Here is a 144,179-nt window from a genome sequence, read left to right as displayed (position 1 = left end):
AAAGTAGTAGCCCCTTGTGTTAGTTGTGATCATTGTTGTGATTGTCTTGCTATTATATTTAATTGTAATCACTTGACTGTGATTATTTTGTCATTTCTGTGGGTGGGTGGTATATATACTGTTATGGTTGTTTCTGGGTGTGGGATGGCAGGAAGATTTCAACTTTAAACTCAATACACTTCAGTAGTGTCATTTTTTCCCCCAAGGACCATTTACCTCTATTGTAATACACATTTTTCTTAATAAAGAAAGCCCTATGGCTGAGCTGAGGTGTGAGTGGGCATCAAGTGGTCTCTTGTGGATAGTAAATAGATCTTGCTAGAGAAAGAAAAGAGGCAGTATTTGATTCTGCCTCATCCTGAGTCACAGCTCATGGGTGTCAAGAGGCCAAATTTAACAAGAAGTCAGTTTCATAAGAAAGATTTTGGCCCTGAATGCATACTTGGAGCTGCAGGAGGAGTACTGGCCTAGAAACCTTTCAATTTGTCCATTTATCTTTCCATTCTGAAGTCACTAAATAATTAGGTGCCCTTGGCAGGTCTGTGCAACATTATGCTGCTACTGACTTGTTACTACAGATTGTCACCAGAGACGCCAAGCCTGAGATGTCAACCTCCAAATTCCTCTAATCTGGTGAGAAGTTTCCTAACACATGGGACTACCTAGTTCCATTCTAGATGCCACACTGTCTAACAAAATAACAGATACTAGATGCAGGCTAGAGTTTAGGGTACTGAGTACTGGTGCATATGTATCCATAAGCAAGAGGAAATTAGATAACTCAAAGTAAAAGTGCTTAATAACCCTCTGAGATTAAACCTAGACCTAGTAATCCTGGGATCCTAGTAGAAGTCATCATATATTCTCTAGCCAATCAAATTTAGACTAAAAATCTTAACAATCTAGTAAGAAAGCCCAAAAAAGGCAGACCTCATAAACCTAATACCAGTTTGGATACAACAAATGACACTCAATGTTTTAACAGTTAGTTGTAAGCCTAAACTCCTCAGATTAAAAAAAAAAAAAAAAAAAGACTGCCAAAGCTGGATAAGGTCAAGAGCAAGAGACTGGCTCACTTAATGATGGCATTTTTGGTCAATATCAGACTACTCCATCATCTGGGGCCCTGGTTAGGGAACCCTTGGATTTCCACACAGATATGATGGGCCTAGACCTCTAATAGATCCCTAAATCTACCATCACTGGTCACTTCCACCAGGAATATCATCATAAGCCCTCTTGTGAGCCACTCCAGGAACTTGTCCTCACTATAAAGTAGCAGTGGACTTCCTCAATCCATGAAAAGAGACTGGGTCATACCACCCTGCAACTTGAGGTAAACTGATCCTGAAATGAGTGCAGCCTAGAATGTTCTCAGCTCTGACCATGAACTGCAAGTTCAGACTGACAGGGACTCAGAGGTTTCACAGGCTCCTATGCTAAATATGAACACATATATGGGCCCACGGTCAGGTTGATGAGGTAAACAGTTAATTCTATTTATAGATTTGCTTCAATATTGGGAGCTACTCAATGCCCTAATCCAACTTTCTAGCTGTATTCTCAATTCTGACACCAACTTTTCAGACATCATTTTTTTCCACCTCCATGTTAGCTGTCAAACTCAAACAAAAACTACTAAAGTCATAGGCTCCTAGGAACATACCTAAAATAGGTTTCCTCACTTTTTTTTACCCTCACTTTTTTTTACCCTAAAATCCCTATTCTCATATGCTCTATTCCTACTTTCTGATTCCTGTTCATTAATTATTTTGTCTTGCTTTATATTTTGCTGCCTTTCAGCCACCAAGTTGCAGATGCTATCATGATTCCATCTTGACTTCCTTGGGCAACTTCCTCTTCAATGTATCTTGGAACCTCACCTCTCCAGAGATCTACTTGATTAGGGAAATACAGAAACAGGCTGGAGGTATAGATTGATCTACCAAAGCCCATATTTACTAGAGAAGCAATTACTGAAGGCAGAACTCTCACCTTCTGCATCCCATAAGAAAATTTGATCCATACTCCCAAAAGGTGAAAAACGACAGGGGGAAGATGATCAGAGCTCTGAATGCCAACTCCATCAGGACCTGAAGAGAGAAGAGGAAAAAGGAAAGTAGTAATAGGTGTAGCTGTGGCCTAGAAAGGAAGAGAAGATGGGACCCTGGAAAAAAAGGGCAAATATATGTAAATATATGTGTAGTTATAGAAATAATAGTAAATCCATATCTGTGACCTTGGGAGAACTACCATAGCTTCCAGTGGGGGGAATGGGGATACAGAACTCTGGTGGTGGGAATGGTGCAGAATTATACCCCTGTTATTTTATAATTTTGTAACTAAAAATTAAGTCACTAATAAAGTTAAAATAAATTTACTTCTTTGGCCTAGTTCCAAGTTTTATATAGCTGTTCTTAACAAATGGCATCAGTCAAAGGCAGTAGAAAGGTTCTTAAGGTAAACAAGTTGGTTGATATATTATCTTCTACTGTAGAAAAGGTTGTTCCAACAATGGCTTAATAAAAACAATCATTTGTTAAGCTGTACTTTATTTTTGTTGTCACTGTTGCTACTGGGACTTCACTGCTTCTAGCAGACTTTCTTTTTCCAGAGAGAAAGAGGGAGAGAAGGAAGGGCACCGCAGCATTAAAGCTTTCCTCAGAGTGGTGAGGACCGGCTCGAACTTGGGTGAAAACTATGGAAAGGTAAGCTGGCCAATCAATCATAACTTGGTATAAATTCATTCAATATTCTCTCCTAGAAGAAGAAAAATAATGAGATTGGGGGAATCAGAGAGATAGCTATCATCAATTTGCATGCCTGAGAATTCAGAGGCTACAGGTTCAATCTCTTGTACTACCTCCTGCTGGATCTCTCTCCCTTCTTGTTCATTCACTCTCATATTAAATACCTAAAGTAGATTGTTTTAAAACAAAGAATGAGATATATGGGATGGGAGAGAGTGGGGAGTAGGGACAAGGTTACACAGAGTAGGAAAAAGAGGTCACTTGGTAGAAGTGCCTGATAGGGAGAGGCCTTTCTGGAGAGAACCAGAAAAGACCATCTTGGAGGCAGCATTAAAAGGGGGACACTCCAGGCAGCACATAGGTAGGACCTTTGAAGGGGACATTGAGAAGAGGATCTGGGTGGATGCCCACACTTCAGAGTCATCCAGGGAATCACTTAGCACTCAGTAAAAGGCAGAAGGCATGATAAGGGGGAGAGTACAGCAAAGAGAAACTTCTGACTGGCAGCTAGGACGTATCTGGCTGCCTGCTGCAGGGCTGTGGGGTTGAGGGGTGTTCTACAGGATCACCAGTGACTGGCAGCTCAAGATATCAGTTGGGTCACCCCAAATTCTTCAGAAATTCCCCTTGGGGAAGTAGAGAAGGAAAGAGCTCCCCACCTTGCCTCTGTGGACTGGCAACAACCTGGGGTGGGGTGACCAGTCAAGAGGCCACATCTCCAGAGGCTTAAACTCAACAGCTCAGGTCACCTCAGGCTTCCATAAGGGGCATCTGGCAGGGAGAACCTAGAGTCCAAGATCCAAACTCACTTCTGTCCTCCTATACACTGTACCGTGGCTCAGAGTTCTCAGACCCCTTCCCTCCCAGGATTTTGGCTCTTACCTCTGGAAGCAGTCGGGACATCATGAAGGAAGAGCCAGCTTAAGAAGTGTCTTTCCATTAGGGCTTTAGCCCCTGCTTTGGCCATGCCTTGGGAATAGGCAGACCTCCTTCCCTTCTTCCCTTTCCAGGCCAGTCTTCTTCAGGAGAAGAGGTGGGCAATGATGAAGGAGGATGATCCCTGGGGACACTAGCTGATGCCCAGGATCTGATCTGGGGCAACTGTGGGGGAGGGCAAAGGGGAAGGGTGAATCCAGCTGGGGTTTGAGGTCTGTGAAAATGTCCTGGAGGTGTTTATTCAAACAGGAAGGGGGAGGGTGTCTGCCAGTTTGGGGGGTAATTATTTTGCAAAACTTTATGAAGCTTTGGAAAATCTTGTTTACCCCTTCATTGAAACCATTGTTTTTCAAGGGAAATTGAATTAGAAGGTGGTGGCAGCTGGAGGAGTCTGGAGAGGGAAGAGTAAGCCACATGTTTTTCTAACTAACTGGGCATCCGTCCTGTGCCAACAATTCCAGGAGCTCCTCACACTCTGTGTCTAAGACCACCAGGGCTGTGGCATAGAGAGCCCCCTGAAGCTCTGGAGACAGTGGCAAAGCTGGGGGTGCCCTCTAAATGGGCTGTCTATCTGGGCTGAAAGAGGGATTTAGAAGTGGGGTCAGGTCCTTGGTTCTGGGATGGAAGCCTGGGAGAGGTTTTTGCAGGAGGTTGAGTGGCTTGGTGTCTATTCCTCCATTTCTCTGCAACTAGAAATACTGCCCTGAGTGGTGAGCTGGTCAGAAGACAGGATGGGACAAAATCTCTGTAAGGTGAAGAGTACTGCTGTCCTCATTACAGTTATGTTCAGATTGCCATTATCATCATCTTGTGAAGGAGATGTCCCATCAGAACAATCCTTATGACAGGCCAATTCCTTATGACAGCAGAGACCAGCTAGCTGGGATGCATGGAGCTAAAGTTGAGCCCATGGGGAAAAAGTGCAGGAAACTCCCACTTCCTCTATAGAGCCTATATTTCCCCAGTCCTGGAACCTCTAGAGTGGGACTCACTTTCCTGCATGCTTCTTTCAATTCATGCCAAATGATATCACATCTGCTCATCCCAACCTAATCAATGCAACGAGTACCACTTCAGCATGCTTCACTTCAGACTGTGTCCAGAGACATCAGGCATGGAATGGCAACCCTTCACCCTCATTACTTGGGTGAGGCCTTTCTTTTCATAGTATTCTCTAATTCCCTTCCAGGGGGTTCACTTCCTAACAAAATCCCAAAACCTAGATATAGACCAGGTCCCATAAGATAGAGCATATGTTCACATGTATCCATAAATTAGGGCAAAGTACATACCTGAAAGCAAAAATACATAATAGTCTGTAGTGAATCAGTATCAAGTTCATAATGAAATAGTGTCTACTTAGACTTAGATACCCTCCTCACCTACTTCCTATTACAGTTCTATCACTCACTCCAAAACAAACCTTAGCAAAGCAAGAACTGCAAAAGCTGAATAAGGGCAAGAGACTGGCATACTTTAACAATGACTCTTTAGTCACTATCAGGCCATCCCATTAGCTGGGGCCCTATTCGGGGAGTCCTGAGATTCCCAAACAGACATGATGGGCCTAGACCTCGAATAAATCCCTCTCTCCATTGTTACTGGTCATCTCTATCAGGAACACCAAAACAGACCCCTTTGTGGACCCCCATAGGACCTTGCCCTCAACTTGGATCAACAACAGTAGAGAATGTTGCATCCTCCAAAGGGAGGATGGACAACATACTCTATGCTACACCTGAGGAGGATGGGTCCTTATATTGGGGCAGCTTGGAATCTTCCTACTGATGACCACAGAATGTGAGCTCAGATCTACAGGGAAGCAGAGGTCACATAGGCTCCTAAGCTGAATATGGGCCCCAGATCACATCAAATTGATGGGGTTTACAGTCAACAATGTTTATGTACCTTTCCCATATTTGGGAGCTACTCTCTTCCCAGATCCAGCTTTCTGGTCCTTTTTCCAGACATGACATCATCTCCCCAGACAATAACTTGAATCCACCTGCATATCAGATTTCAGGCTCAGGCAATAACAACAACAAACCCAAACACTAGTATAGATACAGGCCCTTCAAAATATAATTAAAATATGCCTACTAGCTATCTACAAAATGGAGGAGCCCCCCCAACACTTCAACTGCATTATTCCAGCCTTTAGGTCCATGATTGGTCAACAATTTGTTTGGCTTTATATATTAACTCTCTTTTCAGCCACCAGGTTCCAGATGCTAGCAGGATTCGACCAGATTACCCTGCACAGACGACCCCACCAATGTGTCCTGGAGTTCTGATTCCCAGAACCCCACCCCACTAGGGAAAGAAGAGAGGCAGGCTGGGAGTATGGATTGACCTGTCAACGTCCATGTTCAGTGGAGAAGCAATTACAGAAGCTGGACCTTCTACTTTCTGTATCCCACAATGACCTTGGGTCCATACTCCCAGAGGGTTAAAGAATAGGAAAGCTTTCAAGGAAGGGGGTGGTATACAGACTTCTGGTGGTGGGAATTGTGTGGAGTTGTACCACTCTTATCCTATGGTTTTGTCAGTGTTTCCTTTTTATAAATAAATAATGAAAGTAAAAAAATTAAAGTGCAGGCAACTATTAGTGATGTCAGTTATGGATACAGATGGAGAGGTAATGGCACCTGTGTAAGGAACGTGCTGTATCTAAACTAAATCAACTTCCTTAATCTACTTAGAAAGAATCTAGGCCCCAGAGGAGGATTAAACTTCCAAAAAGTGACTCTTGCTTCTTAGCACTTACCAACTTGTCCTCATAAGTCTCCCTGGCTCCTGTTGCCTACAGAGTAAATCCAAAATCTTTAGCCTACCATTCAAGATCCACTCTAATCTGGTCCCAAGTATATGTCCCAAATGATACTGGTCTCCTTAGGACTATCTTCCACCTGAGCTGGGTGGCACACTGCTTGTTTTCCAGTTCATGCTAATGTTCACGCTGTGCCTAAAGGCAATGGACTCCCTGTGCTAGAGCCTGAACTTCTGACTCCCTGTCCCATGCTCCCAGATTCCCAATATTTCTCTTGAACTCTGACTTCCTCATCAGCTTTCTCATGGCTTCCCCAAATCCAGGTAAGCTTGCTTTCTCTTCCTCCCCTCTGTCTTACCCATTCAGAGGTATCTGGAGGACCCCAGTTCAAGGACAGCCTGATCTGATGTCACTGGCTGGGAGCAACACCAAATGGAGAAAAACCTGAATGCCACCATCATCTCTCCAAGCCTCTGATTCAGGACATTAATTTCTCCCCATGCATGTTCCTTCCAATGGGATGAGCAGACATGAGGACACAGTGGAGTTCTGGTGATCCTTCATGAAAGAAAAAAATGAAAAAAATAATGAAAGCATGAAAGAGCCCAGTTAGAGAAAGAGCCCTGTATTGGTGGTGTAAGTGGCATGCTCTGGTGATATGACTTTCAATTTTATAACTGATGTCTTCAACCTATGTAACTAATATATACTATACCATTTACCATCCTAAGAAATTCAGCAAGTTGAAATCTCAGTTGGTGAAATTACTACTCTCTCTAGCAGGGGAACTCAGGCTCATAGAAGTGAAGTTGCAGGAAGTCGAGCGGTAGCGCAGTGGATTAAGCACACGTGGCGTAAAGCGCAAGGACCAACACAAGGATCCTGGTTCGACAGGCAGTGAAGCAGGTCTGCAGATGTCTATCTTTCTCTCCCCCTCTCTGTCTTCCTCTCCTCTCTCCATTTCTCTCTGTCCTATCCAACAACGACGACATCAATAACGACAACAATAATAACTACAACAATAAAACAACAAGGGCAACAAAAGGCAACAAAAACTTAAAAAAAAAAAAAAGAAGTGAAGTTGCTTGCAGGAAGGTGGTGGAGGAAGAGCTGTGGCCTAGGTATTTATGAACCCACAGCAGGGACCCTTATCCAACAACCACCCCTCACTTCCTTACGAGGCAGCAAAACTGAATTGACAGAGATAACTTCTTGGTGAAAGAGAAGGTAGAAGCAAAGGTGTCGAGGCTGAAGTCAGCTTCCTAGAGCATGGGGCAGGCACAGGGGGGGCTGGAAGCTGGAGTGGGGTTTGACAACTCAGCCAGGATGTCTGCATATGGTTGCAATGTTTATGGAGATGCCCGCATCATCAAAGTCTGATTCCTCTCTCCATCCCAACCTGGTCTCAGCTCCAGCCCTCCTATACTTTGTCTCTTACATAATAGTCTCCCTTTCTTCTCATATTCTTTTACAATATAAATTATTGTATATTTCCATGTATTTTTAAAGTTGTCTTTATTTTTATTTTTCTTATCTTTACTTGTTTATTGGATAGAGACAGCCAGAAATTGAGAGGGAAGGGGAAGATAGAGAAGGAGAGAGACAGAGAGACACCTGCAGCCCTGCTTCAACACTAGTGAAGCTTTCTCCCTGCAGATGGGGACCCAGGGCTCAAACCTGGGTTTTTGCACATTGTAACATGTGTGCTCAACCAGGTGCACCACCACCTGGCCCCCCTTTCCATGTATTTTTTTACACTATATACTACTTTCTCCATCTCTTCCTGTCTGTCTGCCTATATTTCTCAACAGAGAGAAATTCTTTACTTCCCAGAATTACTTTGCCCACTGAAAAAATATTAGCCTTCCCCACCTCCTTAAAATCTTTCATGGAATCCTAGTTTCTGTAGAGATCTGTATATACCTTCCTTTTTGCTTCAGCTACACAAACTTATGGAAAGCTACAACCCCTAGGGACACAGTGAAAGCTCCAACAATATGAAATTGTAGTCTCTTGGCTGGAAGGCTTCACATCTGAGGCTTTGTCAAAGCACTAGAAGTCATGGTTACTATTGTCCTTGACACCAACATCCTTTCAGACTGAAGGGGAACATGTCTTTTAAACTAAGCAAGTTTCTTTAATCAACATGGGGTCTTTTGAAAGGCATTTGTTTGAGAGATATATCCAGAAGCCAGAACTGACTTTAGACCTCCAGCTTATGAATTGGATCATTTTGCCCATAAAGACCTCTGTGCTAGCTGAGTTTTTGGGAAACCATCTCCCTGGCAGCCCAAGACATGTGGTACAGGAGAAGGGGGATCAAGCTCTGGGACCAAAGGCCAGGTCATCAGAAGAGGACATGGTGCTCAATTTTCTATTCACTTAAGGCTTCTCTTTTTTCCTATGAAGAATAAACAAGCCTTGTCTGTTAGCACTGAATGGGATACTTCTTTAATTTTCTTGTGCTGTGTCCCAGGTGAAGCATACCATTTCCGAAAGGCCTGAGTTGAGTTGCTCATGCCATCACACTTACAGAACTTCCCTTTGCTTGCAGGGACAGGGTGATACTGGGCATGCACAACAGGATGGCTCACCAAGTCATCTTAAAACTCCACCTACTGCAATGGATGGGCAACCAGAAGATGTCATGGCCCACTGCATCAAGTTGTAGACTCTGGGTTTGAGACCACCGAGGACCAGGGATGGTGGCAGCCCCCCCTAGCACCTAAGGACTTGTGCCCAAAAGGTAATCAAAGGCACGAGCAACAATGGAAAAGAGCACCCCGTTCTCACCCTGTGAGTCAGCATCCTGTCACTAGCCAACTCAAATTATCTCATGGAGTTCTTCTGAAAGCTCAAAACCAGGGGCTTTGGGGGCCTGGAAAAAGTATTCTGGGACTCCGGGAGGGTAATCTCCACCCCACCCTCTTAAGTCACATGACCTCAGGTTGGTTGTGAGCCTAGGATTTGAGACGAGGTTCTGTCACCTAAAAGTGCTCTGCTGACTCATGGAGTTATGTCCTGAGCTAAGCCAGGCTAGACTTTATATCACCTCTGGGTGTTATAGTAGCTGGGCTTAGTCAACTCTCAAAGCATATGGTTGCTTTCAGTGTCTCTGTGACTGGGGTGTCTCAGAAGGGTCAAGAGGCCCTTCACCTCAGGGGTCTAAGAGAGGAAATGGGGGTTGGAGAAGACAGTTCATCAGACAGGTCTACTGCCTTGCAATGCACAAAACCCATGTTTGAACCCTGGCACCACATAATAGTGCCGTAACACGGGTGTGTAGTGGGACTCTCTGGTGCTATGGTGTCTTTCCCATTTCTGTGTCTCTCTATCTAAATAACAAACTCAGTCCAGAAGCAGTGACACTGTACAAGTGCAAAGCCCCAGCTCTGCAAAAAGCCGAGGGAGAGAGATGGGCTCAGGATCCTCCCTAAGAATAATGCTCTCAGTCACTCTCTAATAAGTGTACGGCAGCTGGGACACTGACCAGCATTTGCTATTTTCATGGTTACTGAAAACATTTCAAAGGGAAGAATCCCTCCTGGATCAAACCCTTGATTCCACAGATAGAATTTCTTGTTTATGGCCATACCATACTAAACACACCCTATTTCATCTGACCTTAGGATTTCTTTTTTCTTCTTCTTCTTTTTTACCAGAGTACTTCTCAGCTCTGGTTTATGGTGGAGTTGGAGATTGAACCTGGGCCTTTGGAGCCTCAAGCTTGAGAGTCTCTTTATGCTATCTACCCCACCCCGACCCCAGGATTTCTTAAAATGAGGCTAAATTTACTGAAGTGAATAGAATGAATAAATTTCAAGAAAGTCATTAAGTAAGGCACAACATTATGTGAGATGTGAGAGATGCGAATTTTGAGCAAGCTGTGAGGTCATTACCAGAATGACTGAAGTTTGGAGAAAAGCATCTTTAGGAGGACATTTCACCACAGTGTGGCCCCACCACCCAAGAATGTGGGGTGTGGCTCTGTTTCTTCCTGAGTCATCAAGCCAAAACTCAGGGAGGTAAGACAGGTCCCTGTCATCCCACTACCACCTACCACCACCCGAACTCCCCAGCCCAATCAAGAATGTGTCTGACAATGGGCAGAGGGAGAGGTCAAAAAGCCTCTCTTTGTCCACCTGGCTGCCTGGCTGGGCCTGGCAGGACAGCAGCTCCACTATGTTCCATCAAGCTGACCAGTGTGTAGTCTGTGGCCTTCCCAACCATAGCCAAAGGGCCACCTGGCCTGAGCAGGCTGCTTATGGTTGCCAACTTCCTGCTAAGAAAACCTGAGGGGTGCTGGAGACTCCTGAGTATGACTTCCAGTGGCCAGGGAGAGTGCGTGGAAGGAGAATTTGTGGCCTGGATGGAAGGAATCCAGGGTGCGGTGATTAGAAGGCATGTCAACTCGGCACCTGGCAGGGAAAACACGGGCAGGAAACATGGGCAACCAACAGGGCTTCACCTCAGGGACAGAGAAACCAGCATGTGGGCAAAGAGTAAATACCTCCCCCAACATTCCACACCTCACACCCCCGCCAGCCTGTGCCTGTGCAGAGAGGCTTGTCTTGTCCCTGGTGGGCCAGGCAGGCAGCCAGCCACAGTGAGCATGCAAGAGGGGTGATGTGGGAGAACCAGGGAAGATGCTGTGGATGTTTGGTGTGGTCTTGTCAAGGTGCCCAAGGACAAGCCTACACCCACCATGTCCTGTTTCAGGGATGAAGAGTGCTAAGAGCTGGGTGTCTGTGAAAGCTTCAGAGAGTCTCTCTGGTCTGCAGTGCAGAACTAGAGGGTGGGGGGGAGACATGGGGGACAGAAAAGGAAAAAGAGAGAAATGCTCAGCCCCACCCCCCACCACTCCCGAGTGCCTCCTCAGAGCTGTGATAGTTAGAGTGGCTGACCCCATAGGTGCTTAGTGTGTACAACTCCCTTGGCAGCAGGATCTCACTGGCCCCTCCTGATTCCCTTCAAGGAGGGGTCACCATTATACACTTCCCATGACAGAAATGAAAACTGAGGTCCAAAGACATTAAAACAAAAGTTATTCCATTTACATAGTAGAGATATGGCCCACATCTGGTTGTTTACTCTGGCCTCAAGAGCTAAAGTACCTTCTTTGTATCAAGTAAATGTGTCCTTTATATGAATGTAATTTACTAAGATGTGCTCACACCCACATACCTGCTTGCTACCAACATTTTCACTCCATATGCTTTGCGCCTCTTACCACATTGCTGACCTCAATCATGACATTTCTCAAGGCTGTGAGAACCCAGTTCTGTACTGAGTGCCCGGTTCTATGTCAGCCATGACAGGTGAGTGGGATGACAGGCATAGAAGATGATGGCGACTCCAGGACTTGTAGACCAGAACCTGGTGCCATGTGCTCTTGTCTGTTCTGTGCCTGGCCCTAGGCTGGAGGAGGGGAGTGGGGCATAGACATACGCCTGGCATGGCTTCTGCGCTTGGGGATTTGGGGAGTTCTGAGTCTGGTTGAGGCATGAGCAGGAGTCAGATAGCTCTAGAACAAAGAGCTGAACTGCTATGGAATAAGAAAGACCCATGACCTTCAGAACACTTGACAGGTAAGAGGAGCCTCTAATGGCCCAGACAGGCAATGGGTGGTAAGAAACCTAAGGAGGGAGAGACCTTTATGGTTGGGTGGGTCAAAGACAGCTTCCAGGAGGTGCTCTGCCTGGAAGCCTTGATAGGACAGGCTGGACACTAAGGAGGAAGAAGCCAGAGCAAAGACCTGCAAGAGGAAGGAGTCTGGTGAGTAACATGTCCCTGGTACCCACTCAGCTTTGTGAATGCCAACCTGGCCTGGGCATGGTGAGAAGCCTTCATTATATAGATTTTCATGTAAATCTCCTGATACTGCTGGGGTGGTGTGTGTGGTGGTAGTGGTGGTGATGTGTGACAATGAATGACTAGGAGGATGCTAGTATAACCAGCCATGATATTTGCCCATTTTAGCACAGGAAGTCCAAGGTCCCAGGAAATTCCCCAGTCCCTGGTAAATTGAGACAATCAATCACCATAGAACAGAGTTGTCACCCTCAGCACTACTGACAGAACCAGCTTATTCTTGGCTGTGAGTGGCCATTCTGGGTATTGTATATGTGTAGAGGTCTCCCCAGCCTCCACCTACTAGATGCTATTTGCTCCCCCAATTGTGACAACCAAAGCTACTTCTAGATCATCCCAAGTGCTTCCCTGAGGTGCAATAAGTGCACAGAGTTGAGAACCATTGCTCTAGAAGAAACAGAAGCTGCAAGAGATATTTAACCAAGCCCACACAGTGGAAAAGAGCAAGCCGAATGCTGCCTGAATTGCAAACACATGGGCTTCCCCCGTGCCATGTGGCCGCCTGGTATGGGAAAGCAGGACATCTGGATCAGAGTCCTCACTCTGCTTCTAATACACTGTGTATCCTAGGAAAGTCATTTCCTAATATTGGGTCCAAACTTCCCTGTTTCTAAATGTGGGTTTAGATTTGACAACCTCTGAGGTCACTTGGGTGGAGATGGGACCCCACTCTGCTGCCATGGATGGGGAGATGAGATGTGGCACAAGACCTGAGGCCAGGAAACCAGAGTCAAAGACTGGGTGGAAAGTGGCAGGCCCTACTGTCTGGGCTTGGCCAGCATCACAATTCTGCTCACAGACCTATCGTGCCTAGACAAAAAACAAAAACCAAAAAACTCTAAACTGCTCCTTTCATGACTAGAGAGGGTTGAGCGAAGGTGTGAGAAAATGGGGGTCGGCAGGATCACATGGCCTTTCAGGAAGTCTAAGGTCTGTCTTTGTAGCTGTCACCTAACTCCTTCCTTTGACTCCCATCTGCACTTAATGAGAGCTCTGCACTTAGTGAGAGCTCAAGAATTTTTTTTAATGAATGAAAAAAACATCCAACTTAGCTTTCACCACAATCATGCAAAAACCAAAGTCCCAGGGACTCCTGAGCTCCACCAGGCATGCAGTTAAGCCATCATCTGCTCCTATCTCCCCAGTCTTTCTTGATCTCACACTCCCCTGCCAGGCTGGCACCTGGCCATTCTGAGAGGATGGCCCCACCATGGAGACAATACTTCTCACTCTGGTAGAGAGCACCTGACCTCTGAGCAGAGGGATGCCTGGTGAAGAGAAACTCAGAGCCCCCATGCTCCCCACTTCTCCCGCCCCCCACTTTGTGGTTTGCTCACAGAGGAAGCAGCAGCTGGGCCCGAACATGAGGCCTCGAGACGTGCTTGCAAGGGCTATGTGGAAAGTTACAGCCGCCACCACTGAGGTCTTTGAAGACCAAACTGTTTGTGTTCCCCACAAGCTATTTGTGGCCAAGGTTCCCCCCCCTCCCCACCCACCCTGGCTCAGAGCTGGAGCCTGAGCAGAACTCACAGCACTGTGGGTATCCTCCAGCCAACCCAGAACCCAAGCCAGGCCAGGCCAGCCTATAATTCTGCCCACTAAGCCAGGCCACCCATGCCAGACAAGCCAACTAACCCAACCTACCCAAGCTAGCCTAGTTCTCAAAACCTAAGTGACCTCTCCTATTCCATTAGCTCTACCCAACTAACCCTGCCTGCACCCACCCAGACCAATCACCCAACCAATTAACCCAACCTAAGCAATGAACTCAGTCCACATAACCAAGCCTAACTCAACCAACCAGACCAACTCAAATAGGTCTGCCACACCCACTTAATTCAGTCTATTCAATAAGTTTTTATAACCCATCCCAAGTCTACCTAGCTGCTGAATGGACTGAATATATCTGTTACTCAAATTCATATGTTGAAATCTAAATGCCCCATGTGGAGATATTTGGAGGTGGAGCCTTTGAAAGGTAGGACGAGGCCGTGAGATCATGAATGAAGAGCCATTATGATGGAATTAGTGTCTCTAGAAGGGGCTAATAAGAGCAGAGCCAACCTTCTCCACCATATGCAAATAAGGGTATATGCAAAGACAGTCTTATATAAATCAGGAAGAGGATTTCTATGTCACAAGCAACACAAATCAGGACTGGGTTAGATCTGACATGTGCTTTTTGAAGTTTTATCTTAAAGACATAGTGGAACAGGGCAAAGAAAAGCTGGTCTTGGTCAGGACACCATGAGGTGAAATGTGGGGGCAAATGCCATAAGAAAAGCAGCAAAGGGGGCTGGGTAGTAGTGCAGAGGGTTAAGCGCACATGGCGCAAAGCACAAGGACTGGCATAAGGATCCCAGTGCAAGCCCCTGACTCCCCCACCTACGGGGGGGTCACTTCACAAATGGTGAAGCAGGTCTGCAGGTCTTTCTCTCCCCCTCTCTGTCTTATCCTCCTCTCTTTATTTCTCTGTCCTATCCAGCAACAACAACAACAACAATAATAATAACAACAACAATGATAAACAACAAGGGCAACAAAAGGGGAAAAATAGCCTTAGTACAGGCACCAAGCCCTAGCAATAACCCTGGAAGCAAAAAAGAAAAAAGAAAGAAAGAAAGAGAGAAAGAGAAAGAAAGAAAGAAAAAGAAAAGCAGCAGAGGGATACAGAGGAGGAGGGGAAGGGAGTTAAGAAAATGTAGAGAATACTCCTAAGTATTGGGTCCTGTTGTAAACTCTACAGCTTAGGAATACGTTAAGCAATTCATCTCAGGCCACATGACCAAGTATTAGAAGTGTCAAGAGATTCCCAACAACAGATGAGTGGCTGAGAAAGCTATGGTATATATACACAATGGAATATATATATATATATTTGTGTATATATCATATATATATATATATATATATACAATTACGCAGCTATTAAGGACAATGAACCCACCTTCTCTGACCCATCTTGGATGGAGTTAGAAGGAATGATGTTAAGTGAGCTAAGTCAGAAAGATAAAGATGAGTATGGGATGAGATCCCACTCATAAACAGAAGTTGAGAAAGAAGAACATAAAGGGAAACTAAAAGCAGAATTTGACTGAATTTGGAGTAGGGCACCAAAGTAAAAACCCTGGGGTGAGGGTAAGGGTGGATGTTCGGCTTCCAAGGGTGGTGGTTGGGGGCGGTGGATGGGATAGAACACAGTCTTTTGGTGGTGGGAACAGTGTGTATGTACCTATTAATTTGTAATCATATAAATCCCTAATTAATATGAGAGGGGAAAATTGATTGTATGTCTCAAACTTTTTAAAGCACAGACTGAGTATTTTTCATACATAGGCTTAGTCTTTGATATGTTGACTCTCTCAAAAGCCTAGACCAGGGAGAACAGAAGTAACCAGTGGCACAGCTATATACAAATAATGTCAAAGGGCATAAATTATGGTGATGTTGTGTATGATACAGCAAATCCTAACAAAGGGATTTTTCAAAGTTAACCCAATTGCCAAAAAATTGTGATTGTAGCAATAACTATTGTCTTCTTAACCCTAAGACAGTAGGAAACTCCCACTTCCTCGAGAAAGCCTATATTTCCCCAGTCCTGGAACCTCCAGGGTGGGGCTCACTTTCCTGCATATCAAATAATATTGCATCCGCTGATACCAACCTAATCAATGCAACAAGTACCACCTCAGCATGCTTCACTTCAGACTGTGTCCAGAGATGTCAGGCATGGAATGTCAGCCCTTCAGCCTCATTACTTGGGTGAGACCTTCCCTTTCATAGGATTATCTAATTCCATTCCAGGTGATTCACTTCCTAACAAAGTCCCAAAACCTAGATATAGACCTGGTCCCATGAGATAGAGCATATGTCCACATGTACCCATAAATTAGGACAAAGTATATACCTGAAAGCAAAAGTACACAATAGTCTGTCAGTATACTGACTCAATAGTAAGTCAGTATAAAGTTCCTAATGAAACAGTGTCTAATTAGACTTAGATACCCTCCTCACCTACTTCCTATTACAGTTATCTCACTCACTCCAAAGCTAACCTTAGCAAAGGAAGGACTGCAAAAGCTGAATAAGGGCAAGAGACTGCACACTTTATTATTTTTTTAATTTTTTTAAATTTTTTAATTTTTTTATTTATTTATAAAAAGGAAACATTGACAAAACCATAGGATAAGAGAGGTACAGCTTTGCACAATTCCCACCATCAGACCTCCATATACCATCCCCTCCACTGATAGCTTTTCTATTCTTTAACCCTCTGGGAGTATGAACCCAAGGTCATTGTGGGATGCAGAAAGTAGAAGGTCCGGCTTCCCCACTGAACATGGACATTGACAGGTCGATCCATACTCCCTTTGGAATATAACTAAAATATGCCTTCTAGCTATCTACAAAATGGAGTACCGCCCAGCTCTTCATCTGCACTATTCCAGCCTCTAAGTTCATGACCGAACAACAATTTGTTTGGTCTTGTAAGTTAATTCTCTTTTCAGCCTCCAGGTTCCAGATGCTGGCAGGATGCCAACCAGACTTCCCTGGACAGACAACCTCACCAATGTGTTCTGGCGCTCCGATTCCCCAGAACCCACCCCACTAGGAAAAGAGAGAGGCAGGCTGGTGGATCAACCTGTCAATGCCCATGTTCAGTGGGGAAGGAATTACAGAAGCCAGACCTTCTACTTTCTGCATCCCACAATGACCTTGGGACCATACTCCCGGAGGGTTGAAGAATAGGAAAGCTATCAGGGGAGGGGATGGGATACGGAGTTCTGGTGGTGGGAATTGTGTGGAGTTGTACCCCTCTTATCCTATGGTTTTGTCAATGTTTCTTTTTATAAGTAAATAAATAAAGTGTCAAAAGACAGTGGGGCCAGGCGGTGGTGCACCTGGTTTAGCAAACATGTTACAGTATGCAAGGACCCCGGTTTGAGCCCCCAGTCCCCACCTACAGGGGGAAAGCTTTGGAAGTGGTGAAGCGGAGCTGCAGGTGTCTCTCTCTGTCTCTCTACCACTCTATCTCCCCCTTCCTTCTTGATTTCTGGCTGTCTCTACCAAATAAATAAACAAATATAATTTAAAAAATAAGAAAAGGGAAAAAAAATTAAAAAGAAGTGTCAAGAGACTTTCAGTTAACCACAGTTTTGCAACATAACAGGGTAGCATTTATATAGAACACCTCAGTAGCATTTATATAGAACACCTTCTTCTGAGAGACAGGCCATGTTCAGCATCCATGTTCAGCCCTCCACTCAAAAGTCTTTCTGAAACTCGAAGGGAACTATTTCTTGGCTCCAAACCTTCTGCCCCCATTGGCTTTGCTTAGTCCAATTGATTTCAGATTCAGAGGAAAATAGTTGCTTTTCCCCTTGCTGACAGTGTGGATCAATAAAAACAGCCCTGCCCCTCTCCAAATCAGACAGGCTTGGGTGACTGGTGTGTAGTGGATCTATATCAATCCCAGACCTTTGAATATCGCCTACCCAGGCTGTCTGCCTCCCCTTATTAGGGGAGAAAGGGCAGGAGATGTGCAGCCCACTGGCTGTAACAGCCAATCCCCAGAGAAGGGACCAAGCTTTGAGCAAGGGAATAATTGACAGCATACATCAGGAATAGGGATGGCAGGGTATTAAAGGCTCAGACATTCCCAGAGAGTGGGAAAAGCTTAAAGCATCTGCACTGAGGATCCATTTCATTGGTAAAGAAAAAAGTGAGGCTCAGAGAGGAGTTGAGACCTGCCCAGGGTCACATGTAGTGACATCAGATTTGGGATTCCCAAATCTGGGACATTAACTGTTTCCTTAAAACAGGATCTAGTCTATGGGAGATAGCTCTGCCAACAGAGCACCAATTTGTAAGACTGAGGCCCCAAAGACTTCAGGTTCAATCTCAGGTACTACCTTATGCCAGAGCTGAGCAGTACTCAGGTTCTCTCTTGTTCTCTACCTCCCTCATCTTTCATTCTCTCATAATAAATAAATCTTAAAAACAACAACAACAACAAAAAGAAACAACAAGGTAATCCAAGAGAAGAACAAAAAAGACCCCCTAACCTACTGTTTCCCTTTGAATATAGGGATGTTGTATTATTGGCAGGCAACAGAGGTACAGTTAATACTTTACAAACATGGACGACGAACCAGACACCAGTGTTCAAATAGCAGTTCTCCCACTCACAACAGTGTGAAATTCCTATGCCTCAATTTTCCTGCCCACAAAATGGGGAAAACAGCATTCTCTCAGATGTAAACAGTAGTTTAGAGAAGCACCGGGCATGAAGTGATAGTTCCAGAAACATTAGCGGTCATTATTACTCTCCAGCTCTTGACACGTAGCAACCATCTGTTGAGTAAATAAATGAGAGGACTTCCCCAAGATCGTAGAATGAGTCATTAGTAGAACGAGGACCAGAAATCAGGCTTCGTGCCTCCTCTTTCCATATGCAAAAGGAAAGCAATGCTTAGATTGGGTCAATAAATTTATGCACAAGCAGGCTACAAACAGCAACAGGAAGCAGCCATTATGCTTGCTAGAATGCCTCTGCTACACTCTCATTGGCCCACCAAAAGTCACATGACCAGCCAAAAGCCAATCACTGGAGCCCTGAGCGGCCAGTTATTTAGATGAAGGGAGGGGTGTGGCCAGATCAGCCTGGTCCACCACGGAGGTGACAGTGCAGAGAGGCCCTTATCACCTATGATTACAGCACAGCATTTGAGTCACCAGGAAGAGGCCACTAATAGTCATCACCCAGCACTGCCCTCTGAGTGGTCATAAACAGCTTGCTGATCAGGTGATACTATTAAGTATCACAAATGACATCAGGGAAGAACAGAGGATTTAAGAGCCTAATAATGCTGTCTGCAAGGGAAATGAATGGAGATTGTTCCATCTGAGGCCTCCTTAAATTTAACTGAGAAGTGTCACATGTCCTTTGGGAATGACTGTTTGGACTATGTAAATTAACAATTACAATAGCTGGCCTTCTTTAAGTACTTACTACATACCAAGCATTGCTTTAAAGTACTCTTTATGTATTAACTGATTTAATCAATGCAGTACTCGTATGTGGTAGATCCTACTGTAAACTACAGATTAGGAATAGTTTAACTGACCTTAGGCTACTTCGCCAAGTATTAGAAGTGTCAAGATAGATTTCACTTAGCAGTTATATACAACATCTCCTTTCCCTTCTTCCCTGCTGGACAAATGATGAATGGACCTCAGTAACACCTATTTGACAGGCAGTCTTCCGGCTAAATGTTAATTACATTTAGCCTTACTAGCAAGATCCCTAAATTTGTTTTATTGTCCCCATTTTTATCACTGTAGAAACTGAGGCTTGCAAAGGCGGAATGACTTGTCCCAGGCCATGCGCACAGTTGGGAGAGGTGGGGTAGAGCCTGGACTAATGCCCCCACCCCACACACACACACCCTCCACCCTTGCCCTGTGGTGAAGGTCTGGATAAATGGGGCGCATCTGTGGTGTGTGGTGGAATGTTCTGTGCCGGTCCCAGCTCTCTCCCAGCACATGTTCTCTGGGGAGGCAGGAGCAGCCTGGCCTCCCTTTGGGCTGCCCTGTCTGTGGCTTAATTCCAGGTGACCTTGGCATCAGCTCCTCCAGGACCACAGCCTGACCCTTGTTTTGCTCAGAAACCCCACACATATTTCACACAGGAAATTCAACCTGGCCCTCTCACGTCCTGTTCTCAAGAAGAGGGGGAAAAAACCTGTAAAGTCAGTGGCTGTGTTGTTTTTTAAACAGGCTTTGAAATATTTCCTGAGAGGGAGGGAGCATTCAAGAAAAGGAGCAACAAAGAAACCTGCAGATAGAAATAAGAGGGAAAATGTGTCAGAAGAACAAATAGGAGTGGGGGGTAGAAAGAGAGAGAGATGCTTTTGGAAGGGATGTGAAGGAGCTTATTGGCAGAGTTCAGAGGGAAGCAAGGCAAAGAGTAGCTGGGAGGCAACCTGAGGTTTATGAGTGTCCTACTACCACTCTAGTGACTCCCTCACCCCATTTTCAGTTCCATCAGTCTGCCCTTCCACCTCCACTTTATCCAGAGGAACAAGAACTATAAGGGATCATACAGACTTTCAGTGGCATGAGAAAGCCAGCTTGTGCTGACTGCTGCTAGTCTGCAGGAAGTGGTTATGAAATACTTGGGAATTTGCACACCCCTAGTTGGGAGCTTGAAACTGACTTTGGTAGGAGTATTTATACCATAGAAATTAGTGAATGCTACAATTAGGACTTTTATGGTGTTTTTTTTTTTTTGTTTTGTCTTGTTTTTTGATAGTTTACTAACACCAGAACATTCATTCCTAGAGTCCAATTCCAGCCATATCTCAGAATAGTTATGTGACTTTGGTCTTGTCATTCTACTTCTCTCATCCCCAGCTTCTCTCTCATATATATATATTGGATAGAGACAGAAAAATTGAGAATAAAGGAGAGAGGAGACCTTAGAGAGGGAGAGAGACACCTTAAGCACTGCTTCATCAGCAGTGAAGCTTCCCCCCTGCAAGTGGAGACGGGGGTTTTAACCAGAGTCCTTGCACGATATAGTGTGTTCCCTTAGCCAGGTGCAGCACCACCCAGCCCCATTATTCCCACTTTCTCCACCACTGCAATGAAAAGATTAATACTCTTTTCAGAGAAAGAAACTCAAAATCTGTGTGAGGTACCTACACATAATCAGCCAGCACCCCAACATTTCTCTTCTTGCTCCTTTAAATAACTCAGAAGTCTATCATCCTCTATTCACTTCACTTCTCCTTTATATCCATGGTTATTTTGCTACAACAAAACACAAAACCATGTACCATAGATTTAAGTCTTATCCTCATTCAGCAGAAAAATATGACCTTCCTAGTAAGGGAAGACACTGACACATTGATTTCTACCTGTCTCTATAAATATATATATATATATATATATATATATATATATATATATATATATATTTAAAAAGACAGAGGACAGCTTTATGAGGAGATGCAGAACAAAAGTCTGATACCTAGTAGTGCTATTTGGGTTTCTGGATCCAGCTTCACCTGAACCCATATCCCCCTGGAACTTTCAGTGATAACAAAGATTAAGCTAGCTTAAGAGAGATTTCCATAAGTAACTATAAAAGTCCTAACCATCTTTGTCTTTCTGACTTATCTCACTTAACAAATTCCTTCGGCACCATCCAAGGTGGATCAGAGAAGGTGGGTTCATTGTTCTTAATAACTGCATAGTATTCCTTTATGTATATATACCACAGCTTTCTCAGCCATCCATACATTTTTGGGAACCTGGTTTGCTTCCAGGTTTTAGCTATTATGAATTGTGCTGCTATAAACATAGGTATACACATATCTTTCTGATTGGGTGTTATGGAGTCCTTAGGATATATTCCTAGGAGAGGAATTATTGGTCCATATGGGAGGTCTATTTCTAGCCTTGTGAGAGTACTCCAGACTGCTTTCCACAGAGGTTAGAGCAATTTACATTCCCACCAGCAATGCTGGAGGGTTCCTCTGTCCTCACAGCCTCTCCAGCATTTGTTGCTGCTGTCCTTTTTGATGTATGCCATTCTCACAGGGGTGAGGTGGTATCTCAATGTTACCTTTATTTGCATTTCTCTGACAATCAATGACCTGGAGCAGTTTTTCATATGTTTGTTAGCCTTTTGGATCTCCTCTAAAGTAAATATTTTTTCATATACTCTGCCCATTTTGGATGGGGTCATTTGTTTTTTTGTTTCTAAGTTTGCTGAGCCCTTTGTATATTTTGGTAATTAGTTTCTTGTCTGATGTATGGCATGTGAAGATCTCACATTCTGTGAGGAGTTTCTTTGTGTGATAGTTTCTATGGCTGTGCAGAAGCTCTTCAATTTGATGTAGTCTCGTTGATTTATTTTTGGTTTAGTCTTCCTTGCAACTGGGTTTGTATCATCAAAGATGTCCCTGAGGTTTAGATGGGAAAGTGTTCCACCAATGTTTTCCTCTAAGTATTTGATAATTTCTGGTCTAACATCCAGGTCCTTGATCCATTTGGAGTTGACTTTTGTTTCTGGTGAGATAAAGTGGTTCAGTTTCATTTTTCTCCTTAATTTCGTTTCAAGTAGTGCACTTCTTAACAAAACCTCAAAACCTAGATATAGACCAGGGCCCATAAGATAGGGCATATGTACATGTATCCATAAGTTAGGGGAAATGTATATCTTAAAGCAAACGTGCACAATAATTTGCAGTGAGTCAGTAAATGAGGCAAGGTAGTATAAAGAACTAAAAAGACACCTTAAAGTACCTAATGAAGCAGTTTCTACTTAGACCTAGATACCTTCCTCATCTGCCTCCTAATATACATCCCCCAATCACTCCAAAGCTAACAGTGTCTGATCACTCCAAAGCCAACCATGTCAGACAAGGTAAGGACTACGAAAGATGAATAAGGGCAAGAGACTGGCATACTTTAACAATGACTCTTTAGTCACTATCAGACCACTCCATCACCTGGGGCCCTAAACAGGGAGCCCCCGGGCTTCACACACAGACATGATGGGCCTAGACCTTTAACAGATCTTTCTCGCCACCGTCACTGGTCATTTCCATCAGGAACAACACAATAGACCCCTTTGTGGGCCTCCATAGGGCCTTGCCCTCAATGTGGATCAATAATAGTGTGGAATTTTCCATTCTCTGAAGGGAGGTTGGACAACACACTTCACATACTACCTGAGGAAGATGGGTCCTGAAATTAATGCAGCCTGGAATGTTCCTAGCTGAGACCATAGAATGCCATCTCAGACCTGCAGGGATGCAAAGGTTACATAGGCTCTTGTACTTAATATGGGCCCCAGATCAAACCAGTGGGGTTTACAGTTAACAATATTTATATACTTTCCACGTATTTGGGAGCTACTCTATTCCCTGATCCAGCTTTCTAGTCCTTTTTCCAACTATGACACCATCTCCCCAGACAATAACCTGGGTTTACCTGCGTATTAGATGCCAGGCTTGGGCAAAAACTAGTAAAGCCATGGGCCCTCTAGAATATACCTAAAATAGACCTGCTAGCTTTCTCCAAAATGGAGACCGCAAATCTTCATCTGCAATATTCTTGCCTTAGGTTAATGATTAGTCAACAATTTGTTCTGCATTATATCTTAACTTTTTCAGTTATCAGGTCCCAGATAATACCATGATGCCAACCCAACTTCCTTGGGCAGAGGACCCCAGCATGTGTCTTGGAACCCCACTTCCCCAGATTCCTGCCCCACTAGGCTAGAAAGAGACAGGCTAGGAGTATGGGTCGAACTGCCAATGCTCATATTCAGTGGAGAAGAAATTACAGAAGCCAGACCTTCAACCTTCAACCTCACAATGATCCTGGATCCATACTCCCAGAGGTATAAAGAATAAGGAAACTATCAAGGGAAAGGACTGGATATGGAGCTCTGGGGGATGGGCACTGTGTGGAAAAGTACCCCTCCTATCCTATAGCATTGTCTACATTTCCATTTTATAAATTTAAAACAAAGTCCTAACCAGTATGGATGGGTTTCACTTTGAGGAGGGAAGGCATCCCATTGTGGGAAGCTCTGAGTTACGGAACCATCAGCATAAGAAAGCCTCAGTGTGCTGGAGGCGGAGCTATGAGCAGCAGATGGCTTTCTCTCCTCTCCTCGCCTCTCCTCTCCCAGATCAACTAGGAATACCCGGGACCGAAACAAGACAGGACTAGAATGACCACAGGAACCCAGTAAATCACCGGTGAGTACAAACACGTGTGACTGGTGACAGAGAGGAGAGAGGAGCCTAAGGAGAGATTAAGTGACGGCTAACAGTTCAGCAGTTTATCAGTTGAGACACCACCTCCAGTCTGCTCCACCAACAAGGGAACAGCTTAAGGGAGGAGAGGACTCCCCAGAGACTTACCAAGTGCAACTCTGAGTCTCCATTGCAACTACCCTCAGAATCTGGAGCAGCAACAGGGAGGGACACCAGGGGACAGAGATCTAACCAGGAAACTCAGGAGAAGACCTATACCTTGGTGGCATAGCTGAGGGGCTGAGAAAGTCTCTTTGCATAACCACTGGATTATCTCTGCCACACCCTGCTTTATCTCTTGGTCAGGAGTCAGTGATTAAGCTGTAGCCTATTGATAGTTTAAAAGCCCTCAGGCTCCCATAGCCTACAGGGAAGAAAAAAAAAGAGGCTTTTAAACCACTGAGCTCCAACTCAGAGATTTAAATACTATTGAAACAACTGTTAACTTCCGCCACTGTGAACCCTTTAATTAACTTACTTAGACACAAGTCAATCCAGGCAATAGTGATCAATAATTTGAAAAGTACTGATAAGGGGAACTCATAACATAATATATAAAATGGTTAAAACAACAAGAAGAAATATTGGAGAATTGAACCAGGACAAGAGTCCAGCTAAAAGTCGCCCAAAGAGTGAAGCACAAAACAACGAGTTCAACATCCAAACATTAGCTAAGGAAATAATAACAGGAGTGAGTAAAGAATCTGAAAAAATTATAAACAGAAATACAGGAACAAAAAAATGAGAATATGGAAGAAAATACTAATTATCTCATGGTTATCAGAGAGCTGAAAGCTGACATCGCTGAGCTAAGAAGGCAACTAGCTGAACAAGCTAAAACAGTATCAGAGCAGGGCAACAAAATAGATGAACTCCAGAAAACAGTAGAGGGCAGAGAGAATAGAATCTATGAGGCTGAAAACAGAATTAGCAAGATTGAGGATGAATTAGAGACAACTAAAAAAGAAGTAAGAGATCTCAAAAAGAGATTAATAGATGCTGAAAACGACAACAGAGTCCTATGGGATGACTTCAAAAGAAACAATATATGCATTATTGTCATACCAGAGGAAGAAAGAGAAGGAGAGGAAGAAAGCATTTTCCAGGCCATAATAGCTGAAAATGTCTCTAGTCTAGACAACACCAAAGACATAAAGATTCAAGAAGCCCAGAGGGTCCCAAACAGAATTAACCCAGACCTAAAGACACCAAGACATATCATACTTAGAATGGAAAGGAATAAGGATAAAGAAAGGACCCTGAAGGCTGCAAGAGAAAAACAAAGAGTCACCTACAAAGGAAAACACATAAGATTAGCAGCAGACTTCTCCATACAAACTCTACAGGCCAGAAGAGAATGGCAAGATATCTATCAAGTGCTCAATGAGAAAGGCTTTCAGCCAAGAATACTATATCCTGCTAGACTGTCATTGAGACTAGATGGAGGCATCAAAACCTTCTCAGACAAGCAACAGTTGAAGGAATAAACTATCACCAAGCCTGCCCTGAAGAAGTTCTGAAAGGTCTCCTATAAATAATCAGACCACCACAAATAGGACATATATCAAGACACTCTTAAACTCTACAAGAATGGTGTTAAAATATCTTCAATCTTTGATATCAATAAATGTCAATGGCCTGAATTCACCTATTAAAAGACACAGAGTAGGAAGATGGATCAGAAAACACAACCCAACAATATGCTGTCTACAGGAGACCCACCTAACTCAACAAGACAAACGCAGACTTAAAATGAAAGGATGGAAAACTATCATACAAGCCAATGGCCCACAAAAAAGGGCAGGAACAGCTATTCTCATATCTGACATGATAGACTTTAAAATAGATAAGATTAAAAAAGATAGGAATGGACACTACTTAATGCTCATAGGATCAGTCAATCAAGAGGACTTAACAATTATTAACATCTATTCACCCAATGAGAAGCCATCTAAATATATCAAACTTCTACTGAAAGAGCTACAGCAATATATTAACAGTAACACAATCATAGTAGGGGACTTCAACACCCAACTCTCTCAACTTGACAGATCATGCAGGCAGAAAATCAATAAAGACATAAGGGAGCTAAATGAAGAGATAGATAAGCTAGAACTATTGGAAATTTTCAGAGTCATTCATCCCAAGAAACTGGAATACATATTTTACTCAAATCCACATGGGTCATTCTCAAGGGTAGACCATATGTTAGGCCACAAAGACAGCATCAGCCAATTCAAGAGCATTGAAATCATCCCAAGCATCTTCTCAGACCACAGTGGAATTAAACTAACACTTAATAATCAACAAAAGATTAGTAACAGTCCCAAAATGTGGAAGCTCAACAGTGCACTTCTTAACAACTTCTGGGTCAAAGAGGAAATCAAGGAAGAAATCAAAATGTTTCGAGACTTCAATGAAAATGAAGACACAAGCTATCAAAATATTTGGGACACAGCTAAAGCAGCCCTGAGAGGGAAGTTCATAGCTATACAAGCACACATTAGGAAACAAGAAAAAGCACAAATAAACAGCCTGATTGCACACCTTAAAGACCTAGAAGAACAACAACAAAGGAACCCTAAAGCAACGAGAAGGTCAGAAATAACTAAAGTTAGGGCAGAAATAAATAACATTGAAATAGGAAAACCATACAAAAGATCAACAAAAGTAAATGTTGGTTCTTCGAAAGAGTAAACAAAATTGACAAACCTTTAGCCAGACTCACAAAACAAAAAAGGGAGAAGACCCAAATAAATCGGATAGTAAATGAAAGAGGAGATATCACAACAGACACTGCATAAATTCAACATATCCTGCGAGGCTTCTATAAACAACTATATGCCGCCAAGCTAGAGAACCTGGAAGAAGTGGACGATTTCTTAGATACCTACCAACTTCCAAAACTAAGTAAAGAGGAAGTGGATAACATGAACAGGCCCATCACAGCTAATGAAATTGAAACAGTTATCAAAAATCTTCCCAAAAATAAAAGTCCTGGACCAGATGGTTTTACAAATGAATTCTACAAAACCTTCAAAGAAGAACTAATACCTCTACTTTTAAAAATCTTCCAGAAGATTGAAGACACTGGAATACTCCCTGCCAGCTTCTATGAAGCCAACATCACCCTGATACCAAAAGCAGACAGTGACACAACCAAAAAAGAAAACTACAGACCAGTATCTCTGATGAACATAGATGCGAAAATATTAAACAAAATTCTAGCCAACCGGATACAGCAGTATATCAAAAAGATTGTTCATCATGACCAAGTGGGGTTTATCCCAGGCGTGCAAGGTTGGTGTAATATACGTAAATCAATCAATGTGATCCATCACATCAACAAAAGCAAGACCAAAAACCACATGGTCATATCAATTGATGCAGAGAAAGCCTTTGTCAAAATCCAGCATCCCTTTATGATCCAAACACTACAAAAAATGGGAATAGATGGAAAATTCCTGAAGATAGTGGAGTCTATAGTTAACAAACTTACAGGCAACATCATACTCAATGGTGAAAAACTGGAAGCATTTCCACTCAGATCAGGTACTAGACAGGGATGCCCACTATCACCATTACTATTCAACATAGTGTTGGAAGTTCTTGCCATAGCAATCAGGCAGGAGCAAGGAATTAAAGGGATACAGATTGGAAGAGAAGAAGTCAAACTCTCCTTATTTGAAGATGACATGATAGTATACATAGAAAAACCTAAAGAATCCAGCAAGAAGCTTTTGGAAATCATCAGGCAATACAATAAGGTGTCAGGCTATAAAATTAACATTCAAAAATCAGTGGCATTCCTCTATGCAAACACTAAGTTAGAAGAAATTGAAATCCAGGAATCAGTTCCTTTTACTATAGCAACAAAAACAATAAAATATCTAGGAGTAAACCTAACCAAGGAAGTGAAAGACTTGTATACTGAAAATTATGAGTCACTACTCAAAGAAATTGAAAAAGACACAAAGAAGTGGAAAGATATTCCATGTTCATGGGTTGGAAGAATTAACATCATCAAAATGAATATATTACCCAGAGCCATCTACAAATTTAATGCTATCCCCATCAAGATCCCAAGCACGTTTTTTAGTAGAATAGAACAAATACTAAAAAATGTTTATCTGGAACCAGAAAAGACCTAGAATTGCCAAAACAATCTTGAGAAAAAAGAACAGAACTGGAAGTATCACATTCCCAGATTTCAAACTGTATTATAGGGCCGCTGTCATCAAAACTGCGTGGTACTGGAACATGAATAGACACACTGACCAGTGGAATAGAATTGAGAGCCCAGAAATGAGGCCCCACACCTATGGACATCTAATCTTTGACAAAGGGGCCCAGACTATTACATGGGGAAAGCAGAGTCTCTTCAACAAATGGTGTTGGAAACAATGGGTTGAAACATGCAGAAGAATGAAACTGAATCACTGTATTTCACCAAATACAAAAGTGAATGCCAAGTGGATCAAGGACTTGGATATTAGACCAGAAACTATCAGATACTTAGAGGAAAATATTGGCAGAACTCTTTTCTGCATAAATTTTAAAGACATTTTCAATGAAACAAATCCAATTACAAAGAAGATTAAGGCAAGTATAAACCTATGGGACTACATCAAATTAAAAAGCTTCTTCACAGCAAAAGAAACCACTACCCAAACCAAGAGACCCCTCACAGAATGGGAGAAGATCTTTACATGCCATACATCAGATAAGAGTTTAATAACCAACATATATAAAGAGCTTGCCAGACTCAACAACAAGACAACAAATAACCCCATCCAAAAATGGGGGGAGGACTTGGACAGAATATTCACCACAGAAGAGATCCAAAAGGCCGAGAAACACATGAAAAAATGCTCCAAGTCTCTGATTGTCAGAGAAATGCAAATCAAGACAACAATGAGATATCACTTCACTCCTGTGAATGTCATACATCAGAAAAGGTAACAGCAGCAAATGCTGGAGAGGGTGTAGGGTCAAAGGAACCCTCCTACACTGCTGGTGGGAATGTAAATTGGTCCAACCTCTGTGGAGAACAGTCTGGAGAACTCTCAAAATGCTAGAAATGGACCTACCCTATGATCCTGCAATTCCTCTCCTGGGGATATATCCTAAGGAACCCAACACATTCATCCAAAAAGATCTGTGTACACATATGTTCTTGGCAGCACAATTTGTAATAGACAAAACCTGGAAACAACCCAGGTGTCTAACAGCAGATGAGTGGCTGAGCAAGTTGTGGTATATATACGCAATGGAATACTACTCAGCTGTAAAAAATGGTGACTTCACCGTTTTCAGCCGATCTTGGATGGACCTTGAAAAAAATCATGTTGAGTGAAATAAGTCAGAAACAGAAGGATGAATATGGGATGGTCTCACTCTCAGGCAGAAGTTGAAAAACAAGATCAGAAAAGAAAACACAAGTAGAACCTGAAATGGAATTGGCATATCGCACCAAAGTAAAAGACTCTGGGGTGGGTGAGTGGGGAGAATACAGGTCCATGAAGGATGATAAATGCCATAGTGGGGGTTGTATTGTTAAATGGGAAACTGGGGAATGTTATGCATGTACAAACTATTGTATTTACTGTTGAATGTAAAACATTAATTCCCCAATAAAGAAATAAATTTAAAAAGAAGAAGAAGAAAGCCTCAGTACAAGGACCAGTGTAAGGATCGTGGTTCTAGCCCCCAGGTACCCACCTGCAGGGAAGTCGATTCACAGGTGGTGAAGCAGGTCTGTAGGTGTCTATCTTTCTCTCCCCCTCTCTGTCTTCCTTTACTCTCTTCATTTCTCTCTGTCCTATCTAACAACAAGGACATCAATAATAACTACAACAGCAATAAAAAAAAATACAAAGGCAACAAAAGGGAAAAATCAATCAATCAATCAATAAGAAAGCCTCAGGGACTGCAGAAGATTCTTGAAACCAGTAGCAATCCCAGGACTTTTCTTACAATTAACTGAAAAATAAACTGTCCCTTTCTGTAGCTTGCTATGCTAAGACAGTAAGTTCAAACTGCCGGCAGCCATTTTTGCCCCTCACAGGAGAGATTGCCCATGAATGAGGCCAAGACAAAGTTAGGAGAGACAGAGTCAGAGAGAGTAAGAGAGAGATTCATTTTAAGGAACTGATTCTCTTTATTGTGAAAGTTGACAAGTCTACACTCTACAGGCTGGACACCCAGGGTCAAGTCCAGTGGCCAGCTGCTGACAGAATTGCCTCTTCATCAAGGGAGGTCAGTCTTTATTCCTGTAAGGCCTTCACTTGATTGCATGAGGCTCACCCCCACCATGGAGAGCAATCTGCTTTACCCAAATGCCACTGGTTTAAATTGTTGTCTCATGGGCATATTACCTCCCCAGCAACATCTAGACTGGCATTTGGCTGGATTTCTGGGTACTGTTGCCTTTGCCAAGTAGAAACCCATTATTGCCGGGATAGCCTGAGGGTACTTCTTCCCGAGCTAGTGCTCTCTGGGTTGGAGATCACTCAACTGGAGCTGATCTAGGCTGCTGTGTGGGAGAGGGATCAGGAACTCGTGCTGCACCAACTTCCGCAGGAGATACACTCTGGAACTCTCGGAGCCGGAAAGCAATTTCCAAGTGTCTTTAATCAGAAGAGCAGCTGTTTTTATACTCTCCAAGTAGGGTGGAAACAGGATGTGATATAGAGAGGGTGGAGAGAAAAGTGACTGGTGAAAATCAGAGTGTGACAAGGAGGGGGCGGAACAGGCGAGAATCCTATAACTGAACCACCAATGCCCTGGAGTGCTTTATGTAAAAGTGATTTATGTAAATAGACCAAACCTTTGGATCAGTAAATCCCTATATAGGCATATGGATAAGAAGAAGCCAGGGGGAGATGGCAACTACCCAACACATTATTAGCCACCATAGTTCAGTTTCTACCATTTGTCATAGCCAAGAGTCCTGACTGGAGACAGGGGGGGCATCAGATGGTATTGTCCTCTGGCTCAGTGACTCCACCCAAAACAGAGATGATCAAGTATCTTGGAAATAGCATTGGGTTTAAGAGTCATCTCTGGGTTGTGGGGTCAAAGGAACCCTTCTGCACTGCTGGTGGGAATGTAAATTGGTCCAACCTCTGTGGAGAACAGTCTGGAGAACTCTCAGAAGGCTAGAAATGGGCCTACCCTGTTATGCATGTACAAACTATTGTATTTACTGTTGAATGTAAAACATTAATTCCCCAATAAAGAAATTTAAAAAAAAAAAAAGAAATGGGCCTACCCTATGATCCTGCAATTCCTATCCTGGGGATATGTCCAAAGGAACCCAACACACCCATCCAAAAAGATCTGTGTACACATATGTATGTTCTTAGCAGCACAATTTGTAATAGCCAAAACCTGGAAACAACCCAGGTGTCCAACAACAGATGAGTGGCTGAGCAAGTTGTGGTTTATACACAATGGAATACTACTCAGCTATTAAAAATGGTGACTTCACCGTTTTCAACCCATCTTGGATGGAGCTTGAAGAAATCATGTTAAGCGAAATAAGTCAGAAACAGAAGGATGACTATGGGATGATCTCACTCTCAGGCAAAAGTTGAAAAACAAGATCAGAAGAGAAAACACGGGTAGAACCTGAACTGGAGTTGGTGTGTTGCACCAAAGTAAAAGACTTTGGGGTGGGTGGGGGGAGAATACAGGTCCAAAATGGATGACAGAGAACCTAGTGGGGGTTGTACTGTTAAATGGAAAACAGGGAAATATTGTGCATGTACAAACTATTGTATTTACTGTCGAATGTAAAACATTAATTCCCCAACAGAGAAACTAAAAAAAAAAAAAAAAAAGAGTCATCTCTGAACACAAATTTCTCCTGTTGAAAGAAAGTAACAATAATAAAGAAGAAAGAACAGTTGAAATCAAAGTCAATGTGAAATAGCAGACCACACCTCCCTAGTTCCTCTGTGATCCTATATGATGAAAGGTATTCCAGATGGAAGGACAGAGTGTGGAGTGAAAACATATGGATTCTGAACTCAGGAAGAATTCAGAGAAATGCTAGCTTTGATACCTGTTGGCTATGAAATTGATGATGAGGTAGGCTTTAACCGTTCACGGCTCAGTCTCCTAACAGAGAAAATAGAAGCAGTGTTGTCAACATTAGCACATCATCATGCAAATTTAAGGAGACCAAGTACATGAGGTTTATTCTCAATTTCTATCTCTATCCAAAATTAATTAATTGGAGGGGTAATCAGGGTGTAGACAATGGCAGGAGGAAGGAAGGCACTTCCAAGAGGAAAAATTCCTCTGAGCAGTGACCTGTGGGATGAAAAGTGCAGAGTGGATCCATCCTGGCTGGAAGGAAATATGCCATGAGTAGTGGTGAATGTTGCCTGGAAGGTCTTGGGTTTCAGACTGAATGTGGAGGTGAGGCTGGGTGCACTGGGAAGTCCTTAGAAAGCTGTTCACCAGGATAAGCAGATGTTTCAAATCCCCAAGGGCTGCAGTGAGGTTCAGAATTCCATTCCAGGTCAGGCTCTGGGGATGAATAGTCTCTTCCCACACTCTCAGAGGCCCCACTGAGCAGTAAGAACCACCAGGGAGGGAGGCAGATAGCAGTCTGCCTGTCTAACACCTCAACCACATACAAGACAGGCTTATCTGATATACCTCAGTGTGCAGTTCTGACAGAGTAGGCAAGGGAAGTGTCTTGATTTTTCTCTTGCTTCTGGCTACTTTGCTTTGGAAGCACATTGCAGCCTCCAATGGGGCTGGGGTGAGGCCCTCATGAGTATCCAGCTGTCCCTATTAGGCCACTAGAAATGGCAGGTCCCAGAACTAAAGGGCTAGTCATTGTAGTAGCTGGTGCTGCAGTGCTGGAAAGATGTTTCTCCTCTGTGACCTCACTGCCTGAAATCCCACCATCCCAGTTGTTTCCTCCTTAGCCTTATGCATGATTTCCCCACTAACCTAAACACAAGGGCAGGGCAGTAATAAGGTGGCTCTATGGTCCCAGTCTCAGAGGAAAGGCAACCCAATTGTTTCCTGGAGCATGTTCTGGTGGGGAGAGCATAGGAAGCATAGAGGTTCTGGAGAATGAGAACAGGGACATATCATAGTGAGGATTCAAGAAAGAAAAGAAAAGAAGGAAGGAAGGAAGGAAGGAAGGAAGGAAGGAAGGAAGGAAGGAAAAGAAAGATGGAAAGAAAGCAAAGGAAAAGAAGAGAATAGAGAAGAAGAGAGGAGAGGAAAGGAGAGGAGAGGAGAGGAGAGGAGAGGAGAGGAGAGGAGAGGAGAGGAGAGGAGAGGAGAGGAGAGGAGAGGAGAGGAGAGGAGAGGAGAGGAGAGGAGAGAACTTTCATGCCTTAGGCTCCAAAAACACATGCTTAGTCCTTAGCACCATTATAAGCCAAAACCGAGCAGTACTCTGGCTAAAATGCAGAAATAAAAAATTCTGAAGAGGAACAAGCCAGTGGCACACCTGTTTGAGTGCATACGTTACAATGCCTAAGAAGCTAGGTTCAAGCCCCCAGTCCGCACCTGCAAGAGGAAGAATCTACACTAGCAGTGAGGCAGTGCTGCAGGTGTCTCTTTTTCTCTCTACCTCTCTATCTCCCCCTCCCCTCTCAATTGCTCTGTGTTATATCAAATAAATAAATAAGTAAATTTTAAAAAGGGGCCAGATGGTGGCACACTGGGTTAAGTGCACATATTACAGTACACAGGACCCAGGTTCAAGCCTCCAGTCCCCACCTGCAGGGGGAAAGATTCACAAGTGGTGAAGCAGGGCTACACGTCTCTCTCTCTCTCTCTCTCTCTCTCTCTCTCTCTCTCTCTCTCTCTCTCTCCCTCTCCTCCTTTCCTCTCAATTTCTGGCTGTCTCTATCCAATTTTTAAAAATTAAAAAATATTCTGGATAATGGGGTTGAGGAGGGGACAGGAGTAGTCAATCAAAGTAAGGGGTTTCTAAGACCATTCTCTGCCTTCTTTGGCCCAGAGTTTCCCTGGGCCTATTGAGCCTCAACCCAACCTACCCCCCAACCTCTCACCCCACCACACAAGAGCTAGCTGCCACAGAGGCCCTTCTATCCCTTGGGTTTACCAAGATCCCCTCCCACCTGCTCTTAATCTCACTGTTCCCAGAAGAAATTGCCTCCCTGCAGACCTCCAGGAGACGCCTCACCTGTCACCTGTGAGAGAACTTCCTGACCACCCACCTCCACCTGCCTTCCTTCTATGTTCCTTTTCCTGCTTCATTTTCTACAGCACCTTTTAGCTGTTCTCAACTCTTTCACTCCCCAGGAGGAGGAGCAACTCCTGGAGGTAGAAACTTCCTTTGCTCTTTCTTCTCTGACTCTTAGAACTGGGGTTTGGATCTGGTCTGATGTAGAGCAGACACTGAATACATATCGATGAGTGGAAGGAAACATCTCCTCCAGCCATTCTGATTTTTCTCTGTAGTCCAGGAATCACACAAGAAGTGGGTGGATGTACCTCTGGGGCCCCACAAAGCTAAGGGGCACCTCAGAAGCCAGAGGGTGATTTGCAGGGACATGGACACATGGGAGGAGCTTGGGGGCTCTTTGGAGGAGGACTGTCTCAGGAGGATGGTAGTCACCTGGGCTGCCACAAACCCCAGCTGCCACAGATCATCAGAGTAAATGCAAAGAGCTGTGCACTTTGGGTTTCTGGCTGCACAGGAATCTCTGGTACATCCAAGAGCATGTTGGGGTGCTGCAGGGAGTCATCCCTGCAGTAGCTTTAATGTTTACTCTCTTCGTCATTATAGTTTCTGTCTGTGACCTGCAGGATAAGGGGGTTTCTGAGCATTATTTGAGTCTTAGTGTCTTTGAAAATTGTTTTGAAACTTAGGGACCCTCTCCCTTAAACAACACATTTCACATGATTCTGTGTGTAGTTTTCCAGGACCCCTTGATGATTAGGTACTCAGGATAAACATGCCAGTTGGAAAGCAGTATTCATGAGAGAAACATGCATGAAAATACAGGTGTGGGGGCCAGGGCTATAGTGCAGCAGGTTAAGTGCACATGGCACCAAGTGCAAGGACCCACACAAAGATCCCCATTCAAGCCCTCATCTCCCCACCTGCATGGGGGATCACTTCAAAAGCGGTGAAGCAGGTCTGGAGGTGTCTTTCTCTCTCCCTCTCTGTCTTCCCCTCCTCTTTCAATTTCTCTCTGTCCTATCCAACAACAATGGCAACAAAAAAAAAATGGGGAAAATGGCCTCCAGGAGCAGTGGATTCATAGTGCAGGCACCAAGTCCCAGAAATAACCCTGGAGGCAAAAAGGGGAAGAAAAGAATACAAAAGAAAAGAAGAGAAGAGAAGAGAAGAGAAAAGAAGAGAAGAGAAATGAAATGAAATGAAATGAATGAAATGAAAAGAGAAGAGAAGAAAAGAAAGGAAAAGAAAAGAAAAGAAAAGAAAAGAAAAGAAAAGAAAAGAAAAGAAAAGAAAAGAAAAGAAAAGAAAAGAAAAGAAAAGAAAAGAAAATTCAGGTATGAGGAGTCGGGCGGTAGCGCAGTGGGTTAAGCACAAGTGGCGCAAAGCGCAAGGACTGGAGTAAGGATCCCGGTTCGAGCCCCCGGCTCCCCACCTGCAGGGGAGTCGCTTCACAGGCTGTGAAACAGGTCTGCAAGTGTCTATCTTTCTCTCCCTCTCTCTGTCTTTCCCTCCTCTCTCCATTTCTCTCTGTCCTATCCAACAACGATGACATCAATAACTATAACAATTAAAAATATTTTTTTAATTCAGGTATGGTGATGACATTTGAGGAAAGAAAAAGAGGTGTTTGTTTTGGTTTGGTGTTTCTTTTCTTTTCTTTTCTTTTGTTTTTACCAGACCATTGCTCAGCTCTGGCTTATGGTGGGTGGTACCGTAAATAGAACCTAGAAACTCAGAACCACAGGCATAAAAATCTTTTGGCATAATCATTCTCTCCACAACAAAAGAGATTTAAAGGAAAAATACAAACAAAAAATGTTGATAGTATATAGTTTTGAGTAATAGTACTGAGGGTAACCATAAAATCTTTTTCCTTAATGTCTCCAGCTGTTCAGCTTTGGGTCTGTGCTATTTTTGCAAATGGAGGAGAGGAAGCAACAAGCAAGTGGGTTAATTTCATGCCTGGAGAGCAGAGCCCCATTTGGTTTGCTGTGTAGGGCAGCCCCCTTTCCAGACCACAGGGAGGCTACCCAGCCAAGTCTTAGTTTGCCCACCTGTCTAACTGTGGCAGACAGTGCTGCCTTGGTCAACGGATGAGGTTGAGGATAAGGGCCGATGTGTGTAAAGGGAGAACATATCAAGAATGCTCAAACCCCCAGCCTCCTCCTGCCCCCAGGCCCCAAGGAGGCAGGTTCAGGTTGTTTTATCTGTTTCCTGGAAAGGGGGAAATCAAACCTCAGTACAGAAGGCAGAGGTAGTGTGAGGGCTGGGATTGAGGGAGGGAGGGGCAGGTAACTTCCCTCTAGTCCCACAAAAGAACTGGGGTCACTTTCTTTAAAAGATAAGTATAGGTGGCTGGAGAGTGGCTCACCCAGTTGAGTCTACTGCAGGCACGTGTTTGCCTTGGCTTTCTAGGTATCAAGTGTTGTTAATTGTGTATTTGCTGTCTGTTAGGCACAAACCTGCAAATTCAAAGAGAATAAGAGGAAATAAAAAAGTAATAGAGTGTTCAACCTGGAAAACACCTTTCAACTAGCAACCTGGTCAGCCAGAGAGGCCTGACTCTCCATAGATACAACAAGGGGAAATCAGAAAGTGGTTCAACCTCAAGAGACTGGCTAGTGGTACATCTGGTTGAGCATACACATTACCATACACAAGGACCTGGGTTCAAGCTCCCTCTTCTCACCTGCATAAGGGAAGCTTTCCTATTAGTGAAATATAACTACAGGTCTCTCTCTGTCTCTTTTTCACATTCTCACCTTCCCTCCTTTTACCCTTTCAATTTCTCTATGTCCTATGAAATTAACTCAGCTTTTACATAGCCAAACTTAGGGCCAGCCACACAAGAGCTATATCTAGAGATGGAGCTGAATAAGGCCTTCAGAATGGGAGGACTATTTTGAAGTCCACAGAAAGCAGGTAGACCCTCTCCTCAACCCTAGTATAATTATTTCAGCTTTATTTGAGAGAGAGAGAGAGAGAGAGAGAGAGAGAGAGAGAGAGGAGAGAGGAAGTCACTGCATCAAAGGGAGACAGTAAAAGGCAGAGGTTACTGCATTGATTTGAAATGGAAGGACAGCTAACTGTTACAATGTCCCAGGCCTGGACTTGATAACCCGTCCAATATTGTTTGAGAGGAGCCTACCCCAAGGAGGGGATTTTAGGAGATGAAGAGGAAAGTTTGAAAAACACTGACCAAGGAGACAGCTGAACAGTTACCTTCTATAAAGCCCAGGATTGGGCAGTTTCACACCAGGTTCAGAGAAGCCAGAGTTTATGTTTGTATTAGTGACTTACAAGATATGAAGATAACAAGGGTAGAGTTCCACACCACACCCACAACCAATGTTCTGTGCCTCCACACTCCATCCACATTCCTTCAAAGTCTTAGAGATAGGTTGGCTACTTTATTTTTCCTTTAAAAGTTCATGTGTTTCAATTCTTTGTATTTTACATATGAGCAAAACCATTCAACAGTTGTCTTTTTGGGGCCAGGTGGTAGTGCATCCAGTTAAGCACACACATTACCATGCACAAGGACCCTGGTTCAAGCCCTTGTTCCCCACCTGGAGGGAAGAAGCTTCATGAGTTGTGAATCAATTACTTCAGGTCAGTCAGTCTCCCTCTCTCTCTCTCTCTCTCTCTCTCTCTCTTTCTCTTTCTCCCTCTCCCTCCCCCTTTCCCTTCCCCTCCCCTCCCCCTCTTCCTCTCTTTATTTCCTCCTCTCCTCTCAATTTCTCTCTGTTTTGTCAAATAATAATAAAAAAGAAATTAAAAAAAAAGAAAAATTGCTGCCAGGAGCAGTAGATTCATGTGCAAGAACATAAACCCAACAATACCCTGATGGTAATAATAGTGATGATGATGATGTTACTTTCACCTCCTTCCTTACTTCACTAAGCATAATCACCTTCAACTCCATTCATTTTACCCTAAATGACACAACATTGCCTTTTTTCATTGCAAAGTAGAAGTCCATGGAATACATATGCCATGATTTATTTAGCTAGTCATCTGTCAGCAGGCATTTAATTTGCTTCCATTATGCTCCCATTATGAATAATGCAGCTATGAACATGGGAATGCATATGTCCCTTTGTATTAGTGTTTTCATGTCTCTTGGATAAACACCCAGGAGTGGTATTGCTGGATCATAAGGCATTTCCGTTTTTATTATTTAAGGAGTTTCCATACTATTTTCCATAGTAACTGCACCAGTGTGCATTCCCACCAACAGTGTAAGAGCTCCTCTTTTTCCATATTCTTGCCAACACTTACCATCTCCTGTTTTGTTGCTGTTGGCCCTTTTTACTAACATAAGGGAGAATTTCAATCTAGTTTTAACTTTCATTTATCTAACAAGTAAAATGAGACATTTCCTCATGTCTGTGGGCCATGTATTTTTATTTAGAAAACTGTCTATTCATATCTTTTTCCCACTTTTTGTTAGGTTATTCTTTTTTATTGTTGTTGAGTTGTATTAGTTCTTTATAGATGTTTGATATCAACTGTCAGTTGTGTGATGTGCAAGTATCTTCTCCAAATCACTGGGTTGCCAGATTATGTTTGTGTAGTATATTTTTGGTGTGTAGAATCCTTTTAATTTGATTAAGTTCTATTTATTTAATCTTATTTTAGTTTCACTTGCCCATATGGTTTTGTCTCCAAAATATCTTTGATGCTGAGGTGTTGAATATGTTCACTGATATGTTCATTTTTATGTATGTTATAGTTTCAGGTCTAATACCCATTTTTTATCCACTATGATTCAATTTTGATGCATAGAATTAAGGATTTGTCTAATTTCATTTTGCTGTATGTGACAGTCCAGTTTTCCCAACGTTATTTGTAGAAATGGTCTTCATTTACCCCATTAAACAGTTCTATCCCCTTTGCCATACATCACATACCTGAATATGTATCAGTTTATTTCTGGACTCTCTATTCTGTCTTATTAGTCCAAGTGTCCATTTTAGCTCTAATATCAGTGTTGTAGTTACTATAAGAGCATCCAGAGTTTACACCATAATTACTCCAGGGCAGACAGCCACAAATCACATCACAAGAAGAAGGCCTCTGCCAGAAAAGATAGGATGAAAACAAGACAAAACAAAAAGTAACTTAAAGGCAATATTATGTAGGGGAGTTAAATCTTTCTTTTTTTTTATTTATTTGTTATTGGATAGAGACAGAGAGAAACTGAGAGAGATGGGGGAGGTAGAGAGGAAGAGAAGCAGAGAGACACCTGCAGAAATGCTTCACCGCCTGTGAAGCGACTCCCCTCAGGTGGGGAGTCAGAGGCTTGAACCGGGATCCTAACTGGTCCTTCCACTTTGCACCACGAGCACTTAACCTGCTGCGCTACCACCCCGACTCCCTAAATCTTTCTTTAAAGTAACTCTGTAATTAGTATCCTTAGGAAACTAAACAAAGGCAACATATCTACATAATAATAATAGGAAGTTATGAAAAGTAATAATTAGATGATTCAAAAGTACAAATTCCATTATAACAAAATTAATTCAATAGAAACTGAAGGAAAGAACTAAAGATATAGTCCTCTAAAAATTATAAAATGTGATAAAATAGAGGGAGTCGGGTGGTAGCGCAGTGGGTTAAGCGCAGGTGGTGCAAAGCTCATGGACTGGGTAAGGATCCCGGTTGGAGCCCCGCCTCCCCACCTGCAGGGGAGTCACTTCACAAGCGGTGAAGCAGGTCTGCAGGTGTCTGTCTTTCTCTCCCTCTCTCTGTCTTTCCCTCCTCTCTCCATTTCTCTCTATCCTATCCAACAACTATTACATCAGTAACTACAACAATAAAACAATAAGGGCAACAAAAGGGAATAAATAAATAAATATTTTTTAAAATGTGATAAAATAGAAAATTTAAAGGATAAAAAATTCGGAATTTATTTAACTTTTTTTAGTGTTTTGGAAATTCAGATTACAAGAGGACAGTAAGAAAGATAAGATAAAATGATCAAAGCAGTAATCCTTTTTATTTTTAATATCTTATTTACTTTATTTTAATGAGAAAGATACAAGAAAAAGAGAGAGAGAGAGAGACCAGAGGACTGCTCAGCTCTGGCTCACAGGGGTGCTGGAGACTGAACCTGAAACCTCAGAGTTTCAGGCATGAGAGTCTTTTACATAACCATTACTCTATCTCCCCAGCAATACTTTTTGTTAAAATTTTATTTGATTATTTATTCATTTATGTGAGAGAGGGGAATGAGAAAGAACTAGCGCTTCACTCCAGCATAGGAGTGCTGGGATCAAGTTTGGGATCTCATGCTTGAGAATCCAGTGCTTTTTTCTACTATGCTAGCCTCTAGGCTACTGATCAAAGTAGTAATTCTATGAAAATTGATCACCATGAATATCTAACTTATAAGACTAAATCACCACCCAAAAGAGTAGTGAAAATAGAAATACATAAAGACATCTCATTGTGGGATATAAGGACACTTGGGATAAAGAAAAACATCTAAAGTTTTTAGAGGAGTGGATTATTTTTAAAAGTTAAGAACACACGAAGTGCAAGGACTGGTGTAAGGATCCCGGTTTGAGCTCCCGGCTCCCCATCTGCAAGGGAGTCGTTTCACAGGCGGTGAAGCAGGTCTCTCCCCATCTCTGTCTTCCCCTCCTCTCTCCATTTCTCTCTGTCCTACCCAACAACAACGACATCAACAACAACAACAATAATAACTACAACAATAAAAAAAAAGTTAAGAAAAAAAACCCTTCAGACTTAATGACCTCAACAGAAGAAGCAAGGCAGTGTATAAATATCTTTGACAAATGAACACTAGCCCAACCGTAACTTCTATACCCAACCAAACTACCTATGAAGCATGTCTAAAAATATTATCAGCTATAACATATTCAAAAATGTATCTACCTGCCAAGTAATCTTTCTTGAGATCTTACTGCCAGATGTGTTCCATCAAAATAAGGGGAGTAAACCAAGAAAGAATAGAGATCCAGAAAATCATAAGCCCTCTTAGGCCTCTGTAGGACCTTGCCTTCACTATAAAGTAGCAATGGTAGGGACTGGCCTGCCACTTGAGGTAGACTGGTCCTGAAATGAGTGTAGCCTAGAATGTTCCTAGCTGTTATGGACTATCATGTACTGTGAGCTCAAACTAACAGGGAACTCAGAGGTACTTCAGAGGCACAGGTTCCTGTGCTCCATTTATGAATATATATATGTGGTCCATTGGTCAGATCAGTGGGGTAAACAGTCAGTGATATTTATACACTCTACTTGTGTTTGAGAGCCACTCTCTGCCCTAAGCCACCTTCCTAGCTCTATTCTAAACTCTGACACCATCTTCCCAGACAACATTTTTAGTGCATCTGTATGTTAGCTATCAGACTCAGGCAAAAATTAATAGTCATAAGCCACATGGAACATAGCTAAAATAGACTTCTTCCTACACGAAGACCCCTAATTTCACTGCTCTATTCCTACCTTTGAGTTCCTATTTATTAAACAATTTTGGGGGAGGCAAGGCAGTGGTACACCTTATACCACTTGCACACATAATCAGTAAGGACCTTCACATGGATCTGGGTTCCAGCCCCTGCTCCTAACCTGCAGGGGGCAGTTTATGAGTAGTGAAGCAAATGTGCAGGTGTCTATCTTTCTCTCTCTCTCGGTCTATCTCTATCTCCTGCTCCCCTCTCAGTTTCTCTCTGTCTTATCAAATAAATGGGAAAAAGGGAAAATTACCACCAGGAATAGTGGATTCGTGGTGACAGCACTGAGACCAAGCAATAACCATGGAGGCAAAAAAAAATTGTCCTGCTTTATATCTTATCACCTTTTAGCCACTAAGTTGCAGAAGCTACTATGATGCCATCCTGACTTCTTTAGGCAGACAACCTCACCAATATGTCCTGAAGTCTCACATCTCCAGAACTCTGCCCCACTAGGGAAAGGTAGAAACAGGCTGAGAGTATGGATCAACCTTCCAATGCCCATGTCCAGCAGAGAAGAAATTACAGAAGCCAGACTGCATCCCATAAAGAATTTTGGTCCATAATCCCAAAGGGATAAAGAATAGGGAAGTTTCCAATGGAGATAATGGGACAAAGAACTCTGGGTGGGAACTGTATGGAATTGTATCCCTGTTATCTTACAATCCTGTTAATCATTATTAAATCACTGATATTTTGTTTTTCAATCCAGAAAATCAGAGTGTCAGTGGATAAAAAGGGCCATAGAGAATCTCAGGGTAAGAATGAAGTGTTAATCTAGGTTGATAACTGAGCAGGAGGCCTGGAGAGCAACTAAGCATAGAAGAAACCAAATAAAAGCTAAAGTAAAGATTTTTTTTTTAAAGAGGGCAAAACAGACTTTGTTGGTGGAAGTAATGGATTGAACAGAATTCTCCTTCTATTCACTCCAATCCTCAGTACCTCCCTCCTTGAGGCTCTATCCCCCAGGGACTGAAGCAAATTCTACTGTTCAAATACCAATAACCAACGTGCTAAGGCATAGATAGGGAGATTACAGGCCCTGGAACAAGTGATGGGGGGCTGTGCCAACACAACACTTCCCAAGTGGCATGGTAGCTCAGATGGTTGAGAAAAGATGCTAGTGGAGATGTGTGTGAAATGTTGAATTCTTAGCAGTCAGAGTAATCTTCCACCCACAATGAACAGGCAGTTCCCCCAAAAGGCAGGGTTATATAAGTGTGCTCTCTGAATTTGAGTGACTTTTGTACTGGGGAAGTCATGGGAATTGCCAGAGTCATTCCAAAAATAGCACTAAACCAGTGGGAGATGGGAATTGAACCTAGTAAAAGGCTGCCTTCCCCACTATGTGTTACTCCCTCCCTGCTCACCTCCCAAATACAATGCTTATACATCACTCCTTAGACTCACAGTCTGTCTTTGGAAAAACCTAAAGTAAGATGAGCTCATCTCCTTTTTCCACAGATGAGGAAGAACACCTCAGAGAGGGGAAAGAATGTGTCTGATTTCAAACAGCGAGTGGCTTAGGAAGTCTGGCGTCATGAGAAGAGCACCAGGCCTTAGCTCTATGGTATTGGACAAGTTCCTGCCCTTCTCTAAGCCAAGTTCTCCCAAGTGCTGGTCATAGATAGCCTCACTGACAAGATAGCCTCTCACCTTACCCCAGGAAGATCATCTTCCTGCAGTGCTCTCAAAACATCTTAGTTTACAGCTGAGAAAATGTACACATGGAGCAACAAGGAAGCCACAACCCTGGATAGTAACTAATTCTCTTATTTCCCTGAGGGCTGCTGAAATTCCTGCAATGCTAGGCTGGTGGCATACAAAATGCCCCACCATTTCTTGACCACATAATGACACCCCCTTTCCTTCTGCCTGGGTCAGCAAATTTGCTGGCCCACATACCCCTGCAAATGGGGTCATCATGACTAAAGGAGAGAAGGGAGAGAGATGAAGACAGTAAAACACTAAGATCAAATATGTATTTTTTAATTGCAATTTTGGCCTGGATTTTCCTGTGGCCCATGCTCCTAAGGAAAGTAGCAGGACCGGCTGGGGAGATAGCATAATGGATATGTAAAAATTTACATGCCTCCCCCACACCTATGGACATCTAATCTTTGATAAGGGGGCCTAAAGCATTAAATGGAAAAAGGAGGCTCTCTTCAATAAATGGTGCTGGGGAAACTGGGTTGTAACATGCAGAAGAATGAAATTGAACCATTTGATCTCACCAGAAACAAAAATCAACTCCAAATGGATCAAAGACCAGATCAGAAACAATCAAATACTTAGAGGAAAACATTGGTAAAACAGTTTCCCACCTACACCTCAAGGACATCTTTGATGAATCAAACCCAATTGCAAGGAAGACTAAAGCAGAAACAAACCAATGGGACCACATCAAATTGAAAAGCTTCTGCACATCCAAAGAAACTATTAAACAAACAAAGAGACCCCTCACAGAATGGGAGAACATCTTCACATGCCATACATCAGACAAGAAACTAATCACCAAGATATATAAAGAGTTCAGCAAACTTAGCACCAAAAAAAGCAAATGACCCCATGCAAAAATGGGCAGAGGATATGAACAAAACATTCACCTCAGAGGAGATCCAAAAGGCTAACAAACATATGAAAAACTGCTCTAGGTCACTGATTGTCAGAGAAATGCAAATTAAGATAACACTAAGATACCACCTCACTCCTGTAAGAATGGCATACATCAAAAAGGACAGCAGCAACAAATGCTGGAGAGGTTGTGGGGACAGAGGAACCCTTTTACATTGCTGGTAGGAATGTAAATTGGTACAGCCTCTGTGGAGAGCAGTCTGGAAAACTCTCACAAGGCTAGACATGGACCTTCCATATGATCCAGTAATTCTTCTCTTGGGGTTATACCCCAAAGACTCCATAACACCCAACCAAAAAGAGGTGTGTACTCCTATGTTCATAGCAGCACAATTCATAATAGCTAAAACCTGGAAGCAACCCAGGTGCCCAACAACAGATGAGTGGCTGAGAAAGCTGTGGTATATATACACAATGGAATACTATGCAGCTATCAAGAACAATGAACCTACCCTCTCTGACCCATCTTGGACAGAGCTAGAAGGAATTATGTTAAGTGAGCTAAGTCAGAAAAATAAAGATGAGTATGGGATGATCCCACTCATCAACAGAAGTTGAGTAAGAAGATCTGAAAGGGAAACTAAAAGCAGGACCTGACCAAATTGTAAATTGGGCACCAAAGTAAAAACCCTGTGGTGAGGGGTAGACATGCAGCTTCCTGGGCCAGTGGGGGGTGGGAGTGGGTGGGAGGGATGGGTCACAGTCTTTTGGTGGTGGGAATGGTGTTTATGTACACTCCTAGTAAAATGTAGTCATATAAATCACTAGTTAATTAGTACGAGAGGGGGAAAATTAATTGTATGTCTCGAAGTTTTTCAAAACACAAACTGAATCTTTTCAATATATAGGCTGTGTAATTGATATGCAGACTCTCTCAAAAGCCTAGACCAAGTAGATCAGAAGCAACCAATAGCACAGCTATATACAAGATACTGGATACTGTACAGCAAACCATAACAAAAGGACTTTTCAAAGTTAACCCAATTACCAAATAATGTGATGATAACAATAACTATCCATTGTCTTTTTGAACCCTAGGACAGCAGGAACCTCACATCTCCACTATAGAGCCTCTACTTCCCCCATTCCTGGAACCATTGGATAGGGCCCACTTTCCCGTATGCCTCTCCCAATCCATATCAAATAATATTGCATCTGCCGATCACAACCTAACCAACACAACGATTGCCACCTCAACATGCTTCACTTCCGACTGTGTCCAGAGACTTCAGGTGTGGAATGACAACCCTTCAGCTTCATTACTCGGGTGAGACCTTTCCTTTCATAGTATACTCTAATTCCATCTCAGGTGGTTCACTTTCTAACAAAGTCCCAAAACCTAGATATACACCAGTTTCTGTGAGAGAGAGCATATCTTCACACGTATCTATAAACTACTGCAAAATATATACCTGAAAGCAGAAGTACACTAGAGTTTGCAGTGAGTATCCCCCTAACACTTCGTCTCCACTATTCCAAGCTTTGGGTGCATGATTGCTCAACAATTTGTTTGGCTTCGTATGTTAACTCTCTTTTCAGTCACCAGGTTCCAGATGTCATCAGGATGCCGGCCAGGCTTCCCTGGACTGAAGACCCCACCAATGTGTCCTGGAGATCCGCTTCCCCAGAGACCCATCCTACTAGGGAAAGAGAGAGGCAGACTGGGAGTATGGACTGACCAGTCAACGCCCATGTTCAGCGGGGAAGCAATTACAGAAGCCAGACCTTCTACCTTCTGCAACCCACAATGACCCTGGGTCCATGCTCCCAGAGGGATAGAGAATGGGAAAGCTATCAGGGGAGGGGGTGGGATATGGAGATTGGGCGGTGGGAATTGTGTGGAATTGTACCCCTCCTACCCTATGGTTTTGTTAATTAATCATTTCTTATAATAAATTTAAAAAAAAAGATTTACATGCCTCAGACTCCAAGGTCCCAAGTTCAATCCCCAGTACCACCATAAGCCAGAACTGAGCAGTGCTCTGATGAAAGGGAAAAAAAAAATGAAAAAGAAAGTACCAGAGCCTGCAGCTAGGGCAAAAGTTGGGGGCTGAGAGAACAATTTGGAGCAAAGGCTTCAGGAATTCCAGTAGAAGGGGTATACTCCTAACTCTGGACTGTTAGGGGAGCTTCTTTCCCTATCCAATAAAACAGAAGCGAAGAGGCCAGTGAAATAGCTCACTTGGATAGTGTGCTGCTTTGCCATGTGCATGACCCAGGTTCAAGCCTGGTCTCAGCATGCTGATGAAAGCTTTGATGCGGGAGTCTGGAGGTAGCACAGCGGGTTAAGCGCACATGGCACAAAGTGCAAGGACCAGTGTAAGGATCCCTGTTTGAGCCCCCGGCTCCCTACCTGCAGGGGAGTCGCTTCACAAGCGGTGAAGCAGGTCTGTAGGTGTCTATTTTTCTCTCCCCCTCTCTAAGGTCTTCCCCTCCTCTCTCTATTTCTCTCTGTCCTATCCAACAATGACAACAACAATAAAACAAGGGCAACAAAAGAGAATAAATAAATATTTAAAGAAAAAAGAAAGAAAGCCTTGATGCTGTGGTCTATCTCTGTCTCTGCTTTTTCTCTCTGTCTGTCTCTCTGTCTTTGTCTCTATATCTGAAAAAACCATCCGAGAGTGGTGAATTCCCAGTGATGGCCAAAAACAAAAACAAAAAAAGCAAGTAAGGAGAGTGAAAGTGTCACCACCACTTCACAATCTGACTATGACTAACACACACACATACACACACACACACACACACACACACACACACACACACACACACACACACGCATGCATACCCCTTGTCCAGAGAAGTAACTGGAGTCATAGCTCAAGTCACTGGCCCTTAGCCCTGTGGCCCTACAATGAACCTCCATCTCACCATCACCTTCCTAGCTTCTTTTGATCAAATTCACCCATTTCTCTAAGTCCATCTCCTCAGCTGTAAAATGAGATCCAGTTACTATCAGATAGACTTTCTGGGTTCAAACCCTGATCTCTTCTCTTCCTCAATGAACCTGGACAAATATTCTCATCTCTCTAAGTCTCCACATCCTTCCCTGCTAAAGGATCTCATTTGGGTGAGAGTGAGGTGCTGCATTAATTTATGGAATGTTCTTGGCAGCATGCCTGGCATGGGGTAAATGCTGTAGAAGTGCTAGCTTGTGTTCACTGTCTGTTGGTAATGTCATCATTAGGCTTGTGGTGAGAATGCCCTGAGAGGAAATGGGGGGATAGGGTGGTGGGGGCTGACCTGAGGCCTCTGTCTGGAAGAGCAAATTGGAGTTCACTTAAATGGAAGGGAGTCCACTGCTCTGGGTATCTAAGACCATAGCTGTGACCCTCCCTCAGAGGCAATTTTTTCCCTGCCCACCAGTAGAAGGATGCCCATGGTTTGGGCTGGACTGTAGCAGGTCTAAGCCTCAGGCAGAGCACTTTGATGTTAAAAATAGACTGTTCCAAGGAAAGACCCTGAGAGCTTATTTTATGAGCCAAATGGGACTACAGGCTGAGGTTTTCTTTCCTCTCTGGTGGGCCTGGAATAGGAGGGAAGGCAGCTTCTGACCTGTAAGGCTATGTAGATCTAAAGGGACAGGAGAGGTCTGTGGACAGGGAAGCAGCCAGGGGCTGGTACACCACCCTCTCTAGTGCTACCACGCACCCTAGCACTCAGGTTAAGGGGCCCCTGAGCTGCAGTCACTCACAGAAGCTAGGAGAACTCAGAGCCTCTTGCCACAAGGCCTGGGGAGAATACAGGTCCATGAAAGATGATAAATGACATATTGGGGGTTGTATTGTTAAATGGGAAACTGGGGAATGTTATGCATGTACAAACTATTTTATTTACTGTTCAATGTAAAACATTAATTCCCCAATAAAGAAATAATTTTTTTTAAAAAGTCCTTGGCCCACAGCATATGCCTCACCAGGGATCCCAAAATCTCTAACCACAACCTTTCCTCCTGCCTGAAATTTCACCAGTGTGTACATCTGGGTTTGGACACATCTCAGGCATAAGTCTTCTGTAAGGTGAACAGATAGAGTTGGGTGGAGAAACACCCATGTCACCCCCTTCAGGGTTTAAACAACTTGGTGGAAGAGTCCTAGTTGGGTTTCATACCCCCACCTCCCCAATGGAGTGCAGAAAAATCTCTGACCATCTCAGATATGGAAAGGCTTCACACACTGTCACAAGGTGAGCAAGAAAGAATCAGGAGTCAGCGACTTGTCTGCTGCCACCATACCCAGTAGTCCGACTGCTTGACTTCTTTGTCCCTCACATCCCTCCAGGAGGTCAAGATGATGGGAGGTTATGGGGGGGCAGATATCTAGGGGGCCACCAAGGACCCTGAGGAAGTTGTGAGTCAGCCACACATCCCCTCTAACCTATCACTAACTCCAGCCAAGAACTTGCCTCCTGTTCTCCCCAAAGGTTCTCTCCCCTTTGCACAACTTCAGGGAGATGTTCTTTTATTTCCCCATTTTACAGAAAGGGCAATGAGGTTCTGAAAGGCCCAGAATTTGACTGGTCTCACAAGGCCCAGAACATGACTGGAATCTGAACCCACCATCTTTCAGCTACAAGGACCTGTCATCTTGACCTCCATGAGCTGGCTCCCTGGGAGTTAGTTAAGAAAATAACTACTATGAATAGCAATAAGATCTGCTTTCTTAACTTGTGGGCACAATCAATACAGATGCTCTAGCCTTAGGTGATAATAAATGGGGATCATATCATCATCTATTTTTTTTTTTTGGTTGAAAGTGAAAAAGTCAGGCAAGGATTTATTTCCATCACTGACCCATTGCTCTGCCATTTCTACCACTGTGCTTTAGTTCTTTTTTCCAAAGTTTGATCAATTCTGTAACTTTCCAAGGTAGCTACCGCAAGTAAAAGATGGAAGACAGTGAAACAAAAACTTAAGATCTGGTGAATATGGGCAGTGGTGAATCTGGTTAACATACATATTACCAAGTACAAGGACACAGGTTTGAGCCCCCAGCCTCCACTTATGGGGGAGAAGCTTCATGAGTGGTGAAGCAGGTCTGCAGATGTCTCTTTCTCTCTCCCTCTCTATCTCCTCCTCCCAATTTCTCTTTTGTTTTTTTTCAGTATCTCTTAATATCTTTTTGAGATCTCTTACTTCTTTTTTAGTTTTCTCTAATTTGTCTTCAGTCTTGCTAATTATGTTTTGTTCTGTTTTCTGCCTCATTCATTCTATTCTCTCTCCCCTCTGTTGTTTTCTGTAGCTCAGCTATTTTGTTACCCTGTTGTGATACTGTATTAGCTTGTTCAGGTAGATGTGCTCTTAGCTCAGCTATTTTCAGCTTTCAGTTCTCTAATTACCTCCAGATAGTTTTTCTTCTAGAGTCTCATTTGTTGTTTCTGTATTACTGATGACAATTCTTTCTAACTCTTTCCTCACTCCTATGAATAATTCCTCAGCTAGCGTTTGGATGTTGGTTTCATTCTTCTGTGTTTCTACCTTTGGGGGGATTTTTGCTGGAATTTGTCCTGGTTCATTTCTCCAGTGTTTCGCTTTAGTTTAACCATTATTATAGTGTGTTATGAGCTCCTTCTTTCAGTGCTTTTCAGTACTGATCACTCTGATCACTCTTAGCTGGATTGACTTGTGTCTAAGTAAGGTACCTAAAGAGTTCACAGTTGTGGAAGTTGTTTCAATGTTATCTCAATCTCTGGGTTGAAGCACAATGGCTGTTAAAGCCTCTTTTGTTCTTTTTCTTCCATGTAGGCTATGGTAGCCTGAGGGCTTTTTACCTATAAGTAGGTTTTTTTAGCTTAACCACTCACTCCTGACCAAGAGATAAAGCAGGGTGGGGGAGAGATAGCACAGTGGTTATGCAAACAGACTTCTAAACCCCAAGGATCCAAAGCTTTGGGTTCAATTTAGCTTCTCTGCCAAGTCAGGCAGCACTGCTGGCCCCTGTGAGTTTCTAAACAAGTCCTGTTTATAGTCTGTAGGTTCTGAGACAATTATTCACCGTGTTCTCATCATGAGAACAATGTGGAAAGGCTCCCACTATACAGCCCCACTGCTAGACCACCAGGGTGTAGATCTTCTAGTGAGTTTTATGATCAGTTCTCTGTCCTCCAGTGTCAACACAGTGCCTCTCCCCTGCTGCTCCAGCCTCTGAGGACAGTTGCAAATAGAGACTCACAGTTGCATCTGGTGAGTCTTAGGGGAGTCCTCTCCTCCCTTCAGCAGTCTTTTTGTTGGTAAAACAGACTGGAGATGGCTCCTCAACTGGCAAACTGCCAGACTGTTACCAACTGCTTGGGAATAGATACAGGCTTTAGCCCCAGGAATTTCTCGTTAGGACAGAGAGGACTCTGTCCATGAGCCACACATGTGTTTACTTATTGGGTTCCCAAAGTATTTCCAGTCTCATTTTGTTGCAGTCTCAGGTTATCTTTTACATTCCTTGTTCTTTAGAGAAGTTTCTCAACTGGGTAGAGCTGAAGGTTTAGGCAGAGTTGTGGTCTCTGGATGCTCTGGTGATTTGGTAGGTTCCCAAAGTAGTTCTAGTCCTGTCTTGTTGTGGTCCCAGGTGGTCTCCTGTGTTTTTGTTTTTTTCTTGAAGGGAGGTGTTTGCAGAGTTGCTGAGTATCCTCTTGCTCTAGGAAGTGCCCCACTGAGCCACTGCCTCCTGCTTCCACTGGGAGGCCCTGGTATTAGCGCCTCTCTTTGTATCCCTCCTGACAGAGGGTAGCAGTGACTTCCTCTGCTAATTGCTGAGTACCTTATCATCCTTGGTAGCTCAGAAACTCCATCACCAGTTGCCAATAATCCCTGAATGAACTTCCCTTGATCTCCAGGACTTACCATGGATTCTGTTCTTGAACTTCACTGATGCTGACACTATGTCATCAAAATATAGGATGAAAACCAGGAGTGACTATTTCTTTTTTTTAATTTTTATTTATAAAATAAAAATATTGACAAGATCATAGGGTAAGAGGGGTACAATTCCACATTATTCCCACCACCAGAACTCTGTATTCAATCCTCCTCCTTTGAAAGCTTTCTTATTCTTTATCCCTCCCTGGGAGTATGAACCCAGGATCATTATGAGGTGCAGAAGGTAGAAGGTCTGGCTTCTGTAATTGCTTCCCTGCTGAACATGGGCATTTATAGGTAATTCATACTCCCAGCCTGTCTCTCTCTTTCTCTAGTGGAGTAGGGATCTGGGGAAATGGGGCTCCAGGACACACTGGTGGGGTCATCTCATCTGACCAGTGAAGTCAGGTTAGCATCATGATAGCATCTGGAACCTGGTGGCTGAAAAAGAGTTAAGATATAAAGAAGAACAAATTGTTTACTAGTCGTGAACCTAAAGGCTGGGATATTTCAGATGAAGATTTGGGGGTCTCCATTTTGAAAAAAGCTAGTATGTCTATTTTAGATATATTCTAAGGGGCCCATGACCCTACTAGTTTTTGCCTGAACTTGACATCTCATATGAAGGTGACCTAAGTTATTGTCTGGGAAGATGATGTCATAGTTGGAAAAAGGACTAGAAAGCTGGATCATGGAAAAGAGTAGCTCCCAAATAAGGGAAAAGTATATAAATATTGTTAACTACAAACCCTTCAATTTGATCTGGGACCCATAGTCAGCACAGGAGCCTATGTAACCTCTCCTAGGTCTGAGCTCACATTCTGTGGTCATGACTAGGAACATTCCAGGCTGGCCTAATTTCAGGACCCAAGGAGTGACTATTTCTATAGAAATTAGATTGAGCACTCTGAAAAGACTCAGTAAAGCAAATTGGAAAAAAAAAAAAAAGTAAAAGTATGTTGAATTAGATCTAGGCAGGACATTGCAAATGCTTGAGGGGTGGATGCTAGGCTACTTCATAGTATCTTGACATTCATGCTCTGCTTTAAAGAAGACAAAACTGGAAACTGTACGAGATGCCTTCTGGGTTGACCTGAGCCAGAAGAACAGAAAGACAGTAATTTATGCACATTTAAAAATTGGAAGTTAGTAGCCTGAGAAATTGCTCAATTGGTGAAATGCAGGACTTGCATGCTTGAAGCTCCTGAATGTCCAAGTTCTATCCCCAGTCTCTAAAGCTCTTCAGCACAGGACCAGGCCTGATGCCTAGTAAGCATCACTTTACTGCCCAGGAACACATATTAAACTACTTACTGCCCAATAGTCTCCCAAAATTCCTCCCATTCCTGGGCTTGGATTTAGCTTCCTGAGGAGAGGGACCCCCTCAAAGTAACCAGGCTATAAGAGCTGTTAGGGGGGCTTGATTTGCGTGTGGAAAAAAAAAAATTAAAACACAGTGCGTAGGATAGCCTGTTAGAAACTGAAGGTGCTGTTAGCAGAATGGAAACAAGTCCTAGGCAGGGAATCAGGGGGGCTGGGTTCCACTGACTCATTGGGGGAGTCTGCTCCACTGGGGGCCTCAGTTTTCATTTCTACTAATGAAGGTCTTTCCAGTCATGTCCATCTCTATTTTACAGTGTGGAAGTTTCTAGGGTGCTCTGAATTTAGCCGGGAGGCACAGACACCTTGGCCTTCTCTGCCTGCACTGCCGAACCCCTACCCTACCCCCATCCCCACATGTACACATACCCCATCCAGGCCAGGCCAGCTGATGAATGGAGAGGGGGCACTCTGCCCTCCTGTGTGACTGTGATGTTTCCTTACCTGAGCTTAATCATAATGGAGACCAAATGGTTATCACTGAGACTCAGGCAAAGAAACCAGAGCTTACTATGCTCTGACTGGCTGCCTGTCCAGCCAGAGAAGGTGTTATACCCATTTTATAGGGAAACTGAAACTAATGCATAAAAGCAGTTGCCAAATTTTGTGTGAGCCTCTGGAGTTGTCTGAGGAAGCAGAGGGAACATTCCAGGAGACCTTGACTTGAGTTCTTTTTTATATAGATGATTAAATATTGTATTGTATTGTATTGTATTGTATTGTATTGTATTGTATTGTATTGTATTGTATTGTGAAAGCCCTTTACACATGCACTTTTTCACCACTCTTTCATTCAGATAGGGAAAAAAAGAGTCACAGAAAGAAAGCAATCTTAGCACTAGAACTTCCTCTGCTATATCACCTCTCCATGTGGTTCTGAGACCTGTGCCTAGGCCCCCTATATGGCAAGGCATGCACCCTCCCTGGGGAGCCATCTCTCACATCTTGTCCTGAGACATTGTAGCTGGGATTCCATAGTTCTGTGGTTTCAACATAAACTTTCCACCTCCCATGCAAATTAGGACAGTTCCCTCGATATCAACTCACTATTCCTGGACAGACAAGAACTTTAAGTATTTCAGATGAAACACAGACTCTTCATGCCCAAGGGCACCCTGCTTCTGGGTGACTCAGGGTGGCAGTGGACAGAAACAACCTCTGTGGGGTCTTGGACAATGTCCTCCTCCTACCTAATGTCTGTCATGCTCCATGTTGGCCTACAGTGAGCACCAACAGACCATGATCTTAAGCTTGATTCCTGAAGGTGCCAACTGTGCCCCATATATGATCTGTTTTACAGCATGGCAGACTCTACAATGTGCCAAATTTAAATGGGAGGCACAACCCCTTTGGCCAAGTTCACCTGTACCACTAAGCCCCACCTGGGCCTGGGTGGTGAAATATTGTGGCTGAGTCCCAGGCTGGTGAGTCAGAGGCTGACGATCTAATTGTATTCAGAATAGTGTGTGGTTTCACACATCAGATCATGACTCCAGTTTTCTGAACCCCAGTGGCCCAGCCTGGGCAATGGGAAAGTAGAGATTGTAAGGGCAGTGGTAAAAACCAGCACCCTCCCCCAGCACCTGACTGGACTTCATGCCTTCTCAACACTGAGGCCCTCTGAGGCTTAAGTCCTCTAAGATGAAGGATTCACAAAGGGTTTGACAGAGGATCACTCTAAGCCAGGGGTGGGAGATGCTCCAGCAAAAGTGGAGGAGGCCGGAAGTCCTAGGCACCTTAGGGCTGGAGCTGAGAAGGGCAAGGAGGTGGATAAACTGAGCAGCAGGCCTGGAGTGACAGGCCTGGAGCTAAGAGCCCCAGAGGACTTCTCACAGGGCCCTAGGAGTGGCTGCCATACCAGCCTGGGTGAGGGAGGCCTTTCTCGGTGGGCAAGCTGTGGTGGTGGGCGTGAGTACTGCTGATGCCCTTCATGTGTTTCGCATTTGTACTTAATCCTGACTCCCATAAAACTCTCCTGAAGTGCCACCCCACCACACATGTGGATGCCTCTCCCTAGCAGCAGCTTCTGGACAATAGCATGATGTCAGTGGCAGCCTGTTAGGTCAGGGGGCGGGGGGGCCGATGCAGAGCTACGAAGGGGAGCCTTCTGCCCATGGGTGGACCCCAGCTCCCAGTGCCCGGTGAGAGCCCTGCAGGGCTCTCCGCCAGCCCAGGCTAACACTGGCCTTAATTAAAAAGGAGTCTCCCACAAGGTCCAAACCGCCGCCTGGCCACCCCCACTCCAACTGCTTTCAGTTCTGCTTCTCGGGCCGGGCCGTGTGCTGAGACTAGCTTCACAAATAAAAGCCGTTTGGTGTTTATTTTTTTTCCTTTATCTTCCCTTCCCTTCCCTCCTCCTCCTCCTTTCCCTCCTCCTCCCCCTCCTCCTTCTTTTTCTCCTCTTCCTCCTCCTTCTCTCTCTCTTTCCAAAGAGAGAGGCAGCCACAAGATCTTCTAAGAGGCCATGACATCACAGCCCAGGTGACCAGAGCACAACCAATGGGTCCAGGCCTCGAGCTGGCTTCTCGCATCCTGTGAGCTGAGGTTGGGTTGACACTGTGAAGGCCTGGTCCCTCAACCACAGAACCACAAGGCCAGGCCCTCAGCCGCCTTCAGGTCCCTGTGAGGGAGCTGGTTGGCTCCCAGTCCTCTCCACCCCCTGGCCACCCTCGCACCCACTGGACCCTGGGCTCAGTCAGGGGGTGAGCCTCATTCATTCATTCCCTGTGGAGCTGATGCTCTGTCTCTGCCCTACGAGCTCCTCCAGCCTGGCTGCTGAGGGCCCCTTCCCGCCATCTAATGATACACTCTGCATACGCTTCTGTTGAAAATTTGTGGCTAGACATTCCTGTGGGACTGGGAATCCAAATTCTTGGGTACAAACAGAAATTTACTTTCCTTGGGAATTTTTTTTTCTCTCTCTCTCTTTCTCTCGCTCATATACACACTCTCGCGTTCTTTCCTTCTTTTTCATAGCAGTGGAGGGAGGAGAGAGAGAAAACAAAACAAACACACACACACACACACATACACACACACACAAAACAAACAAAAAGCGAGTACAACACCACTGCAGGCTACCCCCCTTCCCCTCTTTTATTTTTCAAAAGTAGCTAGGAAAAAAATAAAACAACAGCCAACCAAGTCAATCCCAACCCAACCCCCTGAAGGGCTGAATCCTCGCCTTCCTCAGAGCAGGGCATGGCATCCAACAGCATCTTCGATTCCTTCCCGACCTACTCGCCATCCTTCATCCGCGGTGAGTAACATTTGCCCAGGGCACCAAGCTGGCCCTTTTGGGTGGGGAGTTGTGGCCAAGCCCAGACCATGTCCCTTCACTGACCACCCTGGCTGCTTCAAGTGCATGATCTGCCTACCTAAGTCTGCTGGCCTTGAGAACCTCAGGTGGGAAGAGGGGTTGGTGGCCTCCATAGTCTCTTGGAGTGGAACTTCTCTGTGGGATTTTCAACCCCAGCTAGTGAGGGGACAGTTAGCAGAAACAGGGGCAGTGGCCACATGCCCTTAGGATCTCAAAGGCCAGTCCTTGGAGGGTCTTGGGGTAAAGAGGACTCCAGGGTATCCCTGTGACCTGCAGCTTCCTGCCTCACTTGTGGGGCTCCTGGACCTGGGGAGCATAGCCTCTCCACTAGGACTCAGACCTGCTCGGTTCTCCCACAGCCTGGCCAGCTTCTGTGCAGAGCTGTGAAGTCAGCGGAGTGTGTGTATGTGTGTGTGTGGGGGGGGGGGGGTTATGCCTTAGGGCCCAGAGAACTTCCCAAGGATCTTCTCCTATATTTTCTGTCTGATCTTGGGGTGACGGATGGGGTGGGGGTTGGGAACAGGGGTGAGGGCTTTTGTTGAAAACCTGTATATGCAGCTCTGAGTTGTACTGGATCTGTGGGGGTAGAGGAGGGACAGGCCTCTGGAAAGCTTTAAGACTGGCCAGAGGAGAAGGAAGTGTTTCTGAGAGGCGTTTGTCTCTGTTCCGGACACAGAGGGACCCAGAAACCTGGGTTGTAACCCTCAAAGAGCACAAAATCTGGTGGGATCCCCTACTGTGAAGCTCTGGTTAAAGCTGAGGGTTTAGGGAGCCTTCTCCTGCCTGTGCTTGGCCCCTGGGGCTGGTATGCCAGGACTCAGACAACCCCTGCTGCCTTTCTGCCCCTCCTCTGCCCCCACCCCACGTGCTGGAGCCCACATGGAAAAGTTGTGGCATCTGAGATTGGGACCCAGGAGTTACAGAGGTTAAGTCCCAACTCAGTGACTGCCTTGCTGAGAGGACTTAGGCAAGTAACTTTGCTTCTCTGTGCTCAAAACTGAGACACCTCTGAGCATGGCATTTGGGCTGTTTTGGGGCCGGGTATGGGGGCAGTGCCTCTGGGTGGCACAGGGAGACAAGTTCTCTAGAATTGAGGAGCTGAGTAGTATTTGGGGTTTCAAGGTTATTGTTGGAGTTGGGGGTGCTCTGCTCACTTTTTCCAGCTGAGCTGAAGTACAGAAGCTGGTTGGTGTGTCTATATGCCCTTCTGCCTGTCTGGCTGTGCCCTGTTGGAGGCTCACAGTATGTTTGATACAGCCGTTGGGCAGCTGGCTCTGGGTAAGGAACCTCAGCACACTTGGGTGCTCCTTATTGAAAGAGTTCTGTGAGGCTTTATCTGAGAGAGGCACAAGAAACTGAGGCAGCTGTGTGACTACCGACTGGGGGATAAGGGACCCTTTTGCCCCAGACCTTGTGGTCTCAGCAGCCCCAGTCCTGGAGCTGAGAGCTCTGGGCTCCTTCATTCGAACTGCTCCTATTATAATGTCATTCCCTTTGTAGTCCTGGAAGCTAATTAAAGGCAGTTCTGTGGCAAGAAAATAAGAGTTTATAAAAACCATTTGCTGGGGCTTTGTAATCTGGATTTCTCTCTCCATGACCAAGATGGAGAAATGGAAGGATGGAAAGCAAAAGGGACCCTGGGAGAGAGCACTAACATGGTGGCCCACCTCGGATGGGATGGACTCTTGATGCATGGAGCCTGGGTGGCAGATGGAGAGGGAGAAAGAGAGGGAGAGAGAGAGAGAGAGAGAGAGAGAGAGGAAAGGGAAGAGGGAGACAGAAAAGGAAAGGGAGAGGGAGAGGTGGTGGCTTGCAGCCCACTGTGTGCCCACAGACAGGAGGCTGCTGGGCAGATTGTGCTGATCTTGGGTGAACAGGGACACAGATGTGCCTTGTGAGCCTGGAGTCTCAGGGAGGCCTTGGGGTCTGGCATTGGAAACTTCCTGCAATTCCATGTAAAAGTTCTGTCCCACGGTCCAGCTCCCTCTCCTGACTGGCTCTAGTCCCTGTGTTCTGCCATACTCAGTTGGAGGGCAGGGGGAGGGGGGATCCAATTGAGCCTATTGATTCTATCCCCAGAGGTCCACAAGGTTGCAGCTATGAATTCTGTCTCCAAAAAGACCCAGTCTCTGAGTTTTGCTGGGCTCCACACAGCCCTGTGCAGGGTCCTTAACCTCTTCAGGGCCATCAGTCTCTCTGGCTTTTCAAAAAAGTTGAGGCACTGCTTCTCAGAGTCACATTTAAAAAAATACTTATGGGGGCTGGGAAGTGGCTCAGTGGGTTAAGTGCACATAGTACAAAGCACAAGAACCCACTCAAGGATCCTAGTTTGAGCCCCCGGCTCCCCAACTGCAGGGGAGTCACTTCACAAGCAATGAAGCAGGTCTGCAGCTGTCTATCTTTCTCTCCCCTCCCCTCTATTTTCCCCTCTTCTCTCAATTTCTCTCTGTCCTATCCAATAAAAAAAAATGGAAAAGATGGCCTTCAGAAGTAGTGGATTTGTAGTGCAGGCACTGTGTCCCAGAAATAACCCTGGAGGCAAAAATGCAAAATAAACAAATAAGCAAAAAATACTTATATATATATATATATTTGTGTGCATGAGTGTGTGTATGAGAGAGAGAGAGGCCAGAGCTTGGTTATAGATGATGTCAGGGATTGAACCTAGGGCCTCATGCATGCAAGTCCTGTACTCTGCCTAATATGCCACTTCCTCAAGCTACACAATCACATTTTTAAATGCAAGGAACAAAATTCAAAGTCTTATAAAGGAAGCCAAGGGAAATAAGAGTTTCTTTGCATATGAAGGAAACTTGTAGGAATAGACATATCCAATTATAAAAAAAAAAAAAGCAAGCCTGTGAGACACACTCAGGAGACCCTAATAACTGCCAGAATGCAATGTGGTGGGGGGTGGGGTAGAGGCAGTACTTAAGATCACCTGCAAGAGCCCTAATGAAGCTGAAGAATATCTGTAATTTCCATTGGTGACAAAATCATTGTGGAAAAAAAACTGTGAAATTTCAGTTAAAGATTAGTGAAAGGAAAGATATCATGTTTCCCCCCCAAGTTCATAGACCCTCTCCACTCATAAGATTTATTTATTATTAATGAGAAAGAGAGAGAGATGTAAATAGCCAGAGTATCACTGACATACGCAATGCCAGGGACTGAACTCAGGACCTCATGCTTCGAAGTCCAATGCTTTATCTACTGTGCCACCTCCTGAGCCAAATTCTGTGCAAATGGAATTCTGCTCCCTCAGCAGGATGTGATAGAGCCAGTGGGTCTCAGACCATCACCCATAGAGAAGGCTCTGAATTCCACTCCTCTCCATACACCATGAAGAGAAAAAAACATGGAAAGATGTTGACTCCCACCCAGCAGCACAGTGTGAAGGGGAGATGAGAAGAGAGCAATCGCTAGCTCAAAAGAGAAGGCACACTTGGCCAGTGAAATAGCTCACTTGGGTTTGTGCAGCTTTGCCATATTCACAACCCAGGTTTGAGCCTGGCCTACACCTCACTGGGAGAAGCTTAGGTGCTGTGGTCTCTTCACCTTCTCTCTCTCTCTGCATCTCTATCACAATAATAATAGTAGTAATACTTAAAATAAATAAATACATAAATACAGGCACAGAGATGGAAGGAGTAGAAGAGCCCTCTCCATTCTCCCTCCTTCTCTTATCTCTTTATCCCAGGCAGGCCAAGGGGTATTATTATGTCTGTCTTAGATGAATGGAGAAACTGAAACCTGATGCTATGGCTCAAGACAGGCTGTGTGGCTCTGGACAAGTCCCTTCCTTTCTCAGTACCTCAGTTTGATCATATGGCAAACACACAAGGGTCTAGACGATACCAGTCCATCCACGGGTCCATCCACAGCTCTACTTAGCCTCTATCTTAAATCAACCCCAGAAGGCCCTTCTTTTCATCCACTGGGCTGTGCTCTTTGCTGCAGATGCCCCCTCGAAATGTCTCTACACCATACCCCCCATAGGATAGGCAAAAGCTCTGTTTCCAGGGCACTGAGAGAGGTTACCTCTCAACTGGGAGAAATGGGTGTATACTGCCACATGCAGGAATTGAGAGGCCCCAGGGAGGCAAAGCTTTCATTCATTCATTCATTCATTCATTCATTCATTCATTCATTCATTCTTTCATTCAGGAATCCCATGAAAGCTTGTCAGGAAGGAGTGGCATGGTGAGATGTCAGCATGGGCTCAGGAGTCAGACCCTAGGTTCAGTGCCTAACTCTACCCTTTACTAGCTGCTATCTAGGCCAAGTCATTTTCCTCTTTGTGCCCCTTTCCTATCTGTACTGGGAGAATAATCCCACCCCTCCCCCCCCCATCTGATGATGCTCTGGAGATAATGGAATGAACAGGTACCTGGAACAGACTAATTTCTTAGGGATTTTAAGCTTCATAAACCTGGCCTTGGGCTGGGAGCTAGGGAGCCAAGCCCCCCCAGAATTTCACTGTCCAGTGCAGAAGGAGACGAGTAAATCAAAACTTACACTGGGGATGATACATGTTATAGCAAGCAAGGGTGAGAGGGCTGGGAGATCAGAAAGAAGCACAATTGTCCTGGAGAAGGGACACTCCAGCTGGTCTTGCAGGTGAGGAAGTGGCAGAGGGGAGAAGAGTATCCCAGGGTCCCAGGAGGAGGGGACAGAATGGCTAAAGGAACGGAGGCAGGAGACAGCGAGTTGATTTGGGCATTTCCAGGTATGGATAGAGAGTTCTAGAAGGTGGTTAGGAGGGGTTAGCCTGTGCATGTTCCTGTAGTGTCTGGCCAAGGTTCTCTGAGCTGGGTGACAGTTCTTGGAAAATGGCCTCCTGGGTATGCATCAGGCCTGAGCAGAGCTGGTGTAGTGGATAAAATGTTCACAGGCAGGTCTAGCCAGAATGGTGTGACTCAGAGGTTCGTGGACCGGGAGGAAACCTCCGAAACCAGATATGCTAGTCACTGTGTCCTCTCTTAAGCTCCAGGCCATGACCAGTAATGGGGAGCTCTTCCAATATGAGTGCTGAAAGTCTTGAGTCCCAGACACCCCAGGGTGGTTGGTCATCCCAAGCAATATGTCCACAGAGGCCTCTGCCTCCCCCGCCCCCCACAAGTCCAGACATGAGCAGACTGACCGCCGGCCATCCTGCACCCACTATGGCGCTTGTCTGGCGCCACATCGGCTTTGACAGCGGCCCATCAGCCCATCCTGCACACGCCCATCTCTCCAGACCACCCTGTCTGTCCAAAGTGCCCTCTAGGCTAGAAGGACATTCCTAGGAGCCCCCCACCAGCCACAGGGTCTGGGCAGGCAAGAGCCAGGCCCACACAGTCAGACTGTGTGTGTCCAGGCCTCCCCTTTGCCCACCAGGGCAGGCCTTGGCCCCCAGCAGCCGCACTGGTCACATAGAAGGCCCATTGACATACAGGCTTGAGATGGCCGCATCAAAGGTGAGGCCTGCCCCCTTCCTCCATACCTGAAGGGGAGGGGAGCTTATGGAGAGGAGAGGAGGCCATCCAGGACACCATTGCTCCTGAATAGCAGGGAATGCAAGTCTGACCTTCCAGAAGGCTCTGAGAGAGGCCCGGAGAGAGCAAGGCAGGCTGAAGCCTGAGCTCTTGAGGTTTAGGGAGGGCAGTGGAAATGCCGACTTGTATTCCTATCTTTGAGGGCACCTCACTTTGCAGACTCCCCCTTAAAACTGTCATCCAGAGCATGACCTACTGGGAGCCAGGGATCTTTATCCAGTCTTTAAGACACCCCTCTGCCAGGGGTCTTCCCCAGGACCACCTACCATCACCAGAGAGGCCTGTCCTGCACTGAGCCTCCAGTCCCTGGGAGAGTCCTGACACCCTTAGCACCTTTGCCTGGTGGGAGTAAAGGAAGGAAGAGGAGGAAAGGCTGTCACCTTTGGTGTTTTTGGGTCCTGAGTGATCCCTCCTAGACCCTAAATTAGCACCGTCTAGAGGAGGCCCTTGGACATAGGCAGTGCTAGGAACTATAAAAGTTGGACCAGGAAAGAAACTGCATTCCGACCCTTGAGAAGTCACAAGAACAGATAGCACTGAGCCCCCACTCAGGAGGATGTTGATGCTGTGAGCAGAGTGCTCCCCCTTCTTTTGATAGATGGGGAAACTGAGGTCCAGAGAGGGAAGTGGTCTCATGTAGAGTAAGCACGGGAGACAGTAAGCACGGGAGACTTCCTTGGTTACTGGGAACTAAGCACATCCCTGCAGGCAGTTCAGGCACCATACAGGCTAAGGTTAGGCTAGTTAGTGGCAGGGTGATCCAACACATTACCTCTTTGGGTCTCAGTTTTCTCAACTGGAAGATGAGACTAGGAGCACTGACTTCCTATGCATTTATAGTCACTGTCCTGAAGGACCTGGTCCCCTCAGGTCCTTCTTCTGTGTCTCTAGCTCCATAATTAAGGTAGGGAAGACTTTAAAGGACCTTTGTCAATGGCTCCTGGACTGGAGAAGAGGGTGCACTCTGGGGAGGAGGCAACATAAGGTATGTCTGTGAGTTAAGCTTCATGCAACCAGCTCCAGTCACTTCCTCACCATGTGTCCTTGGACAATGTTTTACCTTACTAGGCTCAATGTCCTGATCTGTAAAATGGGGGCAGAAGGTTGATAATGAATAGCAGGCACTTCTAATTTTGTTGGGTGGGTTTAATGTGATCATTACAAGCTTCATAGAGAGCTGGATAGAGTCACGTCCTCCATAAACACTGGAAATTACTACTATTTGTGTTCTCTCCCAGCTTTCCCCGCTCCCGTGAATGAGTCTCTCTGATCTGAGCAGAACGGAGACAATGAGAAGCCCTTCTCCTCTCCAGGCCTAGATTCAAGGCCACTCCTCTGAGGAGCCTACCCAGGCAGAGTAACCTCCATTGTCCCCTGTTCACTTTGTCTGGAGGGAGGGGCCATCCTGGGAGCAAGGCCCAGCTCTCAGTACTCTTTCTAAATGGCTAAGTAGATGGATGAATGAACAGGCCTGGTGACTGCTCAACCCCAGGCTCCAGTATCTCTCCTCACTTCCCCCTCAACCGTCTGGCTTTTTCTCTGAACTACATGCTGGTGAGAGTCTAGTGCCAGTGTCCAATCTGCACGGTACTGTGAAGGTTTAGGTTCCTCTTTGAGGTTTTCTTGCATGTCTGGGAAAAGTGTTTTTTGGCAAAAGGCTCAAACTTACATGTGGGCAGAAAGGGCTGACTCCCATAACTTAGGATTTTCAGGGGTGAGCCAAGTTGGCCCCCCTCAAGACACCCTTCATAATGTGACCTGGTAACTGAAATCCCATCATGAACACTCAGCCCCTTTGGAGTGAAGCACCACCCATGAGGAGGATTTTTTTTTTTATTTGTAATGCAGTGCCCTTTGAGTCCTGAGCACTTTTATGTGAGTTCCCTGGATCTGTTCATCCTTGTTAAGAGGAGGTGTGGCTTAGTGCAGAGATAGCAGAGCTGTTAAGAAAACTTGGGGTCCTCAAATGGAAAAAGAGCATGAAATGCAATAGAGATGGAGAGGACAGGAAGGTGAATTTTGGCCAGTCTCCTCTGTCAAACTCTACAGGCTGAGGCCCAGCACCCTACAGTCATAAGAAGTGCCCCATCACCCTGAGAATTTCCTTTCAGTCTTCCCCCTGTGAACCAGCATTAGACCTGCCCTCCCACAGCTCCATGTACCCTCAAATCCTGGGGACAGGAGTCAGATTCAGGACACCTGGAGATATGACGTGAGGGGCAATGGGAAGCCCATGTGGAGAGTGCAAAAGATTTCGAGGCAAATGCTTAAGCCTAGTGGTTAATGCAGTGGGGTACAATTATGGCAGGGGGTCTATGCCTAAGTTTTTTGTTTGCTGTGCATTTTCTAAACTTTAAATGCTGAGCATGTATTACTTGTATATTTAAGGGATAACATTTTCTTTTTCAAAAAAGAGGAAGAGACAGCTCTGCCCTCTCATAAAAGAAGGTGATCTGGACCTTCCCTCAGCCCAGACTGCAACTTAGGGTCTGCCTGGTCCTGCCCAGATAGGGCCCCCCACTAGCTGCCACTCTTCTCTATTCCTCTTCCCAAGTCACTGTATCTATCTGTTTCCTCCTCCCCACCCTGGAGGGCTATGGAACCAGGGCTCTGCCCTGGCCTGGCAGAGCGATATGCACACAGAAGGTGCTAGGGGTGCTGTGTCTCAGTCCAAAGAGAGGCCCTGGGAAGGGCTGGGTCCCTGCATCCACACATTCCCTGTGCCCCAGACCTGAGGTGCAATGTGAGCTGATCGGTACTGGTGGTCATCCAAGTGCCCCTCTCTTCTGGACACTGGTGATTCAGGAGTGAACAAAACCAACAAAGGAGTCTGCTCTCCTGGAGCTGACATTCTGGTGGCATGTGCAGTCTGCCTCAGCAAAGCACCCTGATGAGGTGGGCCACCCCTCTTCTGGCTGACACCCTTCCTGTCTGTGTAGAAACTCAGCCCTGGGACTGAGTTCTGGGACTCCTCTGAATGCTCCCACTACCTGCTGCCTTCATTGCACAGATTAATAGAAAGACATACAATGGTAGTGTGACCTGCTGAAACTAACATTCAAGGTGAGGAAGAGAGAAAAGAACCACATTTGTTGATGACTTACTCTGTGCCACCATTCTGGCGGTCCCTTTGCAACATATCGCATTTTGCTTAATCGCTAGAAAAATCCATGTAGTCAGTGTAATAGCTATTATCTCCATTTTACAGATGGAGAAACTGAGGCTTAACAAAGGGAAATAACTCACCCAAAGTCATGCAGCTAATAACTGGTGAAACTCAAACTCGCATGTGTCTGACATCACAGCCAGACCCATAAAACTTGTCCTTCTACCTGGCATATGTCTCTTCTTTCTTTTTTTTTTTTAAGATTTTTTTGTATTTTATTTATTTATTTTCCCTTTTGTTGCCCTTATTGTTTTATTGTTGTAGTTATTGTTATTGTTGTTATTATTGATGTCATCATTGTTGGATAGAACAGAGAAATGGAGAGAGGAGGGGAAATCAGAGAGGAGGAGAGAAAGACACCTGCAGACGTGCTTCACCACCTGTGAAGTGACTCCCCTGCCAGGTGGGGAGCCAGGGGCTCGAACCAGGATCCTTATGCTGATCCTTGCGCTTTGCACCGTGTGCGCTTAACTGCGCTACCGCCCGGCTCCCATGTCTCTTCTTTCTTAAGACTCAACTCATGACCTCCGTGGAGCCCTTCATGATTCTCTCAGACCCTTCTCAGATATTTCCAGATGACTTCCCAGAAGGATGAGATCTGAGCCTGGTAGAGCTAAGATGAGGAGAACATGGGTATAGTGAATGGCAAGGGGAAAGCTATGGAAGAAGGGCCACGTAGAATTGACTATTCTTAGAGGCAGCAGGGCTTGTGGGCCCTGTGGAGAAGTGGAAGGAGAGGAAGCCGAGGAGCTAGTGAGCTGGCCCTGGTGGCTGGATATGGTCTTCATGGCAGTAGGGGTCCAGACAGGACTGGAGCTGAGCAGCTGTGAGGAGCAGAGCTTTCCATGGCACACCAGACGCTGTCTAAAATAGGCCAGTGTAGACATGCACCTTGTGCATACGTGTGTGAGCAGAGACCACAGGGCCCCCCTGTACCCACTCACAAGTCCTATTTTTATCACTCTCTAGACATACTTATGAGCAGCAAAGTAAACTTGTTTTCAGGCACATAGAGTGCCCTGTAGACATGGCCACATCTACAGTCTGGTAAGCACAAGGGTGATGGCTCAGTACAGTTAAAATCTAACATATCCCAGGGAGAATCCCAGTACCAGAGCTGGAGACTCAACTTTTAGGGCAGAGCAGAAGGAACATGCAGGGACTTCTGCTTGAAAACCAGGAAGAACTTCAGGAGGGCAACCATAGAGCATTAAACCAAGTATGGTTTTCTGTCCCTTTTTTAATTCCTTCTTTCCCTTGTTCCTTCCTTCTTTCCTTGTCATTGCCAGGATTTCACTGCTCTGGGCCTATATTCTCAGAGAGAGAGATGTGGGGGGACACTCCACAGTACTAAAATTTCTTGAATCTGGGATACACACATGACAAATTCAACTTTCTCCCAGGTGAGCTCTCTCACTGGCCTACATGGGGACCCTGTGGGACCATGTGATCTGCACATCCATGAAACCTGCCCTGCCTAGAACAGCTCTGGTTGGAGGGACCCTTGACCTGAAAAAAACCTTCTGCCTTTCTTTCCTGGCTTCATTCTTTTGACTATTCTGGCTCCCATCTTCCATCCACAAGTTTAATAATAAGAAGAATAGGGCTGGCAAAATAGCTCACTTACTACATCTATCTAGAGGCCAGTTGTTGGTGCACCTGATAGAGTGTACATGTTACAGTGCTCAAGGACTTGGTTTTAAGACTGAGGTCTCCACCTGCAGGGGGCAGCTTCACGAGCCATAAAACAGTGCTGCACTGTCACTCTTTGAACCTCCCTCTCTATCTCCCCTCCCCTCTCAATTTCCCTCTGTCTCTAGTCAATAAATTAATAAACACATAAATAAATAAAACATTGATAATAACATTTACCTTGTGGGACCATGCAGATCTAGAAGAGTGTACACTCAACTGTTAACCCAGGTTATCTCTTGGGGTGATGGAGTTTTTCACTTTCAAACTCAAAATGCTTGAAAAGCTTATAGCCAGCAAGCATGAATGCTTCTGTAATAAGAAGAGAGCCACTTAAGGTTTTAAGTTTATAATACAAGCAATGCCACAAAGGGGAGAAAGAAACTTTAAATTTTAAAAAGCATGACACCAGGAAAGATTGATCCTGGCAGAATGGCATCTATCTTTGTTTTTCCTATCAAGGCAGGAGAGAATTTTGGGTTTAGAAACAGAAGCTATGGGCTTGTCTACCAGGTCTGCTACTTACTGGCTATATGGCCACTTAACCTCAGTGAACCTCAATTTCCTCATCTGTAAGATGGGGATATCGATGCTGGAGGCCTCCCTGGGCTTCTGTGGAGACTGAATCAGACAATGGAGGTGAGAACACAGGGGAACAACTGAGCTATGGAAACTCATTACTGGAGATGCTTTCTGTAGTGGTGGAACCACTGAGTCTATGAGGGGCGTTCCTCACTGTGTTCTCCCCACCCCTCGCCATTTCCTAGAAACCAGGAAATGAGGGGGGCATCTCCCAAAGTGTATTCAGCATGTCTTCAGGTGTCAAACAGAAATAAAGGGGTGGCTGGGTGGTGGTGCACCCAGTTGAGTGCACATGTTACCAGGCTCAAAGACCCAGGTTCAGGGTGGCAGATAAGCATAATGGTTATGCAAAGAGACTCTCATGCCTGAGGCACCATGGTCCCATAAGCCACAGCTGAGCAGTGCTCTGGTAAATAAATAAATAAATTTTAAAAGGAGCCAGATTCAAGCCCTTGGTTCCCACTTACGGGAAGGGAAGCTTCACAAGCGGTGAATAAAGTACTACAGGTATCTCACATGGTGGATTCATTATGCAGGCACCTAGCACCAGCGATGGCCCTGGTGGCAATTTAAAAAATAACAATATAATAAAATTAATCAATTAATTTTTAAAAGAAAAAGGCTGAGGAGATAGTACAATAGTTATGCAAAATGCTTTCATTCATGAGGTTCTAAAGTCTCAGGTTCAATCCTCAGCACCACCATAAACCAGAACCGAGATCTAGTTTAAAAAATATAATGGTGGGAGTCCGGCGGTAGCTCAGCGGGTTAAGCGCAAGTGGAGAAAAAATATAATGGTGATAAAAAAAATTAAATAAAAAATACATAAAATAAATGGGGATCTATGACTAAGTAAGCTTGACCATGGCTGCATGAAGCAACGTTTAACAAAGTGTTTTTGTTGCAGGCCTGTACGACAGTGCAGTTAGGGAAGTGGCTCAGTGGCAAAGTACAGGACACACATGTGTGAGGTCCTATGTTTGATCCCCAGCACCCCATGTGTCACAGTGATGCTCTGATTCTCTCTCTCTCTCTTGTAAATAAATATACTTTAAAAAACTTTATGTGAACAGAGAGAAACTAAGAGGCATGGGGAGATAGAGAGGGATAAAGAGGGGATCCAGAACTCTCGTGGCGGGAACGATGCAAAATTGTACCTCTGTTACCTTGTAATTTTGTAAATCAATATTAAATCACTAATAGAGAGAGAGAAAGAGACACCTACAGTACTGTCTCACCACTTGTGAAGTGTCCTTCCTGCAGGTGGGGACTAAGGGCTTGAACCTGGGTCTTTGCGCCTGGTAGTGTGAATGCTCAACCAGACTCATACAATAAATTTTTGAAAATCCACCATGGCTATAGATGCTGTGGAGGCATGGGAAATATCTTTTCAAGAACCAAGGAAGTTTTTATTGGTCTTAAACACAAAAAAAGAAAGTACAACATTAAAAAAAAAAAAGTACAAAATTCATAAACACACAATCCTCTAGAAAATGCAAATCATGCCAATTCAAGTCTTAAATGGTTAATCAGCAAGCAACAGTTTCAACAGCTAATATGCTCTTACCAGGCATGAAGTACTTTACATGTCTTTGTGCATCTAATCCTCACAGCCATATGCAACAAATGCTATAATTAAGCCCATTTTATAGATGAGGAAACTGAAGCTCAGAGAGGTTAAACCACTAGCCAGAGGTCACCCAGCTGGGGTTCAAACCCAGACAGATTGCATCCGGGCCTGTGCATATCTGCTGAGAATTAGTAGTGGTTTTCCAGGTCAAGAACCATCCATTGGCTTTCTTTCTGGGATGAGCTGGTAGAATGTCCAAGAGTCTTGTTCAAGTGTCCTCCAGCCTTAAGCAGAAAAGCTGAGTGTTGAGGGGAAGGGAGAGGCTTTGAAGGCAAACAGAATCAACTCATCAATTTCCTTCTTTCTGGGGGACTTCAATGCCTTCTGCGGGCTTCAATTTCCTCAATGAAAAAACAAGTCAGAGGTCATCCGAGACCTTGCAAGGGGGTATGCTTGTGTGACACAGTGTGTGGCCCACTAGGAAGGCACCTGATGTGTGGGAGCCCTATGCTTCACTGGTGCTTAGTGAAGGAAACTGAGATATAGAGAGGGATAGGGAAATGGCCACAGCTGATCTTGGGAGAACACACCAGGGAAGGGGACCCAATTCCTTTAGCTGGTCCAGAGATAGACAAGGCACAAGTAAAAGGCTCCTCACTCGTTTGGCAAGTGCCCAAACATCCTTCTTATAATAGCATGTTGAACAATTTGGCAGGGGGCCACTCCCTCTAGGTTCTCTTCTTTCAGCTTGCAGATCTCCCAGGGGTCCCTCTCCACGAGTGCTAGTTCTTTCTGGCCTAGCATCATGTCCCAGGCCTACTGCCCTGAGTATCCTATAGAAGTCCCCTAGAATTCCTCTCTGGGGTACCCCATGGGGAGGAGGGGTGACATGCCCACAGACCTCAGGCTTGCCCAAAGGGCCCATCCCTGTGCCTAAGTCCCCTTCAAGATTAACTGTGTGCCAGTACTGTGTGCCTCAGTACTTTATCTTCATCACTGCTAATTCTCATGGTCCCAAGAGGACAGTAATTTCATCCCTGTTTTGCAGGGGAAGAAAATGAGATGCAGAGAAGTTAAGTCTGAGTTCATGTGGGTTGTAGGTGGGAGAGCTTGGGTTTGAGTCTTCACTCTGCCCCACTCCCACAGGGTCCCCAGATCACAGCCTGGTGAACAAAAGACCACTCCTGATTCTGCATGCCCCACTACCTACCTTACATTCTCCCTGAACCCCTGCATGTCAGGGGCTTGGTTTCTGGGGCTGGGGAACTAAGTAGTTGACCTTCCTTTGTGAATTGAGACCCTCTTTCAGGCAGGGACAGTTTCACAGGCCCTCACCCATGGAGTGGCACAGGGTGCCAAGGTTAGGAGGAGACCAGCATTTGTGTTCAATTGCTTTGCAATTGCTATCTTGAAACTCTGAATTTAGTTTTGGATGATGTTTTGCAGATCCAAGGACATTGGGACCTTGGAGTACCTGTGCAGAGGGCAGGTATGTGGGGGCAAAATGCAGGCATCTCATCTTGGAGGTCTGCACTCACCCCACAGGTGAAAATACACATGCAATATCATATTAAGAGAGTCGACAAGAAGAAAGGTTTGGGTGTTTTGTTTTGTGGACAGTTTCCCTATATTTTCTTCTTGCACTGGATGTCACAAATTAAAGAGCTGGCCTTTTGTGAGATTAGACTTGAGGGACAAGCTAGGGGAGGGCAGGGGAGTGCTATACCTTGGCAGGAAAAGGAGACCTACTTCTAGCACTTAGAGACATAGAAACCCCTCCAGCAGATGTTCCAAATTAGCAGTACTGCCCAGGGATGAGGAAAGGATGGGATGACCAGCTCAGACTCCAGGGTGGTCTCACACAGAAACATAGCCTCCTTTTAAGGTTCCTTAACCTAAGCCCAGCCTCAACCCAAGGAGGCTAGACCCAGAGTGGTGAGTGCTTGAAGACCTACAACTGACCTAGGAGGCAGACACCTGGCCTCAGCTTTTGGACATGGGACCCTTACTGAGGGGTGGGATTTCCATGTGTCCAGTGACAATTTGAATCAGAGGGCAAGCTGTGCTCAATGCTGGGGTTCAAAGTGAGGCCGTGTCTGTTTCTGTTGCTAAATCCCCCATGTTGAGCTAGATAGAGCTGACTGCTAGGAGGTGCTGCTGAGTCACTGTACAGGAATGAACAAGTGAGCAAGGCTTGCCCAGGGAGTCTAGCCCTGAACCCTGGGAGGCTCTTTTCCTCCTCCACCACCACCTCCTCCTCCTCTTCCTTCTCCTCTTTCTTATAATTTGTTTAGTTTGGATAGAGACAGAGAAAAATGGAAAGGGAAGGGAGAAAAAGAGAGGGAGAAAGAGAAAGAGAAAGAGGAGAGACTTTCAGCACTGCTATTGTGAGCCCCCCCATAAGTGGGAGCCAGGGGCTTGAAGCTGGGTTCTTGTGCACTGTAATGTGTGCATTCTACTGGGTACACCACAACCTGGCTCTGTAGAATCTTCTCTTTAGAATAACCAGGCCCAAGTACAAATCTTGGCTCAATATATAGCTCCCCAAGGGAGATGTTTAACCTCCTTTTCTGTTTCCTCATCAATTCAATAGAGAGATTAACAGGACAGAGAATCAGCTAAGAGCATTAGAGAGCTTAGTAATTCCAGTGGCCCATACAAAATGTTCAGTGTGTGAAGATCAATATAATTCCATCAAGAAAACTCACAAACCCTGCTCCCTCAAAAGACACTCAGGTATTCACTTTGGTTCAGCATTTTAAAAGTGTTTTTCTGTAGTTTCCTAATTTTTTTTAGCCTTCTCCTATTACTTGCATCTCTGTGTGTGTGTGTGTTTCAATTATTGTTGCTTATTAACAGTATTGTTTTAAATGGACAGTAAACAAAAGGAGACTAGTCAAAGTTAGCTCCCCTCCATCATCTGCTGGAGTTCCAGTTACCAGAGGGCCAGATAGTGTTAGGACCCTGCACCTTCCCCACCCCCACCCCACCTGCATCCTGCCTAGCCCAGCATCAGCAAGGGGCTGCGGGTAGGCTCTGTGGTGTAGTGGGGCCTCTGTCACAAGCTACTCCCACCTCCACCTTAGACCCCCCCCCACCTTGTGTGCCCACTGAACACTAGCCTCAGCCCACACCCAGCCATGCCTGTGTGAACTTACACACACACAGGCTAGCACACATCAGAGGCCACACCCACCACAACAGACAGCCAACTTTTCAGGAACCCCAGCCTGTGGGGACCAAGGGACACCTGGTGGTGTGGTCTGAGGAAGGCTGCAGCAGGAAGCTACTTTCCCCCTACACAGCTTGGTCCCCATGGTTCTGACCAGGAAATCCCTCCTCTTCTTGTCTGTCCCCACTGACCTCTGTCCCTCTGAGCCCATGCTTGGGGGTAGGGTGAGGGATGAGGCCTCAGAGAAACCCATGGCTGATGAAACAGGGTAGGACTCCAGCTCAAAAGGAGTTTTCTCAGCAGGGAGAGGCCTCAGAGATGCCAGAGATGGTGGAGGGGGATGGGAGATATCATCTGACAGACAGAGAAACTAAGATTTGAAGAAGAAGATAGAGAAGGTGTCCTGTGAGGAAGGCAGACTTAGCCAGGCTTCTCCTAGCTTGTTTCTTCACCCATCACTGGGGCCCCTCAGGGACCTTCTGGCTCCAAGAGTCTGATCAGCTGGGAGTTCTGGAACACTCCTGGGAGCTCTCGGTGAAGTCCACTGTGCTCTCTGGGTGATGGGGGAGACAGAATGCAAATAGGAAGGCTCCCTGGGGACCTAGGTTAACCCCCTGAACTCATTTTTGTTCTCTTCTTCCTGTGTGGTGGGTTAAAAAATAGCTTCCATCTGCTGAGGCTGGGGGTAGGGGTCAGGTCCTCCCAGCCCAGCCTGGAACTGAGTCCTGCCTGCTCTAACCCCTCAGACCTGTCTGCCTGTGGTGAGATGGTCTGTCTGGCAGGTTCCTTCTCCCTTTGACTCAGCACTGAGCTCATCACTCTACTCAAGCAGCCATGCTCCGGGAGGCTGTCATACACACCACTGCTGCCCATTATGCAGATAGAGAAGGTGAGGCCACCTGTCTTCCAGGCTGGGACTGTTCCCATCAGGAAGTTGATAACAGGTGCAGTGAGGGAAGGGTCTTGAAAATCAATAGAATTCCCCAACTCCAGGTCTAAACCCACTATTTCCAGACCCCTGGAGGGAGAGAATCAGGCCAGGCTGGGAGGGACCTGTGTGCCCTGCTGCCCCGACCCTGCAACCTGGGCTTGGTTCTTGAACCCTCTGAATTTTCTTTCACGTGTAATGTGGGAGTCAGCCAACAGGGACTTTGTGGGGAGAGCCCAGTCAAAGAATCATTCATGGCCCTGAGGCCACAACACCTTCGAACCGTGGTCACCTCTTAGGCTGTCTCAGTTATAACTGAGTTATAACATCTGAAATCGAAGCCATGAAGCTTAGCCCGTAATGTGGATAAGTGGTTGAATAAATGGGTGTTTTCAGCCTTCATGGAACCAGTGATGCCTTGGGTTAAGACGAAATTTTTCTTCAGAGGAGATCAAGTCATTCCCCCATGGTTTCCTGATGAGTTGGCAAAGCTGAAGCTGCTGGTGGAAGTGGGACTAGAGAGCACTAAGTAGCTTGTGTCAGGAACCCAGCAGTGTCCAACCTGGGCTCAGCAAACCTATTCCTGGAGCTCATCCTGAGGGAGAAACCAAGGGTGTGGCTAAGACATCCATACAAGAGTGCTCCCAGCCATGTCTTCACAACAGAAACACCCTACAGGAACCACCACAAAGCAACACTGTGGTAGGAGGGTGGCTCCATACCCTTATTCCCACCATGTTTGATATCTGGTCAGTGGAGATGTGTCACCTGAAACCACAGACAGGATTAATGGGGTAGGGAGCAGGGAGCTAGGAAAGACAGCATAATGTTGATGCAAAAAAGACTTTCATGCCTGAGGCTCCAAAGCCCCAGGTTCAGTCTCCTGTACCACCATAAGTAAGAGTTAGGCAGTGCTTTGGTAAACAAACAGACATGGAAATGCACATTGTACATCAGGGAGTTTCAAGAAATATGTACTATATGTTCCCAATGTCATAGGACAAAAAAAGAAAAGGAGAGGAATGGAGGGAAACAATATTTAATCTATCCATACAGCAAGAACACCAAAAGGTTAAAAAAAACCCAATGCTAACAAATGTTCTGGGTGGCAGGGATCATGGGTGGTTTTAATTTTCTTCATAATTTTATTTTTCAATTTTTTCTTAATGAATGTGTATTCCTTTTATAATCAGCAAAAAAGTATATTTTGTTTTGTTTTAAGAAATGAGAGAGGGGGGTTAAAATTGTTCTTCCCTTTTCATAGACTCTAAAACGGAGGTCCAGAGTAGGAAAAGTGTTTGTTCATTCACTCATTCATTCACTTACTCATTCACTTGTTTATTCTCAAATGCTTTCGAAAGTCTGTGTATAGACAGGCTCAGTGCTAAATTCTGCAGTCAAAGAACTGAGAGCTGTCCATCTCTGTCATGAGGGGAGTGATGACACAATAGTTAGTCCTTATAGCTCATCTGGATAAGGTACAGTGGGGACAGGGAAATAAAAGAGAGAGACGACATCTTCCTGAACATCAGAGGTGTGTCACAAAGAAGGGAAATTAGAATGGGACTTTGGTGTTTGAGCAGGAGTTCTACAGCCAGAAAATTTTAGGGAGACACCTCTTATAAGGTCGCCTTAGGCTGCTGAGAGAGAAGATAAGCTGGGGTATTGGGGAAACATATAGGAGATTAAACTAGAATGTTCTGTGAGTCAGGTTCTTGGAAGTCTTGAATTGCCTGATCCTGTTAATCGATGGTTGAGCAAGTTCTAAGATTCCTAGGTCTCTTTTTCTGTTCTGGAAGATGGGTTAATGGCCTCAATTGGTTACTGCAAAAACTGAGTTGTTTAAATGCAATACATTCAGAACAGTGCCCGCCACAGGGCACTTATGCCCACATAAGAATTATGAGGTTACTTACTTCTATTGCTTGCTAGTATTTATACTTTATCCTGTAGGTATTATGTAAGTAAAACAGATTTCTAAACTAGAAATCAAAATCAAATTATTGATTGATTGACTGAACTCATTCAAAAGTGATTTGAAATCCTTATGTATCCAGATATTTTTCAGGCACTGAGGATAACATTGCCAGACAAAATATAAGACACCCAAATTATTTGAATTTCAGATCAACAATGATTAATTGCAATATTTGAGACAACTTTATAATAAAACTAATAATTCTTTATCTGAAGTTTTCATTTATCTGGGTGTTCTGCATTTTATTTGCTCAATCTAACAACTCTAACTAGCAATGCAATGATGAATGAAAACAACAAGAAACCAAGGATCCAGTGGTAACGCAGTGGGTTAAGCACACATGGCGCAAAGCACAAGGACCAGCGTAAGGATCCTGATTTGAGCCCCCCACTCCCCACCTGCAGGGGAGTCACTTCACAAGTAGTGAAGCAGGTCTGCAGGTGTCTATCTTTCTATCTCCTTCTCTGTCTTCCCCTCCTCTCTCAATTTCTCTCTGTCCCATCCAACCACAATGATAGCAACAACAACAGCAATAATAACAACAACAATGATGAGAAACAACAAAAGCAACAAAAGGGGAAAAAATAGTCTCTAGGAGCAGTGGATTCATAGTGCAGCAACCAATCCCCAGCAATAACCCCTGATCCACAGCCATAAAAACAAACAAACAAATAAGAAACCCATCTTCCTGGAGCTGACATTGGATGAAGACGAGACAATTCATAAGTAGAGGCAGAGTTTATCAGGCAATGATAAGTATGTTGAAGAATTATCAGTCAGGATGGAGGGTTTATTCATTTCCTATACCTGCTGTAACAAATAACCTCACATTTTATGGTTTGAAACACCCTTACAGTTCTAAGGGTCAGGATGTGAACCTCACTGGGTTAAGATCACCATATTGGCAAGGTTGTTTCTTTCTGGAAGCCATGGAAGAATCCATCCTGTCACCTTGTCCAGCTTCTAAAAGGTCACTTACTTTCCTTGACTCGTGGCCCCTTCTTCCATCCTACGTCTTGTCTCTACCACCTTTCTGGTTCTCTAATCAGTGTCCATAGCACATCTCCCTCTGGCAGTGCTGCTCTGCTTTCTTCTTCCACTTTGAAGCCCCTATAGAATTTTACACTCACCAGGATAGCCCAGAATAAAGAATAAAGTTCTCATCTCAAAGTCCTCGGTTTAAAAGTCCTTAGTGCCATGTAAGGTGACATATTCAGAGATTATGATATAGGCATGGGACTAGGGCAATAGCTCCGCCTATTTGGAGCAGAGCTCTTACATACCTGAGGCTACTGGTTCAACCAAGCCCTGACACCACTTTGTGCCAGAGTTGAGCACTGCTCTGGTATCTCTCATTCATAATAAGTATTTTGGGGAAAATATATGGGAATCATTGGCAGTCATATTTGCCTACCATTGGAGACTCAGAGAAGGCCTCTCACAGGGAAGAGAGGGCAGGGACCTGTGTGAGGTGGGGCTTGGGCCAGGCAGAGAGGATGTGAAGGGCTCACTAAACAGAAGATTCAGATGTGAAGGGGGCATAAGGGGTGTATTGAGGAGCAGTGAGATAGCCAGTGTAGCTGGACTGTAGTGAGGAAGAGGGCAAGCGGAAGAGGATAAGAACAGCAGTCATGCAGAACCCCATCAGGTGGATTATGAGGGGAGAATGGTGACAGCCATCCCCACTCCTGGCCCTGGAGGGCCCCCAACTTCTGCCCTCTTCCCACCTGTACCCTCTCTAAAACTGAACTCCTCCTCCCCAGAGCATCATAAGATGAGAAAGAAAAGGGTCTCCCTGCAACTGGGATATTCAGGTTAGATGTTATTATTATTTGAGTACCAGAGCGTCACTCTGACATTTGAGATGCTGGAGATCAAACTTGGGAAATCATGCTCATAGAGCAGGTGGTCTACCTGCTGTGCCACCTCCCAGGCTTCAGGTTAGATGTTTAAATAACTTCCTGTGTGCCAGCAGGAAACTGTCAGATATGAAGCAGAAAGGTGGGCCAAGGGGGGTGGTGCCTTCAGGAAGCTCCAACTCAGAGGCAGCAAAGCACAACAGATGATGAGGAAGAGTCCTCCTGTGATCCTGCTGTGATCCTGCTGTGATCCTGCTATGACAGGAGAGTCAGAGCTCCTCCTGAGGCATACTTCTCCAAGCAGGTGAGATCAGGGTCTTCAAGGTCCTTCCAGCACTGACCAGCCATGATTCCCACACTCAGACCCTCAGGTTCTAATGATCATCTGTTCTAGGGCAAGGAAAAAAAAAAACAACTTATAACTTGTGGTCGTAGACGAGTTACTTAACTTCAGCTTCCCTGTTACTGGGGATGATCCTGGAGCCCACCTTCTAGGACAGAGTGAGGTGGAAATGCCTGTGTTGAGACACAGAGAACTTTTAATTAATGTGAGTTCTGATGATACATCTTGGGGCATTCTCAATCTCTGAGCCTACGACCCTGTCTCCAGGAGCCTGACATTTGCTGACTATGGGATTCCAAGTCTCCAGACACCCTCCCTCACTCCCAGCGTGCCCCCAATGCCCTGGTCTCCCCCATGTGCTGGGTGGCATGCCTACCCCACAACCACATGAAAAGCCATTCCCCCAGGGTGTCCCCACACCTGGGAAAACCGGCAGCCTGCCCGGCGCTGGCCCCACCCGGTGGCTGGAACACCGGGTAAGATCAATGGAACCCGGCTGGGCTCCCAGTGCCACCACCTTGTTCCAATCAGGGCTGGGCGCCTTCCGCTCCGGACCCCCGCCCTTCCCTGAGCTGCTGCCCTGCCCCAGAGCCCACGTTTCCAGCCCTGTGACCCCCACAATGCAGTGCCCATGGCCCAGCTTAACTCTGGCCTCAGCCTGCCTGGACTTGGATACTTGAAGAATATGCTGGATACTGGGAAGCCCTGGGTGCTCCATTTTGGGGGAGACCCTGGCATTTGGGTGCCAAGTTGTATTGTCCTAACCTCTCCCACCACAGCCTCAGTCTCCTCAGCTGCCAGTTGGGCTGCTTAAATTTACCACTTCTGGTTCTTGGAACAGTTGTGGGAGAAACAAAAAAGGTAAGAGAGAGAAACTCTGTTTAAGAAACCATGGATATAGAGGCCAGGGGGTGATGCACCCTGTTGAGCCTACATGTTACCATGTATGAGGACCCAGGTTCAAGCCTCCAATCCCCACATGCAAAGTGGAAGCTTCAGGAGTGGTGAAGAAGTGCTGCAGGTGTCTCTCTTTCTCTTTTCTCTCTTTCTCTTTTCCTATCTCTCCTCTTAATTTGTCTCTGGGCTATCAAGTAAAATAAATAAATATTTAAGAAAAAGAGAGATACCATGGGGCATGTCCTGTGCATGCTAAGTGGGCAACAGTAAGCTCCCATAGCTCAAATACCTTTCCTGACAATCCCCTCCCTCACCCCATCACATCCCCCTGGCAGTCACTCGCTAACTGTCTACCTAAGTCTGTTTTTCAGTACTCCAAGACACTATCCCATATTATCAGTTGAACTCATGTGCCTCCTTGGTTTTCTTTCTTCCCAGCTGGATCCCAAGCTCTCCAGATTTTGTCCACTGCTGTATCTTCAGCACCCAAAGTAACTCCTGACATATAGTCAGTGCTGAATAAATGCTGGTTGACCAAGTATATCTAGTGCCTCCTTGGCTGTCTGTTTTTCATTTCTTGCTTTCTTTACCAGCTCCTACCTTCTTGCATTCAAGTGCAGGACTCCCTGAGAATAGGAGTGGAAAGATTTTCTGGGCTGGGGTCTATGTGAGGGCCTTCAAGTTATCAAAACCACCCCAATTTGATGGGGGCTCAGATGGAGAAGCCATCAGGTCCAGCCCCCACCTTGGGTCTCAGCACATTCTGTGACCCCTTCCCGAAGCCCACCCACAGTGCCAGCCAGAGATAGCCAGCTGATAAACACCGCATTCTTACTAATGTGACAAATGACAAAGAAAGCCCAACGTCTGTGCCTGTGGACTGGATTTATGAGCCAGTTCTAACCTCCATCCGACTCAGCTCACATCCTCAGCATCTCCCCAGGGGGCCAGGGGCCTAGGAGGAGAGAAAAGAACACAGTTCATTGCATTGGACTGGCGTCACTCTGGGAGCAGTTCTCCCTGGATGTAACCCCCCACCCCCAGCTATTCAGCCCTACCAGCCTTTGTTCACTGAGGGGCATGTGTGCAGTCTTACTTCCAGGGTCCAGCATAAGCTACCCATGTTCAAAGCTCAGCTCTGACTTTCTTTTGCACAATGAACTTGGGTGAGTCACCAACTTGCCCATCGTGTCATGGGTTTCCTACTATTCTCATGGAGGTGATGATGAGGGTACCTGATATGGGAGATGGCTGTGAAGTGCGGTGAAATTATATGTGCAAAGCTAGATAACCCTAGTTACTAGTTACATGGCTCAGCCCCTAGAGTAAGCCAGCTGCAGGCAGCTGGACACAGCTTTTAGCATCAATAACAGATCATGGTCCAAATGCCAGTACTGCCCCTTCCTATCTGGGTTCAGGAGACTGACTCCATCAACTCCAGCTCCTCACCTGCAAAGTAGATCCAATGACACATACTTAGAGGGTCACTAATGCGGTCTTATTTATTTATTTACCTATTTATTTATTTATTTGCCTCCAGGGTTATTGCTGGGACTCAGTGCCTGCACTATGAATCCACTGCTCCTAGAGGCTAATTGTTCCCTTTTGTTGGTTATACTTGTTGTAGTTATTATTATTGTTATTGCTGTCATTGTTGTTGGATAGGACAGAAAGAAACTGAGAGAGAAGAGGGGAAGACAGAGAGGGGGAGAGAAAGGCAGACACCTGCAGACCTGATTCACCGCTTGTGGAGCGACCCCCCTGCAGATGGGGAGCCGGGGATTCGAACCAGATCCTTACACTGGTCCTTGCACTCTGTGCCATGTGCATTTAATCCACTGCGCTACTGCCCCATCCCCCCACTGATGAGGTTTAAGGAACATAGAAGGGCGTACACTCAGTGGGGCTGAATACCCAGAAATGCTCCATTTTGGGGGGTAGGGGTGGCTTCAAGTGCCACAAGGTGATGTGGCTGAGGGTCATCCAATAGACAGGACAGTCTGGCTGGAAGAGTGGTTGGGTCAAGAATAACCCTCCCTGCTTTGCTGCACCAGTTGCTCTGAGATCTATGCAGATGTCAGTACTGCTGTCTCCTCCTGGTTCAGAGGCTCCAGGGAGGGGACTTGGTCTTTATCTTTTCTCTTAAAAATGTAGTATTGTATTTATAAAAGAGAGTAACAGGAGAATATATAAAATACAAGTATTATTTAATGAATAAATGAGACATCCATGTACCTAAGCTTAAAACCAAATTCTGATTAGGACTGGAGAGCTAGCTCAGTGGTAGAGAGTAGGACTTGTAATACTGAGGTCCCAGGTTTGAGTCACTGCACTACACGTGCCACAAATGAGCAGTGTTCTCACATCTCTCTCTCTCTCTCTCTCTCTCTCCCTCTCTCTCTCCCTCTTCCTCTCATAAAAATAAACATATCTTTCCCCACCTGCAATGGGGGAACTTCACAAGTAATAGAGCAGACTACAGGTGCTTCTCTTTCTCTTTCCCTCTATCTCCCCTTCTCTCACCCTATTTATGTCTTTAACAGAGAAAACAAAAGAAAAGAAAGAAATTTTAACAAAGAATAGGGTTGAGGCCAGGCAGTGGTGCTACCCAGGTTCAAGCCCCTGGTACCACCTGAAGGGAGGAAGCTTCATGAGTGGTGAAGCAGTGCTGTGGGTGTTTGTCTTTCTCTCTCCCTATCTTCCTCCTCATCTCTCAATTTCTTTTTGTACTATCAAATAATAGAGAAAAAATAAAGGAAAAATTTATTGCTAGAGTCCTGGTAGCAATCTAGAGAGAGAGAGAGAGAGAGAGAGAGTTGACCTAGGAGGATGCTTGCTTTGCCATGTGCATGGTCCAGGTTTGAGTCACTGGTACATCATATGGGAGTATCATAGCACTAGGGAACACTTCAGTTCTATTATGTTTCTATCTTCAAAGAAAAAAATCTAAAAAAGAAAGAAAGAAAGAAAGAAAGAAAGAAAGAAAGAAAGAAAGAAAGAAAGAACCTACTCAGGGTGATAAGAAGAAGAAAGAGGGTGGAGGACGAGAAAGTGGAGGAGGGAGCTTACTTTTTTTATTTTTTTCCTCTAGGGTTATTGCTGGGTTCAGTGCCTGCACTATGAATCCACTGCTCCTGGAAGCTATTTTTTTCCTTTTGTTGCCCTTGTTGTTTATCGTTCTTGTTATTATTATTGTTGTCATTCCTGTAATTGTCGTTGATTGAATAGGACAGAGAGAAGTTGAGAGAGGAGGGGGAGACAGAGAGGGGGAGAGAAAGATAGACACCTGCTTCACTGCTTGTGAAGCGAACCCCCTGCAGGTGGGGAGCTGGGGGCTCAAACCGGGATCCTTGAGCCTGTTCTCACGCCTTGTGCCACGTGTGCTTAACCCACTGCGCTACCGCCCGACCCCCGGGAGCTTACTCTTTAAGCAATACTAGGTACCAGGGAGATGTCTCAGTCTGTTAAGAGCAACTTCCATGACTGAAACCCCAGAGGGGCCCCAGGTTCAATTCCCAGCACTACTGTATAGCAGAGGTGAGTATTGCAAAATAATAAAGAAAACCTGCAGGAGGAGGAGGGAGAGGAGGAGAGAAGCAAAGTGGTAATTGACTAATTGGATCTTAGGACTTTCACCAGAATTACCTCCCCAATCATGTCTCTCCCTTTTCCCTCTCCCTCACTCTGCTATATCTCCACTGTGGAACAATTCTTGGCATTTATATTAACCATTCTCTTGCTCCTCTATGTCTTTTTTTGCTTTCAACTTCATTTTATCTTTGTAAGAGCAGAAATTTGGGGACAAACAGAAAGACCAGCAATAGGAGACATGAGCTACTGAAGGAGTTTGTATGGGGGTGGGGGGCACGGAAGGTGGCCAGTTCTCTCCATTTTACAGATGAGGAAACTGAGGCTTGGGAAGCTGGGTTACAGAGCTAGCAGATGATATCAGACTGAAGCAGACTGGCAGACCATAAATAGAGTTTTGTTTTTATTCTTTCATTTGTTCAATAAATATTTACTGTGAGTCAGCCATTGGCCAACCACTGGTATCTGGAACCCAGCATCCTTCCTCATCTCACACTCCTCCCCTCTATCTTAATCTGGCCTCAGCTTGAATGTCTCCCATGCTCTCTGCCTCTGCAGGGAAGTGTCTCATTGTCTCTTGGTTGCCCTCCTGGCTTGAGCCCAATCCTCACTGACCACAGTTCCATGCCAGTATCTACATGATCCCTCTGCCACTGGGGAGCTCTTCACAGAGCTGAAAGTGGCACTAGCACACTACCAGTCCCAGGCCTGCTCTTCTCCAAGATGATATCCTTGATTGCTTTAAGAGTTCATCATGTGGCATGATTTTCATACTCCAGCCCATGCTAAGGTCCCCTGGCTGTCACAAAGGCCCTAGCAGAGGGGGCAGGCTGACTCTGTCCAGAGGTGCCTGGGCTATCGCAGCTGTTTCTGAGCTCCATTTCTAGCAGGAAGCACCTTCATGACCTGCTCTGAGCAGCAGGAATTGCCCCAGTTTACAGTTTAGGCAGCTGATACTCAAGGAACCTTCATTGCCTGAAATACAATCTAGGACTTTAGACCTCGGGTTAATGTTCTGTCCTGCATGCCAGCTCTGGTTCTCCTAGGGCTGTCTTAAATCAGCCTGGAGTTTTAGGACCTATGGAAGACAGTGGTCCTTGTTGCCCAAGTGTGGTTCATTCATTGCACTTATTCCCTAATGTGGAGGCTGAGGCCCAGAGAGGAAAGGGACTTCCCATGGGTCACCAGCCAGACACAAAGAGCCAGTTCCTCTGGAGCCAGCAGCCAGGTCTATATGCCCAGGTTATATATAAGCTATGACCATCGTCATCAGGCTTCCTCAACCACTGAGTGTTCCAGAGAGAAACTGGAGCATGAGCACGTAGGAAGATGCAACAACAACAAAAAATATCCAAATGTTTAGAATGAAGTACCAGGAGAAGACAGGACTCTGATTGAAACCAGGCCAGACTCCAAGCAGTGACCTACATAAACAGAGCTGATCCATTGACAGGTGGAATAAACAACTATAAAACTAGGACACAACCCTCCCCTTCACAACCCTATGGACCTAGACCCAGGTTCACTGTTAACACAGCCCAGCACTGAGTGTTGGATTCATCAGTGACTATGTATGGCCCAGAGCACCTCTGTTTACCTAGCTTCAGTGACTCTTTCTGTTATTTGGAAAGAAAAAGGCCTTACCACCTCCAGGAGGCCTGATGAAGACTACTTAGTACAGAATGTAGAGTAGTTGAGAGTACTTGCTTTGGGTTCTAGGAGACAACAAATGGCTATGCAAAAACTATCATGCCTGAGGCTCCAAGGTCCCAGCACCACTATAAACTAGAGCTGAGCAGTGCTCTGGAAGAAAAAAAAAAGAAAGAAAAAACACCAAACTTGCTTTGAGTTCAAATCCAGGATTCTTTACCACATGGAAGCCTTTCTGAGTTTTAGTTTTCACATTTGCCCAATTCACAAGATTGTTTTGAGATTCATCTCAGACAATGCAAAGTGCATCATGGGTACTGGGAAACACTAGTCACTGTGCCAAGGCAGGTCATAGGGACCAGAAGAGATATGATAGTCTGCTGATGGGTGGCCCATAGGCAGAACTGGTTCTATAGTTTGGGGGAGGGAGACAGGGCATGCAAAATGAGAAGCCAGGGTCCCTTATTCCAAATGTTTAAGAAGTTCAAGGCAGCAATAGCAAAGCATTGAGCCAAGTGCAGATCTTTCTGAGAGCAGAGCACAGACAGGGGAAACAGGCCTGCCTCACCTGAGGTGGCTCAAACTCAGTTCAAGTGGAGGGGCTGAGGACCATCCACAGGACTCCCAATACTGTGCCACCCTCCCCAGGGCTGCAGCTGGAAGCCTGACCACTGACTGCTTCCACTCTCAGTGGCCAATGCAGGCAGCATGAAAGATCAACTGTTCTCTACCTCGTTATGCCCCGTTTTTATCTCATGCCATACATACAGCACATAGTTGATTTCTTTCCGCAAAGAGCTGCACTTTTTTTCTTCTTCTTCTTTTCCAAGGGCGATGCTGGAAAGCCATGTGGCTTTTATTGCTGGCAGGAATGTCTGAGGCGTTCCTTCACCACCACATGAAATGGAGCTGTAATCTTCATCTGCGTAAGGCCAAAGCCCCCGGTCTCCTCCAAGCCATCAGCCTCTGAGATTAATTAAGGCTTCACAGGGACTGACAGTCATTAGGACCTTTTTTGGGGAGGTGGAAAAATCCTTAATGGGACCAGCTGGGCCCAGGAGCTACTGGGTGGGTGGTGGGGTGAGGAGGGCACCCTGGACCAGAGTCAGCAGAAGATGGCAGAATTGGCTTTCTTATCCTAGGACCAGGCTGTGATCCCCAGTAAGACCCTTTCTCTCCCTGAGCATTGATTCTGCCATTTGATAAATGAGAGATATGGATATGATATCTCAGTGTTTTATAAAGACTGACATTATAAAATTCTGATCTTGCCCACAATTCTCTTGCCAAAATTCTAATTCTATTCCATGACTATAACTTTAAGCATCTGACTCTAGTCAGGGAAAAACAGAATGTGGTGGTTAGGAACATGGGTTTTGGGGCTAGGCTGCCTGGTTGGAATCCTAGCTCTGCAGTTTCTCAGCTGTGTGACCTTGGGCATGTTATTTAACCTCTCTGTCTTTAGTTTTCTCAACTGTCCAATTTGGGTGATAACCCACCTCCCCCATAAGAATACTATGAAGCATAAATGAGTCAAAGTGTGGGATGAGGTCTGGCATAACTTAAGAGTTTAACTGTTGTTAGTAATGATTAATAGAGCTCAGGCTTCTAATCCCATGGTTCCGATCCCATTCCACAAATTGGTTTCTGACTGGCTCCTATTCTCACCACTAGATTACGGTTTGGAGACTTTGTGAACCTGAAAATCCCAGTCTTTTCCTTCATTGCAGGGTGTGGGGGCAGGGGGATGCAAGAGATGACAGTCACCCAGAGGGACACTTCTTTCTCTGCCTGCCCTGGCACACCCTGCCCAGGAGCCCGACAGGACCAGCCTTCAATAGAAGTATCGTTTGGTTTGATGGCTGTGCCAGTAATCTTCTCTGTACCCATTCGCTTGTGTTGTTGGAGAGTCTCAAGCACCATGCCAGTCAGCAGAGCAGAAGCAAAATCCTGACCCCATCCCATGTTGCTTGAACCTCTCAGGTTCTGAGTCCCAAGAGGGAACAGGAACCTAAACTCTCTGAGCCTCCATACCCACGACAGAGACTATGAAATATCTGCCCTATGGAGGTACCAGGAAGGTTAGCAGTTGTTACTCAAGACCAAAAACCTGCCAGAATTATCACCCTGTTTTATAAAAGGCCAATGTGGGGAGTAGGAAAGGCAGCAATGAAACTAGACCTAGGTGAAGATGCAACAGGACCCACTTTCCTAAATACTGAGGAGCCTCCTTCCTTCTCCCTCTGTCCCATTCTGAAAGCCGAGCACCTTCTCAAAACACACTGATGCAGAGTGTGTGTAGGAAGGAGTCTGGGCTCTGAGACTATAAGCCTGAGTCACTGGGAGGAGGTGGCAAGGGACCCTAGAGCACCTCCTGTCTGCAGTCAGGGGTACAGCAAAGAGAGACCTAGTATCTAGAGGGACCAGGGGCACATATGCCCACTGTTCACATGGGAATACTGAGGCATGGAGGGAGTTTCCAGGTCATCTTTTGTCTCTAGTGATAGATGCCAAGGTTGTCCTCCAACCAGGAGGCAGTTCACACAGGCCCCAGAAGAGTAGGCCCAACCTAGGCTGCCTATGCTCTGACTCAAGCTATGCTGTCCCCTGACATTGCTCTAACTTAGTCTGAGCCTGGTTTCTTCCTCAGTGATACAGGTCATGGCTCTCACTCTCTCTCATTTTGTGCCTCAGTGTTCCCATCTGTAACTTGGGTTTTATAGCAAAGCCTGGGGGACAGTGGCACACCTGGCTAAGTAGCACACATTACGGTGTGTAAGGACCTGGGTTCAAGACCCTGGTCCCCACCTACGGGGGGAAAGCTTCACGAGTGGTGAAGCAGTGCTGCAGGTGTGTATGTCTTCCTCTTTATCTCCCCCCCTCAATTTCTGTCTCTACCCAATAATTTAAAAATAAATTAATTTAAAAAATGTTTCAAAAGTCTGCCTCCTGGAAGGCCTTTCTGGCACAGAAGGGGAGGGTGTGGTAAGTGGGCTTCGACAGACAATCCCTGCAGCCCCTTCAAGTCTCTCAACCAAGGGCCTGAGTAGTCTGGTGATTTCCAAATTCATGGCTGTTTGGCAGAGTTTATTGTCTCTAGCTCCATACAGTTATTAGTTCATTTCAATAAATTTCCTCTCATTGCTCTAATCAACCAAAAGGTAGGAGGCTGTGTGTACCACTGGGGATGGTGGCAAGGAACCACCAATTGGTGCCTCTTCATTTGAATGGGCATGGCATGACTTTGTGATTGCTGTGAGGATCACCTGGCATGCCTGAGCTCGCCTAATGTCTCTGTACAGTCACACCTCAGCAGTGTGCTCTGACTGTCCTTCCCATTTCACCCACCAGGGGACCAACAGTCACAGAGGTGCAAACCCTGGTTGAGTTACACATCAGGAGCTGTATTCTAGCCACATGCTCTCCGCAGCTCCCTCCTCTTTCTCCATAGCCTAACTCTTTCTCAAAGAAAGTTATCTGCAATTTGAGCAACACACTTTTCTCCTGCACCTTTAGAAGTCTGATAACCAGGGAGTCGGGCTGTAGCGCAGCGGGTTAAGCCCAGGTGGCGCAAAGCACAAGGACCGGCATAAGGATCCCAGTTCGAACCCCGGCTCCCCACCTGCAGGGGAGTCGCTTCACAGGCGGTGAAGCAGGTCTGCAGGTGTCTATCTTTCTCTCCTCCTCTCTGTCTTCCCCTCCTCTCTCCATTTCTCTCTGTCCTATCCAACAACGACAACAATAATAACTACAACAATAAAACAACAAGGGCAACAAAAGGGAATAAATAAATAAAATAAATATTAAAAAAAAAAATCTGATAACCAGTCTTCCCAAGAGAGTTGATCCTCTTGAGCTGAAGATTCCCAATTCTCCAGGAACTGGTCCCTTGACCATATTACTATTTTCACTGCTGTTTCTAATATGTAAATATGTTATTTATAACTCTCTCCATATATACATATATGTACATGTACATACACACACTCACAGCTGGGTTGTTGGAAAAGTCACGACATTTTCGCCATGTTTTTTTATGCAAAGATGTGTCAGGACTTTTCCAGCTTATTGAGATGTGGGCAGATCCTAGCTTAACTAGCAGCATTTAAATTTTTTAATTAACTTTATTTATTTGATAGAGACAGCCATAAATCAAGAAGAAGGGAAAACAGAGATATACCTGCAACTCTGCTTTACCACTTGTGAAGCTTTCCCTCTATAGGTGGGGATCAGGGGCTTAGAAAACCTGGGTCCTTGCACATTGTAACATGGTATGCCACCACCCAGCTCCCAGTTTTTCTTTCTTTTTCTTTGATGTGTAACAATTTTATGGCACTTTAGGTGCAATGAAACACCATATACCAAAACACCATATATCTACTCTCCTTTAATCTTCTATACTGTGAAGTAGCTGTGAATTAGAAAGAGCTCCCATCATAGAAGAGGAAACTGAGACTCAGTGAGGGACAGGAATGTCCCACCTTGAGTTCTAGGACATGAGACAGGAGCTAAATGTCACATTATGAGGCCCATAGGGTGTGCCGATCAGATTGGAAGAAATCGCTAGCTTCTAGAAGAGAGTCCTCTGTGTTTGATACTAGGCTGAGAGCCCCACAAGATAAAAGGAACAGATGCCCCCTGGGGAAGAGTAGGTGACCCCCAGGGTCTGCAGGGCCAGTTCCTACCTAGGAAGGTATTTGCCCATGCATATGGGAATGGGGGGGGATACATAATGTATTTCCAGAGTGAGAGGCTAACAACCTAGGTGAAGGAGAGTTGTCAAAACCCATGTTCTGTGCCAGCTGATGGAAAACTTCAAGCTAGAGTTTTCTAATTTGTCAGCCTAGGAACAGAAGCCCCTGCTCAAACCAAGGGGGACATCAATAGTTTTCAGGACTAGACTCTTAAGTCTGGAAAGCTTTGGATATGAAAACTGGTTATTTCACAAAGCATGAGGCTACAAGAAAGGAGGGGACTTACCGTAGACCCTCATCAGTGATCTGGCCTTATATTTTGTTCATGCACAACAGTGACAACTTGTGTGGATGGAGCACCCCCTATGTGCTGGCTCTGTGCTAAGCACTTTAAACATGATTCTCAGAGAAGGCCTCCATTATAATCGCCACTTCACAGAGGGAACAAATGAGGCTCTGAGAGGGTTTGAGGAATGTTCCCTAGGCCATGGTAGGTGATTGAAGAAGAAAAACTCACTGTAGACCCAAGATCCTTCCATAGTTCTAGACCTCTTAGAAGAGTTTCCAGAGTGTATACATCACTTATTAGGCACATCTGGAGGACACTTGCCCTGACCAGGTACTGGGGCTCCCTAGGAATGAGACCTGTCCTAAAAAGCACTCAGGTCAATGAAATATACTTACCACTAGGAATACTTATATTGTATTCCTAGATACCCTCAAGTGGCAGGAGGAAGGGGCCTCAACACAGATTCAGTGGTGGTGGCTTGTAGGGATGAAGAGTGTTGGCAAGTGAAGTGGTTCCCAGAACCTGGGCTCTGCAGGCCTCAGAGAAGGTTCCAGTGACCCAGCTCAGCATCCAGTGGTGACAGCTTGGAACCATTTCAGAGAATAATGGGGACCAATCCAGAGAAACAAGGAAGTATGCCTATTGATGGGACAGAAGAAGGAGAGACAATAGCTGAACATATAAGATAGGAAAGGGAGCATGTACACTTTTACAGTCAGCTGTCTTTAAAAACAATAAAAAAGAAACTGAAGGAGGAGGGGCTAGGCATATCCAGTTGATCGCACATGTTACCATAGCAAAAAAGCAGGTTCAAGCCCTCAGTCCCACCTGCAGGGGGGGAATTTAATGAGCAGTGAAGCATTGCTACAAGCATCTCTCTCTCTCTCCCTCTCTCTCTCTCTCTCCCCTCTCTGTCTCTCCCCTTCTCTCTCTCTCTCCTGCTCTCTCTCTCTCACTTTTATCTACCCCACCCCTCTTGATTTCTCTGTGGACAAGAAAGAAGAGGGAGGAAGAAAAGAATGAAGGGGAAAGAAAAGAAACAAAGGAAAGAAAGAGAGAAAAAGGACAGGAAGGAAAGAGAGAAAGAAAGTAAGGAGGCCCTAGGTCTGGGATGAAGAGGAAGTGTTTGTAAAATGAGATTGGGAGGTTTTTTTGTTTGTTTGTTTGTTTGTTTGTTTGTGCGTCCTTCTCACCACCAGCCCTCCAGAACAGGATAGAAAAGGACTGTATATTTCTGGCAGAGAGGGATTATCAGGTTCAGAGGAAGCAGGAGCTCTCAGGTGACATAGATGCTAAGCCAGAAAGTGTCCAGTCTGTCGGGACGCGGGAAATAGATAGCCTTTGGTCGGTCGGCCACAAGCCATTGGTTCCGTGACTTGCCAGCACAGAAGGTGAAGAGTCAGACCGATGTGATGTCTGTTTAGAAAGGGCAGCCTGCCTGTAGGAGGCGGCAGCACCAGGGCGCGAGGACCGCAGCTGGAGAGCTGCTGTGCCAAGGGCCTGTTGCGGCGACTCCGCCGTCGGCGGGGTGCAGGCGCCAACTAGCGGCAGTTCCCAGAATTGCGCCTTCGCCCGAGGGACCTTGGCCTGAGACTGCGGACCCCGCGCTGACCACCCCGACCCACTGGAGCCGCCGCCCACTAACAGCGAGCACCCTGTTGCTCCGCGTAGCCGCGCCGGGTCCTGTTCCGGGTGCCCAGCCCCACAGGAGCCCCGCTGTCAGGAAGCCCGTTTATAAACCCGTCCTAGGGTGAGAGAGACATTCCAAGGTCCGCATGCAAACCAAAACCCGTGGACAATCGAATTTACATACCTCAGACGCAGCAGGCTCTGACCCCACTGCAGGTAAAGGACAGCGTGCGTCTCCAGCCCTACCTGGCCCCCATTCCTACCTGGCCAAGACTCTGTGGGCCTTTCGTCAGGAAGGTCCCAGAGGTTGGACTAGCAGAGACCACAGTCCCCTGGTTGTCCTGTTACTGCCGCCATCGCCAGCGCCTCCGAGAACGCGGCCTTTGGCTCCCAACTATCTGCAACTCAGTCCGTGCGGACTCTAGAAAATGTAGGCCGCCCACTAAAGGTCTTCGAAGTGGCATGAAAGTCGTGATGCGTGACTTCAGGGCCTAGGGACCAGCTCTCCGGGTGTCTACGGTGAGGACGGAGCCCGTCCGCGCTGGAGCGCACCTGAGACTTGATTTCGTTTGGTGACGAAATGGCTCGAGATGGGCAGGGGTCAGATGCAGGGCGGGATCTCGCAGCCACCGTGGAATCCTAGGTGTCTTTGTTCCCAAAGCTTGGAATTCATAACTTTGCACCTGTCGAGCCCCAGAAACAACAAAAGCCCAGCCCAGGCTCCGACCCCGAGCGCGTTCGTTCCCCAGAGTCCAGGGATCTCATCTGGGGTGTGGATCCATAGTGAATGCGGAGGCTGGATCTTTCCAGCTTCTCTCCCCGCTGTAGTCCTGCCCTCTCCAGCCTCTCCAGGCCCTGGAGGCACGAGGGGTAAGGGCCGCTGGCTGTGGAGTCCGGACAGCAAGTAGATGGGTCGCGCTGCCAGGTGTGGGAGCCAGACCCGGTGCCTCCGCAGAGCTGCCCGCCCCCTGCGCTGGAGAAGACGCGGGCTTAGAGCCAAAGGATGCGTGGGGGTGCAATCTGCACATGGAGAAAGACAATTCCCTCCACTGGAAGGCAGGCCCCTGCGCTTTGGGGTCATCCGCAGTGCTCTTCTCACCACAAACTCCCGTCCTCTTCCATGGTGCAGGACCATAGCTACACGCCCCGAGGGAAAAGACTTGGGGGACAGGGACATGCGCGTCTCTCGGGCCCCCGCCGTGTTTTCCCAGGAGCCACAGGCCGCAACCACGAGGCACCCAGCATGCAGCTAGGCCTGTGCAACCCTGAGGCCAGGGGAGCCGCTCCGGAGCCCGAGGTGGGCCCGTGGGAGACAGACCCCCTTTGCTCTGTGCTCCTGGGCAACCCGGCTGCCGAAGCCAGGCCCCAAGCCGCCCCAGGATTGGGAGCCGCGCTCAGCGGGCTGCACACAATTCCGTGCTGGGCCTGGACGGCGCGTCTCCTCAAAGTTGGCTCAGAGCCTTGGGTCAGAATAATTTTGTGGACTGGGCGGTGAGGAGGCTTTGGGGAGCGGGTCGCGCTGCAGGTCACCGGCCCCGGGACAACCCTCCCCGAGCCCCCTGGCTGGTGTGCCGGCGCCATAGGCAGGAAGGCACCGGGGCTGGGCCGCGGGGAAGGGAGCGAGGAGGACGCTGAAGCCCCCAGAGCTCAGCAGACCGCAGCTGATGAGCCGGCTGCAGGAACCCGGCGCTTCAAACTCGCTTTTCGCAGCGGGCCGGGTTCCTCCGGCAGCTCGGAGCCCTCCACGGGCTCGGGGCCCGGACTCGCTGCTCTGGGCGGGGCCTCGGGCCGGGCACCCGCGGCGGCCCCAGTCTACCAGCCCGCGCCGCGAGGTGCCGCTCCGGGGGCTCCTATTGGCTGCGCGTCGCGTCGCTCGGTCGGCCCCGCCCCGCGGCCCCGGCTACTACCCCGCGCGGGCGGCGCGGCGCCCACTCGAGTCTCGAGGATCCGTGTGGGCGGCAGCGCCGAGTCGGCGAGCGGGCGGGGGGAGGCGGCTCGGCCCCTCGGCCCTGGGGCCCCAGCGCTGCAGGCGGCCGGGCGGCGCGATGCGGGGCTAGCGGGCGGGCTGCGCGCCGCCGTCGGGGCAGCGAGGCCTTGCAGCGGGCGGGCCCCGGCGGGGCGTCCCCGGCGCCGCCCCCTGCGCCCTGCGGCCTCGGCGCGGCCGCTTCTGCTTTCCCGCTTCTCGCGGCCGCGGCGGCCAGGAGGCGCCCGCGCAGGCTGCCCCCGGGAAGCCGCGCCGCCGCCCGCCCGGCGCCCTGACGGCCGCTGTTATGCGTATTCCCGTAGACCCGACCACCAGCCGCCGCTTCACACCTCCTTCCACGGCCTTCCCCTGCGGCGGCGGCGGCGGCGGCAAGATGGGCGAGAACAGCGGCGCGCTGAGCGCGCAGGCGGCCGGGGGGCCCGGCGGGCGCGCGCGGCCCGAGGTGCGCTCGATGGTGGACGTGCTGGCGGACCACGCGGGCGAGCTGGTGCGCACCGACAGCCCCAACTTCCTCTGCTCTGTGCTGCCCTCGCACTGGCGCTGCAACAAGACCCTGCCCGTCGCCTTCAAGGTGAGTGTGGGGGCCGCGGGCGGGAAGCCTCCCTCCGAGCCCGGGTCCGGGGAAGGGGCGGTAGGGGACGCGCCCGGAAAGCCGCCCCGGGGCGCTTTCGGTCTGCCTTCTCGCCCCACCAGAGGGCTGCATCGCCCGCTGGGGGTAGACCCCGCGCCAGCGGGCTTTGGGGCTTGGCCCGCCACCTCCCGGGAGCACAGTGCAGAGACGTCCACGCAAGCTGGCAGATGGGGACGGGAGCTCGCTGTCTCCTGACCCCGGTGTCTTTGCAGCCACAGCCCTTCGAGCAGCGGGGAGAGGGTCCCCGAGGGGGTGCGCAGGGCGGATCGGGCCTGGCCTCCGCTGCCGGCTCCCTCCCCCCTGCAGCGCTTCACAAACACTTCCTGCTCACACCCTCCACCGCGGGCTTCTGAAATGTTATACCGGGCAGACCGGGGTCACCATACCCCTAAACGTTTGCAAGCAAGGATCCCGCATGCCAGACAGAGATTAGGGGCGCTCCCACCTTTGCCAAACCTGTCCTTCAGAGGATTTTTTTTTTCTCGTTTTTTCTCTTTGCCAGGGAGTAGGCGAGTGTTTCATTTTCATTTTTTTTAAGGGGGCAGCGAGATGAAACGAAAACGCCTTGGTTTTCCCCTAAACCGCTCACAGCTGCCGTGAGAAAAGGCAGGGCAGCAAGGGCCAGCGGCTGGGGGTGACCGGTGCCCGAGGTGGCTGGAAACGGTGGCTCCTGGCAGCTGAGGCCGCCCTTGCTCCCATTAAGACGACATAAGGGAATGGAAGGAGGAAAAAAAAAAAAAGATGAGTGGCTCTTTGAGGTCTCCCGGGTGACATCTTAAAATATCAGTGGGGGAAATCTCCCGGGGAGGAGGGGGAGGGGGCGTGTGACTTTAATCCTCAAATCGGAGGTTTTACTGTCACTTGGAGCTTAAAAGGAATCTTTGAAATTAAAAGAAGACAGGATGTTGACAGGAAATCTGGCCTTTTTAATCAGACCCCAAACATTTTCTCCTTGAAATTTTTACCATCTGGATCCCTAGTCCCTGCACGCGGTGGCCACGTTTAAATGGCTGTACCGCCGAGTTTGCAGTCTGATTCCTTTTCAAATGGCATGTGCCTCTTCTGGACTGGGAGGGTGGGAGAGATGGGTGAGGCTCTGTCCCCACCTAGCAGTGCCCAGCAGGTGCATCCTCCTGCTATCAAAAGCCCCCCCTTTACTTTAAAGGGGTTTTCTGTACACTGCACTTTGTTTTGCATTTTCCTTACATAACGAAATCAGATTCTGCAGAGTCCGGTAAAGTGGACATGGGCCATATTTTGGAGCCACATGCCATAACCCAAATAGCTCTTGTGTTAATTGTATGTGGGGAGCAGTCACTTTATTATTGTTGTTATCAATATTATTGTTGTACTCATCGATTTGGTAGCAAAGAATATGTTCATTCCTCATTCACATAAGTCGAATTGGAGAGGGAAACTACACCCCGAGTCACAGTGATGAGCTGATTCACAGCTCTTAGATTTAGTTTGATCAAGAAAGAATAATTTCTCAGGACATGACTCAAACATTTGATCTAGGGTCTTGATGTGGAAGGTAGAGATTTCATTTTTCTTTCTTCTTTTTTTTAATCTGGGGGAAAAGTCCCTTTCATTTTTAAGCCTCTTGGCAGCTAGAAGTCCGCAGTGCGCCTGGGACCTCAGGGAGCTGCCCTGCCCTGCCCCTCCCCACCTCCCCTAGCTTTCTAAACTGTCTGCTCACCCCCTGTGCTCTCAGGTGGTGGCGCTGGGGGATGTACCAGATGGAACAGTAGTGACCGTGATGGCGGGCAATGATGAGAACTACTCTGCGGAACTGCGCAATGCTTCCGCAGTCATGAAGAACCAGGTGGCCAGGTTCAACGACCTTCGATTCGTGGGCCGCAGCGGGCGAGGTGAGCGCAAGAGACCATCCCACCGCCATGGACAGGCATGGCTGAGGTGGGTGGGAGAGAAGCTGAGAGACAGAGACCTTAAGGTCCCTCTGGGAACCCCCAGAAGCAGGTCTCTAGACCTAGCTGTGCATAAAACAGCTGTTTGTTACCATTGGGGGTGTTACAGACCCCTTTGAAGATATGCGGAATGAATGTAAGGTCCCTTGCCAGGAAAAAAAAAAAAAAAAAAAGCACTGTTTTGTTCTGGTTTCTGGGCTTTGCTAATTCCAGAAGCCTTTCACCTCACCCCTCTTTCCTGATTAAACACCCCAGTCCCACCAGAGATGCTAGGAGAAGCCTTTGGATTAACGGATATTAAAAAGAGACCTTTAGGGTTTTTGGATTAGAAGACAAATCCTTGGTTTGCCCGGTGAGGGGGTGGCATGCACCTCAGATGCTCTTCCTCACTGGGGCAGAATCTTCCCCACACTTTGAAGCAATCTTTTCTCCCCCCCCCCTCCCTTGCTGTGGTCTCCCCGTAGCCACAGTTTCCCCAGCCCTCTGAGCCTTAAAGTGGTTTAGAAAAGCAACAAATATAGTGTGAGGTGTTGAACCAAAAATCGAGACTGGCTACCCATCTCCCTGCCATCTCACCTGCTGTGCAATCTGAAGAGAAGCAGGATCTAGACCGAGAGTAGCATAAGCAGGAGTGTGCTGAGACTTGAAACCCACCTTTACTTCTGGGTGGAGGAGTCCTCAAAATACTGCCTCAATGGCAGGGACACTTAAAGGACTCACTGGCCCTTTAAGACCAGCCTGCTTCCACATGGGGAGTGTCCTTCCCTAGCTCCCAGTGTGCCCTTACTCACCTTTAAGAAAAGTCTGTGAAGTTCCCTGTATCCCTAGTCTCACAGAGGCTGAGACTCAATTGTACTTTTCATCACCAATAAACAAGAGCTTCTCGAGGTTTTAGTTCCCTCGGAGCCACCAGCCCTGTTCAGAAACGGGCATCTGGGCACCATTTTTTCCTCTCCAGCCGTTCAGTGTATACATACAAATGTCAAACATATTTGGACTTTTCAGCATTAATTAAAACCAGGGCATTATTTGCATGTAATAACTGTTTACTTGTTACTTTTTATGAAACTGAAATAGTTTACATTCTTTCAAACATTTCCTGTTCCTGTTGGCTCCTTTCCCCACGCACAGATTTCTTTCAAACGTTACCCTTAACTGGTTGCAGGTTGATGGATGGAAAATGTTTGCTTTTATGAATTAAGCTTTCATTGCTGCTGCTCCTAATTAGTCTCCAAGCCCCTTTTGTCATCCCCAATCTCTCAATCCTTTTGCAACTTAATCCCAGTCCTTCCCTGAGTAGAGAGAACTCAAAGCTGGCTTTGGGGCAGTGGGCAGGTATGCTGGTGCAAGTGGTGGATGCAAGTGAGTCCCATTGGCAAGTAGAAATGGAGGTCAGTCCTCAGGAGCCGAGCTTCAGCAAAGTGGCACCTTTCTCTTTCTCCTGGGAGGTGATTCCCTATTGAAAACTTGTCTGGCACTTGTGATGCTGAAAGCAATTTCTTTATGCCCACAGACCCTCACCTACCCTACCCTACTGAGGGCTTGTGTTTCCAAAGCATTCTCTAATGGCATGTCGTGGGAGCAGGCACTGCTAAGACTGGGATTGTGGCTCTGGAAGGCTTGGAAGGCTCACTTTATAAACCATTCTTGCAACCATTGTCTCACCTGCCTTAGTAGTCCCAGGAGACAGGAGGACTGAGTGCAAGTTATGACGCCTGTGAAACTTAACATTCAGACCTCAGAGGCTCATAGGTTTAAACATAAGCCTATGCCACATAACCAGCCAACCTGGATTTCAACCCCAGCTCACTTGCCAATGGCATTAGGCAAATTACTTCACCACCTGCCTCAGTTTCCTCATCTGTAAAACAGGGATCATACCTGTCTCATGGAATGATGTGAAGGAAATTAATACAAGCGTATTCATTTATCGCCTGCTGAGAACTGGATACATGTTAGAGATTTTGTTACTTCAAATGCTTGGGACTAGAAGAGGGCTTTGAAGTCCTTTTGAGTGGTGACAGTCACTGATTCTCTGATTATGGTGTGGTTTGGGCGGGGGTGGGGGAAACCCAGAAGATGTGAATTGTTGAGTGGGAGAAGTGGAGGCGGCCAGCAGCAACAAGGCAGTGAGGAAGGAGGGCCAGGGTCCTGCCACATGCAGTAGTGCATCTACCCTGCCAGTCCTGCTGGCTGGGAAATTCCCCAGAGAACAGATCAGTGGTTGACAGGCAGTTTGGGCAACTGTAGGAGCTGGGATAGATTGGGCTTTAGGGGACCTTACAGCCATTCCCTGGTTCTTTGATTTTTGCTGGTCTGAAAAAACAGATAGAAGTTTCTGCTACTTTCCTTGTGTTTCATTCCTTGCCTTAATTTTTGGAAGCTAGCTTTTCATCACAAACACACACACCACCAGTAGCAGCAGCACAGAACTCTCCCCAAAAGCCAGAAAATGTGAAACAAAATGGGGAAGGGGAGGGTACCAAGTGTCTCCTGCAGTGATTAGGACCCAGGTTTCCACCTGTCAGATATAGTGAGTGCCCCTTCATACACCAGATGTCTTGTAATATGTCATTTACCACTTTGCAAGGAAACGTTCAGGATCAAAATGTCTTTCATTTCATCCCTATAGTAGAAGTGGGAGAAAAGAAAGTACTCACAGTGAAATATCTACTAGTATGTCTCAGCATTGTGGCAGGGCTGCACAATGTGTGGGATGACTGACTGCTCGCCCTTCTCTACAGAAGCCCACCAGGGAGGTACACATAACTCAAGCCTGAGTTTGCCATTGCTGACCAACACATGATTTTCAGAAGTTGTGGAAAAACTCTCGGCAAAGTTCTGAAGAAAATTAAAGGAAAACATACACACACACACAAAACTGTCTTCCATCCTAGAAAATTCAATAGAAACTAAAAGTGTGCAAAAAAAGTTCTTTGTTTTCTGTAAAATTAAGTTAGGTTCATGGCTCGGAGACTTTTTGTGAGCAAGTTGTGACCCACAGGAAGAATGAGTACTCACTGCCCTCTATATTGCTGGAAGCTTGTGTCACTAACACACAGGCATCCCTTGAGGGCCCCACACCGCAAATCTCCAGAATACCCTATAGGAGGTGGCCTTTGGCATAAGTGAAAATGAAAAGAGCATGCATTTTTCTCTCTTCCTTTCTTTCTCTTATTTCAATTTTTATTTTATAGGACAGAGAGAAATTGAAAGTGGAAAGGGGAGAGATATAGAAGGAAAGACAATTGGAGCTCTGCTTTACCAGTAGTGAAGTTATCTCCCCTTCAGGTGGGGAGCTGGGACTTGAACCTGCATCCTTGTGCATGGTAATGTGCATGCTCAACTGGATGCACCAGCTCCTGGGCCACCGAGCATGCATTCTTGAACTGCCAATAAGTATGTGGAGGGTGAAATTAATGTTGGTGCAGGCCTAAAGGGACTGCCAGAGATCCAGGAGATAGATGGCCAATGTTAAGAAAACCAGAGCCCAGCAAGATAGCTCAGAGGGAAGGTGCCTGCTTTTGTCACTCATGTGACCCAGATTTGAGCCTAATCATCACCAACACTAGGGGAAGCTTTGATGCTGTGTTGACTTTTCTCTCTCCCTCCACCCTGCCCCCTTCCTCTCTCTCTCTCTCTTTGCCTCCAGAGTTATTATTGGGACTCCATATCTGCATGATTTCTCTATTCCTGGCAGACTCCTTTTTATAGATAGAGGGCAAGAAACAGCGAGGAAAAGAAAGAAGGAGAGACATCATAGTATTGTTCTACTGCTTGTGAAGCTTCCCCTGTTGGTGTGCTCCCATGTGGTCACCAGGGCCTTGGAACCAGGTCCCTGTGCATGGATGATAAAGTGAGCCATCTCCAGGCTTCATCTCTCTCTCTAACTTAAAAAAAAAAAAAAAAAAAAAGTCTACCAGGAATGCTGAAACCCCAGTGATGACAAAAACAAAATAAAACAGAAATAACTAAATAAATAAATAAATAAATAAATGAAAGAAGGATAACAAAGCCCCAGGGCGCTCTGAGACCTGTTCCCTTGTACTGCCCATGCCATTCCTGGGGGTGGTGCTTAGCACATAAGAACCCAGCTTGAAAAGACAGGGACTTACCCACATCCGCACTGCTAGGCCTGGCTGTGTATGCTGATGGGTCCAGGACCCAGAGTCCTATGGGTCTGTCTGGGGCCACTCTCGGCCCCAAAGGGCACCTATTTCCCCAACTAGAGCTTGTCCCCCTCCAACCAACACCAGCCCTTGGAGTGCCTTGATCTGCAATTCCTGCACTCTTGGCTGGTTGTGGATAAGGTATGGCTGGGTTTGCTCCCAGGCAGCAAGAGAGTGCAAGGAGCACTCCTGAAGACTGCTTTCCCCCATACCTGCTGTATCTGACAACTGCCCCTCCCAGCCACTCATGTTCCCAGCTCCTGGCCCCTCCCTTTCTCCTCCACCCTCCTCTTTGTGGTTACCTGGGAGAGGTGGTGCCAAGTCTGGCAACTAGGAAGAAGGCATTGAGGCGTGGTGGTGACCTCAGGAGTATTGTGTGGTTTGCTACCTGGACATGGTGAAGAGCTTCTCATTCCCAGGACAGGTCCTTAATATTTGTGAAGGACAAGCTCTAGTGCATTTTAACTGTACTAGGCCTTGCCCAGACTACTTACTGACTTGGGTAGCCCACAGTTCCCCTCTGCATATCAGTTCACATATGCTGAGCACCTACTATGTGCCAGGTGTTGTCCTATGAGCTGGGCAGTGAACAAGACAAGAATTCTAATCCCCAGGGAGCTTGCAGTTTAGTAGCAGAGACAAAGTAAATACGTAGATGTAATGAGCATTAGAAACAATAAGCATGGGGGACCCAGCGGTAGCGCAGCAGGTTAATCGCACATGGCGCAATGGATTCATAGTGGATTCGTAGTGCAGGCACCAAGCCCCAGCAATAACCCTCGAGGCACAAAAAAAAAAAGAGGGGGTTGGGCAGTAGCACAGTGGGTTAAGCGCACATGGCGCAAATCACAAGGACCAGCGGAAGGATCCCGGTTTGAGCCCCCAGGCTCCCCACCTGCAGGGGAGCCGCTTCACAGGCGGTGAAGCAGGTCTGCAGGTGTCTTTCTCTCCCCCTCTCTGCCTTCCCCTCCTCTCTGCTGTCCAAAAACAACGACATCAATAGCAATAATAATGATAACCACAACAACGATAAAAACAACCAGGGTAACAAAAGGGAAAAAATGGCCTCCAGGAGCAGTGGATTAATGATGCAGGCACTGAGCACCAGCAATAACCTTGGGGGCAAAAAAAAAAAAAAAAAAGAAAAGAAAGAAAGAAACAATAAGCATGGGGGCCAGGTGGTGGCGCACCTGGTTGAGCCCACATGTTAAAATGTGCAAGGATCCAAGTTCGAGCCTCCAGTCCCCACCAGCAAGGGGAAAGCTTTGTGAGTGGTGAAGCAGTGCAGCAGGTGTCTCTCTGTCTCTCTCCCTCTCTATCTCCCCTTACCCTCCTGATTTCTGGCTGTCTCTATCCAATAAATAAATAACGGTGATAATTTAAAAAAAGAAGCAATAAGTCTGATGGGGTAATTCACAGGAAGAGTAAAAGTAGACTTGAGATGCTTCAGATTGGATTTACCTTTTTTTTTTGTCCCCCTGAATATGGGCCCCTTTCACAGTTTGGTGAAGTCTATATATACTTTCCTCTAAAGGATGTCTTTTTTTAATTTTGAATAATACAAAGTGTTATAAAGGATTGCAGTGAAATCAATCATCTTGAAAGGTAGCAGAATCTTTTTTCACCTGCCATAAAGGTGCCTCTTCTTTTATTTTTTAAGTGTTTTACTTTTTTTTTATTGTTTTTTTAATTTTTTTTTTTCATTCCTCCAGGGTTATTGCTGGGCTCGGTGCCTGCACCATGAATCCACCGCTCCTGGAGGCCATCTTTTCCCCCTTTTGTTGCCCTTGTTGTTGTAGCCTGGCTGTGGCTATCATTATTGCCATGGTTGATGTCGTTTGTTGTTGGATAGAACAGAGAGAAATGGAGAGAGGAGGGAAAGACAGAGGGGGAGAGAAAGATAGACACCTGCAGACCTGCTTCACCGCCTGTGAAGTGACCCCCCTGCAGGTGGGGAGCCGGGGGCTCGAACTGGGATCCTTACGTCAGTCCTTGCGCTTTGCGCCACATGTGCTTAACCCACTGCGCCACCACCCGACCCCCAAGTGTCTTACTTTTTTTTAAAGATTTTATTTATTTATTCATGAGAAAGACAGGAGGAGAGAGGAAGAACCAGACATCACTCTGGTACATGTGCTGCTGGGTATTGAACTCCAGACCTCATGCTTTATCCACCGTGCCACTTCCCAGACCACAAGGTGCCTTTTCTTTAGTGCATTCAGTAACACATCTGGCAGTGGGTCTGATGTTGGCCATGATTTCAGATTGATGATGAACATAAAAGATATATAGAGAAGTGTACGTTGTCTGTAATGTGATATGTAAATTTTTGTGACGTCAGTCTGTCGCAGGGATTGATGGAGTGCCTCTGTGTCTACCCACACTCCTACTTGAAAGAGATACTAAATTTCAACTAGAGGATAGGAACAATGCACTTGTTACTTTTTTTTTCCTATGACAGTTCAACAGCCTGCTCAATTCTAAAAGGCGGCACAGATGGCAAGCTGCAGAAGCCTACCGTAGAGAAAATGAGGAGGGAGGGCTTCCCCGAAGAGAAGGCTTTTCCATGGAGACCTAAAGGAAGTGATTTCAGAAACAAGGAGAACTTCTGTGAGCAGATGAGAGCTCACATGGGGGCCAGGACCCAGCCAGCCTCGTTCAGTTGCCACTCTGGGCTGTCCTGCTGGCATAGTGTCCTGTAGCACCCATGGGATGGCCTGGGGCTCCCACAGTGCCTGATTTGTTGTAAGAGTTCCAGGTGGGAAAGGACCTCAGAGTGAGGGAAGGCAGGAGGGAGGAGGCCCCCATGAAGGGGGTGGCCAGGAGTGTAAAGTCACCTGCCTGGTGCTGCTTTAGACCTTCTGCACTTTCTGTTTCCAGAAACCGTGGAAAGTGCCCTGTGGTCAGAGAATGAGGAGTCAAAATCACTGTGACCCCAGGGCACAGGGGCAGGTGGCATCTCCATCTTCACTGCCAGTCAACTGGCACAAGACAGTTTTCCCCCTTTTCTCGGTTTGAGTCGCCTCGGTTGACATGAACTCCCCAGCTGTGTTACAGAGGCCCTCGGGTTGTTTAGTGTGGCTTCAGAGGTCCATTTGGCTTCATTTATTCTAGATTCTGGAGTTAGAGTTTTCACTTGATCACTGAACCAGCAAGTCACCCAGTTGTGCAGCGAGCATATGAGCTAGAGGTCCCCACCCTGAGCTTTCTTCTCCCAGTTGTGACGTAGGAGTCTGGAAATGAGCTTGCCTGCTCACCTTGGAGAGTTTGGGGCATGCAGGTGCAGCAAAGGGTTCTACTTGGGCAGCCTCCCTCACTGCCTGGAACCAGCCCTGGAGGGCATCAGCATCCCCTGCCCTCAAGAGCTTGCAGGCCTATAATTGGGGTCCAGATATAGGAGGTGCTCAAAGGAAAGGAAGGACAGATGAAATTACTTGCACTCAGCAGACCTTCCCCCACATCCTCCCTAGACTCATACAACATGGAGGCTTCGGGGTTATAAAGAATAGAGGGAGAAAAGGAACTTTTATATCACTGAGAAAAAATAGGTTGTCCTTTTAGGAAAAAATCCTTACCTTGTACTCCATCATCCAATAAATCCCCAGAAGAAACAAAGAAATGTAGAAAACAGAGAGAATGCTGTTTGTCTGTTGTCTTTATCAGCACATTATATGGGGAAACCTTGCTAAAAGCAAACATGGGAGGAGAAATCATGATCTCATGGTAGAGAGAACTGAAAATGCAAATGAGCTCTGTTAGAGAGTGACATGGAAAGCTAGAGAACTATCACAGCTCCTTAACAAGCTTCGTAGAGAGTGACTGTATAAAAAGTCACTAAAACCTTGAGAGAGATATATAAAAGAACATGAAATTGACTGCCTGTGTTGGATTATAGCAACTAAAAAGCATCCATAAAATTTCAGTCTCACTGGTAATGGGAGAAAGGCCAATGAGAACTGAGATATTCCATCTTGATAGAAGCCGTTTTGATGCTGATGCTGATGGTGAAACTCACACCATGGTGAGACTCACACCAATGACTCCAGAGATCAGTGCCCCTTCATACATCCCAACCTTCTGGGTGCAATGAAATTACTCACTGCTTCTTGGAATCTAGTGAAAGGAAATGATCAGAGATGTAGGCAAAAATTTTTATAAAGAGAAGGTCATTCTCATTTTATTTTAGATGGTAAAAAAAATATATTATTCTAAAAGATTTTCCCCTCTCAGGAATTTTGAATGGAGACATTGGAGCCAACTGTCTATCTAAAAATAGACCAGAGTTCTGGAAATAACAGTTGTGTCTACAAGTGAAATGTCTGCAGCTTCCAAATCAGCTTTTTTCCAGACTCAGTGGCACAAAACCAATAAGAGAAATTAGCAACGACATAAATACTTGAGAGTGAGGGCACAGATGAAGAAACAGTGAGGCTTCCACAAGCTGAAATATTTTTCAACCAATTTTTTTTTCAGAAAAGTGAAATTTACGAAGAACGGGTAATGTCATGGCAAAGTGCCTCATTAAGTGAGGGTAAATAAGATCTAAAAAGCAGATACTAACTTTGTATTTGCAGACATGTTCTACAGTGCCATTGCAACCGTATGGATTTGCATACCTGAGCAAAAAAGATTGGAAAACATCCATATGTTCATTGTTTTACTCTGGCTAGTGAAACTAGGGTTGTTTTTTCTTTTTCTTTTTTAAAATTATATATTTATTTATTTATTTATTTTCCCTTGTGTTGCTCTTGTTGTTTTTTATTGTTGTTGCAGTTAGTGTTGTTGTTACTGATGTCGTTGTTGGATAGGACAGAGAGAAATGGAGATAGGAGGTGAAGAGAGAGAGGGGGAAAGACAGACACTTGCAGACCTGCTTCACCACCTGTGAAGCAACTCCCCTGCAGGTGGGAAGCCGGGGGCTAGAACTGGGATCCTTATGCCAGTCCTTACGCTTTGTGCCACATGCGCTTAACCCATTGTGCTACTGCCCGACTCCCTCTTTTTCTTTTTTTTAATTGGGGAGGGAGGGGGCATTTTTTCTTTTAAAAATATTTTTAAATTCTCCTTTTAGAAAATATTTTCTGGGTTTTCAAATCTTTCTACCAAGATCACTAACAACATTCAGAAATAAAAAATATATATTACTGGCCTTGCTTTCTACCCACAACCCATGAGGGCCTCTGGCTAGAAGGAATAGCACAAAGACCAAAAGGCAGAGAGGAAATAAGCCTGGGTGGCCAGAGTGTGGGGCAGGGAAGGTGACAGAGTTGGAATCAGCCCTCACAAGGCCTTGACTGCCCAACACAGCAGCTTGTACTTTACCCAGAGCCCCATTGTTTGTCCAGGTTCAAAAGTGAGAGTCCTGCCCTTTTGGGAAGGTTAAGACTTCTGGAGGTATCCTAAGAGGTAGGAGATGTGAGCATTGTACTAACTCTAGGTGCTAATCCTCTACCTTTGTGTTCTGCTTCCCTTCCTGCCAACCAGGGAAGAGTTTCACATTGACTATCACCGTGTTCACCAACCCCACTCAAGTGGCCACTTACCACCGAGCCATCAAGGTGACCGTGGATGGACCCCGAGAGCCCAGACGTAAGTGCCAAAGCCACTGGGACCCTCTGAGTAGGGGAATAAGGTACTGCAGGGAGAGGCAGCAGCCAGGGCCAGGCAGATGGCAACGGGTCCAGGAACACTCCCATGGTGGGTCATAGCCACACACATCTGTTCTCTTTGTTGACAAGCCCTAAGCCCTCTAGGCTTGGTCTTAGGCTATCAAGCCAGTAGAGGGTGAGGAGATGGCAGAAATCACTTGATCCCCTCCTCACGGGGTATCTGCCCTCTGGGGGCCTGCTAAGAGAGCATGGGTTTGTATCCATAAAGAAAAGGAAGGGGATGGAAAGTCTCAAATGAATGTTTAGGGTTGGCTCTGACCCACCTCAGCCTCCTCTGCCAGTGGCTGAGGGAAGGATCCGGCAAAAGCAGGAGTGTGTCTATCTGGGAGGCCAGAGCCCCTCCTTGGAAACTTTTTTGGTCTATGATTTGCTCCAGTCAAAAGGCACCCAGAAACTCTTGACACCAGGCCATGTACTCTCCAGATCAGGAGTGCTGATTTGATTCTGTGAAACTACTAGTTGCCCTGATCTGTGCATTTTAGCATCAAGAAGACGTATATAATTGTTTTGGCCTGGCGAAGGACCTAGAGCTTACTAATTCAGATCAGGGAAGCTACAGGGCCACTATGGGGCTGGCCACAAACCTGTGTTCACTGAATGAGTGGGTGAGTGAATGAATGAATGAATGAATGAATGAATGAATGAATGAATGAATGAAACAAAGAACCAGCTGGCTGTCACAGTCCAGAGCTCTTATCTACACCTCCCTGACTTATAGTGGGCTTGGTAGGACCAGCTGATTCTGGAGTACTGAGAGCTGTCATTCCCCCCCCCTCGTTGTGATGGTGACCCTTTGCAGTTCAAAAAATCCACTCTCAGTGGGCTGGGCAGTAATGCAACAATAAGGTGTATAAGTTACCATGTTCACAAACCTGGGTTCAAGCCCCATTCCCCACCTGCAGGGAAACCATTTCACAATTGGTGCAGCAGGTTGAAGGTGTCTCTTTTTCCCCTTCCCTCTCTCTCCTTTTCTATCATAATTAAAAATAAATAAGTAGATAGAAGGGAAAAATGATCACCGGGTGTCGTGGATTCATCATACAGGCACCAAGCCCTAGCTTATCCATAACCCCGGTGGCACAAAAGAAAAACAAGGAGGGAAGGGAGGGAGAGAAGGAAGGGAGCAAGGACCCTTTCTCTCAAGGCCAGAGAGCTCACTGGGTCGTGTTGTGCATTGCCAATGCACACAGCTCATGTTCAAGCCCCAGGGTTAAAGATGTCATAACATTGAGGAAGCTTCAATGCTGTGTTCTCTCTCCCTGTATCTGTCTATCTGAATGGAAAAAGTGGCATGCTTGAGACCTCTGTTCAAAGAAAAGAAACGAAAGGAGAGGAGAGGAGAGGAGAGGAGAGGAGAGGAGAGGAGAGGAGAGGAGAGGAGAGGAGAGGAGAGGAAAGGAAAGGAAAGGAAAGGAAAGGAAAGGAAAGGAAAGGAAAGGAAAGGAAAGGAAAGGAAAGGAAAAAGCATTATTGTTTCTTTTTGACTACAAAGCCAAAGGGTCACGCCAAATCCAATGAGGAGATACCTCAGGCCAGGAGAATACAGCCAGGGCCATATGTCCTCTTCCCAGAGACAAGCTGAATGAGCCTATGCAGGAAGACCAGCTCTAGCCTCTCCCCCATGCCCAAAGGCCCATAGTGGGAGAAACCCACTATACCAAGCCCACTATAAGTCAGGGAGGTCTAGACAAGAGCTCTGGACTATGACAGCCAGATGGCTCTTTTTTTCATTCACTCATTCATGGGCCAAATCATCATGAGGGTCACCCAGGCCACACCCTTCTGGCACTTGGAAGGACCCTCCCTCCTGAGAAAAAGGCAGGCCTGGATCCCCCTCTCTGCCCAGTTTCTCGGCCCACTTCAGCACTGACCATTTGGGAAAGGTTTAGAACTGAGCCTGGTAGTCGTAGAAGAGCTTCTCTCCAGTCCTCTAAAAGCCACTTCTGCTGGCTTCCCCTAGGCACCTGTGCCCAGTTGTCAGCACCCCAGTTATTCACCTCCCAGCTAGCATCTGATCTGGGATGGGAGCTGGATGGGTCTGTGCCCTTAGCCTGGGGTTTTGTCACCTTGGACAAGCCATGACTCCTTTCTGGCCTTGGTTTTGTCCCTTAGTTTTAATTTGTTTGGCTTTTGTTTTATTGTCATAGTTTCTGCTGTGGTAGCAGGTCATCCATCATGCATGCAGGCCAAGTTGTTTATCCTTTTTACTTCAGATAGAATGAGACAGATAAAAGGAGACAGAGAGAGGAAGAGACACCAAAGCACGAGAGCTTCCCCCTGCACCCTGACACCTTCCATGGGGTGCAAGGACCCAGACACAGCCTGCACATATGAGAAGGTGTGCACCCTACTGACTTCCTACTCATTAGTTTTGTCATTAGCCCAGTGGGTGACCCTGGGAGTCTGAAGATGGTAATGACTTGTGGACTCTGGGCCATATATTGCAGAGAGCAGATTCTGAGCCTTGTTTTCTGGTGGAAGGGACTCTGGACACATTGCTGGCCTCCCTGAGTGTCTGTTCCTTTCTCCAAGAAGTGAAGAGATACCTGCAGACCTGCAGGTATCACCCTGCAGACCTGGAGATCCATGACAGCATAAGGCCAACATCTGAGTATAGAAGAGAGAGGTTGAGGGTTCTTGTGAGTCACTGAAGCCAAGAGGTCTTATTACCACTGGTACCTGGCTCTCCTCTGCACTCTCACCTCTGCACCCACTAGCTAATACAGATCCTCTCTTATTTAGTAGCAGGATGTTTTTGAGAAGCCCAGGTCACAGTAGTAGAAGTATAAAGTCTCCTCTGAGGGAGGTGAAAGTCTTCAGGGGCAGAATTGGGATAACCAGGAACCACAATTATGATGAGAGAGCATTTGGGAGGCACTCAAGGGCAGAGAACACTAGTACAGGGAGCTGCGTGAGCAAGGGGTCTTGGAGCCTGATGGCAAGGCCATAAGGACCAGGTGATGCCTGCCATCATGGAGAGTCCTCTGTTTCAGTCCTGCCTGGCTGAGCTGCTCCTCCTGCCCCACGAAGGCCCTTCGAGTAGGCTGGAGGCCTGCCTTTCAGAGCCCCCAGTTGAATCCCTCTTCCTCTCTCCTAATCCCTTCCAGACCTGAGACACTCTATCTTCAGATAAAGTGGTGGGGAAAGAGGTGGGACAGGACCAGGCAGCTTAGACTGGAGGAAGATGAGGCAGCAAGAGAAAGGGAAAGAAGCTGGTGCTTCCTGTGTGCCCAGAGATAAGCTAGAATCAGAGGCCACGCTTGCTGTGCAATCTGAGCTAGATGGCATGCCTCTCTGAGCCTAGCACAGGCCAGATTTTTAGTACAAGTTTTTCATTTGATTGTTCAGACAAAATCCTAGCAGAAGCTCATCTCTAGGAAAGAAGCAAAGTGAGAGGAGGCAATTCCCCAGGGTTCCTGTCTTGAGCCCTGCTGGTTCTTGCCTTTCCTGCTTGACTCTCAGGTCCGGTCTCAGCAATACCCAGGCTCTGGCCTCCAACCTGCCTTCAGTCTGTAGCTTCGGACAAACCTCTCCCCTTTCTGGCCTCAGTTTTAACACACACCCCCAGAAGAGGTAAAAGGCTGGATCAACAGCTGATGGTCACTGGGCACTGCCCGGGTGACTGGCCTCTCTCTACTCACTGATGCTCCATAATCCTGGGAGCAGACAGGCCAGGAGACAGATCTGTTTGCCGACAGGTGAGCTTCAGTGCACCCCCAGGGCTCCAGGTTAGGATTCAGAGAAGCAAGCCACTGGGAAGGGCCTTCCTGCCTCAGTGAGCTCACCTGTGCACTGGGGAGAACATTGGTGTCTGCTCTGGTGTGTTGTTAGAAGGATTGAGTGGGTGATTTAGCCATGAGTCATCAGGACCGCCTTTGCAGATTTCCCCCTCACTTTGTGCCCCCTGAGCCCATGTGAGGCAAGAGCCTTCCATGGGCCTGGGTGGGGGTGAGGCTGGTCCTGGGAGCCCAGGAGTCTGCAGATCCCTGAGGCCTGGCTGTGGGTTCTGCGGCCAGGTCGTTCCCCTCCGATGCTCTGCAGAGCATGCCCAATCTGCAGCCAGGTGGCCAGCTGGGTTTGAAGGCTGGCTTGGTGGCTTCCTGCCTGTGTGGCCTTGGTATCTGAGGTTCTCAGTGCTGATATGCCCTCAGTCACTGGGACTGTGATGTAAACAGGTGGCTGATGGGATGCTGGGCACAGGCAGGCAGCAAGACAGTTCCTGGCAATTCTGGTGTGGAACAGCTTTAAGCCCCCATATGTCTCCTCCAGGCTTGAGAGGTGCTGGTGTCCGACAAGGAAGGTCCAGCTCCTTAGCTGTGCCTGAGGCAGGTGTGGCAGCATCCTGCTTATGGGCCCTGTCCTTACCTCTTTCCAACCCCGCACCCCAAAATGTACATGAAGTGATTTCAGCAAATATTTTCCTGGTTACCTACTGTATGCCCAGCACTGTTCTCAAAGCTAGGGGCTAAAGTGATCCCAAGAGATGGACTCCAGCCCTCTGGGATCTCAAACACTTAGGGGTGGCAGACAGTTCTGTTGTTGCCAAGGCCAAGAAGCTCCCCACCCCCCCCTTGACCTGATCTGTGCCCATTTCCCCTCTGCCTCTCTCCTGCACCTCCTCCTGGGTCACCCTTCTCTACCCTCCTGGCTGATCTTTGAACTTGGCAACCACACTTCAGTTTCAGAGCCTTTGTATTGGTCTTCTCTCTCCCTAGAACCCTGCTCCCCCAGCACCCCCTAGGTGTGACTCACTCTCCCAACCCTCACCCAAAGTCCTTGCCCAGACTTCTGGGGAGCCCTTCTGATCACCTGGTTTGGGATCACACCCACACCTGTCCTACCCACACTCCTTATTCTTCCTGCCTTTGATTTGACTCAGTGTCTTAGCCTTCTCACCTAAGGTTATATTATCTTCTCCTATGTGAGATTTATTTTTTATTCCCCCACCACTACATAATCTGTAAGGCAGAGATTCTTTCATCTGCTTTGCAGGCACGGGTGTGGACCCTAGCAGACAGAAATGAGCACTTAGTAGGTGCTGGGTCTTAGAAGATCCCATTTTCTTCTTCAGTGTCAGGTGTATAGGGAGGCCAAGGGCTGTGGAGTGGCTCCTGCTTCTGGCCGCAGCTCCCAGGATCCCCCTGAGGAGTCTTCCAGCAGGAGGGAATGGGTTAACCTCAGACCTCCTGGGCTCCCCTAATCAACCCCAGGCCACTGGAAGCCTGGGCTACAGCCTTGAGAGGGAGCAACTTGCCTCCCTGTCCGCTGGCCCCTTGCCAGCCTGTTTCCCTGCCCAGCCACTGACTGCTTTCATCTGCTCACAGGGGGCTGATTCACGGCAGACCACCCGGGGCCCAGCACCCGCCTGAGACTCTGCCTGGTTGTTAAGAGTCGGGTGTAAATCTCCTGACAGGCCACAGAGCGGGCCCTGGGCCCGAGTGCCCCACCCCATGGCTGGGCAGACAGTGGCTGCTATGTCTGGGCTGTGGCTGCACCAGGGCTGGGCCAGGCCCTTGAGCAGGCAGCCCAAAGGCTTCAAATGGGTAAAAAGTGCCCCACTCCCCCACTGAAATTGGAGCCTGCATTGTTCCCCTAACCCTTGTTGTTGCTGCCAGGCTCTGCCTTTCCCTGCCTCCTGGTCCCCCACCACCACCCTGCTGAGGCAGCACTTTGAGCTGGCCTCTGCCAGCTAGAGCTCTTGGCCAGATAACCTGGCATCCTTTTAGACATCCTAGCAATCCAGACCCTTAGCAGACCCTGACCAGATACATTTACTTTCCCATCTCTAAAACTGGGGTGCCAGGGAGCTGGATAGTAGCACATTCAGTTGAGTGAACATATTGCCATACACAAGGACCTGGGTTCAAGCCCCCCCCAACTGCAGGAGAGAAGCTTCACTAGTGGTGAAACAGTGCTACAGGTGTCTCTCCCTCTCTATCTCCCCTTCCCTCTCAATTTCTCTGTCCTGTCAAATAAAATGAATAAATAAACCTTTTTTTAAAAAAGTGAGGGTGTCAGTAGCCATCTCTCAGAAGGATGTGGTCCTTTGGGTGGTATTCGTGGCACCAGTGGCACAATGCTTGGCCTGCTGTGGATACCTGCTAAAGTGTTTGCTGCTCCTTAGAGAGGCTTGAGCTGGGCCAGTGTGGAGGCAGGGGGTGGTTTTGATAGCCTCTTGGGTCCCCCAGAAGCACCAGATACTTGGAAGGTATGGAGACCCTGTGTGGGCCCTACTGGCAGTGCCAAAAGATACCCTGGGGTGATGGTAATGGAGCCCCCAACTCAGAATCCAGCCCTTGCCCGCTAGCCCACTTACCCTGAATAAATTGCCCACCTTGCTGGACCCCAGGATTTCTCCTCTCCTGTGATCCTTCCCACATGGCTGTAAGGCCCAGCACCTCCACTGCACAGATCCACTAAGGAGTCATGGATCCCAGAATGCCTGGATTCCTTGAGGGCCAGAACCAGGCAGCCCCACTCCAGTGCCAGCTCCCTAGTCAGTGTGCACCCCATTGCAGAGATAAGGCAGCAGAGACGTAGAGGGACAGCAGGTTCCCAGAGGTACCAGTGGGTGAGGGCTGTCTCACAGACTGGACCTGCCCTCCCTTGCATGGAGGTCAGAGAACAAGTCAGTCTTGGTACACTTGTGGGTCAGGTGTGGTGGCCATGGCAGGACCTTCCCCAGATGTTCCCACCCTTTTCCCAAAATGCCCCAGTTTAAAACATTTATGGTCTGTTCTCCAGCTCAGCCTGGGTGAGACAGAGGATGCTCACTTTGCAGACATGGAAAGAGACACAGGTGGGGAGGCATTTGGTGGGTTAGAGTAGGGTGCAGTGAGAGAAGTGCACTCAGCACTCAGCTTCAGAGCAGGTCAGGGCCCCAATAGAGTCCACATGGAACCTCTCATCTTTCTCTCTCCAGACCTCTGTTTCTGGGCCTTCTTTCCGGCTGGGGAGCCCATCTAATCTTGCAACTTTCAAGTAGGGACTTTCAAAGCCAGAGAGATCTCAGTGAACAAGTTGTGCAGAAGGAAAACTGAGGCACAGAGCACAGAACAGCTGAGTCCCTGACAACTGAGTGGACTTGACCCGAGCTCCCCATCCAGCTCCCTCTGTGGTAGCTGAATAAAAGAGGCCTTTTCTGCATGCCCATCTCCTTTCCTCGGGCACAGGAAGTTCCGTTCTGCCTCCAGTGGGAAGGCCCAGGCCCCCGTGGCTCTGAGACTCACTGGCGCCCTAGTCACATGGACTCGCCTTGGCTTCCCTTTGCCCCTCCCTACTGGTGGCTCCCCCTTCCACAGCAACAAGGGAGCAGTTCCTGGAGTGCAGTTAAACTGCTGCCTTCTAGAAGTCTGCCCTGTGTGAGTAGAAAGAGTAGGGTGGGGACCATGCTCTCTGAGGCCCAATTACCTGATTCAGGTCTTGAATTCCCTCACCCACCACTTAGTGTAGCTTTTCTGTTGATGCGTCCTCAGTCTGCACTATAGGAGCAAAAGGGGAAGAGTTGAGAGACAGAGCACTGGGCTGCAGTCAAGGTTCTGGGGCCCAGAGCTAGCAGTGCTGTCCTGGTTCTGTCCCAGGCTCAAAGAAGCACCTTTCTGATCCCAAATGAAATGACAGCCCTGCCTTCCCACTGCAGGAGAGTGGCAGCCCATAGTGACAGTGGCCCCTGTGAGTGGAGTTAGTCCACAGACCTCATTTGGCCAGCACCACAATCCGTGAGGGTGTCATGGTGGGGACACTGTGGCTTGGGGTGGGGGGCAAGGAGTGTGACTTGAGGGAGGCCACCAGACTACAGGTGACAGGGCCCATCCTCGAACCCAGGCTGACTGTGAACCCCGCCCTCCTTCCGCTGGGCCCCAAGAGTAACTGTAAACACATTGTACACATTGTGACTCAGAAACAGGACTCTATCCGTCAGTGATGATAATAACAAGGCCTGAGGTTTTGCTCAGGCTTTGGTGTAGCCCCATTGGCGCACTTCATGCTTGTGGTTAACTAAGACACCCAGATCCTCTGCACCCAGGCTGCTTGTCAGGTCAGTCTGCGGTCTCCACGTCCATCCGGCCACTTTCCTCCCTGTTGGGATTGTTCTGAATTTATCCATCCCTCTGCATGTCCACATCACCAAGCCATTTTCAGGGCCTGCAGTAGCAAGGACACCAACACGTCCTCCAAGACCCACCAGGGCTGAAGGCCGAGCCCATAAGACATCCCCACTCCCACCCCAGAGACTGCCTCCCAAGAGGCCTCCCTTAACCAGCCCTCATTGGTAATGGGTACATGACCAACAGAAAATGAAATCTCTAGCTAAGAGGGCAAGCTAGCAGTACATATCCTACAAAGTGGTTGCTGGCTTTCAGTACTCAAGTTAACTGAAAACCATAGAAATCAAGGGAGGTTCAGAGAAAAAAAACCTCACAGCCTCTCTGAGGAAATTGGAAGCCCCCACCCCATGGAAGTGCCACTCAGCTGGACAAGGTGACAGGGCTGGCAGCTACCACCTAATGTAAAGCACCCCCTTTACAGGCCTCAGGAGTCACTTGAGGACTTCTGTTTCACCTCTCACATTCTTCTTTCTTTTCTTTCCCCTGTCAGTCTAGAAAATTCCACATTCCATAGTAGACCCATGTACTCAGGCAGGTCTTCCTTGCTTCCTGAGTCCCTTCCCCCTACTTCTTTTTCAAGGGAATCCCAAGTCCAAGAAATTCTTTCCTCTTCCCTGCTGTGTGACCTGTGGCAAGCCTCTACCTCTCTGAGCCTGTAAAAAGCATATATCCCCTTCTCCTTGTGGGGTTGTATGGAGCCACTTAACCAGCAGCCGTGGTGTTAGGCTAAGCAAGAGGAACTTTCAGTTCTCTGAATGGACATGTCTTCCTGGTTTCTACCTTGGAGAGACCCCCCCCCAAAAAAAACAAAAGCAGGGGTGAACAGAGATGACTTGAGAGTCGCCAGGCATATCAGTAGTGGAGGAAATTTAGGAACAACCTCTGCTCATTCAAGAGGTATAGCTGAGGTGCATTCACAAGGACATGACAAGCAGGAACTGGCTTAGTCAGGCAACCCTCACTCCACTGCTCATTAGCGTGGGCTCCTGAAGTTTTGAGAGAACTCTCATTTCTTTGAGGTTGTATGATTCTTCCTATTTTACAGACTAAAGAAGCAAGTCACAGAATGGTACAGCCAGAATGAGATCATGCTAGATCATTACATGAAAAATTTGCTCTGTGTTTTCCATGTATGTGAAGCCAAAACAAGGATGAGAAGAAATTTCTCCAAAATCGATCACACTGGGTATTTCTAATTTCTGAAATGGGGTCTGGGGTGGGTCAGAGGAGCCTTTAACCTGATCTGGGATGCTTTTTCTTGTTTAAAATATTCATCTGTTTGCATGGGGCAGATAGCATAATGGTTATGCAAACAGATTCTCAGATGCCTGAAGCTCCAAGGTCTCAGGTTCTGTCCCCCATACCACTATAAGCCAGAGCTTAACAGTGCTCTGGTACACACACACACACACACACACACACACACACACACACACGGGGGGGGGGTCATGTATTGCTTGTAAAGTGAATAATTGGAAAGTGTGTGTGTGTGTGTGTGTGTGCGCGCGCATTTATTGTGTATTCCATGTCACTACAGAAACCTTAAGGTTGACCTCTACTAGCTGCTTGAAGGCAGGGGAATGGCTGCCTTGATTCTTCCAGTATATGGGGCCCAGAGAGAAGACTATGCTCCTTCACATGTGGGCCATGGTGGGAAATGTAGTAACTTCTCCTGGAAGCCAAGCCAAGCTCCCTATTACTAGCTTCTGGTCCAAGGCGGAAAAGGAAAAGGCACATACTTAATAGAGCTAGAATCCATTTTAAATGTTAACCCCATTCCTCTCACAGATATATTGGGGGGAAGGTATAGGAGGAAGGTTTGGGAGGCCTTCTCCTGGGTTCTCCTGGGTCCTCTTCCTGCTTCCTGAAGGGGCCTGTATAAATCACTTTCCCATACATGTTGCCTTTGTTTGACTAGATCCCTGAGTCCAAGTCTTGATTCCACTGATTACTGGGGCCCAGCAGCCCTCTGAGTCTGACCTGTAAAATGGGTAATTCTGCTTACACAGGCAGAGGTGGGGTCACGGTACTTGATGACCGTGCTCTGATCAGAAAGTCTTCTGAGGGTCCAAGTAATAGTGCGTTTGGTTGAGCCCATACATTATCATGCTCCAAGGACCGTGGTTCAAGCTCCCATTCCCTACCTGCAAAGAGGATGCTTCATGAGTGGTGAAGTAGATCTGCAGGTATTTTTCACTCTATATCTCATCCTCCCCTCTCAATTTATTTTATCCTTTCGAATAAAATAGAAAATAAAAGGAATAATGGCCACCAGGAGCAGTAGATTCGTAGTGCTGGAACCGAGTCCCAGTGATAACCCTGATGGCAAATTATAAATATAGTCTTCTGAGAACTGCAGGAAAAGGGTTGGTTGTGACCTGCACTGAGGCCCCCAGGATAATTTCCTGACAAAGCCAGGCATTTCTGCACCCTCTGCTGATGGCTCCCCATGCTTTGCAGGGCACCGGCAGAAGCTGGAGGACCAGAACAAAGTATTCCCTGACCGCTTTGGGGAGCTGGACCGACTGCGCATGCGGGTCACTCCAAGTACACCCAGCCCCCGCAGCTCAAACACCACAGGCCACTATGGCGGCCAGACCCAGACCCTCATCCAAGGTAGGTCACCGGGGGGGGGGGGGGGGGGGCTGCAGGGTAGGGAGGTGGACAGGTCCTGGATGTGGTCCTTCTGCCCCACTGAGGTTGCACTACCCTTCTACAAGGGAGGCAACTGTGCTCTTCAGCCCCACAGATGTTTCCTAGGGGCTAGCTATGCCTGGCCACAGGCTGGACTCTTCACTCACTCACTCAGCAAATACTTTTCAACAGCTTCACGTTCCCTTGTGTTGACTCACCTAAAGGATCAACATGAATGGACAAACACAGTCCCTGCTCCAAGAACTCAGTTTCCCTTGTGCATACCATAATGCACCTATTAAAACTGAGCACAGCCTGCCCAAGGAATCTGCACCAGACACATCCTAGTGAACACACTATGCCTCCCACTCCCCACCCTTACACAAACCCCTCAGCTTCCTCATCTGAAAGTGGGGTGGTGGTGGATGCCTCCACATGGGTTAAGTATGATGTTCAAATGATACTGTTGCAGTCAGGCAAAGCTTTCTAAACATGTGAAGTTATGTTACAGCCCTGGAGAGAGTCACTGTCACATGGGGAAGGTCTTTCCCCTGACCCAAAGACTCCTCCCAAACAGCAAGGAGGAGAGAAGCCTCCGGACTGAGGACCAGCCTGGGTCTTTCCCATTGCAGAGGTGGATACAGCAAGCCCAGCTGAGGTGACAGCACAGACAGGCCGTCCCAGGTAGACAGATGGTTAGCAAGTGGCAGGTGCTCAGCCAGTGACAAGTGTTGACACTGTTCTCTGGCCTTTCTCAGTCAGTGGGCTGGGACACAGGCTAATTGTACCACTGTCCCTCACAAGGTAGGGACAGAGTGATCACCAGCAGGATGGGGCAGAGCAGGAGAGCTGGTTGCTGTCAAACACTATGTGTGTCCTTCTTTCTTAATGGCCTGTATAAAATTCATCTGGCAGATGAGAGCATTGAGGCTTACTTAGGTAAAGGGCTACCCTTGGATCATACAGTCTAGGGTCCAAGCCTGCCCCAGGACCTACCTGTACTTCCACCATTCCCTGAAACCTTTTCCTTTTTTTCTTTCTTTCTTTTTTTTTCTTTTGGATAGAGGGGAAGACAGAGAAGGGGGAGAGAAGGAGAGATGTCTGCAGCACTGCTCCACTGCTTGTAAAGCTTCCCCTTTCAGGTAGAGTGGGGACTTGAACTGTGGTCCTCATGCATGGTAACATGTGCACCTACCAGGTGAACCACCACTTCCTGTCCTCCTGAGGGCACAGGGTGAGGCCCTCCTGTCAGCATGGTGGGAGGAGGTGCAGGCTCTTCCTTTCCTCCACATTTCAAGTTTAGCTGGGGGTCTCCTGCATCTTGGCTAAGATTCTTAACCATGTGTGCCAGGATAGTGTGGTGGCAGGTAACTTGATGCAGTGTGAAGAAAGGCCCCTCCTGTTCTGACATGAGCTCAGAAAACTGGGCCTTAGTCCTGCAGAGCCCCTCTGTGGAAAGCAGCCCCATCCAGCCACTCTGTGTCCAGGGGCTAGTGAGTTTGAGAGTTCAGAGCAGGGGTGTAAAAGTGGGAGGTATTCTGCTCTCTAGGCTCTTTCTCACTCTACTCAGAAGCAATATCGCATCCCTCACAGGTCCATTAGCCTAATTCTCTAGACCTTTCCCTGCCACGAGCAGAGCAGGGCCCAGTGAGCTGTCAGGAGCCAACCAGGAAGACTCAAAATCCAGTGGGAAAGAGGGAGATGAAGGGGAGTGAACCATAGCTTCCTGCTAGCAGCCTCTGTGGGAGGAGAGCCCCTCTTAGCCTGTCCACAGTTGTCTAGAGGAGTCTGGGATGGTCCTCCCCACCCCCATCCAGTGCCAGGGGCCAGGCCAGGTCCAGCAGTGGGCAGAGCATTCTGGGACTGGGAGGAAGAAAGGCCAGGCCTGAGTGGGAATGACTGGCTCAGTCCCTCTGCTTCTACTGCATCCTTGGACAAGACCCCCACTATCTTCCTAACATCTACTGCTCCAGACCTCAGGTGGCCTGCCATCCCAGCTAAGCCTGCCCCAGCATTGAGAGGAAGGGCTCCTGATGAACAGGACTAAGGAAGGAGCATGAACTTTGCAGTCAGGTAGACCTGGCTAAAAATGCTGTCTCTGCCAGACACTGGCTATATGATCTAGGGTGAGTTGCTTCACCTCTCTTAGCCTCAGTTTTCTCATCTGTAAAGTGGGAAAAAGGGGATACCCATCATAGAGAGGTGTTGGCAGTACCAGGTTAAGGACCCTCCCCTCCTAGTGGGACAAGCTTCTGCCTTCAGACTCCCCCCTGGGGATCCCCCTCAGACAACCTACAACCACTTCTCTTGCTCTCTGTTAATATTTTTGACCCCTATCCTACCCCCACCACTTTTGGTCACTGGCAAGCAGTGTGAGGCCCCAGCCCCCAACCCCCCCTGGCTGAGGCCGCCCACAATGGGGGCTTCTCACAGCTCAAAGGGCTCATTCAGCCACACAGCAGCTGGGGCAATTTGGAGAAGAAAATAAACATTTCCTTCCAGTGTTAGGATTGGCTGCTGGACAGCAACTCAGGCAGCTCAGGTTTCCCTGGGGCTACTGGATGGAGAGGGTAGTGAAGGGATAGGGGGAGCAGGAGGGCAGCCATTTCCCCTCCACCCTGCTGGAGGGAAGCAGGAGGGGTCAGGGACAGGCCTGGACAGACCCAGCAGGGATCTTACACCCTTGTGAGCTCTGAGAGCTGCACACCCCAGACCCAGGCCTGCCTCTCTCAGCTGGTTTTCCCTGGGCTGCAGCCCTGTCTGGATTTCTTTTGCTCAGTGAACAGGGCTCCAGTGTGGTGGAGCACTCACTTCCTAAGGGGCAGAGTGGAGGTGTCAGCCTCATGCTCAGCTGCAGACAAGGCCTTCTCTCCTAGGGTGCTGAGACAGTGAGGAGCCAGCCACCCCTCACCTGTCAGGGAGGCTACCAGACCCACATCACCCTACTTTGAACCAGGGAGCCTCATTCCATTTTGAATCCACATCCCGGATCAGAGGAGCCAGCGCTAGTGGAGTCAGGAAGACCTCAAGTCTAAAGAAGTTTCCAGTTCATCCTGGGGTCACATGGCATCCCAGGCAGATCTGGGGAAGTCAAGGGCCTGCAGGTGCCCACAGCTCTTGATGTCTTGGCTCCAGTGGGGAGAGACTTCCTGGAGCTGGCCAGAGGCTGAAACTTGGTCTCCTGGCCCTATTCTATGCTGGGATGAGACAGAGGGGTTGGGACTGGACAGACTACCCCAGGACCATTGCTTTGAGTTCAAACCAGCTTCCCACCAATGCCCAGGACCAGGGTACAGGCAGCCCAGAGGTCTGCAGCAGCCAGCTCTCCTGGGTGCTCAGAACAAGAGGTGTCAGAGCTGATATCATAATACAAACCTGCTCATACCTCATGCCCATCTAAGCACTTTACATGTATCATTGATTTAATCCCTGAGGACTGTTCTTGTGTATGTTTTTCATGTGGGAAAGACTGCTGCAGAGAGGTTAAGTGACTTGCCCAAGAATGCACAGCTAGTAAGGGTCAGAATAAATATCAGCTATAGTTACCGCACAGTTAACTTTCATTCTGTGCTGCCTCAAAGAAAGGACAGCTGCTTACTAGCCACATGTTGGGGAGGGCTCAGGACTGGGAACCCTCAAACTGCGTTCCAGGTTCATCGTGCTATGCCACCCTTACAGCAGTCCTTATACTTCTCTGTGCCTCAGTTTTCCATTCAAGAGGGTTAGACTCAATCCAGAGATACTTGAACACTGAGGTTTTAAGAGCTTATGATGACAAAAGTAGGGGTAGAGGCTGGGATGCCCTTGACAATGATACGATGGCTAATCAAATCCCTCGTGGGGGGGGTGGGTTATGAGGGAACAGGAGCAGGACATGTCTATGCTAGACATTGGGTCTTTCAGGACTGGGACAGGATCTGGGCCACTAAATCTTCTGGCTGCTTTGTGGCATCTCATCATTGTCTGACTACTACACAGCTCCAGTCTACAGAGTGGTAGCAATCCTGGAAAAAGGTTCAGAGTAAAGTGTGGTCGGTATAGGGGGGTAGACAGAGCTTCCCCATGTCCCCAGTGTAAATTTCTATAATCTAGCCACCCTGCCCGGGCAAGAGAGGTGCAGGTGTGTGTGTGCCACACACCTGGCAGAGAGCAGTCTAGTGATGAGTTTCTCTTTGCTGCGCAACATCAGGAGCCTTGATCTTTCTCAGTCTGCCTCAGTTTCCATATTTGCAAAAGCAGGGTCCAAATCCAAGTGGCCTGGAGCTGCTAGGGACCCTCTTCACACCCATAGTCTTACCCATTCTTAGCCTGAAGGAGGGAGGTAGAGACTCCCAGGCTGGGTCCTCTGAAGGGCCCTGGCTGACCCCTCCTTGGTACTCCAGACTCCCAATAGCTGGGAGTCTTTACCTCCTCAATAGTCCTGTGTACCGCAAAGGTGTGAAGAGCAGTCAATGAGGAGGAAGAAACCTCCAACATACAGTCCTCTGCCTTCCTCAGTGGACAGACCCCATGGCCACCTCTGGCCTGGTACCTGTTCCACCTGCCTGCCTGGTGTGGCCATGTCCCTACCCCAGCAGCCCAGGGCAGTACCAGCAGACCTGGGATTAGAACAGGGCTATGACACAGGCCAGGAGAACCTGAGCTTCAAGGTCACTCCTATGGGAGGACCCCTGGGAAAGCAGGGAACCATGGCTGACCTTACTTCTCACTGTCTCCAGGCACCTCCGACCTGAACCCTTTCCCGGACACCCGCCAGTTCGACCGTTCCTTCCCAGCACTGCTCCCAGAGAACCGCTTTCCCGACCCCAGGATGCATTACCCGGGGACCATGTCAGCCTTCCCCTACAGCGCCACACCCTCAGGCACGAGCATCAGCAGCCTCAGCATGCCCGCCACCAGTCGTTTCCATCACACCTACCTCCCACCGCCCTACCCAGGAGCCCCGCAGAACCAGAGCGGGCCCTTCCAGGCCAATCCGTCCCCTTACCACCTCTACTATGGTGCCTCCTCCGGCTCCTACCAGTTCTCCATGGTGGCTGGCAGCAGCAGCGGGGGTGACCGCTCCCCCACCCGCATGCTCACCTCCTGCACCAGCAGCGCCGCCTCTGTGGCAGCTGGCAACCTCATGAACCCCAGCCTGGGAGGCCAGAGTGACGGTGTGGAGGCTGATGGCAGCCACAGCAACTCACCCACTGCCCTGAGCACACCGGGCCGCATGGACGAGGCTGTGTGGCGACCCTACTGACTGCCTGGGGTGGAAGTGGACTGCTCCCACTAGTGATGGGAACCCCAAGAGCCAGGAGGCTGGCTCAGCTCAGCAGCTCAGGGTGGGAAGGAAGCTTCAGCTCCAGGGCAGTCGTGGGCCTCAGGTCCTAGGTTCCAGAGCTGGGCGGGTGGCTCTGAGCATGAGTCTAGCCACATGTTTGTACAGAGGGGTCAGAACTGGCCCCAAGACACTGCCCTAGCCTGATTCCTAGTCATCTCATTCCCACATTCCTATAAGAATGTAGCCTCCTTCTGCCCTCTTTCCCTGGAATCACCTGATGGCCCTCCCCCACCCCCACCCCCAAAGTTGTCCCCAGTGCTGTCAGGGGGCCCAGGTCTCAGGACAGAAGTCATCTCTGTTCCAAAGGAAGAAGCATTGCCCACATGGCTGGGCCCCTTATCCACAGTGCCCTGGGAAGACCTCCCTACTCTACCTTCCTCAGAGGCCCTGCCCTTTGGCCCAGTCCTCCCTCCATATTTACACAGGTTGACTAAGAACTGGAAGGCTCCCCTACCCCTTGAGAGGGTCTTTCCTCATATTTCTTGGGCATGGGCCCATGAAATTGTTGACAAAGTAAGAACATCCTCAGTCCAGCCCCCCACCCCCAGCTCTTTTCCCCATAACCCCAAACAACTAAGAAACCCTGTCCCAGCTGTCTGTGGGTCCTAGACCCCAGAACAGACTGACCTGTGTCCTCAAGTCCCTAAAAACCAGGGAAAGCACCTGCAGACAGGTCCTTCGTGCACTTTGCCAGCTTAGTGCATTCAGCCTGTGGGGGGACAGGGCTCCCCTTCCCTTAAGTTGGTTTCCAAATTGCCATGATTGGAGAGAGCACAGGAGACCTGGTAGATCATAGCAGGAAGTGTCAGAGTGAGGATGTCTGCTTCCCTGTCGTTGTCCCAGGTCTAACCAGGCTGTGCCACATTCAGCCCCCAGCCTCCAACATGCAGCTCTCCATCTGTCATCACTCTGTGTCCCAAAAGCAGTTAAACCTGTTTCTAAAACAGATTCTAGCAAAAGGAGCTCCAGTCAAACAGTCCAGTATGGGTCTTCAGCCCAGTCCCATGACAGCGACACAGATCCAGCTCCCTTCTGACAGTGTGGGACAGTCAGTCTCTGGGTACCTGCATGAGAGGTCACAGCGCTCCACTAACCTCCAGCAACCCTGGTCCCAGAGTGGTCCAAGGAAGTACTGGTGAAATGCTAGATGCTCCCACCTGTGGCTCTTAGACATTTGCCTGGGAGTCCTGAGAGTGTTCAGGCAGAGGTGGGGGGGGGTGGTCTGTGAGCACAGAGACAGGTGACTGCTCACCTCAGCTCTGCTCATACAGCCCCCATGTTGCCCTATTGGCCAGGGTACAGTCTGCATGGACTCTCCAATCTAGGTTCTTGAGTTCCAGAAAGGCCTACATAGGGAAGGACAAGCAGATCCCTCTAAAGGCTAGACAGCATGAGGTTTTTCATCATTGTTTCATCCATGCTCTCTGTGGAGATGGAAATCTCCCCTGCAGATTGTTCCTGGTAGTGGGTGTCTGCTGGCACCCAGCCTGCCCAAACACACACATCATAGCAGCCAGTTAACATAAACTGCTAGGCCAGGGAGTCCTGGTAATCTTAGGTCAAAGTCCACTGGCTGCAGTTCCTCTGGTTCTCCCTCACTGAAAAGCATTCTTCATCTCTTCAGAATAGCTGGTAGGGTGTCCTACTGACCCCCTACGTCCAGGGGTCTCTCCACCCCTTCTCAGGAAGCAGCTACGAGTCCCTTACCCTTGAACCTTCTTCGCGCTCCTGTCTTCCATGGTTGACTGGCCCCAGGCCTGCTTGGGTGGCACCCTTGGGTTCCCAGTGCCCAGCACTTTGTAATCCCCATTCCCATCCCAAGACTTCTACCCCTTCCTGATTGTCATGCCCCATTGGAGACAGGGACTGGAAAGAAACTGACTCCCACCCTCAACCTGAAAGTGACGGCAGCCACACTGAGTCTGACTCCAAAACCCCTTGTGGATCCAGACAGCCAGGGCTGATAGAAATGGGTCCTGATTAAGAAGGCTGCTTTAGAGTTGTACTAGGCAAACACACTGATTTGGAAAGCACAAGGAAACAAAGGGAGTTTGATAACCCTGTGATTGTAAGCCTGTTGCTGGTGGGTAGAGATCCTTTGTGACATATTGTCATGCCAAGGTGTTAATATCTGCTACTCATGTATCTTCTGCAAAACTGTCTAGAGCTGGGAAGAGGGTGGGAAGGGAGTGGAAACTGCTTTGCACTATAATTTGCTTGGTGTGTTTGTTTTTAATGCACAACTTGCTTGTACAGTAAACTGTCTTCTGTACTATTTAACTGTAAAATGGAGTTTGAGCTGATTTTTTTTAATACTATGACTCTGAGGTGTGTCGAAAGAGCCCAGTACCAGGCTCCTGGGGTGAAGTGTAGCGTGGTGGTGGACAGAGACCTTCTGCATGGCCAAGGAGGGATGGAGCAAGAATAGACTAAACCCACTGCTCTGGAGTTCCCCAGTTTCTTGGCCTCTGTGTACCCAGCTTTATCTGCAATGGCTGCAGACACCTCCCCAGGTGAGGACAGCCAGCGAGACTTCCTGCTCAGGTGCTGGAACCATAGAGGAATGGTAGGTCTTCAAGTTGCCTGAATTTTTCCTCAAGTAAACACAGTGTGGTTCTCTTCCAGCTGGGTTCCCAAGCTCAGTGTTGGGGAGTGGGGGTTAAAAACATATGGAGAGAAAAGCACGCTCAGTGAGAGCCCCCTCTGGGACCTGTGTTTGCAGAACAGCAACAAGTAAGCTGCAGTCAGAATTGCACAGCCAGTAGCTACCTCAGCTCCTCATTTGTGCAGATAAGGCCACTGAGGTGCAAAGAGGGTGACATCTGTCTTGACAGCTCCCTAGAGCTGTTTGTGGCTGACAGGCACTGTGGATGTGATGGTGTAGGGACATGCCTTGACACTCCCCCACCCTGCTAGCAAAGAGGCCTGGACCATCATGCATGTCCAACTGGGATCTGGAATGGTCATAAAGTAAACTTCATTTTCACTTTTTTTTAAATTTCTTTATTGGGGGATTAATTTTTACATTCGACAGTAAATAAAATAGTTTATACATGCATAACATTTCTCAGTTTTCCACATAACAATACAACCCCCACTAGGTCCTCTATCATCCTTTTCAGACCTGTACTCTCATCCCACCCACCCACCCCAGAGTCTTTTACTTTGGTGAGATACACTAACTCCAGAATATACTTCAACAAATACTTTAAGAATCAGAGGACTGTAGGAAGCAATACTGCAATAATTGTAATGGCCTGCAGGTGGCAGCAGGTGAGTTTGAGCACTTCCTGTGCAGAGAAGGTTCAAGTAGGGGCTGCCTCAGTTGTCAGAACTCAGGTTAGGTATAAGAACTTGTTAACCTAAGGAGGCTCATCCTTGGAAGCACCAGGAAAATGTTTGATGTGGAGGAAGAGTTTTCCTTCCTCTTTTAGCTAAGCAGCGGTAGGAGGTACCTGCTTCTCATTTTAATTCAAGTCTTACAGGAGCTTGTATGTTTACCAGGCTTCACAATCCCTAAAGGTTCCACACTAAAAAAGGAATGTACCTGGCAACCACAACCTCTTGGAGCTGGGACCCAGGCCCAACCATCCCATCCATCCCCCCAAGTTACCAACAGGAGGATAGAACATGAAGCAACTTGTCTATATTATTGTACTTGATTTTAATGAGAGCGAGATAGAGATCAGAGCACTAGCTTGTGGTAATGCTGGAGATTGAACCTGGAACCTCAGAGCTTTAGGCTTAGAAGTCTTTTTGCTTAACTATTATGTTGTCTCCCCTGCCCAAAGCAACCTGTCTAGAGTGAAGGGACCATTTTGTTCCAGTATTTCTGGAAGGTCTTGGAGTTCCAAATTTGATTTCAGAGACTCTAGGGTTTGGGCTGTGCCTATAGTTTCCCCAGCCCACCCATAACCATGGCAGACTGAAAGTTAAAGTATAGGCCTTAGGGTTCCTAGAAGTGACTTCTGGGGTGCAGGGGTGTGCTTGACACTTCTTGAGGGGTGAAGTGGCCACCAAACAGACTTGCCCTGCCAAGGGGAACAGCCCCCAGGATGCTGGGCTTCTGGCTGTGGCTTTTATTCTGAGAAACGGACATCCTGGCAAGGTTTACATGAGCCAAGATAATTAGGTGGGCCCAAGAGGAAAAGCCTGAGGGTCTGAAGAGACTGCTGGGAGGTGCTGGTCCAGGTCTGCCCTGGCCTCCCCTGCCCCAGACTACCATAAACATAGTCACCCAGATAACCCCAGCATGGCACAGTGAGCAGCCCTCAGCCATACCAGGCACCAGCCTGGCCCTTGGAGCAGGGAATGCATTTCAGTGGGTCAGTTCATTTTGGGGTCCTAAATGAAATGAGCTATCAAATGAAGGGGGAAGGGAGCCAGGGTGAAAGAATTAACTTCCATTTGGAAGCTCAGAGTGCCCCCATTCCTCTTGGTGAGGGCTGGGTTGCTAAGAATGGGCGAGGGGCCGCACCCCCCCACACACACACACATATATCCGTATCCACACCTCTGTGGTCCAGTGGCTGGAGCAGCTGGGAAAGCGGATTCCAGGCTTCCTATTTTTAGTTTTGTAGCTAAATGTGTGCTGTTTGTTTTATGTATTTTCATCCACCCACAGAGAAACTGCCCCAAGCTCAGCCTAGAGGAAGTCTTCAGGCCAAGGGGAGTGGAGCTATAGCTGGAGCTGGAGCTGGAGCTGGAGCTGGAGCTGGAGCCAATAATCTGGAGCCACCCTCCCTTTGTGCCCACTCAGACTGCTGGGAACACTTGTGGCTTCTTTGGGATCCTAAGGGGTGGTGGCTGTCACACCACCCCACTGTGGGACCTGGTTCTGCAAGACTTTGGCCAGAGTTCATTTGCCAAATGTAGACTCAAGCCCCACCCCACCTCCAGGTGCCAGACAGCAAGAACCAGAAGAATAAATAAGAGTCATGCCCTTGAGGAACTCAGGGAGACAGACAGGAACAGGTGTGTGAACCTGCGGGATGCATAGTGTTGATGAATCAAGATGGAAAGATGAATGGAAACTAACCAGGAAGACAAGCAACAGGAAGGTCTTCTAAAAGAAGGGAGCTATGTAGGAAAAGGCCAGGAGGACCAGCAGGGATTGAACAGCTGAACTAAAGTGTTTGGATTTGGTCTTATAGGCACTGGGGAGCCAGCTGAGGAGTACGTCAATTCTTTCTTTTTAAATAAGAGTTTTCACATGTTTTTTTAGGCAAGCTTGATTTACAAACCTTTATTTTAGAAGTGCAATTTTGGAAGGCGGGGCTACGAGCAGCAGCAGATCTCTTTCTCTCCTCTCCTCTCCTCTCCCAGATCAACTAGGAATACCAAAGGAGACCACCTGGGACCATAACAAGACAGGACTGGAACGGAACGACTACAGGAACCCACCAGGTCACCGGTGAGGGCAAACACGTGTAGCTGGTGACAGAGAGGAGCCTAGGGAGAGATTAAGTGGCTGGTAACAGTCCAGTAGTTTGTCAATTGAGACACCACCTACTGTCTGTCCCACCAACAAGGGGATAGCTGAGGGGAGGAGAAGACTCCCCGGAGACTCACCAAGTACAACTCTAGGTCTCCATTGCTGCTGCCCTCAGAGTCTGGAGCAGCAGCAGGGAGGGACACCAGGAGACAGATATATAGTCAGGAAACTCAGGAGAAGACCTATACCTCAGAGGCATAGTGGTGGGGCTGTGAAAGTCTCTTTGCATAACCACTGGAGTATCTCTGCCACACCCTGCCTTATCTCTTGATCAGGAGTCACTGATTAAGCTAAGAAGCCTACTTGTAGCTTAAAAGCCCCCAGGCTCCCATACCCTACAGGGAAGAAAAAGAAAAAGAGGCTTTTAAACCACTGAGCTCCAACTCAGCAATTAAAATACTATTGAAACAACTGTTAACTTCCACCACTGTGAACTCTTTAATTACCTTACTTAGACACAAGTCAATCCAGGCAATAGTGATCAGTAATTTGAAAAGTACTGAGAGAGGGGACTCATAACATAATATATAAAATGGTTAAATCAACAAGAAGAAATATTGGAGAAACAAACCAGGACAACAGTACAGCTAAAAGCCCCCCAAAGGGTGAATCAAAATAACGAGTTTAACATCCAAACACTAGCTAAGGAAATAATCACAGGAGTGAGTAAAGAGTTTGAAAGAATTATAATCAGAAATACAGGAACAACAAATGAGACTCTGGAAGAAAACACTAATTCTCTCAAGGTTATTAGAGAGCTGAAAGCTGAAATAGCTGAGCTAAGAACACAACTAGGTGAACAAGCTAAAACAGTATAAGAACAGGGTAACAAAATAGATGAACTCCAGAAAACAGTAGAGGGCAGAGAGAATAGAATCAATGAGGCTGAAGACAGAATTAGCAAGACTGAGGATGAATTAGAGACAACTAAAAAAGAAGTAAAAGATCTCAAAAAGAGTTTAAGAGATGCTGAAAACAACAGAGACATATGGGATGACTTCAAAAGAAACAATATACGCATTATTGGCTTACCAGAGGAGGAAGAGAGGGAGAGGAAGAAAGAAAGCATTCTTCAGGCCATAATTGCTGAAAACTTCTCTAGTCTAGACAGCATCAAAGACATAAAGATTCAAGAAGCCCAGAGGGTCCCAAGCAGAATTAACCCAGACTTAAAGACACCAAGACATATCATACTTAGAATGGAAAGGAATAAGGATAAAGAAAGGATCCTGAAGGCTGCAAGAGAAAAACAAAGAGTCACCTACAGAGGAAAACCCATAAGATTAGCAACAGACTTCTCCACACAAACACTACAGGCCAGAAGAGAATGGCAAGATATCTATCGAATACTCAATGAGAAAGGCTTTCAACCAAGAATACTATATACTGCTAAAACTGTCATTCAGACTAGATGAAGGCATCAAAACCTTCTCAGACAAATAACAGTTGAAGGAATCAACTATCACCAAGCCTGCCCTGAAAGAAGTTCTGACAGGTCTTCTATAAGCAGTCAGACCACCATAAATAGGTCATATATCAGAACACTCTAAAACTCTACAAGAATAGCATTAAAATATCTTCAATCTTTGATATCAATAAATGTGAATGGCCTGAATTCACCTATTAAAAGACACAAAGTAGGAAGATGGATCAGAAAATACAATCCAACAATATGCTGTTTACAGGAAGCCCACCTAACTCAACAAGACAAACACAAACTTAAAGTGAAAGGATGGAAAACTATCCTACAAGCCAATGGCCCACAAAAAGGGACAGGAACAGCTATTCTCATATTTGACACGATAGACTTTAAAATAGATAAGATTAAAAAAGATAGGAATGGACACTTCTTAATGCTCAGAGGATCAGTCAATCAAGAGGACTTAACAATTATTAACATCTATGCACCCAATTAGAAGCCATCTAAATACATCAAATGTCTACTGAAAGAGCTACAGCAATATATTAACAGCAACACAGTCATAGTAGGGGACTTCAACACCCCATTCTCTCAACCTGACAGATCATCCAGGCAGAAAATCAATAAAGACATAAGGGAGCTAAATGAAGAGATAGATAAACTAGAACTATTGGACATTTTCAGAGTCATTCATTCCAAGAAACTGGAATACACATTTTACTCAAATCCACATGGGTCATTCTCAAGGATAGACCATATGTTAGGCCACAAAGACAGCATCAGCAAATTCAAGAACATTGAAATCATCCTAAGCATCTTCTCAGACCACAGTGGAATTAAACTAACACTTAACAATTAACTAAAGACTAGTAGTAGTCCCAAAATGTGGAAGCTCAGCAGTACACTTCTTAATAACTTCTGTGTCAAGGAGGAAATCAAGGAAGAAATCAAAATGTTTTGAGAGTTCAATGAAAATGAAGACACAAGCTATCAAAATATTTGGGACACAGCTAAGGCAGTCCTGAGAGGGAAGTTCATAGCTATACAAGCACACATTAGAAAACAAGAAAAGGCACAAATAAACAGCCTGATTGCACATCTTAAAGACCTAGAAGAAGAACAACAAAGGAACCCTAAAGCAACCAGAAGGACAGAAATCACTAAAGTTAGGGCAGAAATAAATAACATTGAGAATAAGAAAACCATACAAAAGATCAGCAAAAGTAAATGTTGGTTCTTCGAAAGAGTAAACAAAATTGACAAACCTTTAGCCAACTCACAAAACAAAAAAGGGAGAAGACCCAAATAAATCAGATAGTAAATGAAAGAGGAGATACCACAACAGACACGGCAGAAATTCAACATATCATGCGAGGCTTCTATGAACAACTATATGCCACCAAGCTAGAGAACCTGGAAGAAATGGACGATTTCCTAGATACCTACCAACTTCCAAAACTAAGTAAAGAGGAAGTGGATAACATGAACAGGCCCATCACAGCTAATGAAATTGAAACAGTTATCAAAAATCCTCCCAAAAATAAAAGTCCTGGACCAGATGGTTTTACAAATGAATTCTACAAAACCTTCAAAGAAGAACTAATACCTCTACTTTTAAAAGTCTTCCAGAAGATTGAAGACAATGGAGTGCTCCCTGCCAGCTTCTATGAAGCCAACATCACTCTGATACCAAAAGCAGATAGGGACACAACCAAAAAAGAAAATTACAGACCAATATCTCTGATGAACATAGATGTTAAAATATTGAACAAAATTCTAGCCAACCGGATATAGCAGTATATTCAAAAGATTGTTCATCATGACCAAGTGAGGTTTATCCCAGGCATGCAAGGTTGGTGTAATATACATAAATCAATCAATGTGATCCACCACATCAACAAAAGCAAGACCAAAAACCACATGGTCATATCAATTGATGTAGATAAAGCCTTTGACAAAATCCAACCCTTTATAATCAAAACACTACAAAAAATGGGAATAGATGGAAAATTCCTCAAGATAGTGGAGTCTATAGTTAGCAAACCTACAGCCAACATCATACTCAATGGTGAATAACTGGAAGCATTTCCACTCAGATCAGGTACTAGACAGGGCTGCCCACTATCACCATTACTATTCAACATAGTATTGGAAGTTCTTGCCATAGCAATCAGGCAGGAGCAAGGAATTAAAGGGACACAGATTGGAAGAGAAGAAGTCAAACTCTCCCTGTTTGCAGTTGACATGATAGTATACATAGAAAAACCTAAGAATCCAGCAAGAAGCTTTTGGAAATCATCAGGCAATACAGTAAGGTGTCAGGCTACAAAATTAACATTCAAAAGTCAGTGGCATTCCTCTATGCAAACACTAAGTTAGAAGAAATTGAAATCCAGAAATCAATTCCTTTTACTATAGCAACAAAAACAATAAAATATCTAGGAATAAACTTAACCACAGAAGTGAAAGACTTGTATACTGAAAATTATGAGTCACTACTCAAGGAAACTGGAAAAGACACAAAGAAGTGGAAAGATATTCCATGTTCATGGGTTGGAAGAGTTAACATCATCAAAATGAATATACTGTCCTGAGCCATCTACAAATTTAATGCTATCCCCATCAAGATCCCAAGCACATTTTTAGGAGAATAGAAAAAATGCTACAAATGTTTATCTGGAACCAGAAAAGACCTAGAATTGCCAAAACAATCTTGAGAAAAAAGAACAGAACTGGAGGCATCACACTCCCAGATCTCAAATTGTATTATACGGCCATTGTCATCAAAAGTGCTTGGTACTGGAACATGAATAGACACACTGACCAGTGGAATAGAATTGAGAGCCCAGAAGTGAGCACCCACACCTATGGACATCTAATCTTTGACAAAGGGGCCCAGACTATTCAATGGGGAAAGCAGAGTCTCTTCAACAAATGGTGTTGCAAACAATGGGTTGAAACATGCAAAAGAATGAAACTGAACCACTGTATTTCACCAAATACAAAAGTAAATTCTAAGTGGATCAAGGACTTGGATGTTAGACCAGCAACTATCAGATACTTAGAGGAAAATATTGGCAGAAGTCTTTTCTGCATAAATTTTAAAGACATCTTCAATGAAACGAATCCAATTACAAAGAAGACTAAGGCAAGTATAAACCTATGGGACTATATCAAATTAAAAAGCTTCTTCACAGCAAAAAAATCCATCACCAAAACCAAAAGACCCCTCACAGAATGGGAGATCTTTATATGCCATACATCAGAAAAGAGTTTAATAACCAACATATATAAAGAGCTTGCCAAACTCAACAACAAGACAACAAATAACCCCATCCAAAAATGGGGGGATGACATTGACAGAATATTCACCACAGAAGAGATCCAAAAGGCCGAGAAACACATGAAAAAATGCTTCAAGTCTGTGATTGTCAGAGAAATGCAAATAAAGACAACAATGAGATACCACTTTACTCCTGTGGGAATGTCATACATCAGAAAAGGGAACAGTGGCAAATGCTGGAGAGGATGTGGGGTCAAAGGAACCCTCCCACACTGCTGGTGGGAATGTCAGTTGGTTCAACCTCTGTGGAGAACAGTCTGAAGAACTCTCAGAAGGCTATAAATGGACCTACCCTATGATCCTGCAATTCCTCTCCTGGGGATAGATCCTAAGGAACCCAACACACCTATCCAAAAATATTTGTGTATACCTATGTTCTTAGCAGCACAATTTGTAATAGCCAAAACCTGGAAGCAACCCAGGTGTCCAACAACAGATGAGTGGCTGAGCAAGTTGTGGTATATATACATAATGGAATACTACTCAGCTGTAAAAAAAATGGTGACTTCATTGTTTTCAGCCGATCTTGGATGGACCTTGAAAAATTCATGTTAAGTGAAATAAGTCAGAAACAGAAGGATGAATATGGGATGATCTCACTCTCAGGCAGAAGTTGAAAAACAAGATCAGAAAAACAAGATCAGAAAAGAAAACACAAGTAGAACCTCAAATGGAATTGGCGTATTGCACCAAAGTAAAAGACTCTGGGGTGGGTGGGTGGGGAGAATACAGGTCCATGAAGGATGATAAATGACATAGTGGGGGTTGTATTGTTAAATGGGAAACTGGGGAATTTATGCATGTACAAACTATTGTATTTACTGTTGAATTTAAAACATTAATTCTCCAATAAAGAAATAATAAAAAAAGAAGTGCAATTTTTACCTCCTCAAAATGCATTCTTTATTGTACCATCAGTCCCACCAAATCATCAGTATCCTTCTATCAAATTCCGACTTCCTGCACCATCACTCACAGAAAGCATCCACCCCCAATCTTTTGTTAACCTCAGTTCTGCTGTCCAAGTCCAGTCTTCTTTAGATTTGGCTTATCTTTCTTATTTTTATTTTCCCCATAAGTATAGTCTTCTATATTTTCTTTTTTATTATTAATCTTTTAAAATTTTTATGTTGTATTTATTTATATTTTATATAAATATATATATTATATATTATATATATATTTTATATAAATATATATATATATTTTTTATTTTTACAGAGTGAATTGAAATGGAATGGGGAGCTAGAGACAGAGACACCTGCAGTACTACGTCATCACTTGTGACACTTTCCTCCTGCAGTACACCTGAACCTGTATCCTTGTGCACTGTGACCTATGTTCAGCCAGGTGCACCACCACCCAGCCCCTATATTTTCATTTCATATGAGTCCATCTAATGTCTCTTGTAGCTCTGGTTTAGTGGTCATAAATGCCTTCAGCTTTTGCTTATCTGAAAAGCTCCTCATGCCTCCTTCAGACTAGATTGATAACCTAGCAGGATAAAGTATTTTTGGGTGGAGGATTCCTCCACTTTGAATATATATCTCTTTCTAGTCTTTAGAGTTTCTGTTGAGAGGTCAGCTAGCAATCTTATGGGATCTCCTTTAGAGATGACTGTTAGCTTTTCTCTTGCAGCCTTCAGAATTATCTCTTTGGCTTTGATCTTCACCATATTAACTGTTATGTACTTTGGTGAACTTCAGTATAGATTTCTTTTTTTTTTTTCTGAGTCTCCTGAATCTGGGAATCTATCACTTCCTTTAATTGGTGGGGGAGGGGAGGTGGGTGGGAGATATCAGCTAAAATATCCTCAGATATTAATTCTGTCTGTCCCTTCTCTCTTCTTGAACTCCTATGATATGCATGTTGCTCCTCTCGATACTAACCCAGAACTCTTTTATTATAGCTTTACTTGTTTTTTTTTTCTGGGGGGAGAGTAGCATCTTTTGACTTTTCTACTTGGTCTCCACTTTGTTGTCCATCTTTTTGCTGGTGTCCTCCCCTGCTCTGTTTCCTCATTCCTCTGATTATTATTATGAATTTAACTATATACGTTCCTCATTAGAATTTGTTGTAGCACTCATCCATAATTCTTCTCAAATTGGTGAGCAGCTCTAGAACCATACTTTGAGGTCTTTATCAGGAGGGCTCTCAGCTTGTTGAATATAGGGTTTTATTCAAGATGCTGTCTTGGTCCAACACTTCAAGTGAATTATCCATTATATGATTCTCCACAGAGGTACTGAGGCAGTAGGTGGCGGAGCCCTAACTGGAACCAGACTGCAGCCACAGAGGCAGGGGTCCTAGCTGCAACCAGGAGAGCTGTATCAGGTGCAGACTGAACCTGGTACAAACTGAACTGGGCATAGGCTGAGCCAGGCACCACAGGCTGAAACCTGCATCAGGGAGCCTCTCTGGAATCAGGTGGGCTAAAGCTGGGCAGGTTGAACTGGCACAGGTTGAACTGCAAGTGGGCTGAACATGCCAGCCACCACAAGCTAGTCCACAGTGAGTAGCCATGGCAGAGACAGCTGGATCAAAACAGCTGAAGCTGGCAGTAATGAGACCCAGGTAGGGAAGATGACTACAGCAGTGAGACCCTGGCCCAGTGGTCTGGAACTGAACAGGGAGTGAATTTTGACTTTTCTTATGAGTCGTTACATCCTCACTGCTTGGATTCTAGGCTTTTTCTTTCTGGTGGTTTGTTTGTCTGAGCCCCAAGCTCATCTCTCTGCTGGTTTTTCCATGTATGTTATATATTTTTTTGTTGTGGTGGTGGCGTTGGTTGTGGTGAGAGTAAACAGAAGCTGCTAGTCCACCGCCATCTTGGCTGGAAATCTGGTATCAGTTCTGATGGGTGTTTGTTGGAGAGGATGGCCATAGCAGCATGGGGCAGCTGCCTAGGGAGACAGAGGCCTGGCCATAGGCTGCTCAACAGTAGGCCAACAAGGGTGAAGCCTGCACAGAACGGCAAGAGGAAGAGCCAAGTGCTCCTAAGGCCTCTCCAACATAAAAGTCACGAGAAGGATCTTGTACCACAAACCTCAGGTCTAAGCATCTCTGGTGTTTCGTGACTACTGGAGTGAAGCTGACAGGACAAGATCTTAGTCTTTTCTGTTGTTGCTGACTGTGCAGTGGCAACATACTTGCTAAAAAGACTGGTAACCAAGGGTGGATAAGAAAGAAAAAAGGAAATGTCTTTGTTTAAAAAAAAAAATTAAAACAACAGAAAAAAAAAAAAAAAAACAGAAACAGAGTGGCCCAGGAGTTGATGCAGTGGATGAAGAGCTGGATCCTCAAATGAGGTCCTGAGTTTGACTCCCAGTATTGCATGTACCAGAGTGATCACCATCTGTTCTCGCTCCTCTTCCTCTGATTAATATTTTCTTTTTATTATTAAAAAAAGAGAGAGCAGAAGCAGAAGAGCCACAAGGCTTTAAGATTCTTCTATCACTTGTGAGTGGTGGTGCTAAGATTTCTCAAAGCACAGGATGGGAAAACGGGGGTCCCTGTGCATCTGTCTGTGACCCCAGCACGTCCTACTTTCTAGGAGACTCCCTGTGAGTAAGACCTCCCTGGCAATGGGGGGTGAGAGGGATCCCCAACTCCATGCAGTGAAGATCTCTGCTGAGGAGGCCATCTCTCCTTGCCTCCAACAAGCTCTACTTCTTTTTCCATGAAAACAACTCAGTCTTAAATCACTGACGCCTGAAATTAGAAAAATACGAGGTCCAGATTATCATAAAACTATTTTAACACGGTAAGGCCTTCTCAGTGGCAGGAGGGGTGGCCAAGAGCCCCCCAGCAGTCCCTTCCCGTCCCAGCCCCTGGAAATGCTCAGAGGGACAAGAAATTTGGTTTTCATTAGCAGTGAATGTGAGGAGTTCTGTAGCTCTGAATGGACCTTTGATTCTGGCTGGCAATGGAATCCTTCCAGGACTCAGGGAGTTTTGTTTTGTTTTGTTTTGTTTTCATAAAAAATGGGCTGGGCCCTTCTAGCTTATATCTCCCCAAACTACACGGGAATTGGGCAGCACCCCAACCTCTTGACTTCTAAAGTCAACAGCTGAGGCGGGTGGGAGAAGTACCCGAGACCATTCAGCTTTATTGACTCTGAGGTTTTATTAAAAACATTATGTTTCCTTGAGGTCTGTGCCAGACCCAACAAGGAGATCAGCCAGTGAGGAGCTGGCTCGGGCCAAGGAGACACGCACCACCTGGAAGACAGCCTACCTTGACCTGCTTTCTCCATCTCACTGATCCCCAAACTGGCCTCCACTTTGAAGCCCCATTTCTTCCCTTCAGCCTATTTTAAGTGAAGGAACATAGATAGGCCTGCTCTTCATTCTTTTTCACATATCAGTTCAGCCTGTACTATGGTGCTGGGTGCAGGAGGTTCAGCTGTGACAAAATCCTCAGTCCCATGAAGCATAAGCCCAGTGGGAAAGACAGGCCATAAATAAATAGATATATTCCTTGGTTTCTTATATTTTAAAAAAGGTGCTATATAAAAGGGCTGGGGAAGGGAGTCTGGTGGTTAGCGCAGCAGGTTAAGTGCAGATGGCACAAAGTGCAAGGATCAGCGTAAGGACCCCGGTTCAAGCCCCTGGCTCCCCACCTGCAGGGGAGTTGCTTCACAGGTGGTGAAGCAGGTCTGCAGGTGTCTCTCTTTCTCTCCCCCTTTCTGTCTTCCCCTCCTCTCTCCACTTCTCTCTGTCCTATCAAACAACAATGACATCAAAAACTACAACAATAAAGCAAGGGCAACAAAAGGGAATAAATAAATATTTTTTTTAAAAAAATGGCTGGGTAGATAGCATAGTCATTGTACCAAAAAGAGTTTCATGCCTGAACAGTGCTCTGGTAAAGCAAATAAATATTGATTAATTGAAGTACTATAAAAAATAACAGGAGGTGCAGGGATAGTGTCTACGTATTTTCATCTTGTCTTTGTATTTTTTTATTTTTATTTATTTATTGGATAGAGACAGCCAGAAATCAACAGGGGTGGAAGAGATATGGACAGAGAAAGAGAGACACCTGCAGCACTGCTTCACCTTTTGCAAAGCTTTCCCCTGCAGGCAGGGACCAGAGGCTCAAACCCATGTCCTTGTACATTACAACATGTGAGCTCAATCAGGTTTGCCACCACCCAGCACCTGTGGTTCCATCTTGTCAAAAGTGATCTCTGTTCTCACTCTCTTACACAAAAATAAACACATTTTATTTTTTTTCATTTTTTTCATTTCATAAACACATCTTTTAAAAAAAAAATAAGACCAGTGAGCATAGGAAATAGTCTAGTGGTATCTGCATATATCTGCATATCTGCATATTGATATCATGGTTTAATCCCCAGCACCACCATAAACCAGAGCTGAGCAGTGCTCTGGTTGGTCTCTCTCTCTCTCTCTCTCTCTCTCTGTTTCTCCCTGTGTTTGTGTGTGTATTCTTCCTCATAATAAAATAAAATAAATAAGAAGATGAAATCAGAGGAGAATAATAGAGGATGACTGGGAGTTGGGAGACAACTTTGGACGGTGTGGTCAGGGAAGCCACGCAGTCCCAGCCTCTGTGCCTAGTGAGGTATCATTGCTAGGGCCGAGCAGCACCACATCTAGAATATGATCTGCACCTATCCTATAGACAAAGACTTTCTTGCTTCTTATCCCACAGCAGACAGAAGCCTGAGCAGTTTGCTTCTGGGTGGCAGAGAAGCAGCACTTCTAGGGAATCTCAGCCCTGGGTTCCATGAAATAGATCCAGAAATGGGGATTTGTATGAAGTAGGCTCTCAGGAGAAATGAAATGAGAAAAGTGGAAGAGAGCATTAGAGAAAGCTAAGCTGTGGTGTTTGGGGACTGGCCACATTCTGGTCTCAAGGTGGCCTCTAGACCAAGAATTCTATACCGCCCTGAGGAGCCAGGCTATAAATCTTTACTTTCCTGATAAGATTCTGCCTACAAGGGCAGGGGAGATAGCATAACAGTTATGCAAAAGACTTCATGCCAGAGGTTTTAGGGTCCTTGGTTCAATCCCCAGCACCACCATTTCTCCTATTTGGCTGGAAAGAATTCTCCAGAAAGGGGAGCAGGCATGATCTGTAGACAGCCAGCACTCCTATGGTGGCAGCATTATGGAAATAATTGATGTCTGAGGAAGGTCAAACTGATCAAGTCAGTGTAGAGAGTGCTGTCTTACCTGTGCATGCACCAGAAAATAGATGACACACACACACAAGAAGCTCTGTGTCCTGGGAGGTGGGTCCTTTTGCAGCTGCACTGCTCTGAAGACTCTAGGTATGTCCTTGTCTCATGTTGGGCTGCCCAGAGTAGAAATGAAAATATATATGAATGTGAATTTCTTAAAGAAAGGCTCCCAAGACAAACCACCAACAGAGCAGGAGGAATTAGACAGAGCAAATGAAGACATCAATGTGAGCCTAATCAGTGGGGGGGCTCAAGAGCGTCAGTCACTCCCCCAGAGTTTCTTCCCCAAGAGGCAAGTGAGCTAGTCTTCCAAATTTCTGCACGTGCACATGTCAGCCATTATCACATCATGGTTACACTAGGGAACAAAAATGCCTAAACAATAGAGAGAGAGAGAGAGAGAGAGAGAGAGATAATGCAACACCTTTTTCAGCACAAAGGGAGGCCTTCAAAAAGAGTCATAGGTGCAGACCCAGGTTCAAACCCCCACTCTCCACCTGTAAAAAGATGCTTCACAAGTGGCGAAACAGGCCTACAGGTATCTGTCTTTCTCCCTCTCTATCTCCCTCTCCCCTCTAAATTTCTCTTGGTCCTATCAAATAAAGTAGAAAGAAAAAAAAATTAAAAAGGGAAAAATGGCGAATGGGAGTGATGGTGGGTTTGTAGTGTCAGCACCATGCCCCAGTGATAACCTAGATGGCAATATAAATAAATAAATAATAAATCTAAGAAGGAGAAGGAGGAGTAGAAGGAGGAGGGCTACAGGTAGTAGTAGTAGAGAAAGAAAGCTTAGAGAAGGGCAGTGTTGGGGCACCTCCTCCCAATTCTGCCATAATTGGCATAATGTCTCTTCCAAAACTCATATCCTTCACTGAATCTCAGGATTCAACCTTGGTTGACAATAGGACAACTGCAGATGTTATTTAAATTGTCATTTAAGATGAAATCATAGGGGGAAAAAAGAAATAATAGGACAGGCCCTTAGTCCAATATGATTAATATCCTTAAAAGAGGAGCTGAGATATGGGCACAAACACAGGGAGAAGGTCATGTGAAAAAGACTGAAGTTCTAGTGATTCATCAACAAGTCGTAGAAATTAGGAATTGCCAGCAACCCTCAGAATCTAGCAATGCTCCTTCAGGACTCTCCAGAAGGAAGTAACTCACAATACCTTGAAATCAGATCTCTAAACTTTCAAACTGTAAAAGAATGTATGTCCAGTATTTCAAGGCACACAGCTGTTAGCATTTAGTCACAGCAGCCCCAGAAGACGGCTGCATCTGGGGGTGGATAAGCAGAGGCAGTACACAGAGCCACCCAGCTTTGACTGGGAGGCCAACGGGTTTGCACCATCATCACTGGGCTGAAGAGACTTGGTAAGATACTTCTGTTCCAAAAGCAAAATGAGAAAGGAAAACCCACACATTTGCACCACCTTCTAGGAGATGAGGAGCCACTACCCAGCCCAAAAGGAACCTGAGTCTGGGCTGGGCTGCGGACAGGAGCACCATAGTCCAGACTGGCAAATGTAGCCAAATGTTCCCAAGGTTGTTTTTGGAACCGCATCTGGCCAGATTGGAGAGGTGTTGGGCCTGGCAGCTGGACTAAGGCCTAGTTAGGGGAAGAGGGAAGAGCAGCTGGGCACCAGGTGAGTGAAGCAGGTCTCCTTCTGCTCCTGAGAGCCCTTGTCTTAAAATGCAGGTCTAGAGAGAGCAGAACCCACCTGGAGTTCTGACATCTTTTGCTGAACAGACTCCTCCCCAGGACAGAGGGAATCCAAAAGGAATAAGAACCCACTAGACATACCATCTTCCAAATTTCATTCGCTCAGTTACTACCCTCCCACTTCTTGCTATATTTGGCATATATCAACTGCACCCTCACTTTACTTAACAGTTTTTTCTTTAAAATGTTGTCTTGCTCTAATCTCTTCTACAAGTGGTGGGAGAGCAAAGAGTGAAAGTAGACCCTCAACTCACATTGTGTTCAAAAATCAACTCAAATGGATCGAAGACTTTATATTTAAGTGTTTATATTTTAGTGTTTATATTTAACACTAAAGACTATTAAAAAATAATAACATAAGGATAGAACTTTATGGCATTAAATTTGTTCTTGAATTTGTAGTTATAACACCAAAACATAAGGGAAAAAGACAGAAAAAGATAAATTGAACTTTATCAAAATAAACTTGATCATCAAAAGGCACAATCGACAGAATACAAAAACAACCCACAGAACTGGAGGAAATTTTTGCAATGTAGTGTATCTGATGAGAAATTAGTAACCAGAGTATATAGAGAGTTCTTAAAATTAAAAGACAAAACAAAACAAAAAAAACCAAGTAAATTCATTCTAAATGGTCCAAGAAAAAGTATTTGAATCACTAATAATGGAGAAAGTCAAAGAGATAACTTAGAGATAGAACACAGAACTTTCAAGCCTGAGATCCCAGGTTTGATACCCAGCATCATATATGCCAAAGCTGAGTAGTTATCTGATCTGTTTCAAGTAAACAAACCTGAAAAAAATGCTACAGAGACTTAAATAGACATTTCTCCAAAGAAGATATACAAGTGGCCAACAAGGGCATCAAAAGATACCCAACATCCCCAATCACTAGAGAAATTCAAATAGAATTTCAATCTAAAAGGAGAGGATGGGGTTGGTGAACTAGCTCACTTGGATAGTGTGCTGCTTTGCCATGTGCATGATCAGGTTTGAGCCTGGCTCCTATCACACTGAAGGAAACTTTGATGCTATGGTATATTTCTCTCTCCTTGTCTCTATCTTAAGAAAGGGGGAGCAGTCATGAGGTCCCCAAAAGGGCCACATGAAGCTATTCTGCTCATCCCCAATGTTGTCTCATTTGTTTCTGTCTGTTTTATAGAGAGGTGGCTCTCAGGGACAGCAAATAGAAAATAGATGACACACACACAAATAAGAAGCTCTGTGTCCTGGGAGGTGGGTCCTTTTGCAGCTGCACTGCTCTGAAGACTCTAGGTATGTCCTTGTCTCATGTTGGGCTGCCCAGAGTAGAAATGAAAATATATATGAATGTGAATTTCTTAAAGAAAGGCTCCCAAGACAAACCACCAACAGAGCAGGAGGAATTAGACAGAGCAAATGAAGACATCAATGTGAGCCTAATCAGTGGGGGGGCTCAAGAGCGTCAGTCACTCCCCCAGAGTTTCTTCCCCAAGAGGCAAGTGAGCTAGTCTTCCAAATTTCTGCACGTGCACATGTCAGCCATTATCACATCATGGTTACACTAGGGAACAAAAATGCCTAAACAATAGAGAGAGAGAGAGAGAGAGAGAGAGAGAGGGAGATAATGCAACACCTTTTTCAGCACAAAGGGAGGCCTTCAAAAAGAGTCATAGGTGCAGACCCAGGTTCAAACCCCCACTCTCCACCTGTAAAAAGATGCTTCACAAGTGGCGAAACAGGCCTACAGGTATCTGTCTTTCTCCCTCTCTATCTCCCTCTCCCCTCTAAATTTCTCTTGGTCCTATGAAATAAAGTAGAAAGAAAAAAAATTAAAAAGGGAAAAATGGCGAATGGGAGTGATGGTGGATTTGTAGTGTCAGCACCATGCCCCAGTGATAACCTTGATGGCAATATAAATAAATAAATAATAAATCTAAGAAGTCAGAACAAAGCCTCTCAGGCCTGGTTAGTGAGTACTGGCTCACTCAGACCTCCTCCCCTGCACCCTGGCTCCACAGCAGGGAGTGTTGGCCTCTAGGGGAACACAGGGATTCAAAAGGGAGCTTTCCATCACCTACTACATCTGACATTGGGGTGTGTCTCCCACAAGTCTTTGGCCAGGGTCCCTCTAGATAGGAATGTTGTTGTCTGCAAAAGCCAAGCATCATTCTAGAACAGGTTTCTGTGGCTTGGACTAAAGCCCTGGAGACAATAGAGGAATAGTCTTTTAACCTCTAGGAACCTGGCTGTGGGTACAGAGTGGGGAGGTGGACCCCAAACGTGTTCCGCAGCATTCCTCATGTGGAAGCCAAAGGTGGAGAACTGTGAAGCAACAGAGCCAGGTAAAGACCCAAGCCTGCAGCTTTCCATCCATCTGTGGATTCTTTGAAGAAACACTGTTGAAGGGAGAGTGGGGCAGGAGACAGTTCATCTAACAGAAAATGCTTCACCATACTCAAGAACCCAGGTTCAAACCCCTAGCCACCACATGGAATTACCATGCAAAGGGGAAATTTTTTTTGTTAATTTTTTTTTATAGGACAGAGAGAAATTGAGAGGGGAGGGGAAGACAGAGGGGGAGAGAGAAAGATAGATACCTGCAGACTTGCTTCACTGCCTGTGAAGCGATCCCCCTGCAGGTGGGAAGCCAGGGGTTCAAACCGGGATCCTTGCACAGGTCCTTAAGCTTTGTGTTATGTGCACTTAACCCATTGCCTGGCCCAAAGGGGAAATTTCACACAGTAGAGTAGTACTGTGATGTTTCTTCTCTCTGTCTCTCTGTCTGTCTGTCTGTCTCTCTCTCTCTATCTCTCATCCCCCATCCTCCATGTGGAAAAAAAAAAGAGTCCACTTTGAGCAATGGAATCACACAAGCACAAAGCCCCAGTGAAGCCCTGGCAATAAAGAGAGAAAGGAAGGAAGGAAGGAAGGAAGGAAGGAAGGAAGGAAGGAAGGAAGGAAGGAAGGAAGGAAGGAAGGAGGGAAGGAGGGAGGGAGGGAGGGAGGGAGGGAGGGGGGAGGGAGGGAGGGAAGGAAGGAAGGAAGGAAGGAAGGAAGGAAGGAAGGAAGGAAGGAAGGAAAGAAGAAAGAAAGGAAGGCAAGGAGAGGAGGAAGGGAGGAAGGAAGATTACTTCAGGGTAGTTCCTTAGTGGAGATCGTTGTTGGAGGAGTGGGACACAAAGGAGTTTTTTGAGTATTGGTTCAGGCAGTGGTTACTAGCATGTTAGTAAGCTGGACTTCAAGAAAAGAAAGTCCTGAATTGTAACCTTTGCCAATTTTCCTAGTAGAAATACTTTTATTATGGCTGGTTTTAGAACCCAACTTTCAAAATCTCTCCATATTTAGCAATATTCAGCAGTAGACTTGGCTGTACATGGCACGTGTCAATGGTCATGGATGTCCACATTTGTGTATGCTAAAAGTTCATCAGACAGTGCTGGGAAGACAACACAGTGGTAGCACAGGACTTGCATGTGCTCAGTCTCTTGTTCAATTCCAAGCACTACCAAGAACCAGTGATGAGTGAGGGACTTTGGATAAATCAAACAAGCTGAAAAACAACAAAAAATAGTAGTCAGCAAGATAGTTCACCTGGAAAAGTGCCTGCTTTTTCATGTGTAAGACCCAGGTTCAAACCTAGATCCCAACAAATTAGAAGCTTTGGTGCTGTGATGTCTTTCCACCTCTCTTCTGTCTCTCTATTTCTTTCTTTCTATTTAGAAAAAAATCTTTAATATTTTTATTTAGTTACTTTGGATAGAAACAGGTAAATTGAGGGGGAAGGGGAAAATAGAGAGGGAGAGAGTGACACTTGCAGCGTTGCTCTACTATTTTGTGAAGTTTCCCCCCTGCAGGTGGGGGCTAGAAGCTTGAGCCCAGGTCCTTTCACACTGTAATGTGTGCTCTACCTGGCCCCTACAGTTAAAAATAATTTAAAACAGTGGCCTGGGAGATGACACAGTGAATAGGGCATTGGACTCTCAAGCATGCGAGTCCAAGTTTGATCCCTGTATGGCATGTGCCAGAGTGATGCTCTGGTTGTGAAAGAAAGAAAGAAAGAAAGAAATGCAAATAAAGACAACAATGAGATGCCACTTCACTCCTGTGAGAACGTCATACACCAGAAAAGGTAACAGTAGCAAGTACTGGAGAGGTGGTTGTGGGGTCAAAGGACCCTTCTTGCACTGCTGGTGGGAATATCAATTGGTCCAACTCCTGTGGAGAACAGTCTGGAGAACTCTCAGAAGGCTATAAATGGACCTACCCTATGATCCTGCAATTCCTCTCCTGGGGATATACCCAAAGGAACCCAACACACCCATCCAAAAATATTTGTGTATACCTATGTTCTTAGCAGCACAATTTGTAATAGCCAAAACCTGGAAGTAACCCAGGTGTTTAACAACAGATGAGTGGCTGAGCAAGTTGTGATCTATATACATAATGGAATACTACCCAGCTATTAAAAACTGTGACTTCCCCGAGCCTATCTTAGATGGAGCTTGAAGAAACCATGTTGAGTGAAATAAGTCAGAAACAGAAGGATGAATATGGGATGATCTCACTCTCAGGCAAAAATTGAAAAACAAGATCAGAAGAGAAAACACAAGTAGAACCTGAACTGGAGTTGGTGTATTGCACCAAGTAAAAGACTCTGGGGTGGGTGAAGGGGAGAGTACAGGTCTGAAATGGATGACAGAGGACCTAATGGGGGTTGTATTGTTTTGTGGAAAACTGAGAAATGTTATGCATGTACAAACTATTGCATTTATTGTAGAATGTAAAATATTAATCCCTCAATAAAGAAATTGAAAAAAAGAAAAAGGAAGAAAAGGGGAAAAGAAAGGAAGGAAGGAAGGAAGGAAGGAAGAAATGGAGGGGGAGAGAAAGAAAGAAATTTTTAAAGATTTTTTTTAATAATAAAATTTATAGGATGTACTCACAATATTTGCTCTTTATCATATTTAAGTTCCAGCTCAAAGAAAGGTTTTCAGATACAGATACAGAAATCTCCATCAGAAGTATCTGCAGGCAGAGATCAGTAATAATGTGGAAAAGCATAAGCAAAATAGCACTCTGGGTCAGAGTTAGATTTTGAATGTGAACTCAATTTTCACATAAACTTCATTCCAGAGGTCAGGTGGTAGCACACCTGGTTGAGGACACATGTTACAGTACACAGGAGCTAGTCCCCACCTGTAGGAGGAAAGCTCTGTGAGTGGTGAAGCAGGGCTGCAGGTATCTCTGCCTCTTTCTTTCTCTATCTCTTTCTCCCAATTTCTGACTGTCCCTATCAAATAAAGATATTTTCAAAAAAAAAATCTAAACTTCATTTCACAGAAATGTATTTTCTCTTTTCCCCTTCTTCCTCACTTTCTTCCTTCCTTCTTTAATACAGAGAGACAATAGGCACCAAGAGAGCAAAAAAGACCACAGCACTGAAATTTCCTTCAACACTGTGGGGGCCAGGCCCAAACCCTGGTCATGCACACAGCAAAGCAACACACTCTCCAGATGAGCTATTTTGCCTGCCCATACAGATATATTTCCATAAAAATTTTCCTTCTGGGGGTCAGGCAGTAGCGCAGTGGGTTAAGGCGCGAAGTGCAAGGACCAGAGTAAGGATCCCAGTTCGAGCCCTCAGCTTCCCACCTGCAGGGGAGTCGCTTCACAGGCGGTGAAGCAGGTCTGCAGGTGTCTATCTTTCTCTTCCTCTCTCTGTTTTCCCCTCCTCTCTCCATTTCTCTCTGTCCTATACAACAATGATGACATCAATAGCAACAACAATAATAACTACAACAACAATAATTTTTAAAAAAGGGCAACAAAAGGAAAAAAATTCCTTCTGTGTATGTATAAGAGTGATTTTCTTATCTCTTAGTATGAAGTAGGCCATTCTAGTTCGTAAAGCCCTATACCTTCATTTAACTGACAGGACTTTTATTCCCTGAAGTATG

At 46.3% G+C, this 144,179-nt stretch overlaps 1 protein-coding gene across 2 annotated transcripts; it reads left to right on the top strand.

Moving 5' to 3' along the window:
* Nucleotides 1–55,615: 55,615 nt before the first annotated feature.
* RUNX3 (RUNX family transcription factor 3) lies at nt 55,616–122,331 on the top strand. Of its 2 annotated transcripts, XM_060205561.1 has the most exons (6): nt 55,676–55,960; nt 91,881–92,149; nt 93,924–94,080; nt 103,791–103,895; nt 114,544–114,699; nt 119,436–122,331. In XM_060205561.1, the coding sequence occupies exons 1-6, from the start codon at nt 55,903–55,905 to the stop codon at nt 119,960–119,962; spliced, it is 1,272 nt and encodes a 423-aa protein (XP_060061544.1). In that variant the 5' UTR covers nt 55,676–55,902; the 3' UTR covers nt 119,963–122,331. The 2 variants fall into 2 exon arrangements, with proteins under 2 accessions (XP_060061545.1, XP_060061544.1); XM_060205562.1 differs by lacking the exon at nt 103,791–103,895 and having other exon boundaries at nt 55,616–55,960.
* The last annotated feature ends 21,848 nt before the right edge of the window (nt 122,332–144,179 follow it).

Source organism: Erinaceus europaeus, chromosome 13 (assembly GCF_950295315.1).
Source record: "Erinaceus europaeus chromosome 13, mEriEur2.1, whole genome shotgun sequence".
NCBI classification, from domain to species: Eukaryota; Metazoa; Chordata; class Mammalia; order Eulipotyphla; family Erinaceidae; genus Erinaceus; species Erinaceus europaeus.
The sequence above is the reverse complement of the archived record's forward strand: the minus strand, read 5'-3'. Positions and strand labels throughout refer to the sequence as shown.

Excerpts from the sequence above, each read along its gene's own strand:
- RUNX3 (XM_060205561.1), top strand. The coding sequence starts at position 55,903 with ATGGCATCCAACAGCATCTTCGATTCCTTCCCGACCTACTCGCCATCC. Across the intron at positions 94,081-103,790 it reads CGTGGGCCGCAGCGGGCGAG|GGAAGAGTTTCACATTGACT; the intron begins GTGAGCGCAAGA and ends CCTGCCAACCAG. Across the intron at positions 103,896-114,543 it reads TGGACCCCGAGAGCCCAGAC|GGCACCGGCAGAAGCTGGAG; the intron begins GTAAGTGCCAAA and ends CATGCTTTGCAG.